Source organism: Vombatus ursinus, unplaced genomic scaffold (genome assembly GCF_900497805.2).
Source record: "Vombatus ursinus unplaced genomic scaffold, bare-nosed wombat genome assembly UNPS02014807.1, whole genome shotgun sequence".
Taxonomy (NCBI): Eukaryota; Metazoa; Chordata; class Mammalia; order Diprotodontia; family Vombatidae; genus Vombatus; species Vombatus ursinus.
This window is the reverse complement of record NW_020954585.1, coordinates 9,344,741-9,488,919: the sequence shown is the minus strand read 5'-3', so window position 1 is coordinate 9,488,919 and position 144,179 is coordinate 9,344,741. Positions and strand designations below refer to the sequence as shown.

The 144,179-nt window shown below is 39.4% G+C and overlaps 1 protein-coding gene across 1 annotated transcript; it reads right to left on the bottom strand.

Annotated features, from left to right (window-relative positions):
* Window positions 1-86,411: 86,411 nt before the first annotated feature.
* Window positions 86,412-134,064, bottom strand: LOC114051976 (probable G-protein coupled receptor 139). The gene is made up of 2 exons (XM_027874390.1): window positions 133,944-134,064; window positions 86,412-87,346 (listed from the first exon to the last, which is right to left on the bottom strand). Exons 1-2 carry the CDS (start codon window positions 134,062-134,064, stop codon window positions 86,412-86,414), a joined length of 1,056 nt encoding a protein of 351 aa, XP_027730191.1.
* Window positions 134,065-144,179: the final 10,115 nt, after the last annotated feature.

The window sequence follows — 144,179 nt, the reverse complement described above, 5'->3', positions numbered from 1 at the left end:
TCAGTAAACATTTATTAAGTGCCTACTATGTGTCAGGAGCTGTGCTGAGCACTGGGCTACCAAAAAGGCAAAAGACAGCACCTGCCCTCAAGGAGCTTACAATTTAATGGGGAGACAACATGTAGATTAATACATGCAAAGCAAGCTGTATACAGGATAAATAGAGAATAAACAACAAGGAAGGCACTGGAATTAAGAGGGATTTGGGAAGGCTTCCTGTAGGAAGCAGGATTTGATAATCATAGAATTGTATAAGTTAGACTCTTTTTGAGGTATATCATCATGTATTTATTGAGCACCTACTATAGCTTGGAAATATTGGAGATATCTTTATAGGACTTGCAGGAGATGCAAAGATGTAATACCCAGCTTCTGCCTTCTAGGAATGCATAACTTCCTTGGCAAGATTAGACTAACATACATGAAACAATAGCACATAATATAAAGATAGTGTAAAATTTAGGGTTAAATTGTGTGGTATGTACTATGAATTCTGAGGGAATACAGGGAGTAAGAAAGCAATAAAGCCTAGAATAATTTTAAAAATATATACCTTTTTCTTTTTTTTTAAATTTGATATTTTATTTTTTCCCCAGTTACATGTAAAAAACAATTTTTAACATTCATTTTGAAAATTTTGAGCTCTAAATTCTCTCCCTTCCTCCCTCCCCACCCCGCATGATTAAGAAGTCAAGCAATTCAATATAGGTTATACATGTGTAGTTATGCAAAACACTTCCATAGTCATGTTATAAAACACTAACTATTTTTCCCTCCATTCTACCCCATTCCCTGTTTATTCTATTCTCTCCTTTCACCCTGTCCCTCCTCAAAAGTGTTTGCTTCTGATTACCCCTCCTCCAATCTGCCCTTTCTTCTATCCCCCCCTTTCTCTTATTCCCTTCTCCCCTATTTTGCTGTAGGGTAAGATAGATTTCTATACTCAACTGAGTATGTATTTTATTCGCTCTTTAAGCCAATCCTGATCAGAATAAGGCTGACTCATTCCCTCTCACCCTTCCCCTCCACTGTAAAAGCTTTTTCTTGCCTCTTTTATGTGAGACAATTTACCCCATTCTACCTCTCCCTTTCTCTTTCTCCCAGTACATTCCTCTATCACCCCTTAATTTTATTTTTTAGATATCATCCCTTCATATTCAACTCACACTTGTGCCCTCTGTCTATATATACTCCTCCAAACTACCCTAATAATGAGAAAGGAGTTATGAGTTACAAATATCATCTTTCCATGTAGGAATGTCAGCAGTTTAGCTTTAATAAGTACCTTATGATTTCTCTTTCCTGTTTACCTTTTCATGCTTCTCTTGAGTCTTGTATTTGAAAGTTGAATTTTGTATTTAGCTCTGATCTTTTCTCAAGAATGCACGAAATTCCTCTATCTCATTGAATGTCAATTTTTCCCCCTCATGGATTAAACTCAGTTTGGCCGGGTAGGTGATTCTTGGTTTTAATCCTAGCTCCTTTGACCTCTGGAATATCATATTCCAAGCCCTCTGATCCTTTAATATAGAAGCTGCTAAATCTTGTGCTATCCTGATTATGGTTCCACAATACTTGAATTGTTTCTTTCTGGCTGCTTGCAATATTTTCTCCTTGACCTGGGAACTCTAGAATTTGGCTATAATATTCCTGGGAGTTTTCCTTTTGGGATCTCTTCTAGGAAGTGATCAGTGGATTCTTCCAATTTCTGTTTTACTCTCTGGTTCTAGAATATCAGGGCAGTTTTCCTTGATAATTTCTTGAAAGATGATCTATTTTCCAGGTCAGTTGTTTTTTCCAATGAGATATTTCACATTGTCTTCTATTTTTTCATTCTTTTGGTTTTTTTTTTTTATAATTTCTTGATTTCTCATAAAGTCATTAGCTTCCATTTGCTCCATTCTAATTTTTAAGGAATTATTTTCTTCAGTGAGCTTTTAGATCTCCTTTTCCATTTGGCCAATTCTGTTTTTTAAGGCATTCTTCTCCTCATTGACTTTTTGGACCTCTTTTGCCATTTGGTCTGGTCTATTTTTTAAGGTGTTATTTTCTTCAGTATTTTTTTTAGGTTTCCTTTAGCAAGCGGTTGACTTGTTTTTCATGATTTTCTTGTATCACTCTCATCTCTCTTCCCAATTTTTCCTTTGCTTCTCTTACTTAATTTTCAGAATCCTTTTTGAGCTCTTCCATGGCTTGGGACTGATTCATATTTTTCTTGGAGGCTTTGGATGTAGGAGCTTTGACTTTGTTGTCTTCTTCTGAGTATGTTTTGATCTTCTTTGTCACCAAAGTAAGTTTCTAAAGTCAGAATTTTTTCCATTGTTTGCTCCTTTCCCTAGCATATTCCTTGGCTTTTTAGCTCTTTGTCAAGGTAGGGCTCTGCTTCCAGTGTGGTGGGTGGACTGTCCCAAGCTTCAGGGGTTTTGTGCAGCTGTTTTCAGAGATACTTCTAGGAACCTGTAAATTTTCAGTTCTTCCAAGGTGGTATGATCTAAGGAGAGGTATTTACTCCTCTCTTGGCTTGTGCTCTGGTTTGTGAGTGACCACAAGCACTCTTTTCTGCCCTGCAACTGTGAGGAGGGTCCCGTCTCCACTGCTGCCATGAGCTCTGCTGTGCTAGTGCTCCTCCTTGCCCCAGGACTGCCACCCAGGACTGTGACCCAGATCCAAGTATAGGCAAAGCAACAGAGTCCTCCCTCTCTTCTAGCAAAGAAACCCCTGTAATCTCCTTCTGACCAGTTGTTTGATCCCCTTACCATCTGTGAGCTGAGAGCTCCAGAAGCCACCACTGCTGCTGCCATTGCCGATTCAGTCACTCCTAAGGCCTGCTCCTGGTTTGCTGGGACTGGGGCTGCACTGGACTGCACTCTTTTCTCACCCAGGTCTGACAGACCTTTCCTACTGACCTTCTAAGTTGTCTTTGGCATTTGTAGGCTGAGAAGTCTGGAAACTGCCACTGCTGTGAGTGATTCAGTTGCCCCGAGGTCTGCTCCTGATTTGCTGGGGCCCAGTCTGTACTGCAGCCTGCTCAGGACTGAGCTCCTCTCTCAGCCTGGGGCAATAGACCTTTCCTGTCGACTTTCCAGGTTATCTTGGGCTGGAAATTTGTTTCACTCTGTCTTTTTGTGGGTTCTGCTGCTCTAGAATTTGTTTAGAGTCATTTAAAAATATTTGGAGGGGTTTGGGGGGAGAGCTCAAGTGAGTTCTTGCCTTTCTCCACTATCTTGGCTCCACCCCTTCCCCCTATACCTTTTTCTTAATGGAAGGAGAACTATAGGCAGCATATTTGGAAGTATCAAAAGCCTTATGTTTTCTGGAATATGGAGAAATCCTAAGGAAGACACAATGGCAGATGTGTACCACCAATGACAAATTCTTATATTGGATGAATTTCTGGGTGACTGCCCAACCACTAGACTTTCTAGGTGAGCTCAATATAGCCTAATATTAGCAAAATTTAGAGGAACTATAGAGAAAAGAAATGGTGCCTGGAGATGGCAATAGATTTTGTTTATCTGGGACTCAATAAAGTTATCAGCCCAATTTCTGAGACAATAGCTTGGTCAACCTTTGAAGTCTTTGTAGGTTCCTGGAGCATTGGTCAGAGATTGGCATGAGATGACTATTTGCATATGTAATCATTGCACTTGCTCATGCTAGAGAGAGCAGGATAGTCTAATATTTTCCTTGTATCAATCAATTATTCTTACAGATTTTGAATGAATAAAGAAGGATTATAAAGATGTATAAATTATTTGCCCACTCATTCTTCATGGGTTCATCTGGGTGGACAATTCCCTCAGTAGTGCAAATTACAACCACTCCATGGATTAATCTATATGAATTTCCGATGTCCTCCCCTACATCCTCTGTAACATATCCACCAAACAAGCTTGAGATAAGCTGGAAAAAACTCTATGTCTTTTAACATTATATGGGCATCAGTGCACTGTTTGGACTGTTTGTTATCTCCTCATTCTCACTATGCGACTGGCCGACCTTCTTTTCTGATTATACACTTCCAGGCTGGTATCTTTTGAGGTACTTCTTGCTACTGACTTTTGAAACTAGCTCATATTCTTCCTCCTCCTCCTCATTATTATTATTCATATTATTCTTATAATTTTTTATGGAGTTCAGATAGAAACATATCTGGGGCAAGCCATTATTCTGCTCTTATTCTTTTATATTTAATGTTCTGTGGAGTGTTACACAGGTGGATAAAATAACTGCTTTTTTATAATTGAATAAAAGTACTGGAGTACAAGCTCATTTCTGCAGTCTTACTGACAGAATCTTTGGGGAAACTCCAATAGCAGATAGGATGATGGGGATGATATGTATTTCTGTTCCCACATGATTTTTGTTTTCTTATACTAGGTTTCCTTAGTGTTAAAGTTTTTCATTTGGCAAAGCTTGGAGATTATGAATATTTGGTATTTCAACATGCATTAAAATATTCTTAAATGTTTATAAGTCAATTCTATTTTGGGGGCAATTGTGAGCAATAGTTCTGTCTGTGATAATTGTCTGGTTCCAATATATTTTATTTGCTGAACTATCAAGGATATTTTGAGGTCTATATTTGTATATGGTATAGAGATTTTTCATCCATAATATATGAAACATTATGAGTTTGTGATATGTAATTCTAACCACCAGGTTTTGTCTTGTAAGGCATTTGGCAGGTTCAAATTTTTATAGCCTGCAGTAATGTGTTGAACTATTTTAACATTTTCCTTACATAATCATCATTGATTAATAAGTCCTGGCTTCTTAAGAATAAACTGTCTGTAATATTTGGGGGTGCTAACTTAGTCCTGAACTTCCATCATAAACCTTCCCATTTCTGTCAACTAATATGCATGACAGCTACACTTCTCTATTTACAGATGGTTGGGTAAGTTCATGTAGATATCACTCATGAAGAGCCTGTTGATTCCAACTGTGGATCCTGGCTGTTTTATAGGCTCCATTCTGAAGTAAAACACTTTTGTTTACATTTGACAAATCTAATGGCATGTGCCAATTGCCAGCCTTTATTCTTGCTAAGTGAAGGATTGTTTGTTGGCTCCAAAAGAATTGCTCTAAGTTTTTAACCTGTTTATTATATGTGATGAGAAAGTTTATTTCCTTACTCCCTTTTTAGGAGCTAAAAGTGCTCAGTGCCTAGCTTGGGGGTTGGCCTATAGGTTCTTAACAAATTTTATTGGTTCATTGAAGTACATGAGCTCTTGATGACTGTTATCTATCTAGGTCATTCTAGCTTCTTTCTCAAGGGTTATAGTATATGGTTTGAACTCTTTTTCTCTTCTCCAATCATTCTGCCCCCTAATATTTGGGGTCTTCAATGTACATGCTCAAATATCCTTGTTTCCTCATTCATCAACTTTCTTAATCCCCACAGTCTTCATATTCACTCCATACCAGCTACAAACAAACATAGTTATACCAATGATGTGACCATTTTACACAAGTGTTTCACCTACACTGTCCATAATTCTGATTTCCCCTCATGTGACCATAACCCCATTTTCTTCTTGTTTCCTACCCATCAAAATCTCCACAACCTCTAGTCACTCTATCCCTTCCTTCTTCCTCAGGCCACCATCCCTGCCATGTCATTATTTTCTTCAACATCTTTACACTGTCCTTGACCCTTGAATCTCTTGCTTTATCACCGTTCATCCCTTTCTAAGACCCAACCCTGGATAATTCTCACCATTCATTCTCTTTGATCCTATGCCCATGCTATGTAATGACAACCCTGTGGACTGAGTACACTCCGAATGTTAAAGGAATCTTAAAGAGGCCTTCATTGCTTCAGGAAAATCCTTTTATTCTTCCCTGTTTGACTGTTCCACTACTCTCAGTGTCTGTTCTAAGCCTTCTCTTCTCTCCTCATTACCTACATCACCCACCATCCCCATCAGAGGAGCTCACCAAATACTTCATTGAAAAAATTAAAACTCTTTCTTTTCTCTAACTCTGCATTCCAAATCACCACATCATAACTTCCTTCTCTATCCTCCTTTGTTCTAGTCTTGGAAGAAGAAGTGGCCCTTTTCTTTTCAAATACTAACCTCTTTACTTATCCCTTTTCAAACACTAACCCCTTGATCCCATCTCTTTCCATTTTCTCCTATCTCATCACTCAACTGAAACTCTAAGGTCACCAATTGCTCAACTTGACTTCTTTTCTTAGTCTTTTTTGACCTGTCTGCATCATTTGAAACTGTTGACCTCCACTCCATTCCCTTCCTTTCCCCCAACCAACAAAGGTAAGATGATTCATCATACAAGTGCTCACTCAGACACAAGGGAAAAAATTATTCCAGAATGCCAATAGGCCCATGTCATGGCATGTAACTTACATGAATTGATTTCCTGTAGGTAGAACTTTCAATTAAAGATGGAACTCACTGTATTAGGGAGAATCAAATTGTGGCAGAGTCATCGATAAGATGGTAGAAATCAGAGTTCTGGATCAGGTAGGAAAACTGGAATAATACTGCTTTGGATAACAACTTTTATAGCCCCTGTTAGGGGGCTAGCAATCCATATCTCTAACTCCTTCAGCCTCTGTAGTCACCATAAACAGGTTACTTCTCTTCTGCCTCACTTTTCCCTTCTTGGGCTTCGATCTGCAAATTTGCTTCTTCCTTTACTTGGCTGTCTTGGTGTCAATCAGCATGATGACAGTAAGACCAGGAGAGAGAAAGCTAATTGTGTATCTTCTTTTGTCACTTTCTCTTCCTGAGTTTTCATAATGTTGTTCCCTCTTAGTGTTGGTACTACCTCATCAGTTGCTCCTTCTCAGTCTCCTTTGCTAGATCATTCTCATTATTTAGCTCCATAGGCATATCTGGGGGCTTTATAGTTGGCTCTCTTCTATTTCTATACACTTTTTTGTTTATATCAGCTTCCATGGGTTTGATTATCAACTCCATGTGGATAAATCCCAGATCTTTATATCCACTTCTAATCTCTCTCCTGACCTTCAGTTCACATTACCAACTGCTTATTGGAATTTGTTTAATGTTGCAAATGCATCTCAAACTCAATATGCCCAAAACAGAATTTGTTATCTTTCTCAAGTAACTATAGCTTTTACCCAACTTCCCATTTCTACTGAGGTTACCACCAATCTTTCAGTCATCCAGGTTCACAACCTTGGGATCATCCTTGGCTCTTCCCTCTGCCTCACCCCGTAATACAAAAAATTGCTAAATCTTATCAATTCTACCTTAAAATTTTATCTCAAGTCCATCCTCTCCACCACCCTCATTTAGACTCTCATCACCTCTCACCTGGACAATTATAGTAGATTCCTATTGGTCTTCCAGCCTCAAGTGTCTCCTATCTCTAATCCATCCTCCCCACAGTTGCCAAAGCAATATTCTTAAAGCACAGGTCTGACCATATCACTCCTGCTCAAGAAACTTTAGTGGTTTCATCTTGTTTCTAGGATAAAATATGAACTTCTCCATTAGTCTTCCATTATCTAACTCCAGAATGCCTTTCCAGACTTTTCCATTCACACACTCTGTTCCAGTCACACCAGCCTGCTTGCTGTTCTCCACATACGATACTCCATTTTCATTGGAGTGATCTACATGGTATGGAGGCAGCTAGGTAAGGCTGTGGAGACAGCGTTAGATTTGAAGCCAATAAGACCTAAGTTCAAATCCTGTCTCATAGTCTTATTATATGGGGAAGTTTGGGCAAATTACTTAACCTCTCACAGACTCAATTTCTTCATCTATAAAATGGGGATAATAATAGCACCTGCCTCATAGGGCTACTGTGTTTTGCAAACCTTTTCTCAAGAAATGAGTTGATACACATGCACATATGTAATTTAATTTTTAAAGTTAAATTAAGTATTGTGCCTTCCCTCAGAGAGAATGTAAGCTCCTTGAGGTCAGAGACTATCTTATTTTTGCCTCTGTATCCACAGTGCCTAAAACAGTGCTTAGCACATAGTAGGCACTTAATAGATGCTATTTCCAAGGCCATAAGTTAATGATTTCAACAGGATCTAGCAACTCTTAAACCTCATCTGACTTACTATTCACCCAATAGCAAAAGGGTGAAAGGGTTTATAGGGAGCAGGGAACAGTTTAAAGAAATTCTCCTTGATGGAAAAAAAAGAAGCAAACACATTTATTTTTAAATAGCTACCACCCACCACTGCTTAATTTAATATTTCACAGCCCTTCTGTTTGTCACCGTTGGAGCTTTGCTGCTGTTTTCTCCCAAAACAGAGACCTGTCATTCAGCGTATTCAGTTCAGGGAATAGAACCTTATTATTTTGTGGCTGGAACTCTTCAATCAGTCTTAGTTTATACTCCCTGCTGACAGCTGCCTGCCGAAGAGTTATCCCTAAGCCACACCATTATGGGAGGGGAGTTAGGGCTAAGAAAAGGGGATTGGGCTTGCTGCCTTGAAGGCCAAATACTCCCAGTTCTTTTAAAATAAAAGAGTGAACCAATTGGTATGCATTAGTGTACCATCCAACCTACCTTCCTGAGTTTTCACATTGGTCTCATTCAGCTCAGATTCTTTTTTTTTTTTTAAGTTTCAAACTCTTTCAAGCACTTGCAATTGATTAGAATGAATTCTAGATGCATGAAAATGATTGGACTATGAACAGCAGTACAATTTAACTAAGAACAATTAACCTTTGCTGACCAAAAAAGAAACTTAGGATGCATGAAAATGTATATAAAACATTTATGGAGTATTTTTGTCAAATATAAATGAAATTAACTTTATTATATAAGTCATTCTGATTTTGGCTCCACCCTCCTCTGTCTTAATGTCTTAATCTTTGCATTTCCACCCCATACCTAGCACATTACCCTGTGTATAGTAGAGGCTTAATAAATGCTTAAGTTTTAAAAATGTATTTGATGAAATATTAAACCATCTACAACATAAGAAGTGCAATAGGAGTACTGGCAATGAAGTCCCCATCCTTGGAGCATGATCAGATTTGCCCTTCTTGGTGGGTTATACAGAGCTTACACAACATTCCAATAAGACCCGTGGAAACTTGGTGAGCCTATATCTGACCATGAGTGACAGGGAGAGAGAGGAGTATAATTCTGTGGTAATAAGAAATCTTCTGGTTGGCTGAAGAGCCAGAAGGACCGATGATTCAGGAGACATGAGCTGGAACTGAATTTATATACAAAATAATCAATATGCCTTTCCCTTAGCTCTTTGTCACCTTTCTTTCCTTGTAGTGAGCAGAGAGGCAAGAACTCCTGCGAGTTGCTGGGTGGGGGAAAGGTAGTCATTGTTTTATCTCCCATTTGCCTGCCATGTATCCATGGCACCTCTGTATTGTTTCTGTTTATTCTTTCCTGATCTTTGGTGAATGAGTGTTCTGAGAGAACAGTGTTCAGGTGACTGGAGAAATCAAGAGATCCATGAAAGCCATCAGTGGCTCACCTTGCAACTAGAGCCAATAATAGCAGAAGCCAAGTCCCATAGAGAGTCAGGAAAACAGCTGAGTGACTTGTTTGTCTCAGCTCAATAGTGTATTGCCCTATCACCCAAGACAAGGAGTATCTGAACAAGGAAACTACCTGTCCATCACCAGTGCCACACCTAGAAGTGAACTTTAGGCATATTTTGAGAAGGAGGGAAAAGGATTCCCAGGGCCAGGAGTTATGAGGAATCTATCAGCCCCACATGTTCCCTACATGTGTACCTCTATATATTCTTCCTAGGGACCTTGTGTGTGTATAAGGGGAAATGTATCCCTTGGTTGGGGGTTGTTTTGTAAATTCTGTTCTTGTTACATCTTCTCAACAAATATCCTCTTATAAAAGCTAATTAATGTCCACTGGTTTATTGACATGGAGGAACAAACCAGTTGGGGGCTCATGAGTGAATGTTCTAGAAACTTCAGATCCTCAGGGTTACCCCTGGAACCCTGAAGGAAGTAGTCATTGCCTTCTGGGCAATATTAGTCCAGTATTAGTTGGGAGAGTGAGCTCAAAGTGATATAACAAAATTTATCAGATAATCTGCTTTTATCAGGATTCAATTCCCTGCAGATATCTGGGTTGTTGAAGTTTCCATCATTGCTCTATCTTGTCTCCATGAAGTTTTCTGATGTGTAACAGGAACTCAGCATCTATCTTCTCCACCTTGCCAGATGGGCTATAATATATTCTTATAATATTACTTTTGTTTATTTCTTTCCTTTTGTCATTATTCATATGTTCTCTACTATATAAACTCTTCAGGTTCATGTGTTCCTACATAGATGTGTATTCTTTTTTTGTGTGTGTGTGAGGCAAGTGGGGTTAAGTGACTTGCCCAGCGTCACACAGCTAGTAAGTGTCAAGTGTCTGAGGTCGGATACTCAGGTCCTCCTAACTCCAGGGCCAATGCTCTATCCACTGCGCCACCTAGCTGCCCCCATAGGTATATATTCTTGACATATTCCTTCTTGATACACTACTGTACCATCCTTTCTCTTCAGTTGTGCTTTTTTTTTGAACAAAGTATTTTCTTCTTCTAGTCTATTACAGTTATGAATCCCATGCCACCAAGTCTTAATCATAAGGAGGAGTTCTACATGTGCCTTCTTTTATTAACCAATCTCAAATTTGCTGTCTGCTGCTCACACTGTGCATTGATATATACACATCCAAGACTGTAAGTCTTGCTTCCACATCTTTTTCCAGTTATTTTCTTCTATGAGTTACTGAGCACCTTCACTGTAATTTTTCTTTCTCTTTTGGAGCTGTCATCCTCCATAGTGCCTGGATTTAAAGGGTTATCTGGGCATTCTGCTCTTCCCCTGTCAAACATATGTCAACAGTCAGAGGAGGCCAGGAGTCAGCAACTGAATAAACAGACAGAAAGGGAGAGGTTAGGAATTTGGGCATTTGTCTGAGAAATTGGGGTCAGCGACATGTCCAAGTCTATGGAAAGGGGGAGCCAGAAACTAAGTTTTAAAAACTCTAGGGACTGGGGTACTACCACTAAGAAACAAAGTTGGTACTGAATCAACTACCTTCTGATGCAGGGCCTGGATTATCATTCTCATCCAAGACCAGAACCATTCTTAGAATGAGGGTAGTAGGTCTCAGCCTACAGTTGGAGACAAGTTGCCACAACCCTGGACAGTACCAACTTGTCCTGAATCAATTGCCCATCTTGGTGGTGGATGTGAAATCAAATGTCTTCTCCCCACATTCCTTTTCTTTACCTTCATGTGCTCTTATTATGCTCCCCTTTTGTTCCCCATGTGTTTTGTTACTTAAAGTGCAGTTGATTCCAGCTTAGATGATTTTTTAAATACATACACTTTAATATTCATCCTCTTTTCCATCTCTGCCTCATATGAATTTAGAAAGTACCTGAATCATGAGTAATAAGTATGAGTACATTATGACACAGGCATATACCCATACCAAAGAAAAAGAAAGACATAAGTTTTGAAATGAATTAGACAAAGCACAAAATAAGTGCCATCAACCTCTAAAGTCTTTAAAAGTGTCCAGAAATCTTGGTATTCTCTTCCAGTTCTTCTTTTTCTCCTCCTCCTTTTCTTTCTTTTTTCTTTCTTCTCCTCATTCTCTTTATTCTTCTTTTTCCCTTCTTCCTCTTCTCTCTTTTCTTTTTCCTTCTTCCTCTCCCTTTATCCTTCTTCCTTTCCTCCTCCTTTTTCCTTCTCTGTCTACTTCATCCTCTTTCTCCTCTCCTTCCCCTTTCTCTTTTCCATTTCCTCCTTCTCCATCACTGTATTTGGATTCAAGAGGACCTGAGTTCAAATCCCACCTCAGATGCTTACTACCTGTGTGACCTTGGGCAAGTAATTTAACATCTCCATCCTTCAAATTCCCTAGCTGGAAAACAAGGGAGTTGGACTCAATGTCCTCTAAGATCCTTTCTAGCTCTAAAAATCTAGGATTCTATGAGTTCAACATCTATGAACCACCATCATCATTGCCATGATTATAGTCATTAGACATTTCTTGATTTTCTTTCTTTAGGCTCTTCACATACAAGATAGTGAAAAATTCTATCAATTTTGTTTGACTCTTATCTATGCCCTTCCAAATATATTTCCCAGGCAGTCCACTTAACATAGGATAATAGGAACCCAGATTTAGAGCTAGAAAGGACCTTAGAGGTAAGTCCAACTTCTTCATTCTACAGATGAGGAAACCGAGGTCCAGAGAGGTTAGGTGTCTTGCTTAGGGTCACACAGCTACTGAATGTCTGAGGTGGGATTTGAAACCTGGCCTTCCTGACTTCAAGTCTAGTGTTCTATTCCCTATGCCACTCTGGGTTGTCTGCTTTATTCCCTATGCCAACAACTTTCAATATGTTGGGGGCTGTCTCCTGATTCTCATGAATAGTAATGGAGAATATGTACTATCCATTAACCAATATCTCAGTCTTGCTACCTGTTTTTTTCCAATCATACATGTATCTGATGCATTGTGTCTTTAATACCATTAAATTAATTTAATATTAATTAATTAATGCCACTTAATAGTATCTTTAATACCCTTAAAATTTCAGCTGTGTCATTACAGGTTAAATAAACCTTCATGGGTTAGCTAGAAACTTAACCATCGTTTGTAACATTGGTTCTATGAGAATGTATGTTCTGGGTTACACATTGTTGATTTGCAAACCAGCTTTTGGAAAAATGCTCTTTTTTCAGGTAAGGACTTACTGCATTCTATGTCCCTGCATGTGGCATTGAGACTCATCTTTGTGGATGTCAGAGCTTTAATCCTTCTCTTTCAGAAACATGAGATGGAGCCACAAATTTGAATGGAGAAAAATGGGTGATTTTGTGTCATTGTCCAATTTGGCCAAAGCTGAATTCACTGCCACAAACAAATAAGCACTTGGCATCTCTTGGCAGGCTTTTCTGTCAGTCTCATTAGTTCCCCAAATGGAACAGCTGCTGCCAAAGCAGTTTCTTTCCCTAGTCACCCTTCCTTTTACCCCTCCCTTCACCATTGCCTTCCCAGTTCCCTCTGCTCAGGCTCTGGAGGAATTTGGTCCATCTGTGCTAGTGCTCACAGGTGCCACAGTGACTTCAGTCTATCTCCAAAAGGCTGTATGTAGCCAAGCTAAACATGGCAGAAAAAGCAGTATCTATACTCACAGCTGATAGCAAGACATGCCAAGGCTCCATTGGCTGGAATTTCTCTCAGCACTAGCAAAGAGCCAGGCTACAGGAGGAAGAATTAGTGAAATCATTTCCTAATGACATAAGAGATATTATGCAAAGAGAGGCATTCTCAGTTCTTTCTTTTTCTTCTTTTTCTGGATCTATGCCTACCCTGTGTTTTCTACTGTTCAGAGGGGTGTCCAGTGCATACACAGTTTTTGTTTGTTTGTTATTGTAACTAATTACTGCCTGTATTTGCAGTCAATGAAGAGTTCATCAAGTTAAAACTGATCACTCACAGTTGACAATTCATTGCTCAAGAGTGTTTGCTTTCCTTTAGGGATTCAGCATAGGCAGAAGTTATAGTCCACTTTCCTTGTATGAAACTACTGTCCTATCTGGCCTGACAGAGTGAGGAACCCCAGATTGCAGGAGCCCACTGTCATGTTGAGGTAGATCCATTGGGGAAACAGAATACATTGTCCAAATTGGATTCTAGCACCTATCCTGTCATCCTGATGTCAAAGAAACAACCTCTGGTTCCTAGGTGTGGAATCATAAAATATAAGAGCTGAAAGGAATTTTAGAGATGATCTAATCCAAACTGCACTTTTTTTTAGGTGAGTGACCCAAGGCTCAGCGAAATTGAAGGAATTAGGAAAGGTCACATAGTTAGTGACAGAGATGTGACTAGACCCTAGGTTTCTTGACTCCCCAGTGTTTTTTCTACAATACTTAAATGCAGCAAATATTTATTTGCTTTTTATGATGACTAGCCATCCTAAGAGTAGGAAGCACCTCAATAGCAACAATGATAGATTGATAACAATGATATGTTTCATTGGTAAAACATCTTATTCTTTCATAGTGAATTCACATCCATAATCTCATTCTAAAAATCTTACTCTATTGACTCATCATAGTGTACAGGTGCCCTAGGTTCTTGAAGCTCTGATGAGCTCTGATAGGTCCTAATATTCCGAAAAGGGCTTGAATCCATACTCAATGCAAGCTGTATTTGTTTTCTGAGAACCAGTCTAATTATGTATGGCCTAGTCTATCAGGGAAGGAAAGACACTAAAGAATAGATATAATCACATAGGATATTTGTTGTTGTTCAGTTGTTTTTCAGTCTTATCCAACTCTTTGTGACTCCTTTTCGGGTTTTCTTGGAACAGATACTGGAGTGGTTTGCCATTTCTTTGTTCAGCTTATTTTATAGATGAGGAAATTAAGGCAAACGGGGTTAAGTGACTTACCCAGGGACATATAGCTAGTAAGTATCTGAGGTAGTTTTTGAACTCATGAAAATGAGTCTTTGTGATTCCAGGCCCAGTGCTCTATTCACTGTGCCACTTTGCTGTTTCTGCTAGGGAAAGGGATAGTCACTGGACAGTTCTCTAAACAAGAATTGCACATACAACACATTTTAAAATTTAATCTGCATTATTAACATTTTCTTTATCACTTTCTTAAGTCTAGACAATCAACAACCCAATACAGCATCTAGTTCATATTAAATGTTTATTGACTAACTAATATTATCCTCACTTTACAAGTTAGGAAACAGATCAAGTTATAATTCCATCAAAAGTGAGAATCAGAGTTAAGCCTAAAACAAATCTATGTTTTCCCTAAACTTTTTACAAGTGTCTTCAGGAGTTTATATGTAAGATGTAGGCTTTTAAGGCTCATTGGTTTTGTTTTTTCCCCAGCTTTTATTTTTAATTCAACTTTTATTTTATTTTCATTTCCAAATTTCCTCCTTCTCGCTTCCCATCCTCACGCATTGAGAGAGTAAGAAATATGAAATCTATTACAAATATGTATGGTTAAGTGAAATAAACGCCCCACATTAGCCTTGTCCAAAAAAACATGCTTCAATCTGCACTCTGAGTCTATCAGTTGTCTCTCTGGAGGTGGGGTAACATGTTTTATCATGAATCCTTGGAATTGTAGTTGGTTATTGTGTTGGTCAGAACTCCTAAGTCTTTCAAAGCTGTTTGTTTTTGTAATGTATAAATTATTCTCCTGGTTCTGCCTTTTTAGTTTGTATCAGTTCATACAAATCTTCATCATTTCTTATAACACGATAGTATTCCATCACATTCATATATCAGCTTGTTCAGCCATAGCCTAATTAAGGGGCACCATCCTCAGTTTCCAATTCTTTGCCACCACAAAAAGCTGTTATAAATATTTTTGTACATGTGGGTACCTTGCTTCCTTCTTTGATCTCTTTGGAGTTGTATAATAGTTGTATGCTAGCTCAAAAAATATTCATGGTTTAATACTTTTTGAGCCCCACTGATTTAGATGGAGTTTTGAGACCATCTACATTTGCTGTGCAGATTCTTGCTCTAATTCATGGAAAGTCTTTTTTCCTTCTTCTACTTTCTTCTCTTCTTCTCTAACTCCTTATCCACTCAAAAAAGGAAATTTGACAATAACATATCCTAAGGGATCATCAGGCTGCTGTACATAGTGAAGAAATACAAATTTCCCCAGCTAGAAGAGCAATAAATGATTTAGCTTATCAATAAAATCATGATTTAATAATATAGAGTGGCCTGGGCCATTAAAACAATGGGGTGAGACAGAAGAGAAAAGGCATTATGACAAAAAGAGAATCATAAATTCAATAAATATTAACATAATATCAACAAATTCTGGCTGTCAGTTCATTAAACTGGGATATTTCTATTGCCACCAATGCCACCTATAACGCCGTGAATCAGTTGCAGCCACAAAAAGAGTTGATTTATAGCCTAGCAAATACTACATTGAAATAATCAGTACTGGCAATGGCAGACACATTCTTCACAGCTGTTGAATGGAGAACTACATACTTTATTGGAATGAACAGATGTGCACATTCCAGGCTGGAAGAAAAGGGAGAATCTTGGGCCTGGAACTCCCAGGTAAATGGGTTTTCCAGGTGCTGCAGAGAGAAAGGAAACAGGTACATAAAATATACATGTTTCTGACATGATGGATTCAAACAGCTATTTTTATGTCTGATTAGTTCTTCTTGCCTCTCATTCAAAAAAATGTAAGCATCTTGAGGGCAGGGGCTGACTGATTTTTGTCTTTGTAACATGGCAGCTATCACTTTCTCTGACACAAAAATCTTAATAAATGCTTGTTAATTGATGAATTGATTTCACCCATTTTCAATCAGTCAGAATCATGACTAGGATTTTTTTGCACCTGGGTAAACAGCATAAATCATGTCCAGGTAAAACAGCATGAAAAGCATACTCAGTTAGCTTTGGTGGGAGAGGAGACATAGAAACCCCTGGATAATCATGAGAATACTGCTGGGAAGCTGTCCATCCAACAAGAGGAAGTAAGTAATTTCATGGCTTCATATTTAAACTAATTATTTTTGATAATTAGGTGTTACAGTCAGTTGTTTCTTCTCACTTGACATCCAAGAGATCTAATTAGGGAGTAGGGGTTGAATGATAAATATTATATCAAACAGATAGATGTTGAGGGCTATGAGAGGTCTTGAAACCACTCTTCCCTCCTACCAACCCTCCTTTCCCCCAAAAAAGGGACCTTTGTTGTTGTTTTCAGATCAGTGTTTTCTGTGTCCTACTCTTCATGACCCCATTTGGGATTTTCTTGGCAAAGATACTGGAGTGGTTTGTCATTTCCTTGTCCAGTTCATTTTTTTTAAAAAGGCCATTGGGGTTAAGTGACTTGCCCAGGGTCACACAGCGAGTAAGTGCCAAGTGTCTGGTCTGAGGCCATATTTGAGCTCAGGTCCTCCTGACTTCAGGACTGGTGATCTGTCCATTGTGCCACCTAGCTGCCCCTTCTCCAGTTTATTTTACAGAAGAGGAAATGGGAGCAAAAAGGGTTAAATGACTTGCCTAGGGCTACATAGTTAATAAGTGTCTGAGGCCAGATTTGAATTTACGTAGTCTTCAGACTTGAGGCCTTGTGCTCTCTAATCCACTGCACCTCCTAGCTGCCCTTAGGGAACATCTAACCCAATTCCTTTATTTTACAGAAGAGCAAGCTGAAGTCCCCAGGACCGGAAGTGACTTGCCCCAGGTTATAGGGTAAAGATCATTCAATTCTTACTGAATTTGGGCGCTGCTTTGGAGATGAGTTAAATGGAAACTAAGTTTCATAGACTCGCAGACAGAACAGGGAGGGGCCTTAGAGAGCTCTTTTGCAACCCCTTGATCTTACAGAGGAGGATGCCCAGAGTCATTGTGAGAGGAAAGAATAAGGTTCATTTCTTCCGATTCTCAGGATATTGCATTTTTATTCAGGTTGTTGAAATTTAGTCTTCTTGGGGAGAATGGGGGCCCTAGGCCTTCTGGGGCAGTGCTTCCTGGTATCCTGAGTTAGGACCAGGAGCTAAGCAGGGAGGAAAGCTTCTCCTGTCTGCCAGACACAACTTGGCCCCAACCTTACCGTTGTCGTCCAGCTCTTCAATGAAAAATGGAGTTGTTAGCAAAGCTTTGAGGGAAAAAGTCATGGGTTGGAGAATTCCGAGGCATTGCCATAAAGGCAAGCCTGTTCCCCAGGGGCTGAGTGGCTAGCTCTTTCTCCTGCCTTGCCTCATCTGAAGTGACCCTAATCTCATAATTCCTCTCCTGGCATAGACTACATTCAGAAGTTGTAGAGAATTCCTTGATGGATGTGATGAAGGACTTCTACCTCCCCTGCAGGTCATCTTTCTCACCCATTATAGAGTGGCACATTTTTTATTATTTATTTTGTTTTGAACTTAAGAAATAAAATAAGCATTTCCATAACATGATAGAATAGAAAAAATAGTGATTGTACATGAAACCGGAAATCTATTATGTACAGTTTGCTATTCCTTTTAATATAATATAACATAACATAATATAATATAATATAAAGTTATCATGTCACTCCCACCCCCTTTTTCCTTCCCTCTCCCCTCACCCACCTAGAGATGGCTACCATGAGATGCAAATATGTATAAATATGTAAAACCATTCTATACATACTTCTATTTATCAATTCTTTCTCTGAATGAAGATAGCATCTTCCTTCATATGTCCTTTTTAGTTAATTTGGGTATTTACAATAGTCAAAATGACTTAAGTCAAAATAGCGGAACATACTTTTAACTTAGTCTTGCTGCCCAATCCTCTGGGCTTAGCTTCTCAGGAAAGGCGTCTAGAAGTTAATATACATTTATTATCCCCTTAGTGTGTGTCAGGAATGGTGCTAAACACTAGATATATAAATACAAACAAAAATGAAGATGATCCCTGCCCACAAAGAGTTTACATTCAAATGGGGGAAGATAACACATAAAAGAGAGCTGAAAAGTGGAGTGGGGGTGGGGCAGGTACATGGTGTGGGATATATGGATGTTGCTTCTGCAGATCACTCAATCAGAGGTTGGAGTCAGTTTAAACGAAGGGAATGTAAGAAATAGTTTTTTTAAATTATTATTTCCACAAAAGTCTAAGGGAAAGGAATACAAGTCTGGGGGCTAGGTGGAAGTTGAACAAAGGGAGTTACATTAGAGTAAGAAAACACTCTTGGTGGTGAACAGACTAACTAATTAAATAGACTAACCAGTTCTGAGGTTAGGTATAGATTAACATCAAAAGGGGAGGACCCGGTTGCTGAATTGTGGGGAGTGGGAGTTGTAATTAGGGGCGGAGACTCACTTGGGGAAATTAGGCGCTTTAGATAGGCTGTAACCTCTATAGTACCCAGTGAATGAGGAAATGGGGGACGGAAATTCGAATGGGGAACAAGGAATAAAAAGGTGTGCGTTTGTTGATACATGTGCTCCCACATGTGTGCTCTTAAACATGCGGGACGCCCGGCCTTCCCAGGTCTTCCTGATTCAACAATGGCTTCATGGAATTCGTGATATTGATATAGATAACAATGGTAATAAATAATAGATATATAGATAATAATGGTAATAAATTTCTGAAAGTCAGAAGTGCAAGCAGGAGGTGAATGAAGTGTGGCTGGCCTCAGTTCTTCCCCAAAATGGAGGCCCCAGAAAGAACTCATTGAGAGGAGAAGAGGGACAGCTTGGAGGAGGAATATCCCACGGTGAGAAGGCCACAGGAAGTCCCAAGGTAAGAAGGTAACCGAGGCATGGTGGCAAAGTCCAGAGTCAGAAGGACATGGCTAGCCTGGGCCTGTCCCAAAATGGAGGGTCCAGAAGTGACTCACCAGTGGGAGAAGAGGAAAGAGCTTGATAACAAATCTTCACAGGAAAGAAAAGGTCTCAGGCATTGAAGAAACAACAGGAAGGTTCCAGGTGAGGAAGAGCTGCTATCTCCCCCCCCCAACTGATCTGCGGGCTAATCATGGGAGAGGGAGTGGGGACCTTCTTAGACTGCTACTAGTCTCTGGGCAGCCCCTTTTCTGTAGGGGTGGAGACATACTGGGAGGCAGCCCTTGAAGGACCACCAATACCAGACAAACTAGCTGGGCCAGGGCAAGGCCTCCATCCTTTGTTATTGCTCATTTGTTTCAGTCGTGTCTGATTCTTAGTGACCCCTTTCTGGGTTTTCTTGGCAAATACGCTAGAGTGATTTTGCCATTTCCTTCTCCATCTCATTTTACCAATGAGGAAACTGAGGCAAACAGGACTAAGTGACTTGCCCAGGGTCACACAGCTAGTAAGTGTCTAAGGCCGAATTTGAACTCGGGTCTTCCTGACTCCAGGCCCGGATCTCGGTGAATACACTGAGCCACCTAGCTGCCTTCTACCTTAGGTCAGACCAAATTTTGGGTCTTGCCAGCCTCAGCTTCTGTCTGAGGAACCATGGGAGAAAATCCAAGTTGCTCTTCCAGCAGGAGCCCATTCTCACCTTTATTCTCTTCACTCCTCCAGCTCTGCCCAGTGACTGACAGCTCTATCTTGGTCTCACTACTGAGTTCTGCCTAGGTTGTCTTCCCTTGAGGAACAGAACCAGCTGTTATAAATTTCTCACCCTGGGCAAATTTTCTCCCTTATTCTCCCTTCTACCCTGCCAGCTATTATTGTCTGACCAGGAGCAAAGCTTGAGTCATTTCATTATGGCTCTATAAGTGAATGAATGAAAAGAAAATGTATTAAGTACTACATGCCAAGGATTGTGCTAAGTGCCAGGGATGCAATACAAAGGCTAAGATGTCCCTGCCCTCAAAGAGCTTACATTCTAATATACATAGAGGAGTAGTGGCAAGGAGAGGGTAAATTTGGTTTGGAAAATTATAGATGTGGTAGGTGGAGACACATAGGGAGTAACTAGACACACCCTTTCCCTGTGGAATGGCAGTATTGATCAGACTAAGATTCCAGAACCTGGAAGGGTGATGTGGGAGGGGAGGTGCCCCTGGAAGATGGAGCTCTGGAGTTTTGAGGCAACTGGAGGGAGATTTCTGTTTGGGGAATAAAGGAAAATAATGAGTGGGGCTGGCTTGGATATAAGCCCATCCACAAACCCATCAATCAGAAGTCTATTAACCAGCAAACTTATTCCTTAAATACTTATTATATACAATGCACTGTGTTTGATTTGGGGGAGGGAGGGAATGAAAAGTTAGTTCCTGTCCTCAAGGAGTTTAGCAGTTAATTTGTTCAGTTGTTTCAGTTGTGTCTAACTCTATATGACCTCATTTGGGGTTTTCTTGGAAAAGATACTGAAGTGGTTTGCCATTTCCTTTTATAGCTCATTTTACAGATGAGGAAACTGAGGCAAGCAGGGTTAAGTGACTTGCCCAGGGTCACACAGCAAATAAGTGTCTGAGGCTGGATTTGAACTGAGGTCTTCCTGACTCCAGGCCCTGGGTTTTATCCAATTCACCACCTATCTAGGGGGTGATCAGATGTGTGCATAGTAGTTTATCAATCATCTGAACTCTTGAGTGCAGTTTGAAGCATATTTTCTTTCATTTTGTTTTTGATGGGGCCCCTCGACCCCAACATGGATAATGTGGAAATATGTTCATGGGTATAATGGCTATTGTATTTCTTATCTCTTAATGGGAGAGGAGGGGCGTGAGGGAAGAAGAGAATGAGGAACTGAAAATTAAAAAAAAAAATCTTTGTCCATCTACTTACCTATGTATAGCACCTGTTATCTAATAGATACAATTTAATAAAATCTTTAATTTACTTAGAAATTGTTACAACTAGATAAGTATAATAAAAAGTCACATTTCAATAGCACTTTAAGGTTTGCAAAACCCCACAACTCTGTGAGTAGGCACAATCATTATTTCCCACGTTTTACAGATATACTGAACAATTAAGTGGGTTGCGCAGGGTCAAAAAGCTAGGAACTGTCCGTGGAGGGGATTCATACTCTCCCAGGTCTTCTGATTCCAAGTTTAGCACTTTCCTGACTATGCCAGGCTGTCACCTCAGTGCTAATACACATCAAAATATGATGAGTGAAGAGGAGTGCAAAGTGTCCTTCATTCTCAAAGAGGACCAATGACATCAGGAGGGTGATGTCTTGACTTGCAAATGAATTGTATTTAAGTGAGGCAGAGCTGTGCAGTCTTCAGCTCACTCTCTCCTACAGAGTCATTCAGGGTTCAGTGACAAGACCTAGGTCAAGACAAATGGACATGGCCCTTAATGCAGTGAGACCTTGGCCTTTTTAAGCTAAGGTTTCTCCCAGGTGTCAGTTTGTCTGAAGCAACAACCATTTAGTGATTAAAGGCTTGATAAGAATTGTGGCAAAAGGTGACTTAGTTTGCCTTCTCAAAAGCATCCGTCTGGGAGGGGAAGATCCTCTGAGTTTCTGGCCAGAACAGAAACAATTGCTATTTATACCCTGAGCCATCAGAACCCAAACTATAAGCGTGAAGCTTGGGCTGGGACCTATTATTGGCCTGTCAATGAGAGCCAGAGTGATTTGGGTTTAAAGGCATGGTCAAGTAGCTCCATTTGAATCCCAATGGGCTTTATCAAAGCCTGGTTTTTCAGAGCTGTATTTCAAGAAATCATAAAAATTACACGAGACAAAAGAGTTATTTGTCCTAGTTTTTTTAAAATGATAGAATAAGTAAGTAGGGAAGAAAAAAATCTAGCCCCCAGTCCCCAAGGTATCTTGTGAAGTATAAGTGATCAAAATTTATATTTCTTGGGACAGACACCCACATGTAAGGGTGGATGGATGGTTTCTACCTGGGGAATATGGTACTGTTCAGTGGATTGGGCACTGGTTCTGAAGTCAGAGGATCTGGGTTCCATTCTTCTGTTGATGCTTACCATCTGTGCAACATTTAACTTCCCTGGGTCTCAGTTTCCTCATCTGAAAAATGAGAGGATTGAACCCTCTCATCAGATGGCCTGTGATGTCTATTTTGATTGTACATTTATGATCCTGAGGTTTAGGCTAGCATTTGATTTAGGCTTTGAAAAAAACTATGAGCAAAGGCTTAGTCTTGGGAAAGTATGACATGTTCAGGGTAGATTAATTCAATTTCGGCTCTGGCATGCAAAGAGAATAGTGGATATAAGTACTAGACTTGTAGTCAAGAAGACTTAGGTTCAAATTCCACTTACTAGCTGTGTGACCTCTCTGAGTCTCAGTTCTCTTATCTGTAAAATGGTTATAAAAATAGTACTTTCTTCCCAGGGTTGTAGTGAGGATGAAATGAGGTAATATATGTGAAACATTTTTGCAAACCTGGTAGTGCTATATAGTTGTGAACTGTTATTGGATATTGGGGAATAAACTTGCACCCATATACTTCATCAAATGGAATGAAGGAATGATGGGACAGTCCCATATTAAGTACCTGCTGTGTTAGGCATTGGGATACCAAGACAAAAAAAAAATTTTTTTTAAAAGTTCAATATCACAGAGCTGGAGCCAGAAGGGACCAGAAAGACCATCTAGTCTAACCTTCATCATTTGATTAGATGAGGAAACTGAAGCTCCCAGAGGTTAAGTAACTAGTTTGTGGTCACAGAGGCAGTTAGGTATAAGAGGCAGGATTCAAACTCAGATCTCTGATTCTGGAGCTAACTATGTTGCCTCCATTTTCTCAAGGAGTTCACGTTACAGTGGAGGGTTTCAAAGCTTTGTGAAACTTGGGTCCTTGACGACATCCATCCTATATTTTAAGCAATAGTTAACTATGACCAATCTCCAGTACAAGTTCATACCACAAGTAATTCTTGCTTGAGCAGTGATGTGCTAAGCACCTTAAAATCTGTTATAGGAGAAATTGAGAGCCAGGAATAGAATCCAAGTCTCTTGATTAATTAAATACTCTGTACTCTTGCCACAAGAGCACAAAATTTTCCAGAAACTTTAAAGAGTCAGCAACTAGGTGGCACAGTAGATAGAGCACCAGGCCTAATGTCAGGAAGATATGAGGTCAAATCCAATCTCATACATGTGCTACCTGTGTGATCCTGGGCAAGTCATTTAACCTCTGTCTCAGTTTCCACATCTATAAAATGGGGATAATAATAGGACCTATCTCTCAAGGTTGTGTGAGAATGAAATGAGATAATAATTGTAAGGTGCTTAGCACGATGCCTGGCACAAGGGAAGTGTTACATAAATATTAGCTATTATTATTAGAGAATGTTATACCTGGAAGGAGGCTAAAAGATAAAATGGTCCAACAAAAGTGAATGGGTTATTGTGAGAATCAAATGAGTTAACACGTAAAACATTTGATAAAAGTTAAAGCTCTATATAAAACCTAGCTACCATTATTATTATTAATTATTTCCATTATGAGCAAGAATTGGACCTTTTGGAGATTGTGTCCCATCTTTAGGACAGATAATAATTAGGGAGAACAGGAATCTATACCTGGAAAGAAAATCTAAGGATAGCATAAACTAGGCGATGATAACTGAGGAGAGTGGTAGAGAGAATTTGTAGGCAGGAAATTCATCAGTGAATGGTGACTGGTTGAATGAAGACCAATGTGGTCTACCTACCCTGAGACATGAGCAGCTTTCATGAAAGGTACAGAGGATTCCAGAAGAAGGACTCTAAGGGAGTACAGTGAAAAGAGTCCTGGTTCTTGAGTTGCAAAACATGAATTTGAATCCTACACCTGATATTTACTATCTATATTACCTTGGGAAAGCCATTTAACCTTCTTGGCTCTTAGTTTCCTCTTATGTGAAATGAAAGAGTTGGATTCAAAGGCTTTTATGGTGCTTTCCAGAGCTAGATCTAAGACTTTAGGATTCCCTGAAAGCGGAGGGGGATAGTAAATGCCTAGTGGGAGCTTCTGTTGATGAACATTAATCAAGATAACCATGTCATTTCTGGACAGTGCCCTGTTAGAACTACCAGGGTATGGGACCTAGACCACCCAAAAACGCAACCCAGCTCCTGAACTTTCCCACACATCCCCATCTAGATACTCAATACTTTTTTCAACTGTCCTTTTATTGTGGCCCTGACCCAGCCCAACCCTCCATTTTCTTTTAACTTTGACCCAGCCCAGACCTTCATTGTCTGTTACCTCGAGACCACTCTAGGCTACTTGCCACTTCTTGATTTTCCCACAATCTTTTTCCCTATAAAAAAGTCAGTCATGTCCCTACCAAATGTGTAGATTCACTAGGAATCTTGCCCACTCCAACTGGTGGTTATTTATTTATTTATTTATTTATTTATTTTTAGTGAGGCAATTGGGGTTAAGTGACTTGCCCAGAATCACATAGCTAGGAAGTATTATGCATCTGAGGCCAGATTTGAACTCAGGTCCTCCTAACTCCAGGGCCGGGTGCTCTATCCACTGTGCCACCTAGCTGCCCCTTCCAACTGGTGTTTTAATAAACTGCTTAGACTGAAAGAAGGCCTAAGTGGTCAGATTCTTTCAAAGCAGACCTGTGCCCTTTGCCCTTGCATTTTGGGGTTCCCAAGATCCCTAGGCTACAACATAACCATAAGGGAAGGGAAGAGAACATGGCCAAAACCCTTGCCTCAGTGTCGAAATCAATCAACAAGCCTTAGTAAGTACCTACTTTGTGTTGGGCATAGAATATGCAAAGATAAAAATGAAAAAAAAAAAAAGAAAAAAGAAATAGCCCCTGCCCTTGCCCCTTGTACTGGGGCAAGGTGTGGAAAGAGAAGTTAACAGGACATATGTAAAAGAAGCAATTCTTATATATAAGCTAAAAGCAAAGGATTTGGAAATCTTTGATCAAAATTCCATAGGCAAGATCTTAGAAGCTCTGCAGAGACTAATTACCAAGGCAAATTTCGATGGAAATTAAATGAGGCATGTTTTTGTGGAAATTAAATTGCCCCATGAGGCCTTTGTAGAGCTGGCCCTCCACAAATTGGGAAGGAGAAAAAGTTAGTTTTTAAGGCTGTTCTATCCATTTCTTCCTACTGCTTTCTGGGTCACCTTTTCCCCAACTGCACCCATTGCCCCATAGAAGTCAGGGATTGCCCCATGTTCCAGATTTTGACTATCCTTTTATTCCCTGCCTTCTCTCTCATACCCAGCACCACTCTCTCCTCCCTTTTAGAAGTTACTTGTATTATGTCCCATTCCCTGAAGGTTTTGATCTCTGCTAGAGAATAACTAAACTAAATTAGTCTGACTAAATGAGTTCAAGTGGTATTGTTGATGGTTGATAATAGATGTGTAGTAAAGATTTGCTTTTTAACCGAGACTATCCTTTAATCCCTGAATCTAAAGGAATGGATACTGGGCTTTTCAGGCATTGTGGTTGGATTTAAAACAATGTGTATGTTTGAACATGAACAAACACACAGATGGTTTGGATGGGTCAGTCTCAATAGGCATTTATTAAGTGTCAATTGTGCACCAGGACTGTGCTTAGCACCTAGGGTACAAAGGATGACAAAAATGATCTCTGCCTTCAAAGACCTAATGGGGAGACAATATGCAAAAAAAGAAAAAAACAAACCCAACAACCTGTATATACAAGATACAGGGTAAACTGGAAGTAATCTCAGAGGGAAGGCACTAACTAACATTAAAGGAGGTTGAAAAAGGCTTTTTGCAGAAGATGGGATTTAGCTGAGAAGGAAGCCAGGGAAGCCTGGAGAGAAAAAGATTCCAGTCCTGGGAGATAGCCCCTGAAAATCCCTGGTATAAGTGTTATGTGAAGAATAAGAAGGAGTCCCATTGTCACTGGATAGGGGAGATGTGGTGAAAATGGAATGAATTGTGGATTTAGAGCTGGAAGGGACCTGAGAGGCCATTTGGTTTGACTCCCTTATTTTATGTGTAATGCTGCTTCCTGAGTAGCTTAGACTATTGCACAGGTGACTCTTTGGGCCATGCTGGCACCTTACACAGCTTGCCTGCGAGTCAGAGCAGTCTCTCCCTTGAACTCTCATCACTGGACTTCCAGTGATGGAGATTTGCAATCTTACAATTTACAGTATTACAATTCCATCTCCAATATGCCTTCACTTAAGAGCACCAAAGAATAGACATGTCAGGGACGGAGTAATGTAAGCACCATGTGCATTTCTTCCTCTTCACTTGAACTGCCTGAGTGAGACACAGGTGACTTGTCTGGTTAGTGCCTTTTGGGAATACATTCAATTTTGGCTTAGCAGCTAATTAAAACACTTTTCTTCAACACAGAGCAAGTGTACAGGAAGTAATCAATAAATATTTATTAAGGGCCTACTATGTACCAGATATTGTGCTAAGCCCTGGAGATACCAAGAAAGGCAAAAGCCAATGCTGTCCTCAAGGAGTTCATAATCTAAGTGAGACAGTCTCCTGAAGAGGAGAGCCAGGGTTCTTCTTTCTGTGTCACCATGCATTTCCAGAGGTGAGCTCAACAAAACCGCAACATCATTTGGTAGTAAGCAGAGTTCTGCCAGGACTGGGTCCTCATTGACCAGTTCCCCCATTACCATATAGATTAAAAAACAACAACAATGAAAATCAAAACTGAGGATCTGAAAGGTTAAATAATTTGCCCAAAGTCACACAGGTAGTAAATGATGGGCTTTCTACAAGTTAATCATTCAATCAATCTGACGAGCATTTATTAAGTATCTACTATGTGTCAGACACTGAGATGCAAAAGCAAAAATCATAGAGTCTCTGCTTCTAAGGAGCTTATAATCTATAAGGGGAGACAACATGTATGCATATAGTTATATGCAAAATAAATGCAAGGTAATTTTGAGGTCCCTCAAATCAAACCGTAGAACCATAGGTCTAGAAGTGACCTTAGAAGTTGTCTAGTCTACCCCTCCTCATTTTCCTGGTGAGATTACTAAGATGCATATAGGTTGAAATGACTTTCTCAATGTCACAAAGGTAGCAAGGATTCAAACTCAGGTCCTTTGGATTAAACCACCATGTTGCCTTCCTAGTAGGGAACTATCTTCTTAACTTGGAATAAAGGTAGTTCTGGGCCCATTGATCTTCCAAAAAGCTTCCAGAGTGATGAGGGCTGCTCACTGAGACTTTGACATCCATGAAATTTGAGCTCAGGTGAATTCTCATTTCAAACAATTTCTCTTCATAATAAATTTTTGGTATTTCTGCAGATCTGATTGGTGGTAGGAATGTTTTACCTATCTGCCATATCCCTTTGAAATGTCACAAAAGAATGGAATCATTTTATTCAGTATCTGAGCAGAATAACTGAATTATAATGTGGTTCTGCTGCACTTGGGAAGGTCTCAGAGAAAATCTATAACCTCATTTCTTCTAGCTGGTTAGTTGTAGCTACTGCTGCCATATTATTTTGTGTGAATCTCTTTAATGTTTAGATCACAGCTAATTTCTGTCCATCATAATGACATTACACATCCATTGGTCAGTGAGCTGCCTTATAGATATGAATTGATCACTCTGGGAGGAGCATTAACTCTCATCAATTGCTTAGCTTCCTTGATTAGAAGATGACTGATGTGGGCTTTTCTCTGAGTCATAGCCACAGATGGTACATTTAACCCTGGCCAGTCATCTTGACCACTAAAGGGACCAGCCAAATGAGAGACTGTGGAGATCAGTGGAAATCCATTGACAGCACTGGATAAACACCTCCAAAACAATTTGTCGAGCTCTATCATGGCCAAATGCATCTGCAAAGACTGCCCCCTCTAGGCCTGAAATGCATTTCCTTATCTCATAGCTTCCTTGTGAAATCCCTTGTTTGTTTCAGAATTCAAGTGTCCCCACTATCCGATTTCTCCTGCCCTCATTTGACAGTGCCTCTTCCTCTGAAATTATTCTGTAATATTTTATGTTTATCTGTTCATGTTGTTCTTTCCACCCCCTGACAATACAATATAAGCTTCCTGTGGGCAAAGACTGCTTTGTTTTTGTCTTTGTACCTGCAACAGTACCTGGCTCATTGTTGTTCAGTCAATTCGGTTGTGTCCAATGCTCAGTGACCCCATTTTGAGGTTTTCTTGGCAAAAATACTGGAATGGCTTGCCATTTCCTTCTCCAGCTCATTTTACAGATGAAGAACTGAGGCAAACAGGGTTAAGTGACTTGCTTAGGGTCATATAGCTAGTAAGTGTCCAACAAAAGATTTGAACTTGGGTCCTTCTGGCTCAGAGGGTTCAATTCTTAAATGATGATTGGAGAAACAAGGTGATGATAAAGCCAAATCCTCTATGGAGTAAGCCAATTATTAAGTATGAGTAAAGTGCATCTAAGGGATGCACAAACTCTTAGCCCACCAGTATACCAGTTAATAATATACCAGTTATGTAATTTAATTTTAAATAGTTACTATGTCTAGTTGTTTGAATTGATGTTTAATGTTAAGTACCTAATGAAACATTCAATTTTAAAGATAAATGTACCAGTTAACATTTTTTTTTTGGTATAGTAGAACAACAAAAATTTATCAACTTGGGATAAAAGATTTTGTGCATCCCCCAGAGTAAGTAATATCTTCTTGATGTTTAGCTTAGTCAGAGGGAAAACCTGGCCTCACTACAAGCCATCTTCTCCAGGGATCATTTTAGAGTTGAACCATTGGTTTCCATCATTTCAACACACTTCAGAGAAGTTGGTGAGTATGTATTTATTGGAAGGGATCCTTCTGCTGATGTTGGCATGATTTAAAAGTCAACTCTCATAAGAGAGAAATTTCTTTCTCTAGAAGTTTGTTGATAAATGGAGAGTTATAAGAATGTGATGATGGGGTTGGGGGGAGGGATAGGTGTACGTGGTGAGTAGAAACCATGTTGTATTAGTTTAAGTAATAGGAGGAGGGAGGTGTATTGGCATGACCCCTTCTAAGGCACAAGAAGTGAATCATGTACAGCTGGGATGGCAAATTATTTGCTTGCAATATGTGCCACATCCCATGCTTTTGGAAGCCCATATTTACTGCTCCTATGAAACCCAATGATTAATTGTTAATGATGAACAAGCCTCAGGCTCCTTACTCAGATACATCCTTTCTGATGGATATCCTATGTTTACTTTGCACATACAGACCCACTTGATTAAGAATTTATGCAAAAAGCCGTAATTCATGCAAATAAATGATGTTCCATTAGAAGTAATTATGACAGCCATGAAATTACTGAGAGTATTGATAAAAAGTTAATTATTCCTGAATTATATAAGTCAATAGGACTCTATATCAAGTGAGACAGAGATGTATTGAAGTATTTACCAAGGAAGGAAAAAAACCCATACTGCAAACACCCAGGATTATGAAGGTCTATAAATACAAATGCACGGTCTATAAATACAAGCTCATCTACCTTTAGGACCCCCAAATAAGAACTTTTTTGGGAAACTAGACTTTTCTATTCCTTTTACTGACTTTTATTAAATTTCCAGAAGACTCAGATTTTTGAGGACAAAGTTGGATTTCATGAATTTATGAGGACCGGTTTGCCAACATCCCTGTTCTTGAGGAGGCATTTTGGTGCAGTTGGGAAAGGGAAGGGAATAAGAATTTATATAGTACCTACTATGTGCCAGGCACTGTGCTAAGTGCTTTACAAAAAACGTCTCATTTTATTTTCACAGTAGCCCTGTGGACATAGGTGTTAGTATTATCCCTATTTTGCAGTTAGTCAATAAGCATTCATTAAGCACCTACTATGTTCTAGGCATTGTACTAAGCACTAAAAAAAGTTATCTCATTTGATCCACACAACAACCTCATGAGGTAGGTACAATTATTATCGACATTTTATAGTTGAGGAAACTGAGGCAAAGAGAGATTAAATTACAGTGTCACACAGCTAGTAAATGTCTGAGGTTGGAGCTGAACTCAAGTCTTCCCGACTCCACCACTCCCAGTGCCACCCAGTTGCTGGTGGCACCCAGGTTCTGGAATCATAGACTCCAGTTCAAGGCTTGTCCCTACTGCTTATTACCTGTGTGACTTGGACAAGTCACTTAATTGCCTTGGGATTTAGTTTTCTCATCTATAAAATGAAGGGCTTGGACTAGATGGCATCTGTGGTCCCTTCCAGCTCTAGCCATATATGACTTGTTTAGATTTCTTCATTGGAAAACTGCCTGTTCATATCCTTTGACCATTTGTCAATTGGAGAGTGATTAATATTCTTATAGATCTGACAGAATTCTTTATATATTTGAGATATGAAGCTGTTACCTAAAAAACTGTTCATAAAAATTTCCCCCAATTTTCTCTTCAAGCTGACAGACATGCACTTGGAGCTGCAGTATTGGAATTGCAGTATTAGAGCCCATCCTGGGGTTGGGATACATAGCTTATATGTCCTTTGAAGAGTAGGTGTTCCCAAGGGGTGCCAATCAACTCTGATTGGTTAACGCACTGGGAGGTGGGTTATATTAAAATGAGGGTCTTGGGTTATGTAACTTAGGTCACCTAAATCTTGGTCAAAGAGAAGTCAATTTCCATATCACACTATAGGGAGAATCAACATTTTCCCAGACCTGTCTGAGTAAACACAATGAGCAGTAATACACCTATAAGCCCAAACTTAGAGTTTCTTTTACTGTCTGACTAGATCTTGGCCTGAGTAAATCTTTAAGAAAGATTTCCCACACTGGTTGGTTTCTGGATAAGGAAGTAGAAAAGGAGAAAAAGTTTGGTAAGAATCTATCTTCACGTAAGCCTGAGGAGAACAGAATAGTCCTCCCTACCTTAGATAAAGTTATTTCCGAGTTTGGGTTGGGGTTTGACCAGGATAAGGAGACTCAATGCAATCTCATTGTCACTGTGAACCTTGAACCCCATGAACCCCACAAATCCCAATTTGAATCAAATATTGCTCTAAGAAAGAGACAAATGAAATTGGGGTGTATATGTACGCAGTTTAATTTCTCAAAGTGACTTGACATGCATTGCATAAAAATTCAGTCCAAAACTGGGCCCCCATAAGGGGGCCAGTTCAGAACTAAATCAGTTTGGGATTTTGGGGTACAGTATTATATGTCTTTTGAAGAGTAGGTGCCAATCAACCGTGATTGATTGACATACTAGGAGGTGGGTGGGTTCCTTAGATCACTCAGTCCAAAAGGGCCAATATCACCATCAAAGGAAATACCATCCCTAGTCTTGGAAGTCTGCCTCCACCCAAACCTAGTAGGATAAAATCAGTTTTGGCCTGGGTTGGATTTTGACCAAGATAAGAAGATTGAATGCAATCTCCTTATCAGAGATGTCCTTCTGAACAATTTTGTACAGAAGGCTGGCAGGGTGGAGCTTTGAGTCTACAAAATACAGATTACCAAGAGAAATTATTTTTCACATCAGTAATGTCCTTCTGAAACAGAAACTAAACTTTGGAAGAAGGGGGCTGGGGAAAAGCTCTGAATCTCCAAAATGATGATTATTAAAAATCATTTTTCACAGGATATACTCTTTGGCTCTGGTGAGGTGATAGGACTTGGACTCCTAAAAGGAAAAGACTTTGAAAGCAGCCCAGTACCTGAACTTTCCCACACATTTCAGCAGCTCAGATCACTGGCTGTTCACCTGAGGCATCTGGCCCATCCCAGCCCACCTAGATATTCAATAATCCTTTAAAGACACCTTTTACTGTGGCTCTCTGACCACTTAACTCCTTTCATTGTCTGCTCCTGGCCCACCCCAGGCTACTCCTTAATCCCATAAGATCTTTTCACCTGCCACTTTCCCCCTTTTTTCGTTTCTAAGTATCAGTCCTATCCTCATCAAATTTGCAGACTCAGTAGGAATTTCTGCGTGTTCCTACTGGCATTATAATAAACCTCACTACTTTGACTGAAAGAAGGCTTGAATGATTGAATTCTTTCCAGACAGACTCACCCTGTACCCTTACATTTCAGAGTTCCCAACAACCCAAACCACAACAGCTCCATGGAGAGGAACACATTCTGTGGCCCCTATCCGTTAGTCCCCATGATGGAGAGGATGGGGGAAACATTCCAAAAAGGACTGGTAACTGAGCCAGGAAGAGCTGGCCAAGGTGCTTAAGTGACTTCTCCAAGATCACGCAGGTAATAAATATCAGGACAAAATTAGAACCTGGATCTCCCTGACTCCAGAGCTAGTACTCTTTTCAATTCATCAGTCCCCAAGAACAGGGACACTGGCAAACTAATCCATGTAAACTTATGAGAACCCAGATTCACCTTCAAAAAGCTAAATCTTCTGGAAATTTAATAAAATTCAGTAAAGAGCCACCTGCTTTTTGGGTCACTACTTCTATTTTCTTTCTTTTGAGGTGGCCTTTTCATTGGGACATAACCAATGCTAACTCTTTCTTAGACTTCTGGGGTGGGGAGAAGAATCATTCTTCCTTTCCCATTCCCAGCAACACCTATGAGGGCTACATGAAGATGGCTTATGCTTGCCCAGATGAGCCTGAAATGGGATTTAAAGTCCCTGACTCTTCTGCTTTGCATTTCTTTCTCTGAACACAGGTGACAGAATAATGATGCTGAAAGATGAGGTTTCCATCTTTTGTGACTATTTTGTCAGCTTGAGAGGTCCAGAAGCATTTACTTGGATACTGTTTGTCCAGTAGGAGGAGGTCCTAGCAACTCCACCCTTCTTAGAGGAGGAGATGAATGCTTGCAAGAGGATGGCTGGCCAGAAGATAGGGACCTTGAGTGTTTTATTTAGAGAATGTATATTTAAGGTGAAAGAAAATACCTATTCAGGAGTCCCATAAAATGTCTTTATCTTGCATTATTTCAAGACATTTTCATAATTCAAAATGTCTTTAATATGCATTTTTTTTGTGTCTGTGCTTTGTGTTTCTTATTTGGTAGAGTAAATAAATAGCTATCTCGTAGACTTAGTATAGGTTCTGGTGCAAAATAAGAGATTAACATAATATCTACTATTTTATATATTGAGTAGCTTTTCTAGAAGGAACTCTGTCAATCCCATTTGGGGAGATTTTAGATATGAGTCATGCCTAAGCTTTGTTTTAGAGATTTTCCCTAGAGTTTTACTCTGAATAGGGTCATAATGAACCAGAGACCCATGGCCCATGAGTAATGCATAAATAATTGTTGCTATACCTTCCCCCAAAATATTCACAGTATCCCAGGTGGGAAAAACTTATGGAATAGGAGTTTTCATAGAAATCCTCTTCTAAATATTGACATGGTTGTGAGTGGGTATCACCAGACCCCATAAAATTGCAGGATTACAGGATTTTAGGATTTAGAGGTGGATGGGAACATTAAGGACCATTTAGTCCAACTCCTAAATTTTATAGATGAGGAAAGTGAAGACCATGGAGGGAAAGGAACTTGGCCAACGTCAAATGGATGATGGGAGAGCCAGATGTTCTTGTTGTGGGTGCGTGTGTACTCATGGACAGTTGTAAGAAATATCTACTTCAAAAAAACAGTTTAAACAGCAATATGATGTTTGGTTTCATGATGTTTGATTTCACAGTGAAATTAGCTCTGAAATGCTATCTGTTTTTCACATCAACAGGTCACTCCAGCTTTATTTTGATTCTTATGATATTTTGAAGATTATATTGTATGTTATTTTCTGCCTTATAGGTCTTTACAACATAATGTCCAGAAGCAAGAAACTAAGGTTAACTTTGGTGCCCTTTCCCTACTATTTTCCCCCCTCCTTTCCTTCTCTTAAAATAATAATAATGATGGCCAAGGCATATAAATTCCTGAGACCAGAAATTCTGAAAGGTAGTAGGGCTAAAAGCTAATTGTCTGAACTAACTCTATCACAAATATGGTGACTGGGGTAGGGGTACAGGGGTTGAGGAGAGTCAGGTAATCTGGCTACCTGTGGAATGGTAAAAATGGACCAGGTCAAATAGAATAGGTCAAAACTTCCATGCTAATCAGCAGTGGGATCAGGTCCATCAGTGGTTGTTGCACATCCAGCCGAGGTCAGATAGAGAGACTCAGTCTCAGAAAAACCAAGCCAAAATAAAACAACCCTCCCAACAAAACACCCCAAGCCCCCAAACTCCAGCACTTGTATAGTGCTTTAACATTTGCAAAATGCTTTACATATATTATCTTATTTGATCCTTACAACAACCCTATGAAGTAGGTACTATCATTATCCCTCATTTAGATGAAGAAACTGAAGCTAACAGCTTAAGCAGTCTGGGGCCCAGGGTTCCATAACTACTAAGCATCTGAAGGATTTAAACTCAAGTTTTCCTGACTCCAAGTCCACTATTTGGCACCAACTTGTACATACCTAGTTCTCTGACAGCATAGCACTGGGAAAATTTATTTTGAACCTAAGGAGGGAGTTCAAAAATATGAGAGCTAGATGAAAATTTCAGCTAGTTGAATAAAGAGGAACTCTGGAGGAAGGGCAGCACACACACCCAAATTGTCTAATGGAGGGTTTTTAAAGATCCTTTGGAAAGGGAAGCTGAGCATATTTGACCAAGTTAGTCCCTGGGGCAAGTGTAAGCCTGATGACTAGCAGCACTTCTCCCTACCCAGTTCTTCCCCATTTCCACCTATCTTGAGGGTACAGGATGAAGGCCATAACCTGGAGCTGGCCCAGAACCAGTGGCAAAATGCTTGAATAACCTCCAGAAAGGTGCACACTCCTGTCCATTTCAAGGGGACTTATTTCCAAATTATCATGATAATGCAGTGGGGATTGAATCGTGTGGGATAAATGGAGGATGAACATTATTATTCATTTATTTATTTATTTATTTTTAGTGAGGCAATCAGGGTTAAGTGACTTGCCCAAGGTCACACAGCTAGTATGTGTCAAGTGTTTGGTCTGAGGCCAAATTTGAACTCAGGTCCTCTTGACTTCAGGCTGGGACTCTATCCACTGTACCACCTAGCTGCCCCTTTATTATTTATTTAAACAGTATAATGAGAACACAAATACATTTGAGTAACAAGGTATCATTCTATAATATTAGGAAAGGTTTTACTGAAAACATTGGGTTTCAAGATAAAATTATTAGGCAGCATGGCAACTTCACACAGAGGATACAACAATAGGTAATAACCTATTAGTGAATAAATGTATATTGCTCACCTGCTTTGTGCAACACTGTGTTAAGCCCCATGGGTCATAAGGAAAAAGCCTCAATATGAAATTTCTGATCTCGGGGCGGAGCCAAGATGGCAGAGGGAAAGTAGTGACTTGCTTGAGCTCTCCCTCAAACCCCTCCAAATACCTATAAAAAATGGCTCTAAACAAATTCTAAAGCAGCAGAACCCACAAAAAAACAGAGTAAAACAAATTTCCAGCCCAAGACAACCTGGATGGTTGATCAGAAAGATATATCGTGCTGGGCGAGGAGAGGAGCGCAGTTTGGCGTGGGCGTGCAGGCCACCGTGAACCTGGAGCAGGCCTCAGAGGACTGAATCGCAGGGAGCTGTGGCAGTTTCCAGACTTCTCAACCCACGAATGCCAAAGACAACTTAGAAGGTCAGTGGGAAAAGTCTGTGACAGCGATGAGAGAAGAAGCTAGGTTCAGCCGCCCCCCAGGGCAGCGACTGCCTCCTGAGCTTTGGGCCCCCAGACTGAGGGGGAATCAAGTGGTTGATCAGAAGGGGATTGTAAGGATCTCTTTGCCAGTGCTGAGGCAGGAATCTCTTGCTTTGTCTGTGCTTAGATCTGGGTCACAGTTCTGAGGGGCAGTCCTGGTATGGTGGAGCTTGTTGTGGAGGTGGAGAGGAAACACCTCGCTCCTTATCATAGCACCTTGGAAGAACTGAAAATTTACAGGTCCCTACAAGTATCTCTGAAAATAGTTGTACAAACCCCCAAAGTTTGGGACAGTACATTCTCCACACTGGAAACAGACTCTTACCTTAACAAAGAGTTTAAAACTCAAGTAATTGACCAGGATCATGAGCAAGCAGCACAAAAAGAGTCAGATTATATTATCTTACTTTGGTGATAAAGAAGATTAAAACATACAACCAGAAGAAGAAAAAAAAGTCAAAGCTCCTACATCCAAAGCCTCCAAGAAAAATATGAATCAGTCCCAGGCCTTGGAAGAGCTCAACAAGGATTTTGAGAAGCAAGTAAGAGAAGTAGAGGAAAAACTGGAAAGAGAAATGAGAGTGATGAAAGAAAATCATGAAAAGCAAGTTAACAGCTTGCTAAAGGAGACCCAGAAAAATACTGAAGAAAATAACACCTTAAAAAATAGCCTAACCCAAATGGCAAAAGAGGTCCAAAAAGCCAATGAAGAGAAGAATGCCCTAAATAGCAAAATTAGACAAATGGAAAAGGTGATTCAAAAGATTACTGAAGAAATTACTTCCTTAAAAATTAGATTGGAGAAATTGGAAGCTAGTGACTTTATGAGAAATCAAGACACTGTAAAACAAATCCAAAAGAATGAAAAATTAGAAAACAATGTGAAGTATCTCATTGGAAAAACAACTGACCTGGAAAACAGATCCGGGAGAGAGAATTTAAAATTTATGGGACTATCTGAAAGCCATGATCAAAAAAAAAGCCTAGACATCATCTTTCAAGAAATGATCAAGGAAAACTGCCCTGATATTTTAGAACCAGAGGGCAAAATAGAAATTGAAAGAATCCACCGATCTCCTCCCAAAAGAGATCCCCAAAGGAAAACTAGGAATATTGTAGTCAAATTTCAGAGTTCCCAGGTCAAGGAGAAAATATTACAAGCAGCCAGAAAGAAACAATTCAAGTATTGTGGAAACACAATCAAGATAACACAAGATTTAACAGCTTCTACAGTAAGGGACCGCAGGGCATGGAATATAATATTCCGGAGGGCAAAGGAGATAGGATTACAACCAAGAATCACCTACCCAGCAAAACTGAGTATAATTCTTCAGGGGAAAAATGGTCATTCAGTGAAATAGAGGACTTTCAAGCATTCTTGATGAAAAGACCAGAGCTGAATAGAAAATTTGACTTTCCAATACAAGGCTCAAGTGGAACATGAAGAGGTAATCAGGAAAGAGAAATCATAAGGGACTTATTAAGGTTGAACTGTTTACATTCCTGCATGGAAAGATGATATTTGTAACTCATGAGACCTTTGTCAGTGTTAGGGTAGTTGAAGAGAAAAAATTATATGTATGTATATAGATAGATAGATAGATAGATAGATAGATAGATAGATAGATAGATAGGTAGGTAGATAGATAGAGGGCACAGGGTGAGTTGAAGATGAAGGGGTCATATCTGGAGAATAAAATTAAGGGGTGAGAAAGGATTATACTAGGAGAAGGAGAAAGGGAAAGGTTGAATGGGGTAAATTATCTCACATAAAACCAGAAAAGAAAAGGCTCTTACAGTGGAGGCGAAACAGGGGAAGGTGAGAGGGAATGAGTGAATCTTATTCTCGTAGGATTTGACTTAAGGAGGAAATAACATACACACTCAACTGGGTATGGAAATCTGTCTTACCCTATGGGAAAATAGGAGGGGAAGGGGAACAAGAGAGTAGGGGGATGATAGAGAGGAGGGAAGATTGGGAAAGGGGGTAATCAGAAGCAAATACTTCTGAGGAGGGACAGGGTCAAAAGAAAGAATAGAATAAATGGGGGGGCAGGATTGGATTAAGGGAAATAGAGTCAGTTTTTCACAGCATGTCTACTATGGAAGTGTTTTGCATAACTGCACATGTATAGCCTATATTGAGTTGCTTGCCTTTTCAATGAGGGTGGGTGGGGAGGGAGGAAGAGAGAACATTTGGAACCCAAAGTTTTAAAAACACATGTTTAAAAAAATGTTTTCACATGCAACTGGCAAATAAGAAATATAGGAAATGGGGTACAGAAATCTAAAAAAAAAAAGAGAAATTTCTGATCTCAAGGAGTTTACAGTCTGGTCAGAAAAAACAGATTGACACACAGAAAACAAAAGAATCACTAAATAATGAATTATCATTTAGTGTTCACTAATGTGACCAAGGGCAGCTGGAGAAGGAAATAGCAAACCCCGCCAGTATCTCTGTCAAGAAAACTCCCGGAACAGTATGGTCCACAGGGTCACAAAGAGCCTGACAGGACTGAATGACTGAACAACAACAAAAATGTGGCCAAGTCTAATGTATTATCCTCCTGTGACTGTGTATTTATTTTGAAAGCAGAAACCACAAAGATATGAATCTCTAAAGGTAGATCTTCAGATATTGTATAATGTCTCCTTCACTGTTGGATTGTAAACTCCCTGAGGATAGGGACTGTCTTTTATCTCTTTTTTTATATCCCCAGTTTAGCACAGTGCCTGGAATTTCATAGGCACTTAATAAATGTTTATTGATTGATTGAACATGGATAAAAGAGATATTTTTGGACAGGGTGCCTTTCAATTCTGACCATGAATAAGCTTGTTTTTGGCTAAAGAACAGCCAGAGGAGAAGCCAATGTTGCTACCAAAGGGAACCATTTAGGCCACTTTCATCAGCTTCAGGAATTTCTGGACAAGAAACATTCAGGAGGTTTGATATTCTAACTCTTGGGCAGGGGTACAACACTCATGTTTGCTAAGTAAAACTGCCTCTTGGGAAAGCCTTCACTAATAATTTCAGTATGATGGATGTATTGCAAAGTCTTTATCCTAAAAGACACTTTAAGAATTGAATTTGTTAGAGGTTTTAAACAAATGATCCAAATACATTTCATTGTTGGGCATGATTCTGTTCAGTTTGGCAAGAAACAGGCATCAATACCTTGGGTAACCCAAGCAACATCCTTAAAAGTTAAGTTAAAGAAGGAGATGGTTTTTCAGTGGGGTGTTTTCCTATCTATTCTTACCTTCCTTTCTTTTGAATCAACAACAACAACAGACAAATATAGGAGAACAGAAACCAGTCTTAGGTGAACAGGCCAGATGCTCTTCCTCTGACTTGAACTCAGAGCTCTAAAGCAGCCTGTGAGACCAGGCTGATGAATGAATAGAGCACTGAGCTCCAAGCCAATGGCTTTGAAGTGGTTTTGAGTAGGAGCAACTTTGACCTTCTCAGTGTTCCCCAGACTCTTACTTCTGCCTCTTTGCCTTTAAACAGGCCTGGAATGCATTCCCTTCTCATTTTCACTTCTTAGAATGCTTAATTCCCTGCAAAGCCTTTCCTCTATGGAAAGCTTTTCCTGATCCTCTGGTAGTTAGTGGCTTTCTTTCCTCTGTTTATCACATCTCTACCACTCTACATGTTGTAACCCCCCACAGAAGACTATAGGCACCTTGAGAGAAGAACCCGTTCTTTTGGTTTTGTCTTTATTTTCCCCCTTACCCAGATGTGGTTAGGGCCTCTGAAGTTTTAACTGTTGTGCTATTTATTTCTCTAGCCCCCACTTCAGCAACATCAGGATATTTTTTCCAGTTTGTTCCTGAGATACCACACCCTACTTAGTTTCTCCTTTTAATACATTAGTACTTCCCAGAGGGTCTTCCCCTCCCAAATTTATTCTTTTACAAAGGCAAACTAGGCATCTTTTGCCTCAATTATTACCGAACCTTTAATTACTGAATGGGCGTTGTCTTGGCCAAACTGAGACCTGGGAAAGACCTTTGCTTAAAAAGGCCAAAGTCTCCCACTACATCTAGGGCAGGCCTGTACAACCTGTTGCCCATCAAATGATTTCGGGTGGCCCTCAAAAAATGTAGAGGAAAACATCCTCTACGTTTTTCGAGGGCCACCTGAAGTCCTTTGGCATGCCCACAGGCTGTAAGTGACCTGGGCTGCAGGTTGTGCAGGCCTGATCTAGGGCAATAGCCAGTCATCTTAACCTATGTCTTGCCACTGGACTCTGATGACTCTGGAGGAGAGAGTGAGGCTGATGACTGCATAGTTCTGCCTTGCTGAAATCCAAATTCACTCACAAGTTAAGACATCACTGTGCTGATGTCATTGGTTCTCTTCCAGAATGAAGGATGAACAACAACTTCCCAGAGTTAAGAGAGCCCGTAGAAGAGGCTTAATGGGTGCTTTCTAGATTAGACTGTTGAAAGTAGCTGGACTTTAGTTTTTCCTATATTGACATAGACGAGAAATAGTTTTTGATGGGTCTGTAAAATAGCCAGAAGTGGTCTGTGAGTTACTATGATATTTTTGTCAACATAATAATAGCCATCACAGGCAATGCACATGTATCCTATGTTCTGGAGCTTGCCACTTGACCAACAGTACTGCTTGAGTTCCCACTTTGGGTTGACCGTCCTTCTTAACCCATAGCAGGATAGTCTCTAAGTCTCTAAGAAATAATCACAGCTGACATTTATATGACACTTTCCAGATATGATCTCAGTTGATTCTCATTCAAGAGGATCTTTGCAAGAGGACTTTCCCAGTATCCCTGCTGCTAGTACCTTCCCTCTGAGATTACCTTCCACTTATCCTGGTTGGTCAATTACTCACAGACCCTCCATTTTAAGGAAGGGTCAAGGACAACCATACTCACACTTTCATTCCTCTTTGGTCTCTGGTCCTTATTCTCTGGATTTCTTTCTCTGCTATGCCATTATCATGGTACCTTCTCCCTTTTCCTCTCAATTTTCAGCTTCTCTTTATGTGCTGTCTTCCCTCATTAGAATGCTATCTCCTGTATGGCATGGACTGTCTCTCTTTTTGCTTCTATTTTTATTCACAGTGTTTTGCACAGTGCCTGGCACATAGGAAAGGTTTAATACTTTCTGACTGGCTGGCAGTAATCTTCTTATGTAGGCACTCCAGGTTTTACTGCCCTATTTTATAGATGAAGAAACTGAGGCTCAGAGAATTTAAGCAGTTCACATGAACCCAAGGTGATATCTGAACCCAACTCCTTGCTGATTCCACTTCTTTCTCTGATGACCCACTGCTTCTATAACATGCAGATGTAGAAAAGAATTAAGAATAATTATAAAGATGCAAGTGCTTGCAGATTAATATTGTGTTTTAAACTCTTTGTTTAGGTAAGAGTTTAGTAAGAGCTTCCAATGTGGAGAATGTACTGTCCCAAGCTTTGGGGGTTTGTACAACTGTTTTCAGAGATACTTGTAGGGACCTGTAAATTTTCAGTTCTTCCAAGGTGCTATGATAAGGAGTGAGGTGTTTCCTCTCCACCTCCACAACAAGCTCCACCATACCAGGACTGCCCCTCAGAACTGTGACCTAGATCTAAGCACAGACAAAGCAAGAGATTCCTGCCTCAGCACTGGCAAAGAGATCCTTGCAATCCCCTTCTGATCAACCACTTGATTCCCCCTCAGTCTGGGGACCTGAAGCTCAGGAGGCAGCCACTGCCCTTGGGGCGGCTGAGACCTAGCTTCTCTCTCACCACAGTCCCAGCTTTTTCCCACTGACCTGCTAAGTTGTCTTTGGTGATCGTGGGTTGAGAAGTCTGGAAACTGCCACAGCTCCCCGCGATTCAGTCCTCTGAGGCCTGCTCCAGGTTCGCCGTGGCCTGCACGCCCACGCCGAACTGTGCTCCTCTCCCCACCCAGCGCGATATACCTTTCTGATCAACCATCCAGGTTGTCTTGGGCTGGAAATTTGTTCACTCTGTCTTTTTGTGGGTTCTGCTGTCTTTTTGTGGGTTCTGCTGCTTTAGAATTTGTTTGGAGCCAGTTTTTTACAGGTATTTGGAGGGGTTTGAGGGAGAGCTCAAGCAAGTCACTGCTTTCACTCCGCCATCTTGGCTCTGCCCCCCCCCCCATTAATATTGTGGAGTGAGAAAGAGGGTGCAAGGTTAATAAAAAAACAGCTTGGGGTTGGGACTTGAGTTGTGGAATGTGGATTGGCAGAGAGGAAGAGAGATGGCATTCTAAGAGGAAAGTATGAAGCATGAAGGTGGAACAGAACTAAGCTTTGTAACAGCTTCAGTGGAATAGATATTGCTGTCACATATGAAATCAGAAATGAGTTTGGTGAGAATGGTCAGACTAAAATGATTTTATCCTGATACTTCTGATCCAGACCCTTTGGACAACCTACAGACTAATTCAATCCAGCCCCTATTGTGGTATGCCAACCATTTATTAGCTATATATCATACATAGAGCACCAGACTTATTCAGGGAGTTGCTAAATTGAGATAATATTTGGTCCTGCCCACAAAGAACTTTCAGTTTTGTAGAAGGATAAGAAACCCATATGGAAAGTTATAAAACAGTTCTGAAAGACTTAAGAATGCTGATCAACACAATGAACATTCAGGATTTCAGAGGACTGAGGATGAAGCATGTGCTACCCACCTACTGACAAAGAGGTAATAGACTCAAGAATGAGAGGTACAATTTTGGACATGGCCAATGAGTAAATAAATGCTTTTTATTGGAAAAGAAAACCCAACAAAATGAAATAAAAATATTACTTGGTAAGTTCCTTAGAGAGTTTTAGAACAAAGTCCTTTGTAAAGTTGGAGGGGAAAGCCCTTAAGAGTCAAGGGAATAAGGAAAAGCTTACTGAAGAGGGCAACATTTGAGTTAGGCATTAAAGGATGGAAAGGAGATGGAGAGAGGGCTCTTGTGTAAACCTAAAGACATGGGATTATGAAAGTGTAGGGCTTGTTTTGGGGGGGGGAGATATGGATTGTTCTATTACTGCTACTGCAGCATATTGAAACCATTTTGTGAAAATCCTGCTCAGACCTGAAGCTTTGAATGTTAAAGGATAAAGGGTTATGAACAGTGGTAAATCAACTAATTGGTATTTATAAGGACAACTATAAGAGGCAATAATACTCAGAAATTCAGACCTCAAGTAGTCTCTAGGAACAGGGGTTCTTAATCTTGAGCTAGTGGTTTAAAAAACATTTTGATAATCATATTTCAATATGATTGATTTCCTTTGGCATCCTATGATGAAGCATTTAAGTTTCAAGCTTGACCCCAATAAAGAGATATGAGAAAACATCCTCATCAACTTCTTTGCAGAAGTGGTTGTAGATCACTACAGATAATGTCAGACTTTTTGTTATTGTTGTTGTGATTTGAGAGATAGATTAAATGCTAACTTTCAGGCATTAAAAATATTATCCTGAAAAAGGATCCAAAGGGCTCCCTGATACGGAAAAGGTAGAGAAGCCCTGGCCCAGGCCATGACTGATGGTTTGTCTATCTATTCAGAATCTACTGACCTTTTCTCTTATTCCTCTCCCATCCTCTATCTATGCATATCCTGCTGCTTATTTCTACTTCCCTCTTTTCCCATTTCCCAGTTGGCTCTAAGCCATAGCTCCTCTACTGGGACCATCATGTCGACCTCCTCCTTAAGGGTAAACTGCTTTCTATCCCTGGTCACTCTTCTTATCTTGCTGAGTCTCAGGTCTCTATACCATTTTCAAGGCTGCTTCATGCCATACCCCTATGGGTGTAACCCTATCTCCCTCTTTTCAGCTTCTTTTTATGTGTTATCTTTCCCCACTAGAATGTGAACTCCTCAAGGATTGTATTGCTGGCTTGTAGTAGTATCCCCAGTGCTCAGCACAATGCATGGCATGTAGTAAACATTTAATAAATCCTCTCCCTTCCTCTCCCTCTTCTTCTCTTGCCCTCTTTCTTTCTCTCCCTTCCTTCCTTCCTCTCTCTCTCTCTCTCTCTCTCTCTCTCTCTATCTTTTTCTCCCTCCCTCCCTCCTTCTCCCTTTTCTTGCCTGTGGCTATTGCCCCTCCCATCTACTTAAGCTGTCTCTTTATTTTACCTTTCTATTTGATTATTTTTCTTATCCCTTCTTCTTGCCTTTTCTCCCTACCCCATTCTTAGCTAACCATAATAGGGAATTGAATATATTAAAAACATTTGTTTTATTTATTGAATAAAATTATGTATTATTTGATGCTAATTTAAAGCTAAGGTGAGTATTCAAAACAAAATAAATTAAGTTGCAAATAACCTATGAGGTAGCATGTTGTCCTGGAAATAACAGTGGTCTTGGACACCAAGGCTGGATCTAACATTTAACCATATGTGTGATGCTAGAGAAGTCACTTAACCTCTCTGTGTCTTGTTTTCTTAGCTGTAAAACTGAAATATCAACATTTGCCTTAGCTTTATTACTTATTGTGGTGATTTTAAGTCTGTAAATCTTTTTATAATAATTTTATTGGTAGCTTATGTTTTTAATATTACCTACATTTCCCAATGCATTCTTCCCTTATCCCTTCCTGAGATTGATTCCCTCTAATAAAGATTTTTTTTGAAAAAAAAGGAAAAAAGAAGAAACAAAGTCCCTCAAAATTAACATATATTTTTAAAAGTCTGACATTATCTGTAATGATGCACAACTATGGTTCCCTACTTCTGCAAAGAAGTTGGGGAGATGTCTTCTCATATCTCTTCTTCGGGCCAAGCTTGATCATTATAATTTCACAGCACTGAGTTTCAATTGCTTTGTTGTTGCTGTTCTTTCTATTTCATTGTGGCAGTCATTGTGTATATTGCTTATATGTATCTTAACTGTCACTATGGAGTTAGTTTCTACTTCTCTGTAACCCTTGATTTTTTCCCCACTGTGCACTTGAAGAGAGAGGTTCTCCGTTTTTACCCTAGACCTTCTGGTTTGGCATTTACTAAGATATTTTAAAAACCTGTCTAGCTAAAAAAAATCTGATACTACTGTTTTAGTTCTTTTAGGAGTGTTTTCCCTGAAAAAATATGGAAACAAAACAGTCACTGAGTTCCTAGGATCTGTCCTTGGTTCTGATCTCTTCAATATTTTTAATCTATTTAGGTTGGGTGAAGATACAGGATGGCATGATGCAGATATAAACTTTGGAGGGATTGCTAATACATGGTTGAAAACCAGGATCCAAATGGATGTGGTTGAGCTAAAATAATAAGCTCCCCCCTACCCTGTTTTTGGTCACATTCTGTATTTTCCCTAGTGTAGGTAATTGCTGGTGATGAAACTCCTATCAATGCAGATTACCAACTGTTTTGCAACTAAGAGTCTTAAAGAATTGCCTGGGAGCACTGAGAGGTTAAGTTACTTGCCTGGAGCCACACAGCCAGTGAACTTTAGAGGGAAGATGAACTCAGATCTTCCAACTGCTAGGTCACCCAATCATACTACCTCTTTAGGCAAAATGGAATAAGGTTAAATTTAATGGGGGAAGGGAAATAAAATGGGGAAAGTGACACTGGATTTGGAGTCAGAGAACTTGGGTTCAAATTCTGGCTCTGCTACTTGGGCATTTAATTTTCATTTATCTAGACCTCAGTTTCCTCATCTGAAAAATGAAGGTGTTGGACTAGATGATTAATAAATGATAATAATAATGATAATAATTAACATTTACATAGTTCCTACTATGTGCTAGATACTTCACAAATATTATCTCAAATACTTCACAAATGTTACCCCATTTGATCCTTACAACAACCTTTGAAGGTAAGTGCTATTTATAATTATCCCCCACTGACGTCATCAGAGGTTAAGTGTCTTGCTTAGGGTCACAGAGCTAGAAAGTTTAGGTCAGTAGTTTTGGGCCAGATTTGAATTTAGTGTTTCCTCACTCTGGGGCCAGCTCTATCCACTGAAACACCTAGCTTCTTAGGACCCTTCTGCCTCTAGACATATGGTCCTATATTTGGGTTCAGTATACCAACTATGGAAATACAGGTTAGGGGAAATGTAGTTAGACAATTCAAGGGGAAATGATCTGAGGATTTGATGGACCACAAGGTCAATATGAATGTGTACACAATATGAATGTGTCCATAAGAACCTAATAGCCTCCTAATGGGATCTTTCTTTTGCTCTGAACCTATGACTTTATCAATATGGCGAACTTCTGGTATTGAAATTCCTTTACACTAGTTCAGATCTGTAACTTTCTTAAAAAATTGCCTGAAGTACTGAAAAATGTATGGATCACATGGCCAGCCTGTGTTGGAGGCAGGACCTGAATGGAGATTTTCATGACCCCAAGGCCAGCCTGCCTCTCAATGTACAATAGGCACATTGTATCCAGAATAGAGACAGGGTTAACCCAGCTTCACTCTGGCCTGATCAGATCTTAGTTGGAATATTATGTTCAGTTCTGTGACCCACATTCTAGGAAAGGAGTTGATAAACTGAAACAAGTCTAGCAAGAGAGTGACTAGGATAGTAAAAGGAGTGGAGACAATGGCAGAAGAGGATCAGTTCAATGAAAGGCATTTATGAGGCAGAGAGGTTCTATAAACTTGTTTTGTTTGACCTCATAGGAGAGAAGGGGGAGCATTGAATAGGAGATGAAAAGAGGCAAATTAGGGCCTGATGTAAGGAAAACAATAATTGGAGCTGTTTAAAAGTGGGATAGGCAATATCATCCTTCCTTCTTCTCTGGAAGACTTTAAGAAGAGGTTGAGTGACAACTTCTAGGGATACTAGAAGGGTTTTATTATACATATATATATATATATATTTTTTCTGTTTAGGTGAATCAAATGACTTTTGAGTTCCCTTTTAATTCTGTGATTGGTTTCTCTTTTGGATGGTTATGGTTTTAAAGAATTATAGATTCAGAACTGAAAGAGACCTCAGGGGCTATCTAGTCGAATTGCTGCATTTTACAGATAAGGAAAGCAAGGCTAAGCTGGCTAAGTGGCTTTCCTTAGATCACTCAGACCATACATTACAGGTAGGATTTGAACCCTGAACTCTAGAGTCAAAGTTCATCCAACTGTACCACATTGTTCTTTGACTGTTCTTTCTCCCTCTGATTCTTTTCTCTGCTATCTGTTATTTCTAATGGTCACTGACAATGGGGATTTTATGTGGATAAGGAGAGACAAATGAGCTTTTTGTCATAGCTGGACACTTTGGTTTGAGTTCTAGGAAACATAGCAGCTCTTTTGCCTCACAGCAGTGAGCAGTCCCTGTACTTTTGGATGATCTAACAGCCTCTCTTTCACACTAATTTCTCTTCTATTTCCTCTCCTCAAGGTCAGAGAAGTGGATACAGACATCTATCCTCTCATTCTGACATGGTTGGCTTGCCTCTGGCACTTGGTCACATTATTGGCTCCAGGCTATGCTTCTGGTTAGGCATCTGGCCATTCCTTTTATTCAGAGGAGAAATGGCAGCACCCTGGATGACTCACCCTCCAGCCTTAGCTTGGCACAAGCTCCTTATTCATGTCAGCTGGGCTGGAAGTGGGGGTATAGGGTATGAGTTATCTTCACAATCATGTCCCCCTCACTAGGAGAGTCATCCAAGCATTATCTCTGTGTCAGTCTACAACATTGGGCAGAGACTAAAATGACCTGATAATCTAGATTGTACTGTAGGTCCAGTCAATCACTATGCCTCAGGATGGGGGGTGGGTGGGATTTGCACATTTTGTGTGAGGGAGTCACAGGATGAACATTCTTCATTTCTTTACCCTCCATTCTTTCACCACTTACTCTCAACCTCCTGGTGTCATGGAAATCATAGAGATTCTGACTATTTGTTTATCTTCCCCAGTAATGATGGTTTGATGATCACTTAAATGATGGTTATTCTTAGTCATAGAGAATGAGCTCTCAAGCCAGATTCACAAGACCCAACATCACCATTTAAATCCCTTCTTGGGTATTACCCTCTGTCTTTCCTGCAGCACAGTTGTAAAGGGAACACAAACATATCACAGGAGCATCTAACAACCTTTTCCAGATGTGTAGCCAATAGGGGTGCACACAATACAAATTAGAAGGATACCCTGTATACAATGTGCCTATTGTACATTGAGAGGCAGGGGTGTGGGGTTAGGAAGATCTCCATTCAAGTCTTGCCTCTGACACATACTGGCCATATGACGAAAGATGAGTAGCTTAAGTTTCTTGAAGCTTTATTGGCCATTTGCTTTTTGACTCTCTCACACCGTAATACCAATCTCTCCAAATATGAGCTAGTTTAGTAAGGATGCTGGAGATAGTACAAATCTTTTTTCATTTTGCCAACATAGGTCATTTTCTCCAACATGTTCTCGAGATCTGGTGGCCTGTTTAGTGCTCTCCTTTGACATGTCAGCATCTTCTCTCAAGAATTTAAAATCATGACAGCAATATCATCCAAGTCTCAAGCAGACTAATCCATATAGATTCTATTGAGGAATCACTGAGATTTCTTCTGAGGTCTCCATGGGATGGTCAGAGCCTGCTTTATACTACTAATCCTGCCTAATCCTCAAAATGAAGATATTTGATCAGATGATCTCTATGGACCCTTAACAATTATGAATATATAATCCTGTGATGAGAGGCAGGGTGGTGTATTGGTCTCAGAGCTGGTATCAGAGCTAGGAAGGTCTGGGTTCAAGGCTTGCCTCTTATATCTACTAAGTATGTGACCCTGGGAAAGTTTCTTCATCTCTCAGTGCTCTAGGCAGCTCTTTTTTTTAAAGACAGCTCTTTAAGGCAGAGTGTTGGGCAGAGTAGGCAGAGAAGAGGCAGAGAAACATGTTGATCCACATGGTAAAGGGGTTTTCCTCAGCTGAGCACTCATACCAATGGAAGCACAGGTCCAAATCTATCCCTGTGATGATCCAATCAAATCCCAGGGACATGGTATTCATGGTCATATGTCCTGAATTGTTTTGTTTTCATAAAATGATTCTCAGCATACTTACAGAGACAACCAGTTTAAGTGACAATGCTAGCTATGTTTACTTGGGTAAAATTTGAATGGGGTGGGATGAACTTCATTAATACTACGCTCATCTCCTTGAGTTTCATAGACTTCCTTGGAATCAGAGTTTGTTTAGTGTTGTGGAACTTGGCAATCCCTGCACATATTGTAGAGGACTGCATGCTCATGTGCACCAACCCTGTACGTGTGTGGACTTGACAATGATGGTCTAACTCTTGGTGCATTATTGGGACTCATAATTAGATGAAATGTGTCTATACCCTTAGGAAAACACCATATGCTTATCTGGCATCGTTGTAAATCACAGAAAGAGTGCAATAGATTGGAGGTGGAAAGGAAATGCATGGTCACTTAAAATGACTTTGAGAATCATTGTTTTCTTTCTTTTTTTTTCCCCCTGCTGGCTGGTATAGTGAATAGAGCAATGGACAGGAACAGCAGTGTTCAAATCCTGCTTTAGCCTCTTACTAGTTGTGTGTACAAGTCACTTAATCTGCCTCATTCTCCTCATTTGTAAAATGGGGATATTAATAGTACCTACCTCACAGGGCTGTTGTTAGGATCAAATGAGATGTCACATATAAAGAACTTTCCTCATGATAGGGATTCTTTTTTTCTACTGTGATCCTGGGGTCCACAGTCAGTCTTTGACAATTTCACCATCAATTATCTACTCCAAAAGGTCTGCCCATCACCATTAGGAATAGGGAAGTGGTTCTGAGAGCCAAAGTGCAGAGGTTAGTCTAGGTTCTTTTTGGGAGGGCATGGGGCTTCAGGGTTTCAAAAGGAAGGGAAAAGAAAATGGGCTATTGGCTGAAAGGTTGGGGGAAAACTAAGTCCTGGTGGGCATCAAATCTCACCAGGTCCTCCAGGCACTTCTAGATGGTGTCTGGGCCTGTTTGCCAGCAGATGGAAGAAAAGTCAGTATTCATACCAGAGATAATACAGAGAAATGTAATGCATGTTGGAGTTTTCTCTGTGTGTCTCTCTCTCATGCATAATCAGAATATTCATAATGGAAAGAAAAACCAACCTCCTCTACCTTGATTTAGCTATGTATATTTGCACTAAACATTTTTTCTTATAAGTAGCATAATGATGTTTTTATTCCTGTTCTATTCAAATATTCACATTTATTGATATAGTTAATAAATTCAATTTATCTTCTGACAAAAAATTGGGGGTTCTAGGTCTTTTTTAGTTGCCCTCCAGGTCCAGTCACGGGTTTCAGTTTGAAATTACTTTTTCCACACCATCCTGCACCCTGAGCTGGTTGATTTTTGTGTTTCCAAGCCCTTTGACCAGCCCATCCTTTTCCTAATGAAGATAATCTCCACAAGAAAGAATCATATCTTTGTCTCACTGAGGCAGCTAAGTGGTTTGGTGGATCACTGGACCTTGAGTCAGGGAGATGAGTTCAAATCCTGCCTCACACATTTCCTGTTGAGTGATCCTGTTAACCTCTCTCAGCCTCAGTTTCCTCATCTGTAAAATGTGAGGACCAGTTAAGATACTGAATGTAAAGCACTTTGAAATCCCTAAAGTAGGATATAAATGGTAATTATATGTATTTTTATTTTCATATGTATATATTTATGTATTTTTTTTAAGACTTGGACTTAATTCCACAAGCAACTACACCCTCAGCCTCTCTTGTACTCACTCTAGTTTTTAATGACTCTCTTAAATTTCTTTTTCATTGAATGAATCTGTTCTCTTTCCTTGTTATGACAAATCATGGTTTCTTGAATCACATGTCCTTCCCTGAAACACTGATTCTCTGGCTTGTAGATACCTGTCATCATAGTTTTGTTTTTCTCACTGAATTCTGACTCATTGTGAAATTAGTATCCTCTATACCCCCAAGAAATAAGATTAAAAAACAGTCTAGGGGCAGCTAGGTGGCACAATAGATAGAGCTCCAGCCTTGGAGTCAAGACCTCAGTTCAAATCTGACCTCAGACACATGATACTTACTAGCTGTGTGACCCTGGGCAAGTCACTTAACCCCAAATACCTCACCAAAAAGCAAAAAACAAAAACAAACAAAAAAAGCCCCAACAAAACCAAAGATCAAAAAACAGTCTAGATCAGAGTGTCAAATTCCCAAGTGTGGACTGAGCCAAATTAAAATGTAATTGGGAAGTATTTAACAAAATGAATAAAAATACAATAGAATATAGAAAATGGTACTATGTGGTTTTCTACCTCAGTGCAGGGTTCCTTATGTACACCTCCTGTTTTCATTTGAGTTTGACACAACTGGTCTAGATGAGGGGGAAATAGATTGGAACTAGCAAAGTCAGACTTGGGTGCTAGACCGTGCTAGGCTGAATTCTGTGGCAAAGCTGAGGACTTATTATTTTGTTGTCATTCAGTTGTGTCTGATACTTCATGACCCCATTTAGGGTTTTCTTGGCAAAGATACTGGAGTGGTTTGCCATTTCCTTTTCCCGCTCATTTTACGGGTGAGGAAACTGAGGCAAACTGAGGCATTAAGTGACTTGTCCAGGGTCACACAGTTAGAAAATGTCTGAGGTCAAATTTGAACTCAAATCTTTGTGTTGGTGCTCTTGGTGCCACCTAGCTGCCTTGATTTGGAGATCCAAGCTATATTAAATTGATTTGTTATCTACCCAGCTGAATATAGCTTGTACTCCCAAATTCCTCAAACTTCAGTCAAGTAGATGTTGCATCCCAGAATAACTTGAATTACTATGTTAGAAGGTAAATTGAATTGATTATGATGATGATGGCAGATGGAAGAACAGTGGATAGAGCATGGGGCCTGGACTTAGGAAGACCTGAGTTCAAATTCATCCTCAGAAACTTACTAACTGTGTGACCCAGGAAAAGTCACTTAACTTCTGGTTTCCCTTGTATAACAGGGGTATAACAATAGCACCTGTTTCAAAGGGTTGCTTTGAGAATCAAATTAAATAATATTTGTAAAAGTGCTTAGCATAGTATGTGCTAGATACTTATTCTTTTTTTATATATATACTTATTCTTTTCCCTAACCTTTCCTCCCCCTCCCCATCTTTCCCTTAATGATAGTTAATACACACATATGTTTGTAAAGTATCTTACATATGTTATCTTATTTGATCCTTACAAATAACCCTGTGAGGTAGTTGCTATTATTGTCCTCATTTTTCAAACTGGGAAACGGAGGCTTAGAGAAGTTATGAGAATTGCCTAAGGTCATACAGCTAGTTAAGCTTCTGGGTCAAGATTCAAACTCAAGTCTTCCTGACTGAAGTCCAGCACTGTAACCCCGGGATACTTGGATATTTATATATAAACCTATAAATTAGTTCATATCTCAGTCAATCCAAGGTACTCTAAAATATACATCTAATAGAAACAATATGGGTGATCTTAGAAAAACATGGAAAGACTTGCACAAAATAATGAAGAGTGAAATAAGCAGAACCAAGAGAACATTGTATACAGTAACAGCAATATTGTTTTAAGAATGACTTTGGATAAATAAGTAATTTTGATTATTATAAATACCAAAATTAACTATAAAAGACATGAAGAAAGGCGCTATCTATATCCACAGAAAGAACTGATAAATAGAAATATGTATAGAATAATTTTACATCTATATCTGTTTTTATCTAATGGTAGCCATCTCTAGGGTGGGGTGGGGGAGAAAAGAAAAAAAAGAAATTTACATGATAACTTTTATATATTTAAAAAGAATAACAAGTTATACATAATAGATATGAAGTTTCATGTGCAATAATCTTTTTTATTATACCATATTATGGAATTGTTTGTTTTATTCCATAAATTAAGATAAAATAAATTTTAAAAAAATTTAAAAATATACATCTAACAGAGAAGACATGGAGAAATATTTGTCATACATCTTAAAAATAGTTTGATGTCAGCTCACCAACTGCTTTGTTCCATCCTAAGAGGTTAGTACCACATGCTACTGCCTCAACGAGGTTTCTTCAACTATAAAATGGAGATTTGAGTGTCCTCCTTGGCCTCAGTAGTAGGATATGAATGGATATCTCTGAGGTGAAAGGGGAAGGAAGAACAGATCTTGTATTAAAGATCCCTTTAAGGAAGGATCATTTGAAGGTTCTGGGACTATATGCAAAGCCTCAGCTTTATACCATTCAAAACACAGCTTAAAAGTTCCAGTGGTCTTGTTCCAGGGCATGCTGCAAATTGCTGGCTTTATTCTGAGATGCTGAAGAGATCCAATTGAATTACATTCCAATCATCATCAGCCAGAAGAGGTTAGTGACTATGGCCTGTGTATCCACTCCCAACTGCTGGGCAGAAAAGGAAGATCAAAGTCCCAGGAAATCATTTGATCTCTCAGTAGCAAATAGGGGCCATAGGAGGACAGAACACTAATTAATTACCACTGAATGGAAAGTCTTCCTATTGAAAACACTGGGAACAAGTTGCTTTTGACTAATAGCTCTGCCCTTCTCATAGGAACCAGATCTGCCTGACACATAGGTGAACTTGGTCATCTCAGATGTGGGGTGATTTTAGGAATTCTGGGAATGCTCTGGTCCCCTTTTCCACTCCCCTACACCTCTTCCCCTCTCCCCACCCTGCCCCTTCATTACTTAGCAGCTAAGTCTTAGCTGGTGCCTGAAATTCCATTATTGAGGCTGCATAATTTAAGGCCTTTAGCAATCAACGATCAATCAACAAAGCATTTATTAAGCCTGTATGTGCCTGGCTTTGTTCCAGGTGCTGGCAATACAAAGACAAAAATGAAACATACCTTGTCTTCAAGGACCTTACATTCTTTTGTGGGAGAGGGGTCTGGGAAATGTTCAAATGTAGGTAAATACAAGATACATACAAAGTAACTGCAAAGTCATTTGGGGGAGGCCACAAACCTTTAAGGAGAAGAGGAAAAGCCTCATTTAGAAGGTGGCACTTGAGCTGGACTTTGGAGAGAGTTAGAGTTAGAGGCAGAGGTGAGGTGGGAGAACATTCTAGGTGTAGGGGCACCCTGGTTACAGGCACAGAATAACTCCTCTTCATCTTCCTCATTATAAAAGCAAGCATTTATATAGTGCTTATCTAATTTTATCCTTACAACAACCCTGGGAAGCAGATGCTATTATTATCCTCATTTTACAGATGTGGAAATCAAGGCAGGATTCAAGTGACTTGCCCAGGGTCACAGAGCTAGTGAGCATGTGAGGTCATATTTGAATTCAGGTCTTCTTCACTCCAGGTCCAGCAGTCTAACCACTGAGCAGCCTAGCTGCCTATATCAGGAATAGCTGGAACATAGAACCTGTGAAGAGAAGCACTGTAATAATCCAGGAAATGTGGTAAGTTGGGACTAGCTTGTGGAGGGTGCTAAATGCCATTTTATACTAGAGTCAAAAGGCAGTTTCTGAAGATTTTTCAGCAATACAGTTACATGTTTAGACCTGTGCTTGAGGAATTCAATAAATATTTTAGATGCAGCTAGGTGACACAGTAGATAAAGGGCTGGGCTGGAGTCAGGAAAACTTGAGTTCAAATTCAGCCTCAGACACTTACTATCTGGGTGACCCTGGGCAAGTTACTTCCCCTCTGTTTGCCTCGTTTTTCTCAACTGTAAGATAATATTTGTCAAGATCTTAGCATATTGTGACATTTATTGTTCCCTTTCCCTCCCAGCTTTGTGGAGCATAGATTTGGGAGGGCAGAGACCTGAAGAAGAGGGATCAGTTGGTAGACTATTGCAATAGTATAGGCTTGAGGTGATGAAGCCCTGAACTAGGGTGATTGTGATATGAGAGGAAAGAAGGGGAGAATTGCAGGTGGTGTGGTAGGGGTAGAATTGACAAAGACTTGCCAGCTGTTCAGATATAAAGACTGGAGGATGTGAATCTGGGTGACTGGAAGGACAGTGGTGTACTCTACAGAAATAAAGAAAAGGGGTAGTTTTGGAGGTGGGGTTTGTGAACCCGGTTAATTGCAAATATTTCTGTTAGGGCTAACACTTTCTGCTCTTATGAGTCATTTATGCCTTTTCCCTCCCTCCCTCCTTCCTTCCTTCCTTCCTTCTTTCTTTCCTTTCTTCCTTCCTTCCTTCCTTGGGAGCACAGGCTTCAAAGAACTAACTCAATCCATGAGATCACTCTTCCAGTTCTGAATTTTAAAAAGGCTATATGGGGATTGGTCTGATTCCAGAGCTAAAATCCTGTCAAATAATATAGTTTGATTTGAAATTACTTGCATTAATGGGAGATAGTAATTGTATTTCTCCAATTACTCCTAATGGTTTGAGAGGGTGTTAGCAACATATTCCCTGAGGGAGGATGCACTCTCCTTCCACAATCTCTTTTTCATCCCTGGGGACTTGCCAGCCTGTTTTTTGCTATGTTTAGGGAGGTAGGAATGCAGAAAGCAGGGCCCCAGTGTCATACCTAGAGTATCCTTGTAAAATTGCAGGGAGGGAAGACAGGGATTATTCTTTCCATTTTACTGATGAATCCTAGAGAGATTAGAAGGACTTAATGATTGTTTTTCTACCTAAAGCATAGAGGAAGAAATCTCAGAGATCATCTGCTTCAACCCTCTCATTTTGCAGATGAGGAAATTGGGGCACAGAGTGGTAAAGTAAGGGCTCCGAGGGCATATTGCTAGTTAGTAGAAGAGCCAAGGTCTCCAGATTCCTCTCCCAGAAATCTTTCCAATAGAAAATGGTTATCCTTGACCTATTTTCTTAGAGATCATCCACAGCAGATATAGGCATTGAAAGCATTGAATAGGCATTGAAAGTTTCTTCAATTATGGAACACATCTAATAATAATTACACTGCCCTAAATATTGTTTCCCTAAACACATTGTAAGCTCACTGAGGGTAGAGGCTATTTCATTTTTGTCTTTGCATCCTTGGCACCCAGCACAGGGCTCAGTACATATTATTGTTTAGTTGTGTCCAACTCTTCATAAGTTTGAGAACCACACTGTCCATGGGGTTTTCTTGGCAAAGATACTGGAGAGGTTCGCCTTCTCCAGTAGATTAAGGCAAATAGAGGTTAAATGACTTGCCCAAGGTCACACAGCTAATATGTATCTGAGACTGAATTTGAACTTAGGTTTTCCTGACTCTAGACTCAGCAGGCTATTCACTGAGCCATCTAGCTGCTTTGGTCTGACACATAGTAAACATTTTATGTTTCTTGGTTAATTGATTGATAATCTTAAAGAACTTTCATATGTATTCTCTCATTTGATACTCACTACTACCTGTGAGGTCATGTCAGGTGTTACTGTCCTGTTTTACAGATGAGAAAATTGAGTTTGTGACTTGCACAGTAAGTGGTAGATCTAGGTATGACTATGTTACTCCCCTGATCAAGAAGATTCAATGGCTCCCCATTGCCTCTAGGATAAAATGTATACTCCTCTGGCTTTGAAAGACCTTTGTAATTTGACTGTAGACTATATGTTTAGGGTGATCACACATGACTCCCTCTTACATTCTCTACCCTCCAGTGAAACTAGCTCATTCACTCTTCCTCCTCCATCTACCTACTCTCTATGCCTTTGTATAAGGCAATTTAGCCTTTATGCCTAACTGGCTGTCTACCCATACCTCTTAGAATCAACCTTTAAGTACCATCTCCTACATAACACCCTTCTGATTTATCCCATTCTCCAACCCCCTCAGTATCCCCCCATCGCTATACTTTGTATTTCCTTTGGGTACATTTTGTATCTACTTATATGAGCACATGCTTTCTCTAGAAAATGTAAGCTCTTTGAGGGGAGGGATTGTCTTATTTTTATCTTTTAATCTCCAGTCACATAATAGGTAGTCATGTTAAAAATGTTTGTTGGTTGCTTGTTTTTCTGATTCTTATTCTGAGGCTCCCTCCTCTTAGTCAACAAGCCAATCAACAAATATTTATTGAATGTCTATGCCTACTGTGTAAGGTGAAATACTTGAGGATCCCCTTTGTGCTTAACTTTAACTTAAAGTTATAAAATTATTTTTTCCCCAAAGTATTACTCTTTTGTTGGAGGCAACAAGAGGGTGTGTAAATTGATCTGACCCAAACTGGGAAATTCTGTTTATGGGACACCTTTCCCTTGTTCCCCTCTTCCTGTCTCCCATTTCCCAGCATTGCTAACCCTGGCAGAAAAGACTGGATATCTAGTTATGTGTTGGCAAACCATCTAGACTCATCTCTTCTACACCAAGGTCCCTCATCCAAGTCCTTTTTCAGCCTCTGAGGCTTTTGAGAAGTGATTTGATTTGAAAGCAACACATTAGCCACAACACATTTCCCCTCGATTACAATGGAGCAGGAGTTGATAAATTGCCCAGTTCTGGTCTTTGTAGTTTCTGTACGGTCTGGTTGTGTCCCTGCTAATCCATGATTGGAGTATTGGGGGTGGGGATGGCACAGCTGAGGTTGTGGACTCAGCCACCAGGAATACATGGGCTGAGTCTGAGTGACTGGCTCTCAGTCACGTACGGCCTGGACCCCAGACTTGCTGCCTTAAGAAAATGTAATTATGACCACATGTACTACAGACCTGATTATCATTCTCCAATGTTGGGAAAAGGACCAAAGGGGAACTTAATTATTCTTGGTGGCTTATTGTGGGGTGTAAGGATTCTTTTCAGATCTGCAAACAGTTTTCAATTAGGCTTCATGGAGCACAATTAGGAGAGGTCAGGATATAATGACCCAGTCAAAGGAAATTGTCTTTGCTGTCATTACCTCCCTCCCTCATTTTTCAGGCTAGAGGTAGCATAGCACCCCTGGATTTAGATCCCAGCTTTGCCACTTCCTCCTGGTGCATGTCCTCATATGACATAGTTCATGATCTTTTAGCTCCCTCACCTGTAAAATGAGAGGACTAGACTAGACTATCTCTAACTTTCCCAGCTTTAAATCTAATTCTATCAGAGATTGGTTGTCCTTTTTGTTGTTGTTTTAAAATTATATATATTTTTTGAATCAACAAAAGTAATTTTTCCCTTTCCATTTCTGTTGTCCCAACTGGGGAAACAAAAAAGAACTCATAACGAATGTGAATAGTCAAGCAAACCAAATTCCTGAATTAGCCGTGTCCCCTAGAGACTGGTTTTCCATCAAGTCTAGCAAATTTATTCTGAATCTTCCAGTTCAGTATGGATCACCAGAAACCTTCAGGTTCTATAATTTCCCTTATTTCTTCTTAGGCTCATTGGATTTTAGACTTGGAAGGGACTCTACAGTTTATTAAAGTAAATTCCCTTTTCTCCCTTCTCATATTCCTTTACCATTTTTTCACCATTCTCTTCTTTATTACCATCTAGTTCCATTCTCTGAATCTTTTCTCAGATCCTACCCCCAATACCTCATTGATTGTCTTCTGGATCCTATATTGATAATAACCCCTCCCAGACTCCCCAGGCATCTGAACCCAAATGGGGATGTTTTGTGTGAATGTAAGAAGATAATTCTTTGATGTAATAACAAAATATTAAATCCAAACACCTCAATAACTTGTGGATATATCATTCACTAAATAATTTAAACCTTTCTTAAATCTATTTTCAGCATGGGCAGCCTCTGATTTTTCAAAGGGCAAGGACCACGCTGAGAACTGTGCTTATTTTGTATGATGCCTAACTTGATGCCATGGGCAGATAAATACAGTGTTTACCTTATGGCATATTGTGAAGTAGGAAAATTTTGTCCTCAATGCCTATATTATCCTTTTCTGGTGCCCTTTAACCCACTCTCAATGTGCCTGCTTAGGCTACATTAGAAGAAATCTGGTCTCCATTCTCACTCTCTTAAGTAATGTCTTTATTTCTGAATATCATGGCTTTTTCTCAGTATTAGCACTGTAGAAAGCCTTCTTCTGAGTCCCTGATGGTGTGTTTCCATTTAAGAAATCAGCCTGCTGCTTTTATTAACTCTTAATTAAGGCATTTATTAAAAGAAGGTAAAGCAAGAGTAATGATGACATAACATTGTACCCATAAACCTGGGGCACATTCTATTACCATGGCAAAGTATATCTGTCAGGGAGAGTGGACACAAGCTTAAAGTATTATTTTAGTGAAGCATATACACAGGGAACACATGTGCCATTTTGTTTCCTTAGGTAAAAAGAAAAAGGATTTGTTGTCAGTGTTGGATGGGTAGCTCTTTTGTTGGGCCACTCCTCTTCTGAGTTGCTCACTCATCTTTGATGCTAAATAGTGCTGTGAGGTTTTTGTTTGTTTTTAGAAAGGTCAAAGACCCTTAGCCAAGAATTTGGTTAGTCACTGAGGGAGTTCTACCTTCTAGAAAGCCATTGTCAACCAAAGAGAGATTAAGTCTCTATTTCCACTCAGTTCTTCTGGGAGGAAGTGCAGAGAAGGGTTGTAAAGTTTGTCATGAGTCAGCCAGCTCTTGCAACCTGCTAGTGGCAAAGCAGGGAAAAGTAAATCAGCTCAGAAATTCTTTAAACCTTTTCCTGCTCTAAAACTGAGTCGTTTTGGTGAGAAATCTCATTTGTAGCTCATAGTGATTAACACAATCTTCATTTCTCTTGGCAAAGCCATAATCAGGAAATGTACATTTGTGTAAAAATCAAAACAATCAAAACAAAACTCTCAAGTATCCCTTTCAGTCATATTCAAATTAGATGCTAGTAAACAGGATACTGTACTTATTTTCTTAGAGTTTTTCAGATATACAAGTCTTATATTTGCTTTTGTTTTTAAACTTTAAATTTGCAAAATAGTCACAATCGGAAAAGGATATTCCCTTACACTAGTAAATGAATTTATTCCAAGATGTTGTTAATAACAGTGCATTACCTCTTCCAGAATTGTTTGCATTTTTCAAATAGGATGCTTATTAGCCCGAATGAAGGCATCTCTAATGGTGGAATTTCAAAGACCCTCACTGAGCAGAGGAGATATTTTTAGGTAGTAGGTGGGTGGAAGCTTTCCACACCCCTAAAATGTTAACACAAATGTTAACCTGAAGTGAGCATAGTGTAGTGGTTAGAGCATTAAACTTGAAGTCAGGAAGACCTGGATTCAAACTCTAGATACTTACTAGCTGTGTGTAACTGGAAAAGCCAACTATCTTCTGTTTACTTCAATTTCCTCATCTATAAAATCAATTAATCAATAAATATTTATTAAGCACAAAAATGGAGATGCTAATAGCATCTGCCTCATAGAATTGTGAGAATCAAATAAGATAATATATGGAAAGCACATTGCAAACATATAAGAAATGTATAAATGTTAGCTGGTATTATCTCTATTATCTATGTATTTCTACTTATTCAGTAGTCATATATCTGGCAACCTCAACCTCCTGAAATAGCTACAAACTTATAAGGAAATTGGAGTTTTACAAATGTTTCTGGGCCTTGCAAAAATAGCTGCATAAAAGATCATGGACTTTATTTTTTTTTTGTGAGGTGGTGTAGAACTTATTTATCTTAATTTTATAGCCAATTCTTGGTTGCTTGATTGCCCATGACAATCTTTAGTTTTATCCATGTGTCATGGGTTTAAACTATGGAATGTGAGAGAAGGTCAGTTATTGTACCAAAAGATAGTGAGGCATAATGGAGGTTGTGCTGGAACCTGGAGTCAGGATCCCTGAGTTTGAGTCCTGCCTCAGTCATTTAACAGCTGCTTTCAGATCATGGGTAGGTCATTTACTCTCTCAGAGCTTTAGACTCCATTCACATTTGTGCAATAATCACAAAGCACTTCTGGGGTCCAGAGTTTCCCAGCTATCAACTGCAAAGTGCTTCTGTCAGTCTGATGCAAATTAGATGCTGGGAAACAGGACATTACAGCCATCTTCACCCTGATAGGTTATAATATAAAGTGGGGATAATAATGCTTGTACTACCTCATAGTCATTGTAATGAAAATGCTTTCTAAGCCTAGAGTGCTATATAAATTATGATTAGTACTGTTTTATTCAGTAGTTTTCTGTTGTATCTGACCCTTTGTGACTTCATTTGGGGTTTTCCTGGCAGAGATACTGGAGTGCTTTGCCACTTCCTTCTCCAGCTCATTTTACAGATGAAGAAACTAAGGCAAGCAAGTTAAGTGACTTGCCAAGGTCACACAGCTAGTAAGTGTCTGAGGCCAGATTTGAAATCAGGAAGATGAGTCATCCTGATTATAGGGCTGGTGCTCTATTCACTGCACCACCCACCTGCCCATAAATAAATTATTAATGAAAAATATAGCGTACAGAATATTGTTACAACAATAGGAATTAAACAAAACAACTGAATAGGAATTGCATTTTGCCAATGAGGGTCTAGTCCTTGGAGCATGCATAGGGGAGGCTGCATAATTGATGAGGCTACTTCTGGAAGTGTTTAATGATGTGGAAGAGGGTCTACTCTCTACTTCAGAGCATTCATACTGAATGAGGAAGGAAAGCATTTTGATTGGCTGCTGAGTTGGAAATGAGTGTTTATATGAAAGGTGCTGAGGCAAATCAATCTCTTCTCCGATGACTAACAATAATTATTAGCTAATAATAACTAGCTAGCAGTTACATAGAGCTTTAAAATTTGCAAAGTGCTTTACAAATATTATATCACTTTATCTTTAAAACAGGTCTGGGAGGGAAGTCTTATTATTATTCCATTTTTACAGTTAAGAGAATTAAGGCAGACAGGTTAAGTTAACTGCCCTGGGTCACAGAGCGAGATGATATATGAGGCTGGATTTGAACCGATTTCAGGTTAATTATTCTGTCCGCCGTGCCACCTAGCTGCCCCAGCTGGTAAAGGAAAGGAACTGCATCACGGGGACAGAAACAACAGCAGAGCTGTTCATTCCTTAGTCCTTGGTGAAGAGAACAGACCACTCAACTTACTTTTCTCTCTTTACATGGAAGCTTACAGCAGTCCTTGACTATTTCCTATAATATTTTCTGAGTGTGAAGAATATTTCTGTTAAAAAAATTTGTTTTATTAAAAAAAAAGTTTCAGTGTTTCAGATATTAAGTTTTAGTTTTCTGGAAAAGCCATATATCTGGAATATTCATTTATTGGCAAAATTAATTGTTGGAACTTCCAGTTAAGATAGTCCTAGAAGAGCTGAACTCTCCCATCAAACACTCCAACAAAAATATCAAGTAATGACAAAGAAGGTAAAAAAAAAATATAGTCTAGAATTGTACAAGATGATGGCAGCAAGACTCTGAGAGAATGCACCAGGGGAGGTGGAGACAAAGTTAGAGCCAGTAGTTAACTATGTACTTTTGGAGCAATAATATGAAAAAGAGCCAGCCTTCATAGGTCTCTATATAAGGAGGAACACTCTGACTACAATGAAGATATACTATAGGTTGAGAAACCCAAGAAGCAAATACAGAAGGGAGTAATTCAACAATGAGTATACATAGAAGTTTGAAGAAAAGAATGGCTTGGCCACAAGAACTTGAAGAGCATCTAGAAGAAATGAAGAAAGATTAAAAAATTAAATTAGAAATGAAATTTTAAGAGCTCTTCAGGAAAACAAATGGAAAGAAAATAAAGAGCTTAGAGCAGAAAGTAGAAAACTTACCCAAGTACTGGACTCCCTGGAAAACAGAACTCAGTGATTCCATGAGATAAGAGCAATAAATAGGACAGTGTCAAAAGACTAAAAAATTGGAAGAGCATTTTAGATATCTACTACCTAATAACAACTAGTATTTATATACTACTTAAAAGTTTGTAAAATGCTGTATGTATATTGTCTAATTTGATTCTCACAACAATGCTGAGGTAGGTGCTGTTATTCTCATTTTTCAGAGTGGGAAACTGAGACTGATAAAGTTTAAATGACTTGTCTAAAGTCATACAAATAGGCAGTGTTTAAGTCAGGATCTGAATTTAGGTCTTCCTGATTCTAAGTCTAGCACGCCATCCACTGTGACACCTAGCTGCCTTTAAATTAAGGTTCAAGTGAAATACTCAAAAGAGACAGTATTACATCATACATGTATTATGGTTCCTATACTTACTAGACGAGCTGTATGACCCTGGGAAAGTCACTTAGCCTCTGTCTGCCTCAGTCTCCTTGATTGTAAATTGAATTAATAATAGCATCTACTGCCTGGAATTGTTGTGAGGATCAAATGAGATAATATTTAGCACAGTGCCTGATACAGAGCAGTACTTAATAAATACTTGTTTCCTTCTTACCTTGTAAACTCCACATGTGACATACTACATGTGGTAATATCACACATCATACCTCTTACAGATTTTAGTATCTCTCTCAGTCGTTGGTGTACCGTGCTAAGCACATAACTCCTTAATCAATGATGGGTTGGAAGGTTAGCCCTGGAAAATTTCTGAAGCTTCTGTTTTATTTTGAACCTCTTTCATTATTAAACCCAGAATCTCCAAAGGCCAATTCAGCCCCCTATTTCTCTTAATGTTCCCCAAGTTCTATTTACCTGTAGGAAGAACTTACTAATTTTTCATTTCAAAAGCAAGTTATCCCATGCCCTAGACTTTTGAGTTTAGAATTCTTGTGCATTAGCTCTTGTATGCTATAGCCCAATTGTGCTTATTCTATTGCTCTTATTATTTTTCTTTCACCCCAATCCTAGCCTTCCCTTCCAATTCTAATTAGTGCCAACATATGCCAGATTCACCTGATTATTTAAAAGATATTCATTGCACTGAAGTGCAGCATATGGTACCACAATCTCCTTACTCTCAGAGCAGGCAGCTTTGCTTGTGAGGCACTTAAGGGCCCTGCTCTACTTTCCTATCTTGGAAGAGAGAGAGTTGGTGGAGTTTGTTTCTAGGTCACACTGACAGATCATATTCTAAGCATGAGCTCCATTATGGGAGGATGTCCCTTGGCAAAGGAAACTGTGCCATTAATTAAGATTAACTCTGACCTGGTAACCTGTAGTTACTACTATGCTCCAAGTGTGGGCTTACTTCTCTGTCTTCTGGAAGAGAAGGTGAAGGGACTTAAAAATGCTTCTCCACTCTCCATGTTGTTAGGGATAATGAAGAGTTTCTGAAGGACATGGAAGTGAGGTTTCAGCAGGAAATAAAAGGGATTTGAGGTGGAGGAGGGGAGATAGCCCTTGTCAAGAGGTGGGAGTGTGTGGAAGAGTGTCATACAGAGGAGAAAAGGAAGATAAAGGACAACTGTACATTTGGAGCTAAAAAAACCCAAACAACTTAGTTGAAGATTTTTTTCTTGAAGAGAAGGGAGCTAGATGCTTTGAATATGAAGAAGCTATTCATTCTCCAAAGAATGATATACTAGAACTTCAAAAGCCAGATGAAAAACATTAAAGTCAGGGGAAGAAGCCAAAAAAAGTAATGGTTGGTAAATTCCTGTTTGGGGTATTGAGGTAACAATTTGCACCTTGATAATAAAAACAGGAAGGTCTGGTCTGTATCTTTCTTTGACATACATTCAAAATATAACAGAGTCTCCCAAGACTTTTCAATATAGATGACTACTATCCAATTCTAATGATTACTGCCCAGTTCTAGTGGGCACCCATGATGTTGCCAGAAGGAACCTAAAGAATATTATTAAAAACATTGACAAAATGTTGAGCAATAAACTGAAGAGAAGATCACAGGAGCACATTGTATTTTACTCATTGTTGCCCATTGAAGGCTAGGGACACAGAAGAGGAAAATTGCTTGGAGAAGTGGATGTCTAGCACAGAAAGTGATGTCTCAGAAAATGATTTAGACTTCTGGATTGTGGTTTAAAACACAGGGAAGAGACTAGTTCTGGGAGCCAAGATGGCAAAGTAAGCAATAAATCTCTGTAACTCTCCTATATTCACCTCCAACAACCATAAAATAATGTCCCAAAACAAATCCTGGGGTAGCAGAACCAGCAAAAAGATGGGGTGAAACAATCTTTTAGCACAAGAAACTTAGAGATTGGCAAGAAAGGTCCATCTGACTCAGGTAAAAGGGGAGCACAGTTCAGGACAGAAAGCATCCCAGCAAGCCAGCAGCAAGGCCCACCTGAGCAAACCAGCAGGAGATCCTGAGTCTCAGTGCTGTGGAGCAGCAAACACCAACACCAGGACTTCCATGTGTCTTGGCCTAGCCAGGGGAACCTGCAGACTCCAGCTCCAAGAACCACCATGTACTTTAGTGTAGCCCCAGGCAAAGAGGCATCCTCTAGTGGCCAAACTTCCAAGTACTTCCGCACAGCCCTGGGCAAACAGCTACATGCCAACCCTACAGGTGCTTAAGCAAACAGACATTTTCCAGCAGCCAGACCCCCATGTGCTTCAGTGTAGCCTTGAGGAAATGCAGAAACAGTCCACTAGGCCTCAGCACATATCAGTCACCACCACTAGGACCCCAGGTCAGCACCAGGTCCCTACAGCCTCCAACAGTACCAGTCATCCCCCACCCCACCCCACCAGTGCAGTAACCAATACAAGAGTTTCCAGTGGGCCTCAGGGCAACATCAGTGCAGTACTGGCTAAACAGCTACGGTCTGCAGCCACTGGCACAAGAAGCCTGAGGCAGTGCCCCTTCTACCTGGGTGTAGAGCTGAAATTTAAAAGGAAAAAGGCCCAAAAACATGAGCAAAAAATAATAACAAGGAGACTGAATCATAGACAGCTATGGTGATTTCCAGACGTCTCAAACCACAAATGCCAAAGACAACTTAGAAAGTCAGTGGGAAAGGTCTGTCAGACCTGGGTGAGAGAGGAGGATGGTCCAGCCCTGGCCCTAGCACAGCAATGGGGCTGTGGCCATAGAGGAAGCAGCTGCTTCTGGAGCTCTCGCCCCACTGGGGAAATTGAGCAGCTACTCAGAGGGGGATTACAGGGATATCTTTGCTGGCACTGAGGCAAGATTCTTTGCCTGTGCTTGGATCTGGGTCACAGTCCTGGGTGGGAGTCCCAGGGTGAGGAGGAGTGCTGGTGTGGCAGAGCTTATGGCAGTGGTGAGAAGTGAATTCTCAAAGTTCCAAGGCAGAAAAGAGTGCTTGTGTTCACTCATAGAGCAGAACACAGGTCAGGAAAGGAGTAAACACCTCTCCTTTGATCATATCACCTTGGAAAAACTGAAAATTTACAGGCTCCTAGAAGTATCTCTGAAAACAGTTGCACAAAACCCCTGAAGCTTAGAACAGTGCACTCTCCACACTGGAAGTGGAGCATTAACTTAACAAAGAGTTAAAAAAGTGAAGTAATTGGCTGAGAACATGAGCAAACTGCAGAAAAACCTCAGACTATACAATCTTACTTTGGTGACAAAGAAGATCAAAACATACAACCAGAAGAAGAAAACAAAGTCAAAACTCCTACATCCAAAGTCTCCAAGAAAAATATGAATTGGTCTCAGGCCATGGAAGAGCTCAAAAAGAATTTTGAAAAGCAAGTAAGAGAAGTAGAAGAAAAATTGGGAGGAGAAATGAGAGTGATGCAAGAAAAACATGAAAAATGAGTCAACAGCTTGCTTAAGGAGACCCCCCAAAATACTGAAGAAAATAACACCTTAAAAAATAGTCTAACTCATATGGCAAAAGAGGTCCAAAAAGCCAATGAGGAGAAGAATGCCTTAAAAAGCATAATTGACCAAATGGAAAAGGAGGTCCAAAAGCTCACTGAAGAAAATAATTCCTTAAAAATTAGAATGGAGCAAATGGAAGCTAGTGACTTTATGAGAAATCAAGAAATTATAAAACAATAACAAAAAAGAATCTGATCATAGAAAGCTATGCTGACAGGGAAGACCAAAATACCAACTCAGAAGAGGACAACAATGACAAAACACCTAAGGGCAAAACCCCAAAGAAAAAATGAGAAGCGGTCTCAAGTTCAGAAAGAACTCGTGGAAGAACTCAAAAAGGAACTTAAAATCATATAAGAAAGGTAGGAGAAAAATTGGGAAAAGAGGTGAGAATGATGCAAGAGAATTATGACAAAAAATCAACAACTTGGAAAAAGAAAACAACTCCTTAAAAGTTAGAATGGGGAAAGTGGAAGGAAACTAATGACTCTATGAGACATCAAGAATCAATCAAACAAATTCAAAAGATTAAAAAAATAGAAAAAAAAAGAAGAGGTATAAAATACCTCATTGGAAGAACAACTGACCTGGAAAATAGACCTAGGAGAGGCAATGTCAGAATCATTGGAATACCTGAGAATACTCCACCTCAAAAGTAGGACCTGGACAACATCTTTCAAGAAATTATCAAGGAAAACTGCCCTGACATCCTGGAACCAAAGGACAAGATAGACATTGAACGAATCCACTGATCACCTTATGAAAGAGATCCCAAAATAAAAACTCCAAGGAACATCATAGCCAAATTACAGAACCATCTGGTCAAGGAAAAAATGCTGCAAGTGGCCAGAAAGAAACAATTCAAATATTGGGGAGACACAATCAGGATTACACAGGATTTAGCAGTTGCAACATTAAAGGATTGGACATCATGGAACATGATATTCTGGAAGGCAAAGGAGCTAGGACTACAACCAACAATCATCTACCTGGTGAAATTAAGCATAATACTCCAAGGGAAAAAGTGGTCATTCAATGAAATAGAAAGATTTCAATCTTTCATAAGGAGATGACCAGAATTAAATAAAAAATTTATCTCCAATCAAGACACAAGAGAAGCCTAAAAAAAGTTAAAAAAAAAGGTAAAAAGAAAACACAGAGGGTTCAATGAAGCTGAACTCATTACATCCCTACATGGGAAGATGATGCAATTCTTAAAAATTGTACCACTAATGGTACAGCTAGAAGGAGTATACATAGACAGAGGGTATGGGTATAAGGTGAATTTGAGGAAATTACATGAATAAACAATTAAGTGATGAGAAAGAGGAATACACTGGATACAAAAGGAAGGAAGAGATAGAATGGGGTAAATTATTTCACATGAAGAGGAGCAGTGGTGGAGGAAAAGATGGGAGAGTGGGTGATGGGCATTGCTTGACCCTTACTCTTATAAGTATTGGCTCAAAGAGGGAATAATAAACACAATCAGTTGAATGTAGAAATCTATCTTACCTGATGGGGAAGTGGGAGGGGAGGAGATTAAGTGGGGGGACTTACAGAAGAGAAAGCAGACTGGGGAGGCAGTAGACAGAAGCAAAATGCTGGTGAGAAAGGAAAGGGTGAAAGGAGAGAGAGGACAAGCAGGAGGAAAAGTAGGATGGAGGGAAATATACAGGTAGTAATTATAATTGTGAATGTGAATGGGAAGAATTCTCTCATAAAACAGAAACAGATAGAAGAGTGGATAGAAGATAGAATTCTCCCATAAAACAGAAACAGATAGAAGAGTGAACTGGAATCCTACAATATGTTGTTACAAGTAACACACTTGAAGGAGAGAGACACACAGAGTAAAGCTTCAGCTAAAGTAAAAAAAAAAATTACAAAAAACAGGGATAGCAATTCTGATTTCAGACAAAGCAAAAGCAAAAATGGACCTAATTAAAAGAGATAAGGAAGGAAACTACATATTGCTAAAAAGTACCACAGACAATGAAGTAATATTAATACTAAACATATATTCACCAAGTGGTATAGGTCCCAATTCTTAAAGGTGAAGTTAAGTGAGTTACAGGTTCATGACCAAACAAAAGTTAGAGAGTATTACAAAATGTAAAGTAGATAATTTTGATTATATTAAATTAAAAACAGCTTTTGCACAAACAAAACTAATGCAACCAAGATTAGAAGGAAAGCAGAAAGCTAGGAGGCAATCTTTATAGCAAGTTGTCTCTGATAAAGGCTTCGTTTCTCAAATATATAGAGAACTGAGTCAAATTTATAAGAATATAAACCATTCCTCAATCAATAAGTGGTCAAAGGATGTGAACAGGCAGTTTTCACATGAAGAAATCAAAATTATCTATAAGCATATGAAGAATTGCTCTAAATCACTTTTGACTAGAGAAAATCAAATAAAAACAAAACTGAGGTACCACCTCACACCTATTAGATTGGCCAATATAACAAAAAAGGAAAATGATAAATGTTGGAGAGGATGTGGGAAAATTGGGACACTAACGCATTGTGGGTAGAGTTGTGAACCAATCCAACCATTCTGGAGAGCAATTTGGAACCATGCCAGAAGGGCAACCAAACTATGCCTATCCTTTGATACCATTACTAGGTCTGTATTCCAAAGAGATCATAAAAAAGGGAAAAGGACCTACATGTGCAAAAATATTAATAGAAGCCCTTTTCATGGTGACAAAATATTGGAAATTGAGGGGATGCCTATCAGTTGGGGAATGGTCGAACAATTGTGCAATAAGAAATGATGAACAGGCCGATTTCAGAAAAATCTGGAAAGACGTGTATGAACTGATGCAAAATGAAATGAACATAACCAGGAAAACATTGTACATAGAATCAGCAACATTGTGTGATGATCAACTATGAATGACTCAGCTCTTCTCAAGCAACACAATGATCAAAGACAAGTAAAAAAAACCTCACAAAGGAAAATGCTATTCACATCCAGATAAAGGACTGATAGACTCTGAATGCAGATCGAAGCATATTTTTTTTCACTTGCTTTATTCTTTTTCATGGTTTTTTCCCATTTTGATCTGTTTCTTCTTTTACAACTGTTACTAATATGGAAGTGTGTTTTACATGACAGCACATGCATTACCTATATCAAATTGCGTACCATTTTAGGAAAAGGGGAGGGGAGAGAGGTAGAAAAATTTGAAGCTCAAATCTTGTAAAAATGAGCACTAAAAATTGTCTTGACATGTAATTGGGAGAAAAATAAAATACTATTAAAAAAGAAAAAAAAACATAGGGCCTGGGCCTGTGTTGGAGTACTACCAACAAAGGGTAGTAAGAATGTACTTGTCTGGAATCTTATAAATCTAATCAAAATAATGTTTCACTAAATAGAATGCTAGAGAGAGAAAACTGCCAATGTATATTGAGCAAGATAGATACAATAGAGCATACTTATGGTGAAGGAAGAATAGCATGCCCAGAAACTAACAGGAGGCAAAACCCAAGAAAGGCTCTAGTAGCAAAACCAATAACCTCATATTTTATATACAAATGCCCAAAGTTCAGGAAATATGCAAGAGACTTAATGCAAATAGGTAACTTTGACCTCGTAGGTGTCACTGAGACTGGGTGGGATGAATCCCATGACTGAAACATGGATCTGGAGGGGTATGCTTTATTTAAAAGAAACAGGATAAGTAGAGGGGGAATGGGGTAGTGTGTATTAAGAAGGCATATTCATAAGGAAATCAAGGAGCCAGTTTTGGAAAACATTATAGAGAATGTAGAGCTCAATGGGAGAGAAACACAAGTGAGCTTGTCATGAGACAAAATTGCCTTCTGAGTCGGAGAAGTGTGGACCAGCTAGGGGTAAAAAAAGAGGAAGTAAATGAGTTCAGAAAAAAATGACAAACCTGTCACACAAGCATGACATGGTAGTGAAGGGAGACTGGTTATCTAGATATCTGCTGCAGCTCTCTGTCAAAAGCAGAGGAGCTAAAAACTTCTTGACTTTTTTAAAAATTGTAATTTCATCTTTTAAAATGTGGTGGAACCAAAAAGGGGAAATTCTATATTGGATCTGATTCTGACTAACAGGGAAGAGCTGGTTGCTGGGGTGGGAATAGTAGAAATCTGACAGAGGGGTGATGAAAAGTGGTCAGTCAGAGCCAGGCATTGTAGATTTAAAAGGGTTCAAAGTAAGGATAGTCAAGATCCTTCAAATTAAAATTCTACTGGGAAAATCAACTTAGGAGCATGGTCAACTTATAAAAATGAAATTTGGAAGACACAAAGGGAAACAATTTCAATGAGGAGGAAAAATGTGAGTTGTCTGGAGAGATCTATGTGATGCAGGGGACTTGACAATCAACTTAGATTAAAAAAAATAAGTGAAAACATGGGTAGGTAGCAGAGGATGGATACAAGAGGATATCACTGACTGTTAAAATAGTGTAAGGAGTGCTTAAACTCAGAATCAGTTGAGACCAGTGAAGTAGGCTCAGGATAGCAAAGATGATTTTTCAAGCTATACTGAGAAAAGAAGATACTCAAAAAAGGAAAAAGGAGTGGTACTTGGAGTGGATGGAACAATGATAAATAGACAATAGAGAGGTGACAGAGTTGCTCAATTTTTACTTTGCTTCTGTTTTCTCTACCTAGGACAAAGGCATTTGCACTATAAATGACAAAAATAGCTAAAGAAGAGTCAATGCTCATGATATGCAATGAGATAATGTACAGGGAACATAAAGATGTGACCTTATTATAATCTACATCTGGGTATCATGATTACATAACCACCCATATGATCACAGGCCATTCTTTGGCACCAAACCTTCTTTGTTCTGTTCATATATAAAATTCGACTAGATCTGAGGGCAGTGCAGAGATCTGTCACTGTCCTGCTGCTGCCCAGCACTGGCCTTGTATGTAAGTCTCTTTGAATAAACTCCATTTGCTATCATGTTGATTTGAATCACCTCTTTCTTTGTTCTCTCAATACTCTCTCAGTATGGTGAGACTCTCCCTCTGGATGGTCTGCTCCCTGACCAATGGCATAGTTGGCAGGATACCAAAGAAATGGGCCTGGGGAGAGAGCCTTCTGGGGAGGAAATCCTGGGTTAGACATCCATATCCATGTGGGGAGGGGTGGTCTGTATGCTAGATGCAGTCCACCATGTGAATACAGAGATGTACCTTCTTATTACAGTGGGGTCATCCCTCTGGATGGTCTGCTCCCTGACAGATAATAAGAGAAAATCTAGTTGGTCTTGATGCATTTAAGTCACTTGGCCCAGATGAACTTCACTATTTGGTTCAGAAAGGATTGGCAAGCCACTGTCAGTGATATTTGCAAGTTCATATAAAGTGGCAGTGGTACCACAGGATTGGAGAAGGGCAAGTGTTAACCTAATTTAAAAAAAGTAAAAAGATGGCATATGGAACCTATTGGCCCATGAACTTGACTTAGATTCCTAGGAAAAATTTTAGAACAGATTATTAAAGAATTGATTAATGAAGATCTGGACAAAGGGAGCAGGGACTTAATCAAGAATAGGGCATGACAGACTATACCTTTTTTGAAAGGAATAGATCAAGGGAATGTACTAGATATACTCTACATAGATTTTAGCAAAACATTTAATGAAGTATCTCTTGGGAAAAGATGGAGATAGGGTTAGGAGGCAGTACAATTAGATGAATTCAGGACTATTTGAATGGCCAGACTCAAAGAGAAGCTATTAATGGTTTGGTGTCAACTTGGAAGGAGGTCTCCAGTACAGTACCTCATGTATCCATGTTTGTACTCATGTTGCCAAATATTTTTTTGATAATAACTTAGATAAAGGCAGAGATCTTATGCTTATAAGCATATCAGATTACTCATAGTTTAGAAGTAGAGCTAACACCCTGGGTAAGTCAGGAACCAAGAAGATTTTGACAGGTTAGAACATTAAGAATGAAATTCTTGAGGGATAAATGTAAAGTCTTACATAGGTTCAAAAAGTCAAATTTACAGTAGTTTGGCTGAAAAAGGCCTGGAGATTTTAGTGGATTACAAACTCAGTATGAGCCTAGACCATGGTATGATAGATCAAAAAAGTGCCATGTGATCTGGGGCTATTTGAGGAGAGGTATAGCTTTCAGGAATAAGGACATGATTGTTCCACTGTGTTTTGCCCTTGGCACCTGGAGTGCTATGTTAAGTTTGGAGCATCGTAGCTTAAGAAGGCTACTGATAGGCTGGAGAGTGGCCAGAAGAAGTCAACCAGGATACCATACCATAATTGAATTCATTGAAGGAATTAGGGATGTTTCATTTGGAGGACTCATGGTCATGATAACTGTATTTTTAAAAGTCTGTAACAGGGAAAATGGATTGGACTTTTTCTATTTAGTCCCAGAGGGTAGAACTATGAGCAATGAGCAAAAGTGATAAAGAGGAAAAATTTAGGCTTGTGGTCAGGAAAACTTCTTAAATAAGGATGTCCAAGAGTGGAATGGGATTCCTCCCTCTCCTTGGAGGTCTTCAAGTGGAGTCTGGATGACTACTTATGGTGTATTTGATAGTGAGAATTCTTTTCAACTATGAGTTGGACTAGACAATGACTGGATCCCTTACAACTCTATGCAACAAAAGTGAATGTGGTTTCTTGAAATGTCCAAGTATGTACATCACCAAAGATCTGAAGGTCATTTGGCTCTTCATTCTATCTCAATTCATATTTAAAGAATGCCAGGTAATCTCTCATAATCCGTAAAAGCTTGAGGACCAGTATGGTGTAGCTCAAAGAGCCCTAGATTTGAAGTAAGGCTGAGCTACCAAGCAGAAAAACATTTATTAAGCACTTAGTATATTGTAGACCCTGTGCTAGGTACTGGAGAACACAAATAGGAAAGTGAGGCTGACTCTAACTTTAAGATGTTCCCATCCTACAGAGTACCTGGGTCAGCACCCCAGTTGTTCTGACTACTATCTTTGTGACTTTGTTGCTCAATCTATCTTTCCTCATCTATAAAATGAAAGGGTTGGACTTAAGTGATCTCTAAGTCTCCTTCCAGCTCCAAATCCTATAATTCTCTTAATAAATCAACTTATACTTCAATAGAAGTCCTCCTTTGAGTGATTCAAGAATCATGACCCATCTAAAACTTCCTATAATAATTATAACTAATATTCACATAGTTCTTTAAGGTTTGTCAAAGCACTTTACATATATTATCTCAGTGGATCTTTACTATAAGCCTACGAGGTAACTGCTATTATTATTGTCATTTTACAGATGAGCAAACTGAAGTTAAATAACTTGCCCAGGTTCAGTCAGCTAGATAAGCCAGGATTCTAACACAATTATTCTTAACTATTCCACCTAGTTGCCTGTCATTTTTTTTTTATGATTCTTATCCCAGGCTTTTCTCAAGTTCGAAGTCCTTCATGTGGGTAATATGGAAGAAAAACTTTGGACTCTGAATTTCTAGCCAATTTCTCTCTCTCTCTTTATGTATGTATGTATGTTTGTATGTATGTATGTATACACACGCATATAATACACACCCATATATGTACACATATATGTCTACAATATAATATCTATTGTATATATCTGTAGATAATAGAGACATATTGAATGTTGTATATAGTGTAGGTCTGTATCTATCTATGTATCTATCTATCTAGAGAAGTGCAGGGAGAATGACAGTGGATAGAAAGCTGTCCTTGAATTCATTAAAATCTGGGTTCAAGTCCTGCCCCTGGCACATGCTGGCTGTGTCACTTAACGGCAGCAAGTCACTTAACCTCCTAGTGCTCCAGGCAACTTTCTAAGACTATAAATTAGAGAGAAGGCACTGCATTGGTAGAGGGACCTTCTTCATCTTGGAGTTCTCAATGCCAAAGAAATCATGGATTCAGTCTCTAGTCTGATATTAATATATACACATTATTGTTTGGAGGAAAGTCCAAATGAGAAAATATCCTCTACTGATTCAAAATTTCCCTAACAAGCCATATCTTCTTACATTTATAGTGTTTAAGAAATAAAAGACAAAATTCATTCAGCAATATAAAGTAAGGTATAAAGTTTAGGTTATGGCTTTTGATTTACCAAACAGAACTACAGAAAGGGTAATGTTGGAGGTAAATGCCTGGAGATCATCTATCTTCCTGGAAAACTAAAGGATCTTCTTCAGGGAAAACAAAGGATCATCTCCCTTGAGTGTGGCTTTCCTTTCCAACTTGGCATGTATTCCCTTCCAAAAGGAAGGGAAAAATGGCCACCTGCTGAGGCTCACTAATCTGTCTCTGTGGTCATACTGTGCCAGCTGATTTACTAGAGGTATCTTCCTGGAGATAGTTCTCTCTCGTTCTAGACAGTTAATATAACAAATTAACAAACATATCTCTAGTTAATGTGTGGCTCTGAATCCCTGGACAGTTTGTAAATGTCAAAATTCAAATTGTGCTTACAAACCTCCAATGTATATTTCTCCCCTTTTGGATTTTCTTCCCATGCCTTCCAATCTCCCCATGTGAATTCAGGAAAATAGAACTAGGTGTCACAGTGGATAAAGTGCCATGCCTGAAGTCAGGAAGACTTATCTTCCTGAGTTCAAATCTGGCCTCAGACACTTATTACCTGTGACCCTGGGCAAGTCACTTAACCTTATTTGCCTCAATTTCAACTTCTGTAAAATAAGCTGGAGGGCACACCACTGCAGTATTTTGCCAAGAAAACCCCAAATGGGGTCGTAAAGAGTTGAACGCAACTGAAACAACTGAACATCAACAAAGCTTTGATAGCTATGTGGTTTTAATGTTTCAACTGTATAAGAAATCCAAAAAGCTACATAAAGAGACACCATTTAAAAATGCTAGCCACCAAGTCTAGATCTGTAGGGAGAAGAAAACTAGTAGCTTTTTACCTTTTCTGCCTTGTTTCCTGTTGGAATGGATAAAAGCAGGAAGTGGATAATGGCAGAGAAGAGTAGGGAGGTTCTCCACTCCTAGGAGAGCACCAGGAATAACCCAAGCTGGTTTCACTAATAGACACTTGCTGCTTCAATTTTGCTAGGAAGTAGTAGTTGTTGGACCATCTCTTTTCCTGTGTAGCTGTATCCCTTGTGCTAAGAACTCCTGTTATCCGGGTTATGATAGTAGTGGTCACTGAACTCAAGGCTCTACCCAGACTGGAAAAGATCAATATAAGAACTTTGGATAGGGCTCATCTTTGCCATCTCTTGTCTAGTACCACTTCCATTGTCTTTCCTTTTTCCCTTGGCATCCTCTCCAAACCAGTAAGAACTAGGAGGTTCTCCAGAGAAAATCTCTCCAGCCCCATCTAGTTTTCAGTCCTCTGATTTTCACTGGGCTTAGTGAGAAGTACCACATAAGCCTGAAAATCTATTCTTTATATGGGGACAGTGGACCATCTTTATTATTCCTCAAATCATAGAGTAAGTCTCATAAAAGTGCCTTCCCTTGGAATTTGTTCCAAGACATTGGAGTGTTCTATATAAATGTACTCAATCTATTCAAACTGGTGGTTTTCCTCTTAATTTTGGTCAAATTTGGATCCCCTTGAGTTCATAACAAGCTTTTGAAACAAGGTAGGATTGTAGCATTAGTTGTTAACCCAGGGAGCATTAATAACTTGGAAGAAGAAATAGAGTCATGTTCGGGGGCTAGGAAAGTGAAGAAAGTGTCTAAGATTCTTTGTAATCTGCAAATATGTTATGGACTTCTAATAATCTCTTCTGAAGTGAAAATAACCTTAACTTAAATGGCTACAGAGAGGCTCTATAGCCACATAACTTTTTTTTTTAAACATATCTCCATACTCCAGGAAGAAAAATACATCTCTGGAATCCAATAATGCCACATAGAGGAAAGGTCCTATTATCACAAGGTCTTACTCTGACCCCTTGAATGAGTTTTCTTTCCACTTCAAATCAACAGGTGAAAATCAATGACAGTAGGCATTTAGTTCATTGAGCAGTATCCTTGTGGATAAGCTTAAGGTTGATGAAAGTGAAGGAATGCTAGCTTAAGTGCTAGCTTAAGCCAAGCAATTTAGTGCCTGCTACTGCAGACATTGCTTCACTGAAGTTCTCACATGGCCTCTCAGTTTCAACTTGAATTACCATCAGCTCAGTCATAGGCAAGTGTCAGTCCCTAAGCCTCTTTAGTACTTAGTCCCTCCTTCCCTCTCCACTGTCTGGACATTTTAATAGGGTCATCCATCAGGAGACCTCCAAGGGTAATCAAGCCCAGCTCCTTGCCTCTGAGCATAACTAAACAATCTCAAGTTAAGCCAGTTAACTATTGGTTCTATTTCCAAAGGTCTCTTGGGGAGTGGAAAGTGATACATGCTTCTTATTAGATTTTTTTTTTTCCAAGACCCAAGCATGTTTATTGACAGGATGTTTCTACTAATGCCTCATTTGTAGGATTTAGAGCTGCAGTGGACTTTTGTTCAACAATCTCACTTTATACATCAGCAAACTGGGGGTCAGAAAGATTTAATGCCTTGTGCAACTAGTAAGAAAAGCTGGGCTTCAGACCCTGGTTTTCTGGTCCCTGGACTCTAGATCTAGTGTTCTATTTACCCAATATATTCTTCTTCCCAGTATACTACACTGCCTCATATCACTGGCTCTGATTTAAACTCCGTTCTTTTTACTTTCTTTGCCAGAAAAGATGGAAATATTGCTAGCCACTCTTAATGGGACAATTCATGACTCCATATTATGTTTTCCAACTACGGCCAATCCCATGACATAAAAATCTAAGGTCCTAGCTCTGTGTGTCTTGCCTCCCCACTTCCCAAGATTCTAATAAAGATGACTTTGAAACAGAGGATGTTAGCCAGAGGCTTTTCAACTCCAAGGAAAAAATAAGAACAAATAGGATGATATTTTGTACAGGGGACTTTCGATTAGATGTAAGGAAGAATTTCCTGATAGTGAATGAGGTTTAATTGCTGATTATGGAATCATCTTCTCTGAAGATCTTTTATTTTTAATAAGAGAAAGAATGGACTATCTTTGGACTATGGATTGGTTTACATGTCATTGGGTGACTTTGGATCCCTAATTCTGTGTAACATCACCCAGCTGAGTGTTCTTTGGATATTGGAAACAGGGCCCTGCATACTGAGTCATTGAGAGTAGAGTGACATTGTTCCTGAACCATTCTTTCAAATTTGGTTTAATCAGAGAGATGGCAGGAAGGGAGCTACACTTTATGGTCAGTATAAACTAGGACCGGGGATAACAGAACTTTGGAAGAAGCTGGGTATGTAGCTCGACAGCCATAACATCTCATGACCTAGAGAGATGAATTGACTTGTCAGTGTTGAGTCATTTGTGATGATTTTAATCTTTGCCTCTTAGAAGCCAGATGTTTCAACAGGTTATTTTTTAAAATCAATTAATAAGAATAGTAAGCTCTTCTCTCTAGCCAAGGAACACATTTCTCCTTGGTTTTCTTTAAGAATCCTGGAGTCACAGTTGACATGATGAGGACCAGTCCCCTCACAGACCACTAAAATTGATTCCACTTTCTCATCACCACTTAAATAAGTGATCACTGTCCTAATGGGATTAGTAATTGATTTGATATAGTTTCCCATCTTTACATATTGAGTGCTGAAGTGGTTTTCAGTATTGAGGTGTTAGAGGAAAACTGTTTGGTAGAAAAGAATAACATAAAATGGCATAACATATTTCATTGTATTAGGTATAGAGAATGGACAGCATGAAGATTTATGGTTTTTCTCCTTTACTTCTAATCCTTAATGTTTGGCTGTACTCCAGTGAGGCTGCTGGGCACAGGGAATGAATGCCATGTACTGGTCTCTTCTCTTTTGTCTATTTTAGTATTTATGCTGTCTAGAAGGTGGAAACTGGTGAAACATTTCATGGCCAAGTCATTTCCTCCTGGCAGTGACTTTCCTGCTCCTGGAAGGGGTTCTAGCTTTTCACCTTCTACTTTGTCAGTCCCTTGAGCTGCTAGACCCTTCCCCTCTAAAATTACTTTCTATCTATTCTGTATGAATCCTGTATATACCTATTTATGTGTGTGTGTGTATGTGTATATGTATCTATATATATATGTATATGAATGATATAGTATTTCCCAGTCCCATTAGAATGTGAGCTCCTAGTGGGCAGGGGCTGGTTTTGCCTTTATTTGCATCCCCAGTGTTTAGCACAGTGCCTGGCACATTGTAAGCACTTAATAAATATTTGTTGAGGCTAACTTCTGGACCCTAGTCCAAGGCACTGCACAAAATGGTTTTGGATTCTGTATTGTCATGTGGAACTGACTTGGACAAAGCCCAATAGTAAATGTTAGAAGCATGCTTTCCTTTGGGAGCTTTGGTTAATAATTAGATTGAATGTCACCAGGGCAGTGGTTCCCACCCAACCCTTTGGGACTTGTGTCACTCTGAAGTTATTTTTATTAAAATGTAAGTGTCATATGGCACATGAATACTTAATTAAATTACTTAAAGTCAATTAAAATGTTTTTAGAACTTTTGAGAGTTGTATGACTCTCCTTAAGATAATAAAAAACAGCCTGGGGTATTACCGAGTCAGAGTTGGGAATCACTGTCCTAAAAAGTAGCTGTGTTCCCACTAATAGTCTAGGAAGTGCCACCAAGGCTCTATGTGGATGAAGAATTTCAAATAGACTCTACTTGAAGGGAGTAATCTCAGTGATATGTCTAGAAAGGATCAACAGGACCTTTCATTGCTTGGTCTGTAGGTATGGTGACAACACATCTCACCTGTCTCTGGGTGGTTTGGGAGAATCAATGGACCATATTTGTAGAATTCCTAATTATTGAGAAGGAAGGAGTAAGGGCTAGAGAGAGTCAGAAATATATGGCAGAACATCACCAATTTGGATTCATTGTGGGAAGTCCATCATGGATTAATGAAACATCTAAATTACAAAATCTTTGAAAAACAAATTTAATTTCTTTTAAGAAGTCCAACAACATGTTGCCACATAGAGGGCTCTACAAATCCCTGAACTAAAAAATAGGCCAGAATAATTTGTAATAAGATAGTCATTGTAGCTAAATTAATTCTTCAAAAATAATTCAAAACAGTTTATCCATATGTGATTAGCTCCTCCTGCATTCTTATTTATATAACTTACTTAGCAAGTTCTCTTTTCAAAGATAAGCTTAATCTCAGCATCTGAAGTGCTACATTCTGAATTAGTTGGGTATTTTGTATGAACTTTACTGCTAATTTAAAAGAACAAATATTACCATAGGTGCCCAATTTACTGATAGACACTGCTTCAGGGACTAGAAAAATCTGGATTTGAATCAAGATATCTTAAAGGTGTAGACATTTTTCACCACAGATAAGTTGTATTTTATATTCATGGGATTTTAGAGTTGGAAGGTATATAAGAAATCATCTAGTCAAAAGTCCTCACTTTGCAGATGAAGAAACAGAACCAGAGAGGTTTTAAGATTACAGGTTTAGAGCTAACAAGAACTATAGAGTCCATCTTGTCCAATAACTTTATTGTGTACATGATGAGACTGAGGTTCAGAGAGGCTAAGTGATCAAGGTTCATAGGTCTGGGATGCAAACCCAGGTCCTATTACTCAAAACCTATAAAAACCTATTGCTCAAAAACTTTCGCTACTGTACCATGCTGACTCTCATCAGTTTCTGTAGTCACTCTATTGTTTTTTGTAAATGATCTTAATAGAAACTTTTATATGATTCTTCAGATTGTTAAAAAGCAGTTACTAACTCCTCCTGCTCATAGTAAACTTTATTGGCCCAAGTTTCCGTATTCATACAGTTTTTCCCCTTCTTAGTCCCTAGTCAATTTGTAGCTGGTCAATTTTCTAAAAAGTGCAGTAATTGAGGTACTTTTAAATTCATTTTGTCTCCTGATATATACAAATACTGTCACTGCTAACAGCAAGTGAAGATGGCTAAAGTCCTATCTTGGGTTGTATAACCATGAATGTTATACATCAGAATAATATTTCTCAACTGTTATGCTATGACCCTTTAGTGCATTTCAAAGCTTTTAATGGTGTTTCAAGGCAAACCAGGCTTCCTTTATAGCTCTGGCTCCAATTCCCCACTGCATGGGTTGTAATGTGACATCCCAAAAGCCATACAATAATTTAATGGTAGAGCTAGGACAAGAGCTAAGATCTCTTGACTGTCAGTCAAGTCCTCTTTCCACTAAGCCAAATTTTAATAAATTAAGTTAATATTATACAAATTCAATTAAATAAATGTTGGTTGAATTGAATTTGCTGGATGTTTTAAGTACACTGGCAGGGTTTATTTTTAAAATGAATCTCACTATAAAAAGGTATTATAAAATCAGTAATCATTTTGCAAAAAGAAATAATGCTCCCTAATTCATTTATGTGTGCATGTGTATGTGTATTTGTGTAAATCTGGATTTTCAAACATCAGGTTTCACCTAAAATGAGTTACAACTATGAAATTAATGAAACGAAAAGACTGTAAAATGATTTCAGAACCATGGACAGAAACAGAATGTCCAATTCTGACACCTCATTTGGAGTATAGCAGTAACCATGGGTTCTTAAAGGTTGGGTTCCTCTTTGGCCCAACCTTGTTCAGTTCTTCAGTAGTGGCCTCTACTACCCAGCATAGATCTCGAATTGCCCTTGAATTTTTGTCTCCCCTCCCCCATCTATGGGATATACTGTGATCTCAACCTCCTACATATCCTAGGTCTCATCTCTCCCTCAAAAATTGTCTTAAAACATTAATAGAAAAATGCCATTTATCTTGTTCATGCCAGATGCTTTTTATAGTGCTTGTCATGGGTACCAGAATTGCCAGTTATGGCTCTGCTGGTGAAGGAGGTATCTATCTTTTAATGTAGGACCAGTCTTTCTAAGAGCGGTGAACACCTCAGGTAAGAAGTTTTGTTGTTGTCATTGTTGTTTTTGTTTTACTATGTCAGGCTATGAAACATACAAGGGTTGCAGTCTTCATCAATGAAGAGACTATCTATACTATTGAAATCATAACTCTTTCAAAGTTTAAAAGTATATCTAACTTTGATCCCTAGATGCTATCATTTAAGCCTATTTCCTCATGTCTCATATGTATGGAGAGTATGATGGAGAATATTCAATGACCATTTTGTAGGTGACAATACTTCATTAACATGGTGATTTTAATTTCAGAATGTTGATGATGAGTTTGTTTCCTCTGCAGCTTTATTCTCCTTTTAATCAGAGAATTTCTTTCCTCTCTTTTTCCTGGCATGACAGTGACACATCCTTCCAATAAACCTAGGAAATTCACAGTTCTATTTATCCCAGTAGACACAAGCCTCTAACCACCTTGTTGTGTCTAGCAAATACAAGGGATTAATTGCATATTGCCATAATGGCTGAGCCATCACATTTAGCTGAGTGCACTAATAAAAGGATTATTATTTAACAGTTTGGCTTCCATAAACTGCCTTTTATTCTGCCTCCCTGGGTTGGTAGGAAAATTAGAAAGCTAAACCCAAACCCATAAGCTTTACTCTGAAGTTATAACACAACCTTTCAATAATTTTCTTCCACATGTTTGTATTATAATTTTTATTCCCCAAGTTGATGTAGAAATAGATTGAGACTAGGTACATGGTTGTTAGTATAAATGGCCATTTGAGTGGAATAATGTGGAACCTGGAGGATAAGTAGCCAGGACTTCTGGGCACAATCAATGTTCTATTCTCTAGCATGGTCAGGGTAATGGAGCATCCTAGTTCACCCGGTCTTGTGGTTAAAAGAAAGTGATCCTATATATCATATATGGATCACCTATAATTGAAAGATTAGAAGATCACAAAATATATTAAGCACTAAGATTATTGCAATGAACATAATTCTTTTTTTGGTGATCAAGAATTTTGCAAAGCCTCAGGGTTATTATGTGACTTAGAACTATAAGGGGCCTTAAAGACCATCTAGTGCAAGCTCTTTTATTTTATGGGTAAAAAAAAAACTGAGGCTGCAGAGGAGTCACATGGGAAGTAAGTAGCAGGATGAGGATTTGAACTGCAAAGGTACTTCTACTATATCATTCTGTCTTTCATCATTATGATCATCATGCATTGTTGTATCATAACCATTATATTAATGTATGGCTTTACACGTACAGGAGAGATTATTGATAGAGAAATAATGGACTTCTCCGTAACAGAGTTGACTGGTTTTATTTTCTATGTTTACAAGAAGAATGGTGTCTCTTCCCTCCAAATCTATCCTGAAGAAACAAAAATGTATCTTTTGGTCACAGAGTAGATGCTACTCATGCTTCCTTCTCATAAAACTAGTGCAATGCATAAGGTGAGACAGGGCTCTCTTCTTCGTGATATTCCTTTTAGTTTGCTTATATGTGTGTACATGTTGCATCCCTCAAGTAGAATTTAAGTTCCTTGAAGGCAGGAAATTATCATAGATCATAGATCTGGGAGTGGAAGGGATTTTAGAGGTCTACTAGTCAAACTCCCTCATTTCTGAGAAGGGAAAACTGAGGCTAAAAGACTGTACCAATGTCACACAGATAGCAAGTCGTAGTGCTGGGATTTGAACCCAGGTCCTCTGAATCTGAATATACTCTTTCCACTATATCATACCTTCTCCATGACTTCTCAGTTTTGACTTTGTATATTCAGTCAGTCAGTAAGCATTTATTAAGCACCACTATGTGTCAGGTACTGTGCTAAGTGCACCTCGTATAGTACATTGGATGTAGTAAATTAATAATGGATGTCTATTGTATTGAATAGGTAAAAGGCACAATTCAGGTTTATCATTTTAGCTTTTCAGTTGCTTACATAAGCACTCTCAATAGCCACAAGCATGAAAAACAAAGTACGCACCAGATCTGAATTTATTATTCATACAAACAAGTTTGCCAAACACAATATAGTATCTACTTAAGAAAATATGAACATTTACAATTTAGATATACTTCTTATTCTTAGACCTGGAATACCTAAAATTCAATTTAACTCACTTAGTCACTTTAGACATTCCTAGCTGGTCCCTCAACATTAAATATGCAGTCACTTTTCTCAAGTACGTTATTGTAATAGACATTCAATCCTCCTGTAAATTGATTTTTCTTTATCATCTTCTCTTTCCTCCTCTCTCTTCCATTCCTTGTCCCTCTAAGACATTCTAGTTCCCAAGTGGTTTAATGAAAATACAGTATGTGCTTGCTTAACTTTACTGTATGCCCATAGGAGGTCCAAATCATATAGCAAGAGTTTGGCTCATTAGCAGCCTTTCCAAGGAGCCTCACAGACCAAAAGTTAGGCCACAACTCATGGACAGTGGCTCCAACATGGCAGATTTCTTTAGTCAAGTCTTTGTTTCCCAAACTAGCCTGAAATAAAAGTCTTCAGAGTATTTATTATCTTTATTTATTTATTTACTTTTATCACTATTAATAATAAGTTAAAGCCCTCGATTTCTCTGAAGCAAAATTGTTCAAGAGACATATTTAAGAAACACATAATGAAATTGTTCAAGAGACACATAGAGACATTCACATGAATTCTAACCAGAAGAGAGTAAGGATTCAATGGAATGGCTTAAAAAATCAGATCTCTTTTATATGTTACTTATGAAGATATAAAATATAATCCAAAGGAAAATCAATGACACCACTAGTCAGTCGAGTCTCTATTGTTCAGAAAAGTAATGAATTGAAGCACATGGAAAACATTCTTTATGCTCAGTCTTAAAAAAAACCTAACAAACCTCAACATTCAAGTTTATATGTGATTAGTATAGAACAATGGAATTCATATAAATATTATCTTCCATGATAAATACAGTCACAAAAATGAATCACTTAATCTTTATAGATATTGCACTTGAACTCATTTACATAAAACTTAAACTAGCATTCCTTGTCACTAAGCATTTAAAAAATAAATAGACCTATTATGTGTTGATACACTTTGGTAAATATAAATCCACAAGAAAGCACTCATTTAAGGGGTTAATAGGGAACAGGTAGGGCCATGAAGACTGAAACAGTAAAATATAGACACTCCTTGGAATTTGGGCTGCTCAGGGGAGTCATGATTAACTGCAATAGAGTGGTCTTTTCCCATTCATCTATTGCAAATCCTGTTCAAATGGATATACATACACACTCAACTTTGGGACCCAAATAAAGTTAAAACATATTACTAAGGTAATTTGTTCTAGTGAGAACCTTACTAGATTCTCAAGGAAACAAGGGCCATTATCATAAAAGCATCCTATTTTGAATTTTCAGAGTCATTTTGGAAGAATCACCTAAAATTCTTCTAAAACAAGATGATTTTTCAGCCCTATAACTTCAGTCAGAGTGTGGTGAGCTATTCTTGGATGGATTTCCTTCCTTGATATAGAGAATTGGATGCATATGAATTCAAATCAGTTGGGCATGTATGTGTATATGTATTCAGATATGTGTATACGTTTGTAGGATACCACGTGGAAAACCTGATTCATTGACACTATATTGTGCATATTGGGAGTATGGAAGGAAATAGGTTATCATCATTATAACAGTCCAGCTATAAATCAGAACTAACCCTACTGGACAATGGGAGTCCAGTATGGAGATGCAGGCATGCTTCCCTGTTATGTTAACAGTTTCTGTCTGGGAAACTATTTGGGAAAGCTGATTGTACATATGAATTATTGGGGAGAGTTGATTTTTGTCCTTGTTTAAAACTTGGAGAACTCTCATAACTGAACCCAAAATATTTGGCCCATTTTTACCTCACCTCAAAAAAAGCAAATCAGAGAATGTCTGTACAAGAAGAACTGTGGATCTTGTTTTCATTGCTGCATGGCTTCCATAAAAAGCAAACTTGAAATTCTATGCTTAAAAGGTTTATTTGGATTTTTGAAGAAAAAAACCCCCACAAGGCAAGCCTTTTAGATGAAAAATATTAGAGTGCTGTGTCCATGTATAGTTCCATAAACTCATGAGCCTCTGGAAAATTCAATGAAAACTAATGGCAATAATTTGCTGCTGTTGTTGTTTTGGGCTCAAGAAATCTTCCTTTTCTTTTACTTGCCAGAAGATCCTTTGTCTTGGATAAGATGAAAACAATCTATACATAAAGTTAGTTTGTGGGGATGCTTCTTGGTTGCCCAGGAAATAGGAACGGAAAGTATTTTGTTCCAGAGATTTTTCCAAGAGAGCCTATCAAAAGTGAGAAGGACAGGTAAAGATGCTTCTATTTCCCGAAGTGTCATCTTTAGCACCAGCAACTAATGAGTGGGGAGATATGTCAAGTCAAAAACCCCCTTTTCGGTAAGTGCACCAAATGCAAACAAGACCTTGAAAAAATGCAGAAACATTCAATTTTAGGAGCTAGGAATAGCATGATGAAGAGATTACCTTAGCTCATTGAATAAAGAATGTAGTATCAATTAAGCACTACTGGGTCTTGGGTGTATTGAAAAAAATGAGTTATTCCCAGTGACCACATAGAGTGCTGAGACTTGACTACATACTATTTTTTATGCCATTGGTCCATACAGACCCAAGAGCAAAGTACTCTTGCCCTCCATAAAGGTATCAAACTGGCAGGGATTTTCACTCTTAACATGACTTGCCAAAAAAAACCAAAACAAAATTATGCTTCTCTTCTTTTTCTACCAGACCAGCATTCATTCTACCAGTTCGATAGTCTTTTAGGCTACAGAGACAAGAAATCTGATTACCACTCTTGGGAAGAGAAGTTTCAGCAAGTATAATGTGAAGATCTTAGAGCCCCATTAAATGGAGCAGAAGTGAAAATAGCAACCTGGTCATGGGGATACTTTTATAGGCTTCCCATTTTTATCATATTGATAAACCAGCATTTTGATACAGTGGGAATTGGCTGGTGAAATCCAGGGACTACTTGTTATTGAGAAGTTATGATTAGTATAGAACTGGACAGGCTGCTTTTGACACTTAAAGAAAGCTTTCAGTGTTCCAGCTGCCATGGTACGGAACCTCTTGCTGATAAAACAATAAAGGAAGAAGTTGATTGCAGTGTTCAACAAGGCCAGCATATTGGCAATGTCTGATATAATATGCACTAACCAGCTATTGTGGATAGGTGACACATAAAGATGATATAGGATCATTATCATTCTGGGTGCCCAAAGTGTGGCAAAAATGGAAGTGATGGTGAACAGAATAGCTGTGGTTTTTCCTGTGGAATAGCCACGGAGTCGGAAATTGCTTTTTCGCCTAAGCTTATATACAATGATAGAATTTAAGATGAAAAAAATGGAGCAGGGCACCAGGTACACGGTGAAACAATGAACCCAGATGAGGACATGGTGCATAGAAGTACTGATGTAGTCTTCAATCCATATATTGGGCCACCAGTAATATGGGATGCTGGTCAGAAAGCAGGTAACGTAGACACTTATGATGACTTTCCGAGTGCGAGCTGGATAGGAAACAGTGTGGTATTTGAGTGGATGGCAGACTGCAATATACCTGTCAATAGTTAATGGAACAGTAATCCAAATGGAGGTGTGAATGGAAGAAAATTCCAGAACTTCTATGATTTTATCTGGGACATGAGGCATCTGTTTGTTTAAGATAAAATCTTCCAGCAAAAAATCTACAAACACAATGAAGAAGAGGACCATGATGTCAGCAGCAGCAAGGGCTAAGAGATAGTTATAGGATGACTTCTGTCTACGTGCCACTAGCTGGGACAGGATGATCACAGTTAAGATGTTAGCTGCAGAGAAAAGAGAAATTAATACTGTTTAGAAGCACACATGACTTTTTGGTTAACATCAATCCCCAAGCCCACATCTCATGGGTTTATGCAGTGGCAATCATGCAAAGTGGAGACAAAGGCCCAAATTCTTTTAATGGTTAGTGTGCACTTTACTACTATATCGATAACCATCATTTAAATTGGTCCTGGCAGGAGGCATGGAGATTGACTGGATGAACCCTTGAGACTTTTCTCCTCCATTAGACTGTAAGCTCCTTAAAGGCGGGGAAAGTCTTTGCCTCTTTTTGCATTCTTGTCACTTAGCAGAGTATCTGACACATAGTAGGTGCTTAATAAATGTCTATTGATTTATTGATTGATTCCTGATTGGGTATTCTAGACTTAGGATTCTAAGAGAATGATTTTCAGATTCATTTTCAAATTCCACTTCCTCATTTTGTACCAGTTTCTTTAGTCATGGGCTATCTTATTCAAAGGATCTATAGATTCTTTGGAAATAGCTCACTGAATAACTCTGGGTAAATTTATCTTTTGGGGCCTCAGTTTTCTCCTCTCTGAAATGAGAAAGTTAGACTAAATGATATCTTCTTTTGAAGATTTTTATTGATCTATTTTATTTTTATATCTCTTACATTTCCCAATATATTTCCCTTTTCTCTCCCTCCCAGAGATCTACCCCATGTGACAAAGAAAGGGGAGTGGGAAAACAACAGTTCAGAAAAACTAGCCAAGATATCAGTGAAATTTGACTTTATATACAGAGTCCACTACTCATAGTCCCTTCCCTCTCCTTTCCTCACCCTCTCATCAATACGGAAGAGAAGTGCATTTTCATCTTTTTTTCTTCTGGGACCAAACTCGGCAATTATAATTAATTTTTTTTTTAGAATTCTGAACTTGAACAACAAAAAAGTACATTTATATACACCTAGCATAATACCAAAAGAGGATAGTATATTAAAGCATGAATCTCCATTTCACTTGGCTATCTTTTGAAAAAAAACCCACTATAATAATTCCATATTATTTTCAAATTGTTCTGCTTGTTGTACTTCCTTCTGAACTTCCTTCTGTCCTATGCATTCAAAAATGTTTCAGTGGCCCACCTTTTGGGCATTACCAAAATGTTAAAAAAAAATCGTTGGGATGAATAAGCCTAGTTAAATGAAAAAGAAAAAGTGGCCATATCCAAAGATGTAGATTTCTTTTTGAATCTTGAGTTCATCATCATTTTTCTTGGTAGATGGGTAACATGTTTCAATGTAATTCTTTTGGACACATGGTTGGTTATTGCATTGAATGGAGTTCTGCTATCTTTCAAAGTTACTTATTTTTATAATGTTACTGTCTTTGTTCTGATTTTGCTCACTTCTTCTTGCATCAATTCATATTACATAAATTCTTTACAATTGTAATTTTTGTTATTTCTTATGGTGCTGTATTATTTCATTGCATCCACGTATCAAAATTTGTCCAACCATTCCCTAAATGATGGGCAGTCCCTTAAATTCTAGTTCTTCATGCTTTTTGTTTTTTCTTATTTAAAATCCCTTTCAGTATCATAGCATTTGTTTTGCTTGTGACTATTTCTTCCCCAGTATTAGCCTCCCTTTTAGCCCCTCCCCCCATTCTTGCATGTTTCTTTGTTGGATTTGAGGTACTTCTACACTAAACTTTTTTTTTTGCATATGTATGTGTTCAACTTTCCTTTGTCTATTTCCAATAAGTGTAGCTCATTTGATGTTCATTTCCTCCTACCCCTTCCTCAATATTTGTATACTTCTTCTCATGTACTCCAATGATAAGAAATATCAAGTTCTACTCACATGTTCTTCCTTTCTATATTAATGAATTCCTTTTACCCTCCTTTCTCAAGTACTCTGTAAATGCTAGTTATTATTACTACTGCTAGTAATCATTGTTTATATAGGCTTTAAGGTTTGTAAAGCACTTTGCAAATATTTTCTCTTTTATCTTTACAAAAACTCTATTTTACAGAGGAGGAAATTGAGGTCGCTAGAGATTCTGTAGCTTACCCAGGGTCACACAATAGTAAGTATCTGAGGCCAAATTTGGACTCTGGTTTTCTTGATTCCAGGTTCCATACTCTGTGTGACCTACCTACAGGCTAGCTAAAGAGCAAAACTTGTAGGTTGTACAGTTGTGACCCGGGGCCCATCTTACTGGCCCAAAAAATGAAGTAGATAGGTGCTAGATAGCTAATAACCCCAGGACAGACCGGTAAGTACATTTAGATTACTCAGATTTAAAAAATACTTTAACTCAGGTAACCCATAGAGGTTGTATAAACATCCCCAAGCTTTGGATTCCTTCCTTTTTGGATTCCTTTGGATTCCTCTGGCTAGAGGCTAGAAACAGTGGCTAGAAAGTTTCCTTGGTTTCCTCATTTATAAAATGAGATTTTTGTAAGGTCAAAAGGAGAAAATATTTGTAAAGTGCTTTGCAGTCCTTAAAGCCTTGGATATGTAAGACAAGCTCTTTTGATTTCAATAAGAATAAATTTACCCTCTGAAGACTCAGGGGGCCACTTAGTGAAATCTCCATATAGAACAATCTTCTTAGCACAATATGAGAAGATACTTAGCTGTTTGTCTCCACAATGTAACCACAGTAGTTCTGGATCATGCTGAAGGGCTGTGTCACAATTGGTTTTGAGAGGCCTATTCTTCCCCTTCTCCCTCTCAAAATGCTATGGAAAATTGTTTTGAAGTGGTGGAGAGTTAAGTGTCCAAATCACATTACAGGTTGACTGACTCTGGGCTCTTACCTCGTCCCTCTCTGATTTGCCTTGATCATTGCATAAAAGCTTTGTATCTTACTTGCATGCAGAATAAGATGGCAATCAAATTACCAACAGCTTCCATTGGAGCTGATAGAAGTTTACCCACATGATTAGGGATAATTCAGGGGTTTGAGTTCATAGTGTGTGTGGGAACAGTGCTGCCGCAAAAACTAACTGCCGGCAAGGCTATGAAAATAAGTTGAGAAAAATAAATGCTGATCTGGCATTAATCCAGCATTTAAATAAAAACAACACTCCTTCAGTAGGCCAGTATGAAAACTGAGCTAAACCTTTTGGGGTCTGAGATTTGAGGTCATTTGGAATCAGTTGAAACCCTAAAGCTTGAGTAGGGGCACATCTACCTCTTGAGCCAAATCTTACCCAGTGCTTGCAGCTGGGTGGTGCAGTGGACAGAGAGCTGGGCCTGGAGACAGAAAGACGTGAATTCAAATCTACCTCAGACACTTAATAGCTGTGTGACCCTGGACAAGTCACTTAACCTCTGTTTCCTCATCTGTAAAATAATAGCACCTATTTTGCAGGGTTGTTGTAAGGATCAAATCAAATGAAATAATATTTGCAAAGTTCTTAACACAGTGCCTGGTACATAGTAGGTGCTATATAAATGTTGTCTATTATTATTATTATTATTATTATATTTATAAAATACTTTGCAAACTTTAATATGCTTTACAAATGCTAGTTATTATTATTATTAGCTAGCTTGCCACCACAATGGGGATGTTCAAGAACTATCATTTAATTATGAAGGTACATTACTTTAACAATAGAAATCATCCTTGAAGAGTGTGTATAAATTGATTTTTTTGGGGGGGCGATAAATAAAATTCTGTTTTATACAAATGTTTTACAATGAGAGGCAGTCTTGGGGGAGTGCCTAGAGAGTTGGTCTCTTGAGTCAAGAAGACCTAAGTTCAAGTCCTACTTCTGACACATACTAGCTGTGTGACCTAGGGAAATTCACTTAACCTCTCAATGCTCTGGCATCTCCCCAAGACTCAAAGTTGCATTGAAGATGTCAACCTATATTGGTTAGAGGGAGTTTTCTCACTTGGGAGTTGCCTGTACCAATGTAACCACAGATCCAATCCCCTTCCTTGCTGTGTGACCCTGGGCAAATCATGTAATGTATTTGGGCTTTAGTTTCCTCATCTGTAGAACGAGGGTGTTGGACTTGCTGACTTCCAAGGTCCCTTCTGCTTCCCAATCTGTGATTCTATGAGCAATGACATTGCTTTTAAGCTTTTGTATCCAAAATAGGCCCACCAACCAGCAACTTTCAATCTAGGTGGAGTGACAAGACATGCGTAAAGAAGAACAATGTGTGAGTTAAGCAACAATGCAAGATGAGTGTAAGGCAATGTCTGACTAAGTGATGGACTAAAGAAATAAGCATGTGTGGGTGTGTGTCTGTGTCTAAGGATGGAGAGTTGGCACCTGTTTTGCTTCACTGGATAGATGATGAGAAAAGGGGTACCAGTCCAAGGATGTAGAAGAATGTAAGTAGTATGTGAAAGGGGGCATGGACAATGGTGGATTCTAGGGCAATGGGAGTGTGTGGTTTGGAAATGTAGGTTATTTGGTTTAGAGCTGGAAGGGATCTTAGAGGTAATCCAGTCCTACTCCCTTTTTTGTTTTTCAGAGTCACAGAGAAGTTAGGCAACTTGCCCAAGGTTATACAGTGACAAAGCTGGGACTTGAACTTATGCTTTCTGATCCCAAATAATAAATGCATTTCACTTACCCATCAAACATTTATTAAATAACTATTGTATCTATATCGTTGTATTGGCCATTGTAGATGGGGGATTTGGGGTCTGGAGTGGTAAAGATTACAAAAGAGGTAAAATACATCATCTGTGCATTGAAAGAGCTTACATTCTAGTTTCTGGATAGTTGCAGATGTCTTAATAATCAGTGATTCAGTGGGACCTGGTCACCTGTGTTCCTGAGATAGCTTTCCTTGTCCTGGCTCTCCGCCATGCCTGGGATGATGCATCCCCTCACCTCTGAGTCTTGGCTTCTCTGGCTTTCTTCAGGACCTAACTCAAGTCCTACCTTTTCCAGGAGGTTTTTTTTCCCATTCCCCCTTCTCTCCCAGCTGCTAGTATCTTCCCCTCTGATATTGTCTTCCATGTACTCTGAACATACCTTGTGTGTACCTAGTTTTTGCATGTTGTCTCCTCAATTAGAATGTAATCTTCTTACAGTGACCATTTTGCTTTTCTTTATATCTCAAGTGCTTAGCACTGTGCCTGGATCACCAGAAGTGCTTAATAAATGCTTATTGACTAATGGTTGACTTCCACAGCAGTTTACCCTCAATGTAGTTCATCATCATGCAGCATTCAGTCCCCAGGGAGTATCTGAGGAAGCCCTTCTCTCCTGTCAAGTTGATCTAGCAACCGAGTTCCATGTTTTGAATTTGGCAAGGGCTAAGAGCAGCAACATTTTCACACAACAGATGCTCTCAGTCTCTTCTCCAACTATGAAAAAAATATTGTGTCATAACTAGAAGAAACAAAACCATTTTTTCCTTTCCCTTGGAATGCCCCCAAGGAGCTCTTTTTTCCCTCCTCTCATTACTCATTGCTTCCATCCATCTTTCCCAAAGTTTCATTGATTCCAGACTTCCCATTGGAATAAAACATGTTGGAGGCAGATCTGGCTGACTCAGCCTTTTGGGAAAGGTAGCAATGGTGTTAGCTGGTGACAAGGGCTTGCAGGACAATTTTTGGGCCTGGGACAACTTTTGCCTTTCAGGGTAATGATGAGAAAAAAGGTTTGGTGATGTATGACCTTGGGCAAATTATGTGCCTGTTAGCAAGTCACTTTACATCTCTGAGCCTCTTTTTCCTTACCTATAAATTTAATTTAGTTCAATAAATATTTATTATATACCTACTAGATTCCAGGCATTAGGTGGTAGGTACACAATAACAATAACAACAACAACATTGTCTTCTGCACTTAGCACAGTGCCCAGCACATAGTAGGCACTTAAATATTGTTTGATTGATTGATTGAGGAATTTATATTCTATTCATAGTTGGACTAGGTCAGGAGTTCTTAACCTTTTTTATATCATAGACCCCTTGGGCAGTCTGATGAAGCCTACTCAGAAGAATGTTTTTAAATGTATAGAATAAAATACACAGCATTACAAAGGGAACCAATTACACTAAAATAAAATTATCAAAGCATTAAAAAAAAAACCAAGTTCATGAATCACAGCTAAAGAACTTTCGAAAATGATTCCCAACGGTCCTCTCTCAAAAATCTATAAATCAAAATCCTTGAATTTTGAAGTTCAAGGAAACTATCTTTCCTTATTGACTCAGAACCAAGAAGTGATGACATTAGGCATTTGGAATAGTCTTGCTACTTTCTGTATCACCCAGTGGATCTGTAATCCTCAACTTATTTTCTCTGTTTCCTCCCCTCCCCTCTTCTACTGTTGAATGGGATAATAGAAAGATTTAGCAGCAGAGGCTGTACAGAACCATAATGGTAGTTACAAGGAATGGAGAAGACCAAGCTCAGGTAGTTTGGAGGCAGAAAGGTTCAAGAATAGCTATAAAGGACTAGAGGCAAGACAGAACCAGGAAGTCTAAGGTTAATGTGATGAAAATACCAAGAAGAGCCCAAATAGACTATTATGGAGTCAGGAATTGTGCTGAGTGATTTATTGCTGCCACAAACCTCTCGGGCTTCTTGAGGCCTTTTATTGAGTGGATGGTGTAGTGGAAAGAACACTGTAGATTAGAAGACCTGGTTCAAGTCTTGGCCCTGCTACTTTCTATCTCTTGTTTAATATGTTTGGGCCTCAATTACTTCATCTGTAAAATGAGGATGTTGGAGTTGATGACACTGAAAGGTCCCTTTCCCCTTCCAGCTCTAAATTTACCATCCCATGATGCTTAGTGAGCCAGCATTTATTAAGCATCTACTATGTACCAGGCACTATACTTAGTGATGAGGATACAAAGAAAGGCAAAAGCTATTCCTTGTCATCTCTGGTTGACTCTGACCCCTAGAACAGAGTTTTTGGGCTAAAGGGACCCTATCAGCATCTTGAGGTGGGGAAATCATTTATATTAATCAAAGAGCTTTTTTGTAAACCTTAAAACATGATATAAATGTTATCTACTATTTTGTACTACATAAATATTGCTATTAATTATTAATAACAAATATTAATTAATATTGATAAATCTTCATGATTAATAAAAGCAGCATTTATATAGTGCATAATAGTAGCCAGAATTTATATAGCACTTTACGGTTTGTAAAGCACTTTGTAAATCTTTGTTTATATAGCACTTATATGCTATAAATGCTATATAAATACTGGCTATAATAACAATAATTAATAATAGCCAGTATTTATATAGTGCTTTAAGGTTTTCAAAGCACATTATATATGCTAACACATTTGATCCCTACAATAATTCTGTGAGGTAAATGCTATTATTATCCCCATTTTACAGATGAGGAAACTGAGTCTGAAGAAAGTTAAATTACTTCACCCAGATTCATATATCTAGTATCTGAAGCAGGATTCAAATTCACATCTTCTTGACTCCAAGTACAACATTCTATCTATCTATTGCACCACATAGCAGCCTCAAAATGAGGAGAAAAAACCCTTCTCACTGGGGAGTAAAACCCCAGTCTCCTGTGTGATAGGCCAGGAAACCCTTCCACCAAATCAAAGGGGACTGTATTATCTTCTTCTTCAGAGCTATTTCCCATAAAGGTGAGAGAACTGGATCCTGATAACCCTCAGTTATACCCTTGCCATTGGGGTAGCTTTAGTATATTGGTTTGGCCAGTCCTGTCTGAGTCACCCTGCCTTATAAATCTAAGTTGGCAAGTCCCCAAAGTCCATGCAATGGGGTGAAGTACGTTGTTCTAAATCAGGGATCTTTGTTGGGTTTTGGGCTCCTTTAGCAGCTGGTAAAACCTATACCTTCTCAGAATAACATCTTTTTAAAAATTCATAATTGAAGGAAAGGAAATGCTAAATTTCAGTTCCAAATTAATGGAAACAGAAGTAATTTTTTTCCCATCCAAGTTCACAGACCCCTTCAAATGTATTCATGGGACCCCTTGGAAGGCTGTGATCTTCATGTTAGAACCCCTGCTCTAAATCATTAACAAAGATATTAGAAAAAAAGGGCTTGTGTCCTTGAAACTGAAAAGTGCTATTTCGGGGGGAAACTAACTAGATAAATGGCCAAGATCCACACACAGACCTGTGATGGAGGCAGCATGGAGTGGTGAGATTGGAGTTACAAGACCTGAGTCTGGATACCAGCTCAGTTTCTTACTCTCTGTATAACGTTGGACAACTCACTTCCTTGACCTCACTTTCTGAATGAATGAATGATTGAAGTATTTATTAAATTATCTATACAATGAAGAGATTGTACAAGATAACCTATTAAGACTCTTCCACTCTGGGTCTATGATCCTAAAATCTTAATTCTATACTTCTCATGACGAACTAAGCTCCCCTTCTTATTGTATATGTTTGAGTCCTAGGGACTGGAAAGAACATTTTCACAAACTGTACTTTATTTTTTATACTTCTAAGATTCTAATTTCATTGGAGTGAGTGCTCCCTCCACTGACACAGATTACAACTCCTCCACGACTAAGTAGATGGTCTCTAAGAGTTGCTCAACCTGAAAATTTTCATTACCCAGTGGCTAACCTGGTAATGAGGTTTATTATTTATATTCAAGATTAATTGAGTTTCTCCTTCAGAGGCTCCAGGCTTTGTACTGAAGACTGAACAATTCAACACTCTAATGGCAGAGATAAGAAATAATGTAAGGGAGGAACTAAGGAAAATATGGAGGAAAAAAGAGGAGTCAGAGGTAGAACATTTAGCAACTATTTAGTTAGGGTTGTGCAGGTGTGTGCAGGTGTGTATGATTACATATGTGCACACATGTGTACCAAGGAGAAAGGGAGACAGAGAGAACTACAAGGGCACCTCAGCCTTTCCAAATCATTAGAGATCTTTGATTAAAGGGTGAGATCAGCTTTGGGAAATGAGACACACTGAAAGCCTCAAAAGGTGACCTCCACCAGTAATCATGCTTCTTTATGAGCCTGGAGATAATGATATAATTCACATGGGCTATTGACCTGGCATGAAGGCCCTGCAGTTATGCGTCATTGGCTATCATAGTTGGCAAAGACATAAAGGGTATCTGAAAAAGACCCCGAATCTGACTGCTTAGCTTCTTGGATGCAGAGCTTTAGGGCCCCTGACACGAACAGGCAGTGTGAGTCTTGTTTGGGGCTATGGAGTTTCAATGTTAGCTGCAAGATCCAGCCTCCATTTGAGCAGGTGAGGAATCCACTGGGCAAGCCAGCAGGTGTAGCCAAAGTCCTCTGTAACTTAGCCTTTTATCACACAGGTTTGGTTACACTACCAATCAAATCATGCTGTTGAAACATAGTGACCCACATGAATAATCGTCACTTAATCCCAGAATTTGAGAATCAGAAGGGGCTTCAGTGGCCATCTAGTCCAAACCATATATGAAAGGAAACCTGACCAAAGCCTCTGCCTGAAGACTCTAAAGAGGAAGAAAATACCACTTCTTTAGGCAGATCATTCTACTTCTGGACAGCTCTGATTGTTAGGAAAGATTCTCCTGCATGAGCCAAAATTTGCTTCTTTTCAACTTCCATCCGTTGTTCCAGGTTCTGCCCTCTGTGAGTAAATGGAATATCTATCCCCTTCTCCCCATTATAGCCTTTCAAATACTGGAAGACAGGTAACACATCCCCCTGAGTCTTCTTGTCTCTAGGTTAAACATGCCTAGTTCCTTTAACTAATCTTCGAATGATATGGACTCAAGGTCCTTCGTCATTTTGGTTGTCCTCTCTTGGCTACTCTCTACCTTATCAATGTCTTTCTTAAACCATGGTGCCTAAAATTGAACATAAAACTCTAAATGGGGTCAGATGAAGATAGCATGCAGAGGAACTATCACCTCCCCAATAGCAGGATTGGAATGCCTTGTCAATTAAATTGTGGTGCACCTGTTCCTTCCCACCATCATTTATTTTCTTTCATTGAAAAAAGGTTTATTGATGGCTGTTGTTATTACATTATATTATAATCAGAGAAATATAATTAGAAATATTTGTAAAGTACTTTGCAAATCTGAAAGTGTTATATAAGTGCCAGTTGTTTTTGTTATTACTATGTTACATTACGGCAGCAATTCATTTCAGGATATCCCCTATTCCCTCTCCACCTTTATGACAAAGAAAAACAGTTAAACAAAGTTGACTGACAGTGACTACATCTGAGAATATGTGTATATAACATTCCATACCCATAGTCCCTCACCTCTAAAAAACAAGGAAGGAAATCTCACCTTTATTTGTTGCTGTCAAGCATGGTCTTTATGCAGAGCATATTACATTCTACATTCTAGACAGCTTACATAAACTTTATGTCATAGGCTGAAATGTAATGATTAAATGGAAAACAAACTGGGCTAGAAGATAGGACAAGGGCCTTATTCCCTAAACTGCCCTTGACTTCCTTCGATAACTTGGATGGATGCCTTAGTTTCTTAGGTTTTCTTAATTATGGAGGTGAGGAGGGAGAACATTCCAAATATGATAGCCCACTTGTACAAAGGCAGAGAGGTAGGAGATGGAATAGCATGTATGGGCAAAATTTAATACGCCGCTTTTACTGGAATGGAGATTGCAACGATAGCAGCATTTATATGGCACCCAACAGTAGCCAATATTTATACAGCACTTTAAGGTTTGTTGCTGTTGAGTTGTTTAAGTCATGTTTGACTCTGTGATCCCATTTGGGGTTTTCTTAGTAAAGACACTGGAGTAGTTTGCCATTTCCTTCTCTAGCTTATTTTACAGATGAGGAAACTGAGGCAAATAGGTTAAGTGACTTGTCCAGGATTACACAGCTAGCAAGTGTCTGTGTTCAGATTTGAACTCAGGTCTTCCTGGCATTGTGCTACTTAGCTGCCCCTTTAAGGTTTACAAAGCTCTTTGGTAAAGGCCCATCTGTAAGTTGTTAACCAAACTCTCTGCTCCACCTCTTAGGAAGCTACCAAAGATGAATAAGAAGGTATGAATGAACTCTCATAGGTTCCTCAGAGCAAAGGGGCTTTTGTAAGTTAAGGGGAGAACATTTTTTGCCCCTGTTATCAGTTTCTGTTGAACCACAGATGGACTTGGTTTGATGTTTTGAGCTGAAATTTCTATATATCAAAACCTTTATTTTTAAATATTCTAACCCATTTTAATTAGTGCTTTAGTAATGCATCCCCATCCTACTGACAAGTTAAATTGCTAGGTATTTATATTTGACATTTTCCTAAGTTTGTAATAATTGCCTCTCTTGTGAAGCGAACTCTTCAAACATTGAGCATTTCATTTCCTTTGTACAGATGTTTTCTCTTTCCCACCACCCCCCTTGCCCCAAGGCAAATAAAGAACAGTTAGAAAATGCCTAGGGATCTTAAGAAGAGGAAACCTGGAGGGGATAGAAATGATGTGATGTATGTGTATGTGACTTTGGGGAAAAAAAAGTGAAGAGTCATATTTTCCACCTCTTATTACTTGACATTTGCTGTAACTTTCAACTTCCAAAATGCCATATCAGCTTAGTTTTTTACAATGGCATTTTTTTTAATCCTTGGAAGGAAAAGGCTGTGGATATTGGTTATGGCTGTATTTGTGTTTATCTATGTGTCTGATTTCCTGTTCATGTAATGGGTAGGTAGGTTGAATTGCTCAAGTAATCAAATAAGATAATAATGGTGATGATGATGATAATAATAATAATAATAATTTTTGTCTTGTTCTTCAGTTGTTTTCAGTGATATCTTACTCTTTGTGGCCCCATTTGAGGTTTTTTTTTGGCAGAGATACTGGAATGATTTACTATTTCCTTTTCTAGTTCATTTTACAGATGAGGAAACTGAGGCAAACAGGGTAGGTGACTTGCCCAAGGTCATATAATTAGTAAGTGTCTGAGTCCAGGTCTGAACTCCAGATCTGGCATTTTATCCACTGTGCCACCTAGATGCCCTAATAATAATACTAGCTAACATTTATATAGTATTTACTATGTGCCAGGCATTGTGCTAAGCACTTTATAATTATCTCATTTGACCCTCACAATAATCCAGGAGGTAGGTGCTATTATTAACTCCATTTTACACATGAGAATATTGAAGCAAACAGAGGTTAAGTGACGTGCCCAGGGTCACACAGCTAGTAAGTGTCTGTGGCCAGAACTGAACTCAGATTTTCCTACTTTAGGCCCAATGCTCTATCTACTATTCCACCTAGTTATCTCTCAATTAGGTATATAATGTGCTTTGCAAAAGTGCCACAAGAATATGATCGTAGTGAAAGCAGTAATAGTAACTATAATTATAATCTCTATCTACAATTCCATTTCTTTAATATACATTTTTTTAGTGAGCCTAATTCAGGATCATATCACCTCTCACCTGGATAATCAGGAGCCTCCTGATTTCCCTCCTCCCAGTATCTCCTCTCCATTCTCCATACAACTCATAAATTGAGAATCCTAAAACATAGATTTGACTGTTACTCTCCTACACAAAAATCTTCAGTTGCTCCCTATTACCTTAAGGATAACACAAAAAATCATTGACCTGACATTTAACAGTCTTTGCCATCTGGATTTTAATAACCTTTCCAGTTTTATTTTGTCTCCTCCTCCTCCTCCTCCTCCTCCTCCTTCTCCTTCTCCTCCTCCTCCTCCCCTTCCTCCTCCTCCTCCTCCTCCTTCTCCTTTCCATTCCAATAAAAGTGACTCATTGGCTTTTCCCCACTATCCCCCACCTCTCTACCTTTGTACAGGTGGTCCCCATGTTTGGAATGTATTCTCGCCTCACCTCCACCTTGTAGAGGTGTGCTTCCCTTCAGTACACAGCTCTGGTGTCATACGCCCCCCCCCAACATTGTTAATGCTTTCTTCCAATTGAAATTACATTGAATTCCTTTGTATTTACTTGTGTACATATATTCTCCCCCTCCACACTATGTAATCTCTTTAACAGGAGGGACTGTTTTGTTTTTGTCTTTGAATTTCCGGTATGTTACATTAAGTAGGTACTTAATAAATGTTGGGTTGAATTGAATTTAATCCATTAAAGCAAGAAAATTTATCTAGTTAAGACCACAGCATGGAAACCAAAGCAACTACTTTCATGGGAGCTGGATTAAATTTGGTGATCAAAATATCAGAGCTTCCAAAAAGTAAATTCTTTCCCCCCAAATTATCATCAAGATAATTTAAGCTATCCAATATGTTGACAGGTCCCTTCAGTTTTACCTGTTGATTATTTCAGATTTATCTTGTATATAGCTTGTTTGTACAGTTATTTACATGTTGTCTTCCCCATTATATTGTGAGTTCCTTGAGGGAAGAGACTATCTTTTACCTTTCTTTATATCCCTTGGAGGCAGTTAGTAGTGAAGCAGAGAGAGCCCTGGGTCTGGACTCAAGAAGACCAGAGTTAAAATCTAGCCTCATATGTTTCCTAACTGTGTGATCCTGGGCACGTCACTTAACCACTGTTTGCCTCAGTTTCCTCAACTATAAAATAGGGATAGTAGTAGCACCTACCTCAAAGGATTGTTGTAAAGATCAAATGAGGTATTTGTAAAAAGTGCTTAGCAACAGTGGCTGGCACATATTAGGAGCTATATACTTATTCCCTTTGCCTTCCCTAGTGCTTAGCATAGTGCCTGGCACAGAGGCAGTTCACTGGATAGAGCACTGATCCTGAGTCAGGAAGAGCTGAGTTCAAATTCAGCCTCAGACACTTCCTAGTTGTGTGATCCTGGGCAAGTCACTTCACCTCTGATTGCCTGATAAAATGGATTTGCTGGAGAAGAAAATAGCAAATCATTCCAGTGTCTTTGCTAGAAAACCCCAAATGGGGCCACAAAGGGTCAGACACGACTGAAACAACTAAACAACAATAAAAGAGGAAATGGTCTAAAATTTTGGCAAGAAATATTTAGGATATATATAGAGATGGACTTCTTATTAACCACAGTGATTGTTGGAAGAAGAAAATGAAAGGCAACAGGAAACTATTATATTCAAAACCCTGAAGGTCTCCTAAGTATAGGAAAAAACAACCATATGCCTTGGGTGGTTTAGGTAGAGTCTTATCTAGAGGCAGGGCACTCAACTGTACAGCCTTCGAAAGTCCATTCCATATCACTTCATCCTAAGAAATAACAACTATGAGGAATTCAGAGAATCACGCTAAGACATTCAAGTGAAGTAGAACAAAGAACAAAGAAAACAATATTTACATTGACTACAGCAATGTCAATGAAAGAACAACAAAAATAATGAAATGGAACATTGTGTAATTTTAATGGTCAAATTTAGTCTGGGAAAAGACTTGAGAACCCTAACCCTCTCTCTTCTTTGTAGAGGTGGAGGACTAGGGATGTGGACTATTGCATATGTTGTCAGATTTTGTCACCGTCACTTGATTTTGCTGAACTGCTTTCTCCTCCTCATTCAAGTGTCCCTTACGCTAAAAACCTTTGCCCCAGTCCTTCTACCCTCTCAAGTTATCACCCTCTACCTCTTCATACCTTCATTGCTGAACTTGTAGAAAGATCAATCAGTAACAACTAACCCCACTTCCCCAGAAGCTCTCACCCTTGTCATGAGCAGTGTCAGATTTCGTTTCACAAGCCCTGCATCTTACAGGGATTTGCTCCTAGGTAGACTGATGCCATAATTCTTGCCTAGTGGCTGCATAGAAAGTGCCATTCTTTTGTAATTTATGACTGGTCTCACTGAGACATTCAGAGCTGGGTCTATATCTCTGGGGCAGTGTTTATGCAATCACAGCAATGGGGTTTTTATTTATGCTATTATAGTAGATAGCGTGCTGGCCAGAAATTTGGAAGAACCTGGGTTAAAACACTTCTTCATACACTAGCCATATTACCATGGGCAAGTCATTTAACTTTTTTGGGTGCTGGTTTCCCCATCTACAAAATGGGAAAAATAATGCTTAACATTTATACAGCACTGACTACACAGGGTTGTTATAAAGATGAAATAAGATAATATATAAAAAGATCATGACAAACTTTAAACCTTTAAATATCATTTGTGATTACTAGCAGTTTTCTTTCACTGTCTCCTTCCCAAAACCATCTGCTGCCTTGGAAATGGGTCTTAGGAAAGGTGAGGAAGAAAGCTGATGAGCTCAGGCATGAGCACAATCACCTTGTGCCCCTCATCTGATTCATGGATAGTACCTTGAAGCCCTTTCCAAATACTTCTGGCAGAGCACTCTACCTATGTTTTTCTGTAGAGAAGTTGCACTCACCCTAAAGGTTGTGAGAAAGAGAAATGGGAGGCATTCATTCACCAAGTGCAGCTGTCTAACTGCCTGCTTCCAACGTCAGTGGCCGCTCATATGTCTAGAAGAGATGATTGTGTGCTTCCTGGTGTCATGCCTCTCCAAATCCCAGGGCAGGGGCTTCTGGTTTGTTGTAGCTTCTTGTAAGATTGTTGCATTTCAATGGATCATTTAGGGTACACAGTCCCAATGACTCCATAGAGAATTAGGGGCAGGGACTGGAGTCCTGGAGTACAGCTACCCAATGTATAGTCCTGAAACTGCAAGAGAACTTTATAGGTGGAATGGAATAAGCCTACTATGTGCCAGGCACTGCTAAGTACTTTACAGTTGGTTGTCTCATTTGATCCTCACAACAACCCTGGAAGGTAGGTGCTATTATATGCATCATTTTATAGTTGAGGAAACTAAGGTATACAGAGGTTAGGTGACTTATCCAAGATCACACAGATAGTACATGTTTGAGGCTGAATTTGAACTCAGGTCTTCCAAACTCCAGGCCCAGTGCTCTAGCTGCCTAGATCATGGAAAAGGACTAGGGACAATTCTATTGATCTTCGTATCTCTCCTAGCACCCAGCAGAATCACAGAATGTTAGAACTGAAAGGGACCTTGGGAATCATTTCTTACAAACTTTTATTTTCTAGATGAGGAAACTAAGTCTTGGAGAGGCAGGAAAGTGACTTGTGCAAGGTGACTCTATAAGAAGCCTAACTGGGACTTGAAGACAGATAAATCCTGGAGTCGTAGAATTTGGAGCTAGAAGTACTGTGTTTAAATCCTGGCTGTAATACTCACTGTTTGTGTATCTACAGGCAAGTCCTTTTTCCTTTCTGGGTTCCAATTTCCTCATGTATAAAATGAGCAACCTGGATTCAGTCCTTTTGACTCCAAGTTCAATTCTTACTCCAATAAATAATACTTATTTTTTCCTCAACAAGTATAATAAATATGTGTTAAATTAATTTGAATGTAGTCCATCTTTGGCCTCTGGGCTTAACCTCACTTGGTGTACCCAGGTAAATGAACACCTCTAGGAAGGAAGATGTTGCAACTTCCTGCTACCTCCTACTCCAGTGCCAATCATATATCACTACCAGAAAGCTCTTCCTTACAGTGAACCTAAATCCCACCAACTGGAACCTAATACTTTTCTCTTGTTCTCGGTATAAGGGAGACAAAGCTCACGTTGTTTACCAATTTTTATTTATTAATTTATTTATTTTTAGTTTTCAACATTCACTTCCACAAGATTTTGAGTTCCAAATTTTCTTCCCATCTCATCCTTCCCCCCACCCCAAGATGGTGTGCATTCTGAATATCTCTTCCCCTAATCTGCCCTCCCTTCTATCTTCCCCCTGCCCTTCTCTTATTCCCTTCCCCTTCTATTTTCCTGTAGGGCAGAATAGATTTCTATACCCCATTTCCTGTATATCTTATTTCCCAGTTGCATGTGAAAACAATTTTTTTTACATTTGTTTTTAAAACTTTAGGTTCCAAATTTTCTCCCTTCCGCCCTCCCCACCCACCTTCATTGAGAAGTCAAGCAACTTGATACAGGTTATATATGTGTAGTCATGCAAAACACTTTCATAGTGGTCATGTTGTGAAAAACTATTTCCCTTCATCCTATCCTGCCCCCTGTTTATTCTATTCTCTCTTTTGACCCTGTCCCTCCTCAGAAGTGTTTGCTTCTGATTACCCCCTCCCCCATCTACCTTCCCCTCTATCATCTCCCCCCTCACTCTCTAATCCTTCTGATTTTCCTAGGATGAGACAGATTTCCATACCCAATTGAGTGTGTGTGTCATTCCCTCCTTAAGCCAAATCCGATGAGAATAAGATTCACTCATTCCCTCTCACCTTCCCCCACTTCCCCTCCACTGTAAAAACCTTTTCTTGTCTGTTTTATGTGAGATAATTTACCCCGTTCTACCTCTCCCTTTCTCCTTCTCCCACTATAATCCTCTCTCATCACTTAATTTTATTCTCCAGATATCACTTCTTCATATTCAACTCACCCTGTGCCCTCTATCTATCTATCTATACATACATATATATATAATTTTTTTCCCTCCAACTACCCTAATACTGACAAAGGTCTTATGAGTTACAAATATCATTTTTCCATGTAGGAATGTAAACAGTTAAACCTTAATAAGTCCCTTATGATTTCTCTTTCCTGTTTACTTCTTCATGCTTCTCTTGAGTTTTGTATTTGAAAGTCATATTTTCTATTCAGCTCTGGTCTTTTCATCAAGAATGCTTGAAAGTCCTCTATTTCACTGAATGTCCATTTTTCTCCCTGAAGGATTATACTCAGTTTTGCTGGGTAGGTGATTTTTGGCTTCTTCTTTGTCCTCCGGAATATTATATTCCAAGCCCTCCCATCCCTTAATGTAGAAGCTGCTAAATTTTGTATTATCCTGATTGTGTTTCCACAATACTTGAATTGTTTCTTTGAAGGACATTTTAAAAATCACCCTTAGAAACATAAGGATAAGACCATAAATTTAGAGCAGGATATGATCCTAGGGGTTCTTAACTTGGGGTCCATGAACTTAAAAATGTTCTGAAAACTTTAATGTTTTGATTTCCTCTTTGGGCTCCACTCCTGACTTTCTCCATCATGCCCCAGCATCCTTCTCCCCCTGGAAGTTCCTTCAACCCCTTACCTTCTCACACAGGAAATACACTCTGCCCTTCTGATTGGTTGGTTACACTGGAAGGACTTCCCTGCTTAGCACCTAGTAAGGACTTAATAAATGCTTGTTAACTTGTTGACTAACTATTTCAGTATAATGAGCTTCCATTGTAATTCTATATATTTTATTTTATGCATTTAGACACATTAAACTGAGAAGGGGTCCCTAGGCTTTACCAGACTGCCAAAAGGGTCCATGACACAAAGGAAGTTAATAACCCCTCATCAAGGCTAACCTCTCATTTTAAAGAAGCAGCTGAGGGATGTTAAATGACCTGCCCTAAGGTAGGAAACCAATGGTAGAACTGGGACTCAAACCCAGGTCCTTTGACTGCAATCCCAACAGTCCTTCTACTGTATTCTTCATTGTTTTAGCCTTTCATGAGTCTAAATTCACCGCTATTTAAATTCTTATTTTGGCTCCCTGCAGTTGGCTCCTCGTTTAGTTTTCCTTACCTTTCTTTTGTTCCTTTGCCCATAGTTGATGTAGTCCCCTAGCATCATATAGACAGCTGGCAATGTCTATGTCATCCTCTTCTTTTGTCTCCCTACCCATCTGTGTCCTATGTCCCGTGTCCCACATTGAACCCATTTGGTATATGATACTGGTTGACTGGTTCATCCTTCCTCCTCTCTTCTCTTTCTCCCTAGAGCTGAACATGATGGTGGCTGCCAGGGCCTGGCTGGTACCTGCTGAGAACCAAGAAGCCTTCCCCTTGCCAAAGAATTGTAACCAAGGTGGCCAACAGCCAGTGGGAGTCTGACTCAGAGTTGTGAGAAAAGTGAGTTAGCACTAGGCCCTCAGTGTTAGAGCCGGCCAAGCCAATCAATTGACCTTCTCTCTACAGCGACTCAGATCTGCTGACTGCCACTTCCCTTTTCCAAGCTGCCCACCAATGGCAGCTTCCTTGGTGGCTCTGGTCTTTCAGTAACCATAGTAACTGCTAGGCCCAGGCAGTGAAAGTAATAATAGGACTGGTCAGTAGATCCATATCATCATCATCATCATCATCATCATCATCATCATCATCAAGAATTAATTGCTCTGGGTCTATACAAAGTAATTATGGGAAGTGGGGAATCCATGCCACTTTCTCTGGAGTTTGCATTATAAACCAAGCAATATGGTTTTACAAACAAGGGCCTTGTATATTATAGAGATAGGGACTGAACCTGAGATTTAATTGGCACAGGGAATTCCTAGAAGATTAAATTCTCTCTGTGTGGATTGGCACTTTCTCTGCAACTTATAACTTGAAACTTGCCTAGAGCATTGAGAGGTTAGGTGATTTACCCAGGGTCACATAGCCAGTATGTGTCAGAAATGGGACTTGAATCCAGGTCTTCTTGGCTCTGAGGTCATGGCAGGAAAGGAGTCATATTTGTTGGTTATCTAGAACCATTGTGGCCTAAGGCCAATGAGTCCTTACTTAAATAATTAGCCTTGGGAATAGTAGTATAAATAAAAACACAATTCACAAATGCTGATTGCTCTTCCCTCCGTATGACCATTAACCTAGGGTCATTTGGACAGATACAGGGAAATTCATTTTTGAGTTAGTGGACAAGAAGGGGAAGGTTAGGATGGTCTTCTCAAAAATCTCAGAAAAGGTTCATGAAATCTCCTGCAGAAGTTGGAAGGGACTTCAGAGACTGTCTTGTTCTATCTATCCCTGAGCAGGAATCTCTTCCACAGTATCCTTGACAAATGGTCATCCAGACTTTTCTTGAGGACCTCCAGTGATGGAGATATCACCCCATTAAGAGGTAGCCACTTTTGCTTAGCTCTCATTGCAGAGAAGTTTTTACTGACATTAAAACTGAATATCTCTCTCTGCAGCTTCTACTCGTTGCTTTTAGTTCTATCCTCAGAGGCCAACCAGAAAAAGTCTAGTCCCTTTGCCATGATTGCCATTAAAATACTTGAATGAAGAGAGCTCTCATATGTCTCCTTTTTTCTTGGTAAAGCACCCCTATTTCCTCCAACTCTTCCTTTTGTGATTTGCTCTCTAGTCCTCTCAGCATCCCTTGTACTAGACACAATTCAGTTTTTTACTGTCCATTCTAAATCGTGGCTTCCAGAGATGAACATGATATTTTGGACCATGGTCTGAGACAAGGCAGAGGATGGCAGGATGGTTACTTCCCTTATTCTAGCTAGTAGGCCTTTTGATTCATTTTAGGATAGGCATTAGCTTTTTGGGGGGGGTTTCATATCACATTCTTGACTAATAATAATAACAACAATAATAATAGCTAACATTTATGTTGTGTCTACCATATGCCAGGCACCGTGCTAAGTAATCACTTTGCAAATATTATCTCATTTAATCTTCACAACAATCCTGGGAGGTAGGTGCTATTATTATCCCCATTTTGCAGTTGAGGAAACTGAGGCAAACAAAGGTTAAGTGACTATATTAAACTAGCAATCCACCCTAACTTCTAGATCTTGTACAGAGAAAGATGTTGTCTAACTATCCCCCCACCTCATCCTGTAATTTTTATGCTGCTATTTGTATTTTTATTTGTTGGATTTGGCTCATAATTTTCATCCATTGAGACCTTATTGGAGCTATATTGTTTTTTCCACTGTGTTAGCTTCCTCCCAGCTTCATGCCCTCTGCAAATTTATCATCTAATACCTTTTATGGCACCATTGAAATAATTTATGAAATTGTTGAACAGCACGGGGCCCAAAGCCTTCTTCCATGTTGACAACAAACCATTAATGATTACTCTTTGAGTACATTAATTCAATCAGTTTTTGTTTCCACCTAACTGTATTAGAATCTAGCTCACATCTCTCCATCTTGTCCACAGGATGTATCATCTGAATCTTTCTCATTGCTAAAATTTAAAAGATAAACAAAGGGGAGAAAAAACCCCAATTCCTTCTTGGGGATTCAACTTTCAGTCCCAGGAATTAAATTGAGACCTCCTTCCACTGCCAATTTCAATGTCTAGTGGCCCTCACTATTGGAAACTTCTTCCTTCATGTAACTTTAATCCAAAGCTCTTCCATCTCTTTCTCTCTTTCCACATGCAGAAGTTTTGCCAGTTCTACTTATTGTCAAATATACCATCTGGTGGCTGCCTTGGGGGAGAAGAGGTTCATTTGTTTTTCTGTTTTCTTGGACCCTGGGTGGTGGTGACTGGGTAGTTGGTGACCAATAGAAAGCCAAAAGCATCAGATGCTCTTCATCTGGAGTTCAATGTAGATGTCAGAGGCTAACTGCAATTTCTATCTGGTTTTAGCTAGTTGATTAAATATCTTAAGCTAAGTACTATTCCATCTGTCTCTTCAACAGTGGGTGCCAGAGGCAGGTATTTTTAGCTGTGGGGCAAATAGTTTAACAGTTTTACATAAAAAATTTATCCACTCTGACATTGAATTTCAATCATATCTTTCTTCCTCAAGAACAAATGGGGTTTCAGTTTTGTGATTGTTTTAAGAATGACACCAGTATTAGTGTCCTTTTAAGAATGACACTAGTATTGAAGTTATTTCCTTCACAGAGGCCACACCTTAAAGGGACATTCTTGCTTCCTTTTAAGTAGAATCTGCTTAGAAGGGATTTGGAGTTCATACTGATTTTTTTATACCAAACCTTTCTCCCAGTTGTGTTTCCCCAGGGCGTCCACTTCAATCCATCCAATTTAAAAACAAATAACCAAATCAATCAGTATAAGACAACCAGCATATTTGGGGCAGGGACTTCGTTTCCCACAAACATATGTGAAGAGCAGTAGATGATGATATTACCCCAGCACAAACTCAAGCTAGATCGGAACATTTTAAGTGAGAGACTAGATGTTGTCTTACAAGAGAAAAGAAGTGGAAAGATTCAGAAAAGAGGGGAAAACAGATAAAGGAGCAAATAATTGTTCTAGGCCATGTCCTACTTTTTGTTATTCACAGAAGCATTCTAGCATACTTTCTTTCATGGAGAGATGGTCATTAACATTAACCAGCAAACATTTACCGGCAAACCCTTGGTGATAGTAAACTTACTACATAGTAAGGTTCCACTTTTCGTTTTTAAATAGCTAGAAAATTCTTTCTTAGATTCTTGCTAGAACTAGCAAGTTTTTAGAGATACTAATGTGAACCAACATTAGTATCTCTAGAACTTCCTAGGTCTGTCCTCTAGAACAACATATATAAATTGTCTCTCTATTCCCCATGAGACCTTTCAAATATCTGAAGATAATATGTCCTTCTTAAGTGTTCTAAGTATCCTCTTTTCTAAGTTATATTTAGAATCAGGTAGGAATGGCTACGCCATTCCTAATCAGTTTCATGCCTCATGACCAACCACTGTATACTCCAATATTTTAATTCAGGTGAAGTCCAATTTTTGTTTTTTTCCTAGACATAAAAAAAATGATCTAACCATGTATATTGGAAAAAATGAATGAAAAATGTATGTTGTTCAGACTATGACATATGGTTGGACAGGTAGAACGTTGAATTTGTCTATGAATATATATGTATATATATGCATACTAACTTCACAAATTATATATATATATAAAATTTACAAATCTATTTAATATACAAATATATAATATGAATATTACATATACTATACATATAAACTTGAAAAGACATGAGCAGAACTAGGAAAATAATTTAGGCAATGATTACAATATTATAGAACTTTTTTTTAAAAAAGACTTAAAAAACTTTTAAATTAAAAAAAAAACCTTTAGAACTTTGATCAGCCCAAGGATAAACTAAGAGTCCAGAAACATGAAAATGAAACAATGCCACTCACCTCCTAGACATTGTCTATTTGGGAATTTATTTTGTTTGATTATGTATATTTGTAACAAGGGTTTTCTTTTTCTTTTTCTTGTTAATGGGAGAGATGGGAGGGAGAAAAAATAGATTTTGTTGATTGAAATAAATGAACAAATGCTATTTAACCTCAACTAGGTTCTTACTGAAGCAAGACAATCTTTTGCTTCTTTCTTAATTGATTCTCTATGTCACTCTTCATAGAAGCTATTTCAGACATTCTCTTCTTAATTCAATCCTTCTACACGTTCCTCTCCCTAAACCCTCTTGAGTGAAGACTTCATTTCTTAATTTTACTGTAAAGATTAAGGCCATTTGCTATGACCTCCTTCTTCTTATAACCTCTCAGCGTTATAACCTACTGTCTTCTCTTTTCTTCAGTTTCCTATAATGAGGTGGCCTTTCTTGCCAAAGCCAATCTCTCTACGTGTACCCTTCATCCCATCTCCCTTTTTTCTAGCACATTGACTCATCAATCTTCCCTTTCTAATCTTTAATCTCTATTTACTGGCTTTTTCTGTCATGTCTTCCACATTTCTCCCATGTATCTTCTTCTCTGCACTCACATGGTCACCATCCTAATTTAGGCTCATATTATCTTTTCTGAGACTTACAATGACCTCCTAATTGGGCTCCCTGCTTCAAGTCTATCTCAATTACAATCCTTACCCAACACAGCTCCCAAAGTGATCTTCTTAAAGTGCATATATGACCACATCACTCTTTTACTCAATGAACTCCACTGGCTTCCTATGGCTTTTGATATAAACTCCTCTGGCTTTTAAAGACCTTTCCAACCTAGCCTGAAGATATCTCTGGAGTTTTACTATATTTGATTTTTCTTCTTGGATGCTTTGATCCAGCCAAACTGGCCTTCCTTTTGTTTCTTACACACAGCATTCTATCTCCTGTCTCCATGTTTTTGCACTGGCCATCCCCAGTGCTTGGCAATGTATGGCCTTCTAAGCTTTAGCCCACGAAATATCTTACTTCTTTTGAGTCACTGCTAAAACATCACATTCTCTATGAAACCCTTCCTGACCAGCCAGTTGTTAGTGCCCTCCCTCCCTAACAACCCTGTATAACTTTATCTTGATTTCTCACATGTATGTATATGTTATCTCCTCCGATAGAATTTAAGCTCCCTAAGAGAGGGACTTCTGCACATTTTGTATCTGTATCTCCAGTAGCTAGTGGTTAGGGAACTAGACCTGTCAGGAAGACTTAGATTCAAATCTGGCTCAAATGCCTACTAACTATGTGACCCTGGGTAAGTCGCAACTTCTATTTTCCTCAGTTTCCTCTACCATCAGATGGGGATCACAATAATAGCACTTACCTCCTAAATTAATTATGAGGATCAAATGAGTAATATTTGTGAAGTGCTTAGCACAGTACCTGGCCTACTAGGCATTTGATTAATGTTTGTTTCCTTCATTCAAGCATACAGCAGACTGTGGGCACATAGTAGGTGCTTACTAAATGCTTGTTGATTTACTGACTAATCAATAATATTAGGGAACAAAAGCTAGACAGACTGAGTGAATGCTCCATTTGTACCCCTGAATTATTAAAAGATCTAGAAGAAGGTTTCCCAGCATGTTTGGGTGGGTTTTTTTACGATAGTTTTAGGGAAAGACTAACAAGATTGGCAAATGATGAAAAGTCAAGGGGTTGGAGTCTTCATGGGGGGAAGAAAACACCTCCATCAGAGAAAGATCCACAAATCCATAGGATCACAGATTTAAAGCTAGAAGGGACATTGGTCCAATCCCTTCATTTTACATATGAGAAAACTGGACCTTGATGAGGTTAAATGACTAAGGTCACATGAGTAGCAATTAACAAAGCCAGAATTTGAATCCAGGTCCTGTCACTGCAAATCCCTCAAAATATTAAAGTAAGAAATGAAGTTAAAGTAGATACCAAGGGCATCTTTGAAAAGGAAAAGGAGTGACAAAAGTAACATGCAACCTTGTTGGTAGGAATTTTTCAGGAAGGAAAGAACACCTCCATCTACTTTGATTTGGTGATGATTCTTTGCATGTCATGAGATGTACACATGTGCATGCATGCAGGTAGGTAGGTGTGTGTGTGTGTGTGTGTAAATGGTGCAGGTCTGTAGTATATAAAATTCAGTAAAGTGTTTTGATGATTCAATATTCTGGATTAGAATTGAGTTGCCACACATATCATATAGCATAATGGAAAAAACACTGGAGAAATTAGAAGCCTTGGGTTTGAATATTGGCTGGGCCATTTAGTGCTTGTGTGACCTTGGACAAATCACTTTCTTTTTGTGGGTTTCACTTCCCTCTTCTCTGAAAAGAGCAGTTGGGGGTCCATCCAGCTCTAAGATCTTTTGGTGACCAATTAAAAAAATAGTGTAAGGATAAATGAATGTTCTTAGCAACCAACTAACCAACAAGCATTTATCTAGCACCTACTATATGCCAGGCACTGTGCTAGCTGCTGGAAAGACAAAGACAAAAAGGAAACAGTCTAAGGCAACATAATATAGTGGAAAGAACATTGGCTATAGAGACAGAGGATCTGGGTTCAAATCTTGCCTTTGATACTTACAACCTGTGAGGCCTTGCGCAAATTACTTATCTTTCCTTGGCCTCAGTTTCCTCATCTGTATAGTGAGTGGCTTGAACTAGATGGCCTCTGAGCTCCCTTCCAGGAGTAGATCTAGGATCTTATGACATTCTATGGGGGAAACGATATGTATAAATATAAATAAATGCAAGTTAATTTCAAAGAGGCATTAGTAGCTAGGGGAGGATCAGAAAAAGCCTCTTACAGGAGGTGAATGTTGAGCTGGGATTTTAGGGCAGTGAAGGATCTTAACATGCAGAGATGTGGAGGGAATGCACTCCAGGTATGAGGGACAGCCTGTGCCAAGGCATGGAGACAGGACTGAGGAAGAGCAAGAAGAACAATTTGGCTAAACCATTAAGGGGAGTGATATGTAATAAGCCTGGAAAGGTTTGTTCCCACATTGTGAAGAGATCGAAATGATCCTGGAGGGTCTTCAGAAGGGAAGTAACATAGTCAGAATTATGCTTTATGAAAACCACTTTGGCACCTGAGGATTGGCTAGCATTTATATAGCATTTTAAGGTTTGCAAAGTACTTTATCTATATTATCTCATTTGGTCCTCACTAGAGTTCTGTAAAGTAGATCATTTCATAGATGCGGATATTGAGATTATGCCCAGATTACTTGATTAGGATCATTCAGGTAGTAAGTGGAGAAAAGTTTTGAACTCAGGTCTTCCTGATTCCAACTAGCACTTTCTGTACTGTACCCCCTAGATGCTTGTTTAGAGGCTGGGACAGAATGGTGAGGGAAGGGAAGAGAGACCAATTAAGAGATTACTTGCAAAACAGAAATAAAAGGTAGGATTGAGAAGATTTAGCAACTGGTTGACCATGGTGGGGAGGGGAGAGAATAAGAAATCAAGAATGACTCTGAGCCTGTGAATCTGAGTGACTGGAAGAATGGTGGAACAGGGGTATGGTGCCTTCAACAGAAATAAGAAAGTTGGGAATAAGGATGGGTTTTGGGGAAAGGTGATAAGTTCTGTTTGGACATGTTGAATTTGAAGTGCCCATGGGACATCCAGTGAGAAATATCTAACAGGCAGCTGGTGATGTGGATATGAAGCTTAGCTATATAGATATGGAAATCACCTGCATAGAGCTAATAATTGAACCCATAGGAGCTAATAATAACATTGAGAGAGAATGAGGAGAGAGAAACAGGCCTAGGACAGAGCCCTGGGAGATACCATATTTTGGGGGAGGATATGGATGAAGATCCAGCAAAGAAGACTGAAGAGAGGTTGGAAAAATAGGAGGAAAAACAAGAGTGAAGATTGTAAGGTCAGGAACTACATGTAGGATTGGTCTAAAATAATAAAAAAAAATTAATTCATTCCTCTTTCCATCCATCCACCTATCTATCTATCTATCTATCTATCTATCTATCTATCTATCTATCTATCTATCTATCTGTCTGTCTGTCTATCCATTCATTAATCTATCTATTCATTCATCTACGCATTTATTTATTCATCTATCTACCCATTTATTTATTCATCTATTTTTTATTTATTCATTTATTCATCTTTCCATCTATCCACTGATCCATCTATTCTCTCATCTATTTATCCATTCATTAATTCACTCATTCATCTATTTATCCATTCATTCATTCATCTATCCATTTATTTATTCATTTATCTATCTGTTAATTTCTTTTTATTTCTTTTTAATTTAATTTCAAAATTCTCTCCCTTCCTCCTCCTCTCCCCCACCAATTGAAAAGGCAAGAAATATGATATACATTTTTTCTAATAACAACTTGTAAAGACAAAGTACTTTGAAAGACCTAAGAACTCTGACCAACCATGATTCCAGAGGACTGATGATGAAGCATGCTATCCTATTCCTGTCAGAGAGGTGGTGGATTTAGGATGCAGAATGAGACATACACTTCTGGATGTCACCAGTGAGGGAATTTGTTTCACTGGACTATGTGTATTTGTCACTACAGTTTTTTTTTCTTCTTTTTTCAATGGAGGTAGAGGTGGTGGAAGGGAGAGAAAATAAGTACTTGTTTAATTGGGGGAAAAAAGTTTTAAAAAATCTCCAGAGAAACATTCTCTGCTTGTGGTAATTTACTTGATACTAACTCAGGTTTCTATAACACCTTCAGGTTTATGAAATGCTTTTCTTACAACTACCCTGAGTCAGGTGGTACAAGCATGATTATCCCTATTTCACACGTAAATAAACAGATTTGGAGAGATGAAGTGACAAGCTCCAAATTACACACTAAGAGGCAAAGTCAGAATTTGAATTAAGGTCTTTTTTTTTTTAAGGCAATTGGGGTTAAGTGACTTGCCCAGGATCACATAGTTAGTAAGGAACTAAGGTCTTCTGATTCCAAGTCTAGGTCTCTTTTTACTACATCAAACAAATATTACTAATGTTTACTAATAATACCGTTATTCTTGTAAATAATAATAGCTTCATAAATCTAGAGATGGAAGGGACCCCAAACACCATCTTGTCCAACTTTCCCTTCCTTCTTATTTTACTGAGAAATAAACTGAGGCCATGGAGGGTGAGTGTCTTGCCCAAGGTCATGCAGTTAGTAAGCATCAGAGGGAGGATTTGAACCCTCCATACTTCTGACAATGGTTAGTGCTCTTTCCACTGACCCACAGTGACCTTCATTTTGTTCAACCTTCCCTTCTCTTGTTCAGCCTATTTTCTGTCCTCTCTGCTAAACAGCTATGTGGAACAGTGGGCGTGGAGTCAGGAATACATGAGTTCAAATCCAGCCTTAAGACCAGCTGTGTGACCCTGGGCAACTCTGTCTCCTTCAGTTTCCTCAAGGATAAAATAATAGCACCTGTCTTCCAGGGTTTTTCCAGACACAGTGTCTGGCACATAGTAGGTGCATAATAAATGTTTGTTTCCTTCCTTTGTGGTATCTTTCCAACCATCATAGCAAAATGCCTTCTCTCCATCCTACTCTTGGAAAGCAAAAGCTATAGTTGTGGGGAGAATCAGTGAGAGCTATCTTCATTCTCCTTTTATTGATGAGGGGAGAATCTCCAAGAAGCTGTTAAATGATGTCAGAAAATTTCTTATCATCACATAAACACCCACCAAGGTGTTTATTTTATTTTATTTTAAAATTTTATTTATCATATATTTATTTGTTATACATTATTAACTAATTAATATTATTGACATATTATCTATTATTTTAGATGAATGCCAGGGGATACTTTATTTCTCTCTGGGTCCAACATTACAACTGAGTTCTCTTGGACTCTACAAAACCAAAGGGCCACCTGGGTCAAATGACTGCAACATCAGCAGTCAGGCAATGTCATCTCCAGACAACAGGCATACCAAGAAGAGAGTAGTCAAGCCCCATTATTCAGAGACAGCAATGTGGTAATTTTCTTCAGTAGGAGAGATTGTTTTTGTTCATACAGTGAATGCAGACAACAGAATGACATTCAGGTCAAGGAGACGTAATTATTATGGAAATGGTTTATTAGCATTTGGCAACTTAAAAAAAAAACCCAATAACAACCCTAAAGTCTGTAAGCATCATGAGGAGGGGGAGGGGCAGAGTAGTTTCTAACAACATTAACTCCAAATTTTGAGTTTTGTTCATTTTTTAGAGATGTTAAGGAATATATTTTCCCTTTAGCTTCATGTATCACTGTCATTGGGAAAAGAAAGCAGATCCTACCCATGTGGCTTACAGTACTCAAAGAAGACACATAAATCAGTCTCAGGTCTGGGGGCAAAGCCTTTGTCTGTTGAAGGTGTGTCCTTGCCCATTGACTTCTACTGTGATTTTGAAGATGCTCTGTTTTCATTTGGGAATATATCTTCTATGTCTTCCTAACATTCTAGCCATCTCTAACCCTTAGCCTTGCAATCAAGTAATAATAGGTAACATTTATATAGCACTTTGAAATTTGCAAAGCATTGCACATAGGTTATCTCATTTGATCCTTACAACCACCTTGGGAGGTAGGACGTTTTATAAATGAAGAAGGGCTGAGGCTGAGTCTGGTGAAGTGATTCGCCTAAGGTTACAAATAAGTAGTTAATGAGCCATTAATGAAAATTTAAGCGAATTTAGGGAGCTCTCTATTTGGAGGAACTCTAATGTAAATTCTTTTTTTTTCATTTGATTCAATTTAATAATTTAAAAAATCCAGTGTCTATTAAGTGCTGGGGATTCAAATAAAAAAACAAAATAATCCCTGCCTTCAAGGAACCTATGTTGTGTGTGTGTGTGTGTGTGTGTGTGTGTGTGTGTGTGAATGTATTGGGAGGATAGACATACAGTTTAAGTATAATACATACAGGCTAGGAATATAAGCTCTGAGAATTCTTATCTCACAGATGAGATGTGTCCCCTAGCAAGGCTACATCTGATGTAAGTTCTTATATTAGCTCTTCTCTCCTCATTCTCCCCATCGCCTCAGATCTGCTTTGTAATTTTGAATGGGCGAGGGAAGGCAGAACTTTGATTTACTGAGTTTCCCTCTATTTATATAGATTGGCACATGTGTGGCAACTTAGAGAGTATTGCCAAACGTATTTAAAAAGTCAAATGACTTGTCCAGGGTCAGAATATGTCAGAAGGAGGACTTGAACTCAGATCTGTCCTGACCCTGAAGCTAGCTTTCTAGAAAGCTGCTATGCCACAGTGCAACTCTTTGACTATTGGACCTCAGCTGGGGTCACCTATGGAGGAGAATGGGAATTTTAGGTATGCTTTAGGAAGACTTCTTCCTCCCCCTGAACTCGCATTAGAAATGCTAGGTTACCACAGATCTAGAACTTTAAAAAAGTCAAATAGGTTAGAGTTGAGGAGAAGAGGGAATTCATCTACCTGGTCTTACTTAAAAATAATTTTAAATAATTAAATCACCTGCTTAAGGAGAGGGAAATGGGGACAACTACAGAGCCATCAATCAGGGAAGACAATAGCCAAAGTGCCTGTAAAAGCAAGGGCTGTGGAGACCAACCAAAAACAAAATTTGCAAGGACAGAGAATGTTCTGAGATGTGCTTAGCATTGACTTCTGCGGGACTGTGAAACACACACACACACATCCACAAAAATAAACAAACCCACTAGATTCAGAGGTGGCACTGGGCTTTCCCTTTATTTAGCCTTAATGGTTGGCATAGAAATCACAACCACCCAGATCAAGAACCTGAGTTCTCTGACAAGAGCTCTTGCTATAGCAACTACCTCTCCAGCAGCAAACTTAAGCCTTGTTGCAAATGGAAAAAAAACCCCAAAACACCAACAACAAAAAACAAGTACTCAGTACCTGCTCATCAGTGATTTTTGGCTACGACCCTAATTTGGTTTGTCTGCTCTGTAGTTGGCCACAGAAACCAATCTGGGTTCTCTGCATTCATGGGATGGGGGGAATGTTATTTATCTGCATTCACAAGACACCTGGCTTGTCCAGGGTCAGAATATGTCAGAAGGAGAACTTGAATTCAGATCTGTCCTGACTCTGAAGCTGGCTTTCTAGAAAGCTGCTATGCCACAGTGCAACTCTTTGACCATTGGACTTAGCTGGGGTCACCTACGGATGAGAATGGGAATTTTAGGTATGCCTTAGGAAGACTCCCTCCTCCCCCTCAACTCCCTTTAGAAATGCTAGGTTACCACAGGTAAATTTCATTGACTAAACACTTAGGAAAGGTAGCATGAAGTTGTAGATCAAGAACCAGCCTCATTTGGCAGGTGAAGAATCTAAGACACAGATTGTCCACGGTCTTGTCCATGGTCACATAACTAGTATGTTTCTGACCTGGGAATTGAACCCAAGTCCTTTTGACTCCAAACCCATACTTGGGGCTTTATTATTCTTCTCTTAAGCACCTCTAGGACAGATCAGGGCAAATTAACTTAATTAGCCCTACTTTTTCTTCAGAGGGAAATAATTTTTTTAGTAAGTATAGTGCAACCCATGTGTGAATTGAAGCATGACTCCTGACACTGTAGACTTGGGTACAATCATTGGTGGGGGTAGGTGTCTTTCAGAAATTCTCTTTAGCTTGTATACCACTCAGGGTTTCTTTTGGGTCCAATAGAATATGGTTTGTATTTCTCTTGAAATAGGTCCTTAGCTCCCCTGCAACAACCCAGGCTAACAGGAAATTAAGCATAGGAGGAGTTTTATTTGATCTGATAGAAAACACAAATAGGTTTATGTAGAAACTCTTCAACAATCAGGAAAACTCTCTTTTCTTTTCTTGAGAACATCAAGTAACCCTCCCTCTGCTGGATCTCATGTTTCCTTAGCACTTACCAGTCACAAGACTTACAGTATGTGTGAAAGGATAGCTATAGTTTGCTTTTCAATTAATGTGATTCCCTGCTATGCTGATTCCTCTTTCCTTTCAGCACTATAAAGATGGTGTAGCCTATGGACCCTCTCTTTAAGGCAGAGATGCCTGGCCTCCTTTTTCACCTTCTTCCTCCAGCTAGAGAGTGGAGAGCTCCTCCTAGAACTTCTATTGAAGCAGGGTACCCAAGTCAGCTCTTCATTTCCCACCCAGCTCACACCTAGATACTTCTCTATCATTCCTCTTTTCAACTTCCTTTTGTGTATTGTATTCCCTCGTTAGACTGTATGCTCCTTGAGGGCAGAGACTGTTTTTGGCTTTTCTTTGTATCCCCAGCCCTTAGCATGGTGCCTGATACTTAAATGTTTGTTTACTGACTGACTCCCATTTCTGCTTCAAATCCCTTTTCTCTCACTGAGGCCCAATCTCTCTTTCCTCATGACTTACCATCTGACACTGGCCTTTATGTATCTGGGATTTCCTGGCAAGACTGCATAGATTTGTTCAGGCCTCCTTCTAGGTAGGCGGGTATCTTTATGTCTCCATATTTGACCCTCTGAGCATTGTGTGTGTGTGTCTCTATCTGTCTCTGAGTTTATATCTGACTGTCTGCTTCATTCCATCTCCTTTAGATGGCCAAGCTGAAGGTCTAGGTCAGGTATGGGAAATCTAGCATTCTAGGAGCATCCCTTTGGGGTTCCTCATTGCTATTGTCATTTCTGAAGCTATCAATTTCATTCAGTGCTGGTAAAGCAATGAGAACTCAAGACAAGAATTCTCACCTTTCTAGGGAATTAATATGCCATTCAGGAGAACAGAGGGGGAAAGAATGACATTCCTGGCCACCCTCACTTAGTAAGACGTGCCTGCTTTGTCAGCACTGGCAGGAAAAGAGGTTATCTTACAATCTCATAACTTAAGATAGTTATATAGGACTGAAAATAGTGCTTGTCTTTTTCTCCATCAACAACTGTAGACCAGACCTGAAAAAGTTCACCTAACAAATTCTCTATAACTCCCTGGAGTTGCTTAGCATAATGCCTGAATACAGAGTAGGTGCTTAATAAAATGTTGATTGATTGATTGATTGATTGGATGGATCAACCTGGAAAACTTGACTGTTGATGGGAACTCAAACTTTTGTCACCTGTTTTGAAGAGGTGCAATGAAATTTAGTCTTTCTCTTTCAGAATAACCCTGTTCCCCCACCTCCCTCTATTCCATCTTAAGCTATAGTACCATTATTGGGTTGTTCTTGGAGAAGTTAACCAAAGAGTAGCACTGATAGTTCTTTGGAGATAAACTCTGCCTGTGTCCAACAATCCATGGAAGATGATTTCGTATACCAGCATTTATGGTCTCTGGCACAGATGTACGAACTCCCAAATATCTGTAGTGATTGGACTTTCCAAAGCTTCTATTTAATTAATAAGCCACTCAGAATCCAAATATCCCTGTCCCCTTGCAGAATATTAATTTGAAACTCTAACACATAGTGCAGGAAATTTGACATAAGGTTACTTCATCTAGAGAGAGATTTAAGGCTATGGGGTGAAGGCTTTAATTCTAAAACTGTGAAGTAAATAGAGCCAAGAAAATAATATACACAATGACTACAGCAATGTAAATGGAAATAATTACCAAAAAATAAAAAGTGAATGTTGAAAAATTATAATGAACAAGCATGACTTGAAAGAAGTGATATGAGAAGACACTCCCACCTCATCCTTTTGCAGACATGGGAGGTCCACAAGTGTACATTGCACCCATTTTCAGACTTTTATGTATTGATTAATTATGCTGATTTCTTCTCTGTCTTTTTTTTTGGCTTTAAAATACTTTTTCTTAGGTGAGGTGGCTTTCTGGGAGAGGGAAGGAGAAGAATACTGGGGAAAAACTATGGTGATATAAAAATACATCAATACAAACATTTTACAATTCTGAAACTCAACATATTCATATTGATCTTCATGATAAGAAGGCAAATCAACTTTTTAAGAGCAGGATAATTTTGTTTCCTCCCTGTCCATCTTATTCCCATAATCTATATGTTTTTGAAGTTTTACTGTGGGAACCATGTATTTAATAATGTCTAGATGTTAATCATTTAATCACAGATTTCAAGTGCTAGAAGAGAACTTAGATATCATTGAGTCTAACCTTTCACTTTATTTTGTAGATGAGGAAACTGAAGATCAGAGAATAGTGACTTTTTAGTTAGTAGCAAAGTCAAGACTAGAACCCAAGCTTCTGAAATCTAGATCTCTGTCTTTTAGTGATGCCTTTCAATGTATTTTAAGGACATATACCCCAGTAAGATCCAATCATAGAATCTTGGAGTTGGAAGGGACCCCAGAAGTCATCTAGACCAACCCATATTTGAAGTAGGAATCTTCTTTACATTCTTGAGAGGTAATTGGTTATCTCTCCTCTGCTTAGTGAACTACATAGGAGTAAAGGAAACCGTCTTATTGAATAGCCAGGGAATCTTAAAAGGAATGGGACCATGGGGCACCTTTATTTCCTGTCACTGCTATGGTGCAGGAGTATCCTGGCTATGCTTCTCACTCCATGAACTTTGACAACATGATGCGTTCTCATTGGAACTTCTTTAGCCTCTGGAGTCTTCTTACCTGGAATATCCCTTTACTCCGCTGGCCCCCTTCTCTCATTGGTGAGTTTCTTTCAGGCCTTCATGTGGGGGATGGCTAGCCATGTGTCATCCCCTTCTCAGGTGTGTTTGGACTCTATGAATTTCAATATCATGCCTTCTCATGGCTGTATTCTCTCTATCTCCCTTCAGCTCCCTTTTATGTGCTCTTTTTTCCCCGTTAGAATGTAAGCTCTTTGAGGGCAGGTACTGTCATTTTTGTTTGTATTTATATTCCCGTAGCTTAGCACAGTTCCTGGCATCTAGTAATTCCTTAATAAATGCTTGTTGCTTGACTTGTATCAGTAGACGGTACTAGCAAAGAAATCAGGCAGGCACAAGATGCAGATGTTGAATGACATTATCTATGTGTCCTTTTGCCAGACTGACCCACGAGTAGTTTCTAGTCCTAGTCATAGAAGTTGACAGAATCAGGAGCTGTTCCAAGAACAAGGCCTCTTGGATCCCCAAATCTTCTCTTATTCCTATTGCCTCCACTTTTTCTCCTCTCTTTGTGTGCCTTTGGTAAAGAATAAAAGGACCAATGTTGAAGCATGCTACTCACTCCCTCACAGAGAAATGATGGACTCAAGGTGCAGAATAAAACACCCATTTTGGGGACATGGCCAATGCAAGAATTTGTTTTGTTTGGATAAGGATATTTGATATGAAGATTTTTCTCCAACACCTTTCCTTCCCCCACCCCCAACCTCTCCAATCCCCACCCAGGGAAGCCTTCAAGGGGAGAGAAAATTTTTGTTAATTGAAAAAAAATAAGAGGCAAAACAGACCTCTGAAAATATTCTTCCTTTCTTGTATAGCAGGGCAATGGAGACTTATTTTCTGTGGCAAAAGAAAAAAAAGGCCTCAGCACTTGGTGATAGGAGGCTCTGAAGATGGAGAAAGCAAATGAGTCTTGAAGAAACAGTGTTGTTTCACCCTTGAGCAGGAAGAGAAATCTTAGGGAAAGCTGGATGAAGAGTGGGACACAGGGATGATTGAAGGAGTTTGGCCAGTTTGAGGAATTTAAGTGGAAAATTTGATTTGAGTGAGAAAAGTGTGAGAGAGGTGGAAGGTGACCAGCATGTCTGATGACTTCTTCAGCTTTCCAGAGGTCTGTTGGAACAGTCTTGGCCTCAAGGAGTGTCTGGAGTGGACGGATCAATTGAGGGGACTTTCCTTTGGGAAGAATGATAAGAGCAAAGTTTCTGTTTCTCCTCTACATGTCCCACCCCTCATGTCTGACAGGGCAGATGTTAAATCCAAAGTTTTCTTATTTTTTAAAATTTGTTTACATGTTTCTTTAATTAGTCCTAATGCTTGTTTAGATAAAGTGACTGATCATAACTGCTTCTAGTTTATATGTTTCATGATTTGTGAGTAGATAGTGTCAAGGAAAAGGACACAGATGAGAAAGAAAAGGGCATAGAACATGGACCCTTTCTGTTGTAATTGTAGCTGGGGGCCCTGGAGATAATGAGAGAGAATCTAATGGATTTCATATTTTATAAAATATAATTTTCCAAAGCAGAGCAAGCAGGAATCCACTTTTTTTTCAGACCAAAATGAGAGCTGAAAATAGTAAAATTATCTCTGGTAGGAGAGGGCAAAATGGCTGTTGTGGTCATGTAGCCCTTTCTCCCTTTGTTCCCTCTTGCCAAACTCACAGAGACTCAATCCCACCCTCTGCCCAACTAGAGAGTAGAACACATCGAGGAGGAAAAGAAGAGTGTTTGGAGATTGAAAACACTCATTTACCAAGGGTGGGAGCCAAAGGAGAGAGGGTGAGAATCCTACTTTTCCCTTCCTTAGTAGTACAGCAGATGAGTTTTTTGCTTCATGCAACAAACCCTTAAAACCACACTATTGTAACTGGAAAAAAGGTACCTAGGGCAGGTGGAAAGAAGTAGGTGGTGCAAATAATAATAACTGACATTTATATATTACTTCAAGGTTTGCAAAACTCTTTATATACATTTTCCCTCGTTTTCATGACAATTCTGAGACTGGTACTACAGGGTTTGGGGTTTGTTTGTTTTAGACTGGACCTTTTATATTATTGATATATTTATTATAAGAGAGTTCCTGTTGAAGAGCTTCCTCTATTGTAAATTGTAAAATGGCAATGTAACTTTTTGAAGTAGAAGGTTGGCTGCATCTCTGAGACGTTGAATAACTTGCCCAAAGTCACACAGACAGTCTTTGTTGGGGACAGGATTTGAATCCCCATTTTACTAATCCTGAGGCCAGCATTATTAATTAATCTACTACATTATTCAACATGTTTAAGTTTATTTTCAGGATGGAGTCAAAAATGGTACTGTCTTTGAAAAATGTTGATCAAGTTTGGTTTGGGGAAATATGAGAGTGATTTTCCTATATTTTGATGGGGATTTCCATCTAATTTTCACTAACCAAAGAATTCTTGAGATAGAAAGAACCTTGTCTAGCTTCCTGCCTTCAGGCAATGACAAGCTAGGTATATTGTAGACAATCACAAACTATGTATCTGGAACTTGGCATCTATTGTATTATGAGAGAATCAAGCTTTCAGAGCATAAATGATTCTCCTGTCGTAAAAATATCCCACACTCCTCTTCTATAGCCCTCTGCTGGCAACCTAACTATTTGGCCAACAGATATACAAAATCTTGGGCTCTGCTCTGAAAAGATTTATAAAATATTAGAGCAGAAAGGGAACTCTGGTGAAGGAATATAGTGCCCTTGACTCCCTTGATATGACCAGTAAGTTTCCTTTCCAGGTCTCCTTCCTAATCACATCCCCCTGTTCTGTAGTCATGAGGATATTCCTCCCTTATAGACTACCAAGGGTCACTGGTATCGCAATGCTGCTGTGGCCCATTCTCTCAGTCAAGCTGACCAGACTAAATGCCTTCCATTTGTCAAATGATGGCCATGAAGGTGACATTTCCCATCTTCCTTCACTATGCAGTGATATTGCAGGGAGGCTCAGTCTTCTTTTAGTTGCCTAGACTCTGAAAAAAAATGACAGCTCGGTCATCAGTGGGAGTCACCAACTGATAGTACCAGGATGAGAATTTTCTTTGTGCCTCAGGTTTTCTCCTAAAGTCTCCTTAGATAGAGTTTTCTGACTTTTGCAACAAAAAGGTGTCCTTGCTAGGAGGACATCCTAGATTCTCTCATTTCCGTTTGCCAACCTTTTTCCTGGAGGGTAAAGATGGGGGTGGGTAGAGGGCAGGAAGAAATGTTGTAGGAAGGAGGGGGTGTGACAGGTGTGCTTCTGTGCATAATATATGAAGTATGGTGATAAAGTAATGTTATAGTTTTTTAAAATAAACATACACAACGTCCTTGACTGTTAGAGCTAGAGGAGACCTTAGAGTACATTTAATCCAACCCTGTCATCATATAGATAAGGAAATTGAGACTCTTGGCATTTAAATGACTTACCCAAGGTCATGTAGTCAGTTAATAGCAGAGCTAGAACTGGAATGCAAATGCTGTTTTCATTATATCAAAAACATTCTGAGCTTCTCTTTGGAAATTTCCTTCAGACTCTGTGGCATACTCTGTTTTAAAAAATTATTGTCATTATTACTAATAGCAACCATATTTTGCATATGTTGAAAATACTCTTATATATTATTGTTTTTGGTTGTGTATGTTATCAAATTAATGACCTTGATGATGACAAATTCATCATCCTTTGTTGGTGACTTTGGGAAACAATGATATTTATTGAGGGCCAAATGTAGTAAATAAGTTAGATGATTACGCCAGATCTGGTCTTTTTTTTTTCTCCAGGTTTGACCAAAGTAATTAGACTTTATTACAAATAGACTCATTTACTTTTGTAACTGGTAGATTTGTTCTGAAGGCAATTCCCACAGAGGGATTCCAAATAAATTTCAAACAATGGCATCCTTGTTGGAAAAGGAGACTCCTTAGAAAGAGTCACAACACTCATCTATGGACACATGCATTTAGGTATGCTTATCAAATTTACCTCATTGCTGGATAGTTATGCATAAAGGAATGAAGGTTTGAGTGATGGATGGGTCACCCTCCCCTCCCCCAGATGTGTCTTGCCAAGTTCACAAGTGTTATCGGATAAAGGTAGACTAGGTTAATAAGCACTGCCGTTTCATAACAAGCAAGCCAGGGACTAAATTCGTTTTTTGTCTTCCAGAGTCTATTCCCTGTACCACAGGACACCTTTTACTTGTTTGTTTGTTTTTTTCAGCTACTGCCCTATTTCTCCACCTTCGAGGGATGATATTCATCTTCTTTATTAGGGCAGGTGATGTTGCTTGTACTCTTTTCCATGGAGTTGTGCTGATCAGGCAAAGGAGTGCATGGGAACAATTGGAATCTAGCCATCGTCCATCTCTAGCCTGTGCTGTGCTGTGCTGTGCTGTGCTATGATGTGTGTGTGTGATTCCCTCTGTTCAAAACAATTTAACTGATAACTTGCCTTTCACATTAGATTAGAATGAAAAGAAATGGATTTAGCGATATGTTATTCCCCTGACCCTGCCAATAAACAACACTTTGGCAAACCAGAAGAAAAGTTAACCCATGATATTTAGGCCTTCATGTTCATGGGCTTCAGCCTGTTTCCTCCCTCCAAACTAGGGATTAATTTGGTTTATTTCCATAAAGGTCAGGGCCAGATGTTTCTCCCATTCTACTGGCTTACAATATATCAAGCATATTGAGACTCCAGTGGGTAGCAGCAAGGTAATTAAAAAACTTAAAATGTGTTGCAGTTGAGAAAGCACCGACCTGGGTGTCAGGAGATCTCATATCTAGTCCTGACTCTGCTGTTATCTAGTTGGGTTTATCACTTGACCTACACTATATCATCTATAAAATGAGGCGGCTAAACTAAACAACCATTAAGGTCCTCTCCAGCTCTAAATTACTATGGTAATTATGACATTTGGTTGGTGCAAGGGATAAAGTGCTGGATTTGGGCTTTGGGAAGACCTGGGTTTGAATCCTATCTAAGACACTTACTAGCTGTGTGACCCTGGGCAAATCACTTACTTTCTATTTGCCTTAGTTTCCTCATCTATAAAATGGGGTTAATAATAGTACTTACCACCTAGAGCTATTGTGAGGATCAGATTTTATATCTATTTACTATCTATCCACATATTGATATATACATACATATATCTACTTGCAAACATTAAAGTGCTATATAAATTTCAACTATTATTAGTAAATCATTATTTCTTCCATGGATGACCTTGGACAAGTTACTTTACCTTTCTGAGTTTCCTTGTTTGAAACATGAAAAATGAAGAGGGGGCAGTCAGACTAGATTAATATTTCTTCCAGTTGGAAAATTCAATGGCTCTGTGATTTAAAAGCTGCTGGTCCATGATGGACCCTGCTCTTGAGAAAATAAACCATGACTTACTTTCTAGAAAAGTGAAACTTCTAGGCAATTCTAAAATACACAAAGTTATTTTTTCTCTTAAAAACCCAGTACATTCTACCAAGCAACCCCAACCCCCCAATCTTGGCCTATTTAAAGGTATAGTTCCTGGCTCTTCCCACATTTCTTTGTGCTGATACAAAGAACTATCTCTGCCATGGTATAGAGTAGGAGTTTTTGGCCTGAGGTCTATGAACCTTCAATAAGTTTGTGGATAGATTTCAAGGGGCCTGTGAACTTGCATGCGGAAAAGATTATTTTCAGTAGCTTCTAACTGAAATTCAATATTTCTATCAATTATGATTTAGGCAACAATTACTCTGAGAAAGGGGTGCATAGGCTTCACCAGACTGCCAAAGGGGTCCATGAGGCATGCAAACAAAGGTTAAGAATCCCTGATATAGAACAAAGCCCTATAGAGGATTGAGGTGGTGGTGACAGTGGAAAGAGAAAGGAGTATTATGGGTTTGTGTTAGGAATCCAAGATACAAATTGTAGCTGTAAAGTTAGGAACTGGAGTCTTGGGTTCTAGGCATGGCTTTGCTGCTGGTGTGCTCTATGATCAGGGGCAAATCACTTCCCAGAATGACTCCCCTCGCCCCTTTAGTCTAAACACTTTGCAAACTCATATCTGAGACATAGTCCAAAGCTCACCCTAAGATATTTCATGCTATTCAAACTTTCCTGGATTATTCCAGTTCACTGAATCAGAGTTACAGTTTATATTTCTTTCTTAGACACATATTTCAGTTTCTTTTTTCATTCTCCCACCCCAACCCTCATGAACCTGGCTCACTCTTATTCCTTATTTGGTGTCCCACCCATTTTTAACCTATGGATATTCTGGGATGCTCTCTGCAGTGACTTCTATATCAACATCACCTATATTTTGGGGTATAGGACCGCTGGCAGTGCTGATGTTAAACTCCCTGCTCCCCTACCCCCAAGGCAATATGAGAAGTGATATGCCAAAGGTGGAAGAACAGCTGCTACCTTTCTTTCTTTGTTAATGGCCTCAGCTAGTCAGTTTAGAGGTAAAATTTGTCAGTTTCAATCACCAGATGCATTTTGTAACTTCATACAAGGTTAAACAACATCTGATCCTTTCTACAGGTTTCACTGAACCAGATACAACTATTTGAGGTCAGGGAACAGTAAGCTCATGCGCCATTCTCCTAGTATTTTGGAATCTTGCTAGAACAGGGTGCATAATAGAATGTAGCTTAATATAAGGCAGTGTAGACAAAGCATTGAATTATCAGATGTCAGTGCTTGAAACAACTAGGATCACAGTTCTGGAGATAAAAAGGGACCTCAGAAGCTGTCCAATCCAACCTTCTCATCTTCAAGATGAAGAAATGGAGGCTGTGGGAAGGGAAATGACTTGTTCAAGGTCACAAAAGTACTAAGTGTCACAGATGGGATTTGAACCCAAGGCCAAATCCTTTGACTCCAGAGCCTCTTTCCTCTTTGATAAGCTGACTCTCTAATTTGATTCTCTCATTTTGCTTCTGAGCCCCGGCGGTAAAGTAATTTAGCCAAGGTCATTCATGGAATAGGCAACAGGGCCTAGATCCAGGTGCCCAACATTCTGTCTTCTACACAGCTCACCTGTAAGGCAGCTTTATGAGAGGGTATGTTGCAAATCTTGTTGGAGGGAGGTCCTATATTAGGAGAATCTGTTCATGATGTGAGACCAAGAACAGCTTTACAAGTTGAAGCAGCAAGCAGTGGATTTAGGATTTTGCCATATGATACTGCATGTTGTTCAATGTAGTGTCCAAATAACTTCTCATCTGATCTTAGTGAAGAATGTCAGAGGATAAAGCAGGTACTTTGTGTAAATATGTAAGTAGTTCAAGCATCCACGATGTCATTGTTTTCCTCACTATAGGTAGAAGTCACAGTTCCTCAGGGACTGTGTAAGTAGAAGGGCTTCAAATGCTACTTTGGCCCAAACAATCTGTTACTTGGATGATCTCACATTGAGCCTCGGAATGTAGCTAGGGCTAGCTTTTGGATGACATATAGTGTGTCTGGCATTCTAGATTTGGGATTGGGAACACCTGAGGTCAAGCATAATCTCTGACACTTACAAAGAGCTCTGTGGCCCTGAGGCAGCTGGTGGCTTAGTGGATAGCATGAGACAGAAAGAACTGAGTTCAAACCTAGCTGCAAACCTTTATTAGTAGTATGATCCTAGGCAAGGCACTTACTTAACCTTTGTATGACTTAGTTTCTTCAACTATGAAGTGTGGATAATAATGATACCCACTCCCAGGGTTGTTGCAAAGATCAAATGAGTTAATATTTGTAAATTGTTTAGCACAGTGCCTGGAACACAGTTGGCATTTAATTTTTCTTTCCTTCTTTTCTTCTCCCTCTCCTTCCCCTCCCCTTCCCTTCCCTTCCCCTCCCCTCTCCTCCCTCTTTCCCTTCCCCTTCCCTTTCCTCCCCTTCCCTTCCCTTCCTAACCTTCTGTACCTTAGTTGACTTATCTGTAAAATGGAGATATCTGCAGTTTCTACCTCATAGGATTGTTTGAGGCTCAGATGAGCCAACATACATAAAATACTTTATAAACTTCATAATATAATATAGAGAACACTTAGCTCTGATGTCAGAGATCTAGGTTCAAATCCAGCTTTGGATGATTACTATCTTGGTGACCTTGAACAAGTCACAGATCACTGGACTGGTGAGGTTTCTTGAGGCTCTCACTTTTTGATCCTAAAATTATCCAATTTTCAGCTCCATACTTGAAACCTTTCCAGTTTGTTTGTACTGACTAGAACTTACACATGCCTTTAAGTATACAAGTATCTTCTAATAACTCCTAACAACCACCCCCTTTATTATTAAATAACTGCATTGCCCATGAATATTGATTGTGTACCAATAATGGGTTTCACAACTGTAATCCATGTGAAAAATGACTAAAAAATGACAAATGGAGGTTTCTATCTGGGTAGAGGGTCTTTTTAAGTAAATTTTTTAAAAGTTATGTATCAGCCTTATTTCTTGCTGTCCCTTCCTTATTAGTAGTGTCCCTTTAACTCTTCTCATAACATACTTTTCTCATTTTTCCTTCATCTATTTTTTCTTTCTCCTGTAGGCCTAGTCTATGTAGCCAACTCATGATGGCTTCCCTTCTATTTGGCATAGATTGCCAACTTAAAATCTTTCAAGTAAGTTTGGAAGAGGAGAAGAGATACATATGGAATTCTAGTGTGGACCAGCTGGCAGAGTAGATATCTTCTCATGAAGACAATCTAAGGGATTTGGGTTAATTTACAAGATTTTTTGTTAGTAAGGTGTTTATGGCATTGGAGGCTACTTGCTATAGTTGAGAAGGTTCACATCCTGGCTCTGCTATCCACTACTTGTGTGACCTTGGGTAAGTCACTTTGACACTCTGAGCCTCAGTTGCTTCATCTGTAAAGTGAAGGAGTTGAACTAGATGAATAATAAGGTTTCTTCCAACTCTAAATCCTGTGAGTATGTGACTGGCATCATAGATCCTAGGGAACCTTTGTTGTTGTTGTCATTGTTGAGTCATTCAGTTGTGTTCAGTTCTTCATGAACCCATGGACATGGACACGCCAATATTGTCCATGGGGTTTTCTTGACTAAGGGAACCTTAAAGGCTATCAAGTTCAATCTCTTCATTTTACAGATGAGAAAACTGAGGCACAGAGAAGCAATTTGTCCAGGATCACACAGCTAGCAAGTATCTGAGATGGGAATTGAACCCAGGTCTTCTTGAGTCCTGTACCCTATGTATTATATCAAGACATTTCTTAATTATGTGGCCTTTCACAGTCCTTTCCTTCCATCTCTTACAATGTTGGACAGTTTCTGGAGAGGACTGCCCTCTCCTTCCAATTACCATCCTATTTCCCCTTCATGGTAGCATAGCTCACACCCACTCCACATTCAACTCCAAATTCCCATAAACATTTCCTACTCACAGTGCCATGCTAATTTGGAACACTTTGGGTGAGCCCACTGCTGGGAACAGTAATTCAATTAAAATCTCAGTTTTCAACAATATCATCAAACCCTGTGGTCTGTTACTTTACACCCAGCTTAACTGTGTGTTCCTGTCAGCTACAGAATAATGAGAGTTCTCTAATTGAGGGGAGGGAGGGTATTACAGTGAAAGTCTCAGTAATAGGAGTAATATGCTGAGCTAAGTACTTTTTCTTTGCCTCTGCCTCTTCAGGCTCTTCCCTGGCTGATGGGTGGATCTGGTCTGTCACTCAGCTCCTAATAACCACCTGCCTTTTCTGTTAAATAACTCTAGTGCCCATGAATATTGCTTGTGTATGCATTGTGGGCTTCACAACTGTAGTCAGTGCAAAAAATAACTAAAAATAACAATGCTTTTCCCACTCAGAGACATGACCCTTGAATCAGCCTTGCAAGCAATTTTCAAAAATCACTGGACCGTGAAATTTGCACGTGCCCCATCCCCATCCCCCATTCCCTGCGGCCACCCCCTTTTTCATCTGGCCATATCTACTCTCCTCCACTTTGCCTTACACAGCCAGGCTGGAGCAGACACCTTCAGAGTTCCCTTCCCCACCCATCAGTGACTCCCTATAAAATAAGATGTCTAATTTTTCTTTTCTTCCAAATGCCTCATTTTTACTCATCCTTTTATCTTGTTTCTTTCAGGCTCTTTGCACAAGGCTGGCTGCTGGTTGGAGAGGGGGGAGAGCTTTCACTTCATGGTCCCCCTACCTCCTATTTCTGTTTGGGCAAGTCCTTGCTTTTGAAGCTTCCTTAATTGGCATCAGATTCAGATTCTGAAGGTCTGAGCTGTCCAGCATTCTCTCACCTAGAGACACAAGTCCCCATTTTTGGCACCATCACCTTGGGATGACATTCTGTCCCTTCAATTTCTAAAGATGATGTAGCTAAAGGAGAAAGGTAGGAAATGAGGTGAATGAGGCTAGCCTGCCATCCTGAGGGAGAAAATTCTGAGGTTAGTAAACTATTACTCTGTCTTGGCTATGTATACTTTGGGGAGAAACAGGAGATTAACGTTTTCTGTTTTCCCTCTGGCACTTATTGCCACTGGAAAACTCAGTTATCAAAAGGTGCATCAGGAAGGAGCAAGGGAAGCCCAGGAGAGAAAAATTTGTTTGCTGGGTAAGAATTACTCCATGTGTGCAATAATTACAATATATGTTCTCATTTGCCCGGTCAGACAATAATTTGCCTTCTTTTTTTTCGTCTAAGGTAGGAGTGATTAATTCTTAACAATCACATTGTGGAGTTTCACTTAGATTCAAGAAAGTGGAGAACCTTGGAAATGAGTAATTTTTTTTTAATGGCTACCCACTTCAGTGGAACAAAAAGGAGACAAGATAAAAACAAACAACAACAGTGATGATTGATTGAGACCCTCAGTGCTGTTTGAATGCATTTGGAGGGTAATCTCAAGAATCAATCAATTAACAATCAACAAGCATTTATTAAGCACCTGTTATGCGCCATATACTGTGCTGGCTGGGTATACAAAGTGCAAACTGGAACTGTTTCTGTCCCCAAGTAGTTTACATTCTATCCAGGGTAGCTTGTACATAGTCTCAGTTCAGGCTTTCTTCTTTCTCCTCCCCCACCCCCCACGCCTTCCCAAGTACGGTTGTAAAGGACTGATCTGTGGCTAAAGTGTATATGTGTATGGGGGGACGGAGGTGCGGTTGTGAGATTTCCGATTCTTGCTGAGCCTCTTGAAAGGAATCCATCAAAGGAGGTATCCAAAGTGCAGTGGGCTCCCTCACATAACGGATCCGAACATAAGAAAGAAAACCCACACTCCTTCCTTTCAGGAATTCTGTGCGAGTCTCAACTACGCTTTAGGTAGAAGATGGAGAGGGTTGGGGCAAAAGAATAATCTCCACAGCGCTGCCTCCGAGGACAGGAAATTAGAAAGAAAAGCGAAGCCAAGGGGCAAGGACGGTGCTCAAGGAGACTGTCACCTGGGAGGCCGTGGTGATATGTGTGTGTGTGTGTGTGTGTGTGTGTGTGTGTGTGTGTGTACGTGTGCGCGCGGGCGCTCTCATCATTTCTAAGACAGATCGCAGGGATCCATCCCATCCCCCTGCTCCCAGCCCCCTCCCCAACCATTCCTTAGATCCCCTACTCCCTGGGGGAACAGTAGTTCTGGAATACTAAAGGACGGACAGAGAAAGCACGCTTCTCCATCCTCTCTCCTCAGAGCGCAATATCAGCAGTGTCTCCTTCTTGATCTTGGACTTGATCTTTGGGTTGTCAGGACAGCCTCTTGAGAGCTTGGGGGGCAGGGGTCTGGACAACCAGAGGGTGCAGGAAACTGACTGTCCCAACCTGGGCTGGAAGGAGGTAGGGGACAGGATGGGCAGGCGCCTTCGCATCCCTCCCCTGCCCTTTACCAAAGCAGCTGTCCACAATGCTCCAAGAGCAGTGCACCAGCTGCAGGCACGTCCCAGGTGCTTAGTGGGTATCAACTTTCTTTCCCAATGGAAATCCCTTCGCTGCCTTTGGGTATAAACTTTTCTGGTAGGATTAGCTGGGGATGGGTGGGCTGGGGGAGTTGGTGGTGAGAGTTCAGGATGGTGGGGAGGGGGGGGGACTTCGGTCATACCGCCACCCCTCTCCTCGCCTCGCAGTTGATTTGCCCCGCAGCCCTCACGCATCTTCCCTGACAGTTCCCTCTAGGAGCTACACACAGGCACGCAGACACCCTGACACCTGGACACACAGACCTACACCCCACCCCCTCCCATCCTATGTCTTACACACATATACACACGCACACGCCCCTTACCTGGCAAGCCAAGGCAGAGTAGGAGGCTGTAGTAGATGACCGGCACCAAGCCCAAACCGCAAGCATAGCGGTTATGCGAGAAGAGCGAGCTGTTGGCGAGATGGAAATGTGTGTGCTCCATGAGATCCGGGGAGGGCTCTCCGGCGCCAGGGTGCGCGTCTTAGCCGCCTCCCAGCCCGGTTCTGGCTTCCAGCCTCCAAGCAGCCAGTGTAGCGGCAGCGGCTGCTGTGGCTCTTCAGCGCCTCCTTCCTCACAGGACCTCCTTCTACCCCCCACCCCCGCCCCTCTCCTGTAACTCCTCGCTCCTTCCCCACCCCCTCCTTCCCTTTCAGCCTCCCGCACCCGCCCGTCCGCACCTGCTGTGCGCTGGAGTCCCCACTCTATCTTCCCGCTCCCACCCTACCCCCAAGTAGTCTGCAGGGGCACAGGCTCGCTGTGGGGTTTTTTTGGGGGGACAATAGGGGATAAGGTAGAGGATCCCCGTTATCCCTCCTCTCCAAAACCGTGACTGATCAGAATGGGGATGGAGAAGAGATATCTCTTGCTTTTCGGGGTGGTGGAGGCACTTGATTCTCTTGTCTCTAAAACCTAGAGAGGGATTCCGAAATGTCCCTTCCTAGCCCCTTCCAGTCCTGAGAAGAATGGGGGAGCTGTTTCACTCAAAGAGCAGGCAGACTGGAGTTGACAGGGAGGAGGGGGATGGGCTACAAAGGAAAAGGAGGGCTGAATGTAAGGACAAAGTGCTCCCTTTCCCCCCAGGAGGGGCTTGATGTGGGTATGACCTGTAATTTCCAGCAGAGGCTCAGGTGGCAATGAGAGTTGAACACCTCTTGTGTCCTCATTTTGCCTTCCTCTTCCCCCTGCTTTCCCCAGTTCAATGTGCATCCAGAATGGCTAATCTCCCCCCCCCCCCCCCATTCTTTCCCCTCTCTCCCATCCACAACAGGCTTAAATCTATTCAGGAGATGCTGCAACTTCCCCAGGCTTTGATCCGCACTTGGCAAGGACAGAACAATATCAGAGGTGTGTTTCGGGGTGCAGAAGTAGGAAGAGGCCAAAAGGTTAATAGGAAACCTTCTAGGAGACTTAGGAGATAATAAATGCCAAGCTATTGGTTATTCTCCTCTATACATCTACCTCCTTGGAGCCTTCCCCACAGGACTGGACCAGAGATATTGAGTCTGCCTGCCCTGGGGAAGGAACATAAGCTTTTGGAGCATTGAACTGTCACCACAGGGAAGGGGAGGCGGAGGAGAGAGAGAGAGAGAGAGAGAGAGAGAGAGAGAGAGAGAGAGAGAGAGAGAGAAAGCATCTTCCTGGAGCTGCTTCCTTTGCTGTACATTAGAAGATACAGGTGAGATCCCCACCTCTGAGCTCCAGGGCACAGTAGGAGAAAGCTTAAAGGGGTCATGAGACTTGGGCTTGAGACAATAGCTTTTACGTTCAGTGTTAGCTCTACTTGTAAGTGGAGTAGGTGGCCACCTACAGAGCTAAACCTCACATTCACCCCCTCCCCCCACCGGCCTGTTTCACTGCCTAAAGTCTTACAATTCGAGCCACTACTTAAGGTTAATAAACTGATTTTCTGGAAGGCTCCTGTGGAAAAGTAACATGAGCTGAGAAGGTTGGTCATGAATATACACTAAAGTTTATCAGATTAACAGATGAGTCCTCTGACACCAGAATAATCTCCTTTTCCCAACCCCTTTCCCCAGTGGAGTACAAGACAGTCCAGAATAGAGGGTACATTTGGGGAGGAATGTCCTTGATGAGGCATTACCTGCTGTAGCAGGATGTTGCAACTAATCAATTAGTAGATGGATATCAAGAAGAAAGTGACATCGTGGAGTTATAAAAAGAGTATTAGATTTAAAATCAGAAGAGCTGAATTTAAGTCCCAGCTCCAATACTTGCTATCCATGTAACAGGCATTGGGGAAGTTACTTTCTGAATTCATCTTAGCTCATGTGCAAAAATGGGGATAATAATGCCACTTCACAGGGTTCTTGTGAAAATTGAGTGAGATCATGCAAGTAAGGTGCTTTTAAATTATAAAGTGCCAGTTAAATGTAAATTATAGTTTTGATGAAATTGTATAGTTCCTCGAGGAAAAGAAGGTAATCTAGTTTAGTAGAAAAAGTACTGCACTAGGAGCCAGGAAAACCCAAGTATAAGGCCTAGCTCTGCAACTGAGACTTGTATAGATAACCTTGGACAAATCATTTCCCTTTGGTAGACCTTGGTTTTCTCATCTTTAACATTGATTTAATCTATGTTTGGCTCATGGTGATTGCTTTGAGCAGTCTACAAAACTTTTATTACCAAATATCCTTTTTTCTTAAAACCTATAATTTTAAAAAAGCCCTCATTATTTTCCGATTGCTCCCATCCCCTTTCTGAGTCCTGTAACTCTTTGGATTTGATCTTCTTCTTCTTTTTTTTTTTTTTGCTTGTGTTTTTTTTAGTTGGGCAATGGGGGTTAAATGACTTGCCCAGGGTCACACAGCTAGTAAGTGTTATGTGTCTGAGGTCAGATTTGAACTCAGATCCTCCTGAATCCAGGGCCAGTACTCTATCCACTGCGCCACCTAGCTGCCCCCTTTGATCTTTTGGATTGGATCTTTCTCTTGGGGTTCATTCGTGCTTGCTCACATTGCTGCTGCACTAGGACTCCAGAGGACGCAGGGTTTGTGGCAAAGAATTCAGATATTTTACTGGTCTGCAGTAAGATTTAGGTAGGGGTAAAAAAAAAAACAACTTGTTTAATGAGATAAAAGTATATCTTTGGTACCTGTTCAACCTTCCCTCTTTCAGGCATCACAGAATCCCATCCTGTTAGAGGTGGAAAAGACATGAGAAATCATCGAGTCCAGTGTTTCCCAACCTAAATCTTTTTTTTTCTGGCTCTCCTGCCTTGACTGTACCCAGTGTTATACTGAGTCCAAGGAGTATGGTTGGCTGAGCGGGAGGAAAAACTTCCAGTAAGTGTATGGCATATGATCATCTTGACCTTGCTCTTCCACACTCGTAGTTATAGCCCTTTGGAGTTGTGCCTTAGTCCAGAGCAAAGAGTGTCTGGTCCTTAAGATCTCAGGACCATAGGTTTATAGTTCTAGAGCTGAAAGGGTAACATGAGGGTCCATCTAGTCCAACTTCCTTATTTTACATATGGCGAAACTGAGGCCTGTTTCCCAAGGTCACACTGGTATTTAGTGGAATCTGAACTTACATCCTCTGTTTCCAGAGCCAGTGGCTGTGACTGTAAAGCTACAGATAAATTTCCACGTCCCATCTTAAAATGAGGACTATCAGAGGCCATCTTTCATTTATATAAGCATAACAATAATAACTTATTTCTATAGTTGTAGTGGGCCAGATGACAAGCAGCTTTATAGTTAAAAGCTTTGGTTGCCACATTAGCTTTTAACTGCTTTACTACAACTACTATTTTTTTTCTTATCCTGCATAAGCTTCTGTTTGGTTTTAATTAAGTAGGACAACCACAGTACAAAGGGCCATGGCTTTATCAGAATCCTCAAACAGCATATCTGGTTTGTTGATTAGAATTTATTAGCCTGTTTTTATAGCTGTAACCTAGAGCACCTTATAGCAACTATTTTCTAAAATATTCTTAGGTGTGTTCATAGAACACTGTGTTAATACTTATAGACTCAGAGTTGGACAGCTAGGTGGTACAGTGGTTAGAGCACCCAGCCTGAAGTCAAGAAGACTCATCCTGAATTCAAATCTGGCCTCAGACTCTTATTAGCTGTGTGACCCCAGGCAAGTCACTTAACCCTGTTTGCCTCAGTTTCCTCATCTACAAAATAAACTGGAAAAGGAAATGACAAATTACTCCAGTGTCTTTGCCAAGAAAACCCTAAATGGAGTCACAAAGAGTAAGACATGACTGAAACAACCGAACAACAATACCCAGGGATATCCGGAGCTTCATGGAAAACCATTGTCTTGGGCAGCTAGGTGGTGAAGTGGATAGAGCACTGGCCTTGGAGTCAGGAGGACTCAAGTTTATTCCGGCCTCAGACATATAACACTTACTAGCTGTGTGACCCTGGGCAAGTCACTTAACCCTGATTGCCTCACTCCTCCAAAAAAAAAATTGTATTAAGTTCTTTTCTCCCCATCATTATCCTGCCAGGTGAGGAGAGGGGGACTGTTATCAAACAGGGAATCAGGTTATGTTCCCCTTATACCAGGCCATTAGGCAAAGTTTTCTGGAGATGTAATTTCACTCTGTGTTTTCCGATTACTTAACATAATGATAATGACTAGATTATTTACTGCTTTGAAGTTTGCAAAGTACTTTATAAATATTATCTCATTTTAAAACAGAGATGAATTTTAAATGAGAAATGCTCTTTTGGTGATCAACAACTTGCCTTCACAACAACCTGGGAGGTAGGTGCTATTTTACAGAAGAGGAAACTGAGACAGACAGAAGTAAAGTGACTTGCTAAGGATCACATCGTTAGCAAGAGTCTGAAGTTGTATTTGAACTCAGGTCTCCCTGATGCCAGGTCAAATTCTTTATCTTTATGCTACCTTGAAAAAAGTAGAAAAGATAACAATTTACTACAGAGCTCATTGGGTAAATGTCTTGTTGTTCCAAGGGATAGTCCTACCCAGTCAACAAAGGTGACTTCAGTGGAACAGAAGAAAATGTGTGCTTCCTCCTAAGAAAATTGAGTGTGTGTGTATGTGTGTGTGTGTGTGTGTGTGTGTGTGAGAAGATCCTTAAGTATATGTGAAATAGAATCTGTTTAATTCTATGGAGAGATGACATTCCTGTACAAAACATCAAAAATTTCTGCTATATCCTAGTTGGAAATATACATGGTAGGCAACCCATGTATAACTTGTATCCCTGTGGTCCTGGCCCCTGGAATTGGGCTCCCCTTTGCAGTTTTGCTCTACACATAGGATTTCCCTTGGAAATGTTAGAATCTGACATATTTCTCCCAGCAAAGGCCCTTAGATCTTGTATAAGCATTCAGGCTAATAATGGCATCAGGTATAGGGCAGGCTTTATTCAATTCAAGAAAAAAAATGAAGAATAAGCTTGAACTCCTTGTCAGTAAAGAAAACTCTCCCTGAACCCTTTCTATAGATTGACCTGCACAACTTGTAAGCTTCTTGGGCCACAGACAGGTTAGACTAGAGACAGGCTGATGATGGTTGGTTGCCTCCAGTCCCCTGACAGCCTCCCAAAATCCTTTGGTGGGCTGCAAAAGGCCCAGGGGCTGTATATTGTGCAGGCCTGCTATAGATAAAAAAGCTACCTTCTGCTCTGATACATCCCACTTCCCTCTGGACCTTCACAGTGCACATGACTCACAGTACAAGTAAAGAGCTAGGAGCAGGTTGCTCTTGGAGGTATATGATTACCTGTGATAATTGTTTTTTTTTTTTTAACCCTTGGAGTTGCTCAGGTGATGTGACCTGTAGGCCTCTTTTCAGGTCCTAATGAAACTGACCACTGCTGTCTCTTCTCTTCCCTTCTTTCATCAAGGCTAAGAATCTTTTACCTTTCTTTCTTGTTGTTTTGCCCCTCTCATTCTACACCTCTCTTTCAGATGCCAGCACCTAGGGATGCATCTTTCCCTGTAGAGGTTATATGAGTATGCAGGCCTACTTCGAGGACCAGGGCAGCCTGGCATTCTCTCTGTGGGTACCTTTTGTAGCATACCAGTGGATTCCTGAAAAGGGGGAAAATCTCATCTGAAGGTTGGTTGTGGTGATCATCAGGTGATTTATGTTGTCTGCATTGTTTTAGCTCTTGTTAGCATGGCCAATTAGAAGTTGACTATCACTAAAAGGTTGTAACTTTGGGTATAGGTCTTTTTTCAAGGTTAAATAATCGATTTGAACTCAGGAAGATGACTATTCCCGATTCCAGGTTCTGTGCTCTATCTACTGAGTCACCTAGCTGCCCCTTAATGCTAGATAGTTCTTGTCAATTTTGTTTGCAATATAAGTACCTGGAGGGAAGGACCCGTTTCTCTCACATGTTCTGTACAATTCTGAATGTGTAGTGTCTGAGCAATGAACAATATAGAGACACAATGGAACTTTAGATGTTTGCCTAAAATACTATTCACAACCAGTCAGCCATGAGAAAATTCTGCCTGTCTCTTGGGTTTTCTTGTATTTTAACCTCTGTGCTCAACTGACAAAAAAAAGTTCAATTTTCTTTAAAAGTTACTGAAATGTGGGAGAAATGTAGTACTAAGGACTGAAAGAGGAAAGGTACTTACTGGAATCCTCCCTGCAGGGATAAAACATAGAAATGCACAGAAAAGCATGACTCATCAATGCACGGATAAGGCAAATTTAGCAGGGAAGAATGTGTACAAAAGGGAGCTGGATCTTAAAGGATGCAGACAACAGCAATCTTTTAGTCCATGCCTGGACTAGCAGCAGAGATAACCTGGTTTGGTTGTCCAAATCTTGTAATATTCTAAATATCTGGGCTTGATCTTCCCTTCCTGGGGATGGCACTGAAGTACCAGAAAGAATTAGTCACTCAGATGAAAAAGGGATTTGCCAACTCAAAGCCCAGTTTCCAGAGGTTACTGGGAGGGAACTAAAAGACAAATAAGCATGCAAGTATACATATATTATATTGCATATATCTGTATACATATGCATATATACAGATATACATACAATATAAATATATAGAATAAATAAGCAAATTATTATTTGTGGAAAGATAATTTGATTTGATTATTGTTCTAAGTCCAAAAGGTGGAAAAGGTTTGCATGTATGGAGGTGGGGTGTGGCAAGAGGAGAGTTACTGCAATAGGATTGGAAGATGATCTGGTTGGGAATCTGGGGTCAATGAAATGTAGTGAGTTCTCATTAGTCACCAGAGCCTCAGGGTATGAGCTGGAGATGCGGTTGGAAGGTATAAAGCAAATTAGCAGTAGTGTCATAGCAAATGATATATGTACATATTTACATATATATATGTGTATATATATATATACAGAGAGAGAGAGAGAGAACCTATCTATATTATAATGTATTTATACACATCACATACACATAAGATATACATTTTTGTTGTTCAGTCATTTCAGTCATGTCTGACTCTTTATGACCCCATTTGGGGTTTTCTTGACAGAAATACTAGTGTGGTTTGTCATTTCCTTCTCCAGCTCATTTTACAGATGAGGAACTGAGGCAAACAGGGTTAAGTGACTTACCCAGGGTCACTGAGGCTGGATTTGAATTCATGAAGATGAGTGCTCCATCCACTGCACCACCTAGCTGTCTCTACGTGTTAAAATATAAGGAGACTGTATATATCAATATATCACACATATATGCATGTAAGCACATAACACACATAGGTACATATGCATATAAATATACACACGTATACATGCGTGTATGCCTGTGTAAAAGATTGTCCCTTTCAGACTATGGCAAGAAACAGATAATCAGATGCATCCCATTTAAACTTCATTTATACCCTATAAAGGGTGAGCCTCTTTCAAATTTGAGTGTATCATTTTATATCTTGTAAATGACAAAACACATCAAGGAGGCTTTTTTGTTCATTGTAAATGATATGAGGTGTTGACTGGATTGTTTCTATAAGAAAAGGCCAGGAAAACAACTGAACCAGAAGAGAAAATGAACTTGCCCCTCAGGACATAGATTGATTCTTCTCCTTTTCCCTCAACCCACTTATTTGCATGGACCAATAGGTGAAATTTAGAGTTTAAAAAAGACAAAACAAAACTAGGGAACATAAAAACCCAGAATTGTTTGGTAATTATTGGGTGATTATTGACTAGCTGATAGAGAGGAATATTTGGGAAATGTACTTTCCCCCTAAACTTTCCCCCCTTCTCTCCACCATCACCCAGTCCCTTGGGCTTATAACCCAGAAATCATTCTGTATTCCTCATTATCTCTTAAACCTCCCCCCCCACCTCCCCCATCCAAGCTGTCGCTGAGGCCTATCAGTTTCACTTTTGTAACTTCTCTGTAATATGCTTCGTTCTCTCCTCTGACACTGCCACTCTGTTTGGTTCAGGCCCTCCTCATCTCAATAGTCTGCCTGCCTCAAATTTTCCCCACTGCAATCCATCCTTCATTCAACCACAGAAGTAATTTTCCTAAAATGCAGGTGTGACCATCTCAAACCCTCATGCAATAAACATCAGTGGCTCCCTGTTGCCTCCAGGATCAAATACAAAATCATCCGTTTGGCATTCAAAGCCCTTTTTAACCTAGCCTACTCCTACCTTTCCAGGCTTCTCCCCAACATGTGTTCTTTGGTCCAGTGACACTGGCCTCCTGACTGTTCCACAAACACAAAACTCCATCTGTTTGCTTCTGCCACTTTCACTGACTATCCCCATGGTGCTTTCCCTCGTCATCTCTGCCTTCTTCCTTCTCTGACTTCTTTCAAGTCTCAAGTAAAATCCCATCTTTTACAGAAAGCCTTCCCCAATTCTTCTTACTTCTAGCACCTTCCCTCTCTTATTCATTTCTATTTATCCTGTATATAGCTTATTCGTACATATTTGTTTGCTTGTTATCTCCCCCTTTAGACTGTGAGTGCCTTGAAGGCAGGGACTTGTTGTTTAGCACAATGCTTGGCCCTTAAATGTTTACTGACTGGCTGGATAGTCACCAAGTTAGGGTGAGGTTTTTTAGTAGAGGAATCCTACCCTGTCCCACGAAGAGCTGTAGAAAGGAAAGTCTTTCTGGGATAACTCTGCTCTCTCCTCTCCTGCTTGGGATATGGTAGTCCTCAGAACTGAGGTCATAGGGAAGCAGAATTAGAAAGGTTCCTGCTAGTCTGAAGGTATGAATCTTTGCACTTTCTCAGAGAACATAGAATTGTAGGTGGTCTGATACAGGAGGTGGTGGAGACTCCAGAGGTCCAGTAAGGCCAAATCGAGTAAGAATAGGCAGGAGCCAGCTTAGCTTTGGACAAGACACATAGAAGATGCATGGACTTTTAAAAGGGGAGGCTCTGAGAAGTCCTCTGAAACTGAAAGATCGAAGGCAGAGTCAGCCATCATGTGGAACAAAGGCAGAGGCAGGTGCCATGTGGAGCAGACACCAGGACTCTAGAATTGAGGTTATGTGGGCTGATAGGGCACAAGGAGTGTCAAGATAGATGTCATGTGGCTATACTTCCCTCCTCCAGACTATGCACCCCTATGAGGTATTTTTGTATTTCCTTTCACTCTTTGCAGTCTTCTTGGGAGCCTGAAGCTTTTTCCTCCAGGCTTGGGGAAAGTTTGTTTACTTTTTAAAAAATTTTTTCTTTAACTTTTTTTATTTTTCTTGTTTTTCTTTGTTTTTTTCTTTTTAAAAAATAATTAATTTATTTTTAGTTTTCAACATTCATTTCCATAAAATTTTGAGTTTTAAATTTTCTCCCCCTTTTTCACCTCCCCCTCCCCAAGATGGCATGCAATCTGATACAGGCTGTATTTATACATTCGTATTAAGCATATTTCCCATTAGTCATGATTAAAGAAGAATTAAAACCCATGGGAGGAATCACGAGAATGAAGCAATAAAATAAAGCAACAAAAGAAAAGGAAAACAAATAGTATGCTTCCATATGCATTCAGACTTCATAGTTCTTTTTCTGAATGTGGACAGTATTTTTTGGAGTTGTCTTAGATCCTTGCATTGCTGAGAAGAGCTAAGTCTATCAAAGTCATTCACACAATGTAGCTGTTACTGTGTTCTCCTGGTTCTGCTCATTTTACTCAGCATCAGTTCATATAAGTCTTCCCAGGTTTTTCTGAAGTCCTCCTGCTCATTATTTCTTATAGCACAATAGTATTCCATTGCATTCATTTACAACTTGTTCAGTCATTCCCCAATTGATGAGGCATCCCCTCAATTTCCAATTCTTTGCCACCACAAAAAGAGCTGACATAAATATTTTTGTACATGTGGGTCTTTTTCCTGTTTTTATGATCTCTTTGGGATATAGCCCTAGAAGTGCTATTGCTGGGTCAAAGGGTACGCACAATTTTACAGCCCTTTGGGCACAGTTCCAAATTGCTCTCCAGAATGGTTGGATAAGTTCACAACTCCACCAACAATGCATTACTGTTCTAATTTTCCCACATCTTCTCCAACATTTATCATTTTCCTGTTTTGTCATGTTAGCCAATCTGAGGTGGTACCTCAGAGTCATTTTGATTTGCATTTCTCTGATCAGTAGTGAT

Coding starts and splice junctions, on each gene's coding strand:
- LOC114051976 (XM_027874390.1), bottom strand. CDS start 134,064: ATGGAGCACACACATTTCCATCTCGCCAACAGCTCGCTCTTCTCGCAT. Junction 87,347..133,943: donor ACTCTGCCTTGGCTTGCCAG/GTAAGGGGCGTG, acceptor TTTTCTCTGCAG/CTAACATCTTAACTGTGATC.